The sequence below is a fragment of the Schistocerca cancellata genome, chromosome 3 (assembly GCF_023864275.1).
Source record: "Schistocerca cancellata isolate TAMUIC-IGC-003103 chromosome 3, iqSchCanc2.1, whole genome shotgun sequence".
Taxonomy (NCBI): Eukaryota; Metazoa; Arthropoda; class Insecta; order Orthoptera; family Acrididae; genus Schistocerca; species Schistocerca cancellata.
In genome coordinates, this window is record NC_064628.1 from 584,583,266 (window position 1) to 584,727,444 (window position 144,179).

The window sequence follows — 144,179 nt, forward strand, 5'->3', positions numbered from 1 at the left end:
CCTGCGACCGTAGCGGTCGCGTGGTTCCAGACTGTAGCGCCTAGAACCGCTCGGCCCCCCCCCCCCCCCCGCCGGCCGCTGATAACGACGGATTGACTTTTTTGTGCAGTGAAGAAGAGGTAGTCTGACCATGAAGCTGTGTGTTTCTAATATATAATTGGGGAGAAATGGCGATTGTACTGACTAAATCAGAAGCTGGAACAGCTGCTTTCCAGACGCTATATTTGATTGGGCTATTAAAACTGCTTCAGGCCTTAATGTGTAAACAACACAGTGAGAAACGGTTTTCCGAAATTCGGCTTTCGTCTTCCGGAAGATGTGTCGCAAGTAAACGAAGCAGCTCTCTCACTGTGTCTTTTACCTTCACTTGCCTTTGAAGACGAGCCGGGCGTCCAGGAGGAGCGGCCAGCGCTCGGCGGGAGCTCGTTGTGCCGCCGGAGAGCCCGTTGCCTGGCCGGCGCCGGCTCGCCGCGGCGGGCTGACCTCACCGGAAGCGGTTCGCGCGCTGCCCTTGAGCGGGCAGCATTCCTACCGGCGCCGCCTAGGCCTAACCCGGCGCCGAACCGCACCGCGCCGAGCTGCGGCGCGTGTCACTGGCCGCAGCTGAGCCGAGGGGCGGCAGAAAAGTTTCGACAAATCCTTACAGAGCCTCGTGGAACTGCGAAGGAAGCACAGCAACCGGGTTCCTTCCTGGGGCGAGGGCCACACGGAGCCGTGACCGCGTAGGCAAATTCCTACGGGGGGCGAATGTACGAAAACAAGTATGCTGCACTAATCGCATGCTTGAGAAAATAAAATGACTAATACATCTACATGATGTATACATCCCAACTCACGTATCATATCTGCCACACTCTCTCCCCTATTACGTGATAATACAAAACGAGCTGCCCTTCTTTGCACCCTTTCGACGTCCTCCGTCAATCCCACCTGGTAAGGATCCCACACCGCGCAGCAATATTCTAACAGAGGACGAACGAGTGTAGTGTAAGCTGTCTCTTTAGTAGACTTGTTGCATCTTCTAAGTGCCCTGCCAATGAAACGCAACCTTTGGCTCGCCTTCCCCACAATATTATCTATGTGGTCTTTCCAACTGGAGTTGTTCGTAATTTTAACACCCAGGTACTTAGTTGAATTGACAGCCTTGAGAATTGTACTATTTATCGAGTAATCGAATTCCAACGGAATTCTTTTGGAACTCATGTGGATCACCTCACACTTTTCGTTATTTAGCGTCAACTGCCACCTGCCACACCATACAGCAATCTTTTCTAAATCGCTTTGCAACTGATACTGGTCTTCGGATGACCTTACTAGACGGTAAATTACAGCATCATCTGCGAACAACCTAAGAGAACTGCTCAGATTGTCACCCAGGTCATTTATATAGATCAGGAACAGCAGAGGTCCCAGGACGCTTCCCTGGGGAACACCTGATATCACTTCACTTTTACTCGGTGATTTGCCGTCTATTACTACGAACTGCGACCTTCCTGACAGGAAATTACGAATCCAGTCGCACAACTGAGACGATACCCCATAGGCTCGCAGCTTGATTGGAAGTCGCTTGTGAGGAACGGTGTCAAAAGCTTTCCGGAAATCTAGAAATACGGAACGCGACCGTAGGAACTTTCCTCCACCGATTTTGAGTCATATTGACAGCCTGTTTAGGGCACGATTAGGATTTCAACGTAAGTAAACAGGAAGACGCAACTCTCAACCTTTTCGAAAAACTTAGAGTTCGGAAAATTTTGGTCTGGGTATTTACTTCGTATGGTCACTAGTCTTTACGGACTCCTCAACGGAGCGAATAAGCGCTTAGTTCAATAACCGTGAGGTCTGTGGATCGAATCTCCCTGCTGGCACTTTCTTTTTCATTCCCACGTAATTTTTACAACAGTGTGCAAATTACCTAGTTGTAATGATTCATTTATTAATTTTATAATATTTATGCTGAAAAACGATACTTCTTTCCACAAGGAGACTGGAAATGAAAAAAGGATAACGACTAGTTTCAATCAAATGAGTATAGCTGAAACGTCCCCTTAGAAAAATTAATGAATGAGTGTGCTGATAAACCTCTTACATTATTTGCTTTTCAAACAGCTGAGCAAAACTGAACGTACTCAGACATTACTCTTTACTTATTCTGATCAACACTAAACTGACACAATTTTTTTAGCGTAACGCAAATCTGACTTCCAAAAATCCCTACAAAAGGATGGCCCTGACTAACAATAACCTATACCTTTCATGAATCACTTACCTCACAAAAACCTTCGTTACTCAAACTACTGCAATACAGCGAGCGCCACTATTGCCAGCTAAATAAAAGATTCAAACTACTGAAGGCACTAACTACTGATAGGCATAGTTAGCAAATGAAAGATTTTGATAGAGAACAAAGAATATATTTACCTTAATAGTGTTCAAAAGTCATAATATATATAGTAATTCATGACATCCAGTCTTACAAATTTACTGTCTCTGATGGACACACGTCCAGATCATCTGCTCTCAAAACTCCGCCATCTCTCTCCCCACATCCACCACTGCTGGCGGCTCACCTCCAACTGCGCAATGCTACGCGCTGTTGACATCTAACTGCCCACTACAATAGAGAATTTTTCAACAATGCAAACCAGACACAGACTGCACACAGCACAGCCAGTGATTTTCATACAGAGCGCTACTTGGCGTTACCAATATAAAAACCTAAACAGCCTACTTACACAGTGACTTTATTTAAATTTTGTATCTACATTTGTGATTAAGGATAATGTGTAGCTTCTGGAGCGCTGAACGAACCAAGATGATACTGATCGTATAAACTTGGAAAACTATTATTATTCCGATATACAGCGCATCTAATGAACAGTGAATACAATTATAACGGGAACCTACTTCAAAATCTTATAGAAAAATTCGAATTTTGAGGGTAAAGATTATGAGGATAACAAATTCATTACATATTGCAAATTTGCACGTTCATACTAAATCTGTTGTTAGAATTGCGTGGGAATGAAAAATTAATAGTGGTAGCGGTTTCGATTCAGAGAACTCTTGCTTATGAAACTAAGCGCTGACTCGCTGGACTGCGAACTCTGTGAATCCTAGCAACTATACAAGGACTACATAAGCACGCCTAAAATTTTCACTCATTTTCCTCGAAAACCATTCAGGGTTGCGTCTTCCTGTTTACGTATGTTCAAGCCTTGGAAAAATGGAAATGAAGTCCCATGCTAAGACAGAGCGTAGGGGAACGATGCGGGAGACCCGCACCGCTTTGCTAGGCAAGGTAGGAGCTGGTTTGCCATTGCCTTCCTCCGACCGTGATGGGGATGAATGATGATGATGAAGACGACACAACACACAGTCATCTCGAAGCAGGAAAAATTCCTCACCCCTCGGGAATCGAACCCGGGACCCTGTGCTTGGGAAGCGAGAACGCTACCGCGAGACCACGAGCAGCGGTTGTTAGTCTTGCCCTACGCAGGCTGTCAATATCAATCAAATCGTTGAGAGGGAGTTTGTAAGCAAATTGTACTCTCTGCCATAGCGGGAACTAATATGTGGCGTGATAAATTAGTTCAAATTAGCTCGTTGTTAAGGAAAAGAATAATTATGGTTTAACATCCTGTCGAAGAAGAGGTCATAACATACGGAGAAGGCTGACAATGGTCTCGCTCGTGCCTCTCAAAGGACCAATCCCAGCGTTTCCTAAAAACGATTTAGGTAAACAGCAGAAACATTAAGTCACGATGATCGTACGGCTATTTGAACCGCCGCCCTTATGATTGCGACTCCAGTCTTCGTATTTACCACGCAGTGAAACCATAGGCAGCAATCCAGTAAAACGTTTTTGTGGACAGCCGAGGTTGGTTGCTGTTACCGAAATTAAACCGAAACTGAATGATCGTATGGCTCGAGTTGTTCGGCCGCGTGGTAGAAGACTTTCTATTTGACACCAGTTCGGTGCGTCGACGAAGATGAGATGAAATGATTGGGACAAGATAGACATCCAGTTCCCGAGCGAAGAAAATGTCTGACACGGCCGAGAATCGAACCCGGGTCCTTCTGACGTAGACGCAACGACGCTAGCTTAAATTTATGACGGGGATAAGGAGAGATGAGAAGCAGTGGCAACGGCCTGGTGAGAAATCTTGCTTGCTAAAATGTTATTTCGATTGTATGCAATTTACAAAAGGAAGGAAATTGCGCTGAGAGTAGTAAGATTAAAGTATACACCTCAAAGAACGGGAAGCAACGTGCTCATATTAATATTCCTCCGACGGTAAGTACAAATTTGCTATTAGGCAGTAATCTCTGTCATATACAACAGAAAGACGTACACAAGGATATACTATCTTCGAGAGAAACTTCTAGTTTTTATCTGCAGAATATACATCTATCAGAACATTTATTCTCCAGTGAGGACTCGGCAGTTAAATGTTCCTCATTAGATGGGTAATTACGGGAGAACGACAAAACGAAGATTTTTACGAAAACTATGATAAATCGAAATTAAAAGGCACAATGTTTTTGTCAGACAAGACATGGATCTTACACTGTGAAAAAATATTGTCAAAGTTGGGGTATCCGAAAGGTACTATCGAATGAAAGGGCGACCGACATTCAGTGGTCTCTAAAACACTAGAAAGAAACACGTTTCAGTTTTCGTCTGTCACTTTCGTGGCAGTTAAAACATTGGCTGAGGCTTAAGTTTGTTTTGTTGAGTAAATGTACTGTTATCGGCTCTTCAGCATAATCCGATCTGTCTTCATACTGAAGATGAGCGTAGTATGTGGAACCATCCTGGCTTTTAACTAGACTTCGCCGCTCCCTGACGTGAGGCTAACATTAATGTAATTTCTCGTAATTCAGTGTCGCGGCGGATTTACAAGGTTACACTGAAATCCCCCGCCGCGATTTTTTGTATTTATGTGAAGTCTAATCTCAGGATACCGTTTTCACTAACAGACAGACTGATTATATACTCAAATCTATCTTATTAATGTTTTACCACTACGCTAGAAAAGTTGTCAGGCCTGAGATGCTAGCTACTATCCGAGCGAAGCCGGGACGGGTCCCTAATTGATACCTGACTACTGCAGTCCATAGAAGTACGCAAGTTTATATTTATTGAATACGGTTCAGTGCAATCCACGGTGAATAACATTTCAGCAGTTTTATCCAGGCGTTAAACGCCATCCAGCGATCTGTCAGTATCCTGAGGATGGTAGAACACAACTCTTACCAGAAAGCAGCCTGGCTCCAAGAAAAGGAAATCAGATGTATTCCGCAACAACCTGAAAGTTTATATATTCAATAAGTAATAAAGAAAGTGTGCATCTGACATCGAAGAAATGAGACTGTAGCAATTACTAATACCGATGAACAGCACTGAAGTAATTTCACAGTTTGTGGAATAAATTCATCTTTTTCGTTTCCATTTGCATTTTAAAATCAAAATATGCTTTTTTATAAAAGTAGCTAAGACCAAACAGGGACTCTCAAAACTGACTATATTCAACCAGAACAGGACAACAAGTTTCGTACGTAGTCGTTAGGGGTACTGCAATGAAGTAAAGAATATAAAAAGAATGAGTTGTATTGATGTCGTTTAGTCCATTTTCAAAATCTGGGATCACTTTTCTGCTCACTCTGCAAATTATTAAGAGGTATGTGACGAAAGTATAAAAGCCACCAACAAGAAGGTACCTATGAATATAAGTTACAGTGCCACTCTTATTCACAACAGCGATAAATTAACTTTATGCAGTTTACAAACAATTGCTTACCAGACACACATGATTCTCATTTTCGTGCTTTTGCATATATGAATACTTGTACAAATACTAAGGGAACGGTGAAAAGCACATGACTAAAATAAAATACGAAACCAGCCGCAACAGTTTTTTTCGGTGTTTATTGCTTTAGCTTATTGTTTTAAATCTACTGAATTTTTGACTAACGAACGTTACCTGTTTATCAAGCTACTTATATCATGATATTGAAAATTCTGCTCTGCCATGCGATTGTATCAGCTGACAACTATTTAACAGGGAACAAAACTACACTTTCAGTTATAAATAATTTGTAATTGTATAATTGTGGGAACTATTAATGCAGATATGTATTCATTTATAATCAGTCAGATATTTTGGGACTGCTGTTGTATTCACGATGAATCTCCTAATTTCCCCTGCCAGTAGAGTGTAGTAAGGTAAAACTGTACCCGAGTCAGAGAAGTTCAGTTACTTATTTTGTTTATTAAGTGATTTCTCGTAGCTAGAGTAATAGCTTAAGATCCTCTTTTAAATCACAAGAGGCATCTTGGATTTGATAAGATAAACATTTACATAACGATAGTTAATATTTTAATACATTATCGATTTGTGCCGCAAAGAAAAAAAAAAGCTGGAGTAAGAGAAGAAATTTGCGGGAAACAAGAAACAGGAGGAGAAAAGAACGAAAATGTTGAAACATTTATAAAGGTTTAAGGGGTATGTTATGAGAGATTGAATTAGCTGCTTTGGGAAAGTCAATGAGAAGTCAAAAAATCTGACGGCATTTATGTACGCTTGTCGTTACTGTGAAACTACGGTCCAAAACCTTCGGAATGAGCTTAGTTAAAATAGCTTCCTTTAGGTACGAGTAGTTGTAATAGGCCGACGTTGTGTCAGGTATGTGTCGAACAATAATTTGGGTACGACATTTGTGGCCCCAGTTACGGCCAGTGACACTTCTTTCAGTACGTGCAGCAGTTTTTTGTAAAATACTCATTGCTTCCCGTAATTAATAAAATAAAGATGAGAACGTACGTACGATGCTTAAGCAGTGCAAGGTATGCGTGGGTAATCTTGAACTAATCTGTGTTTTACAGAATGTGGATGTAACGTTTGACATACTACCATACAGGGCAAATCTTTCAGACCAAAAGTGGCCTAGCATAACGTACTATTTAATGCTTAGATGTTTTTTCAGAGCCTTGGAAAATTATCGTAAACCTCTGATGCAGCGGATGTATTTCGGTCCCGCTTCGTATTTCTGTTAATTCAACAAATACCTTCATTTTTTTTATTTCCAAAAGAAAAATTCTTGCTCTTAGTTCTATGAAAGTATCCTGATTTCAACTATGATGGTACAAAAAAAGTTTAGTTTTAGAAATAATCAAAAGTTTGAACAATTAGATAATGAACTGTGCTTCGGATAGAGCTGAATTCTTTTTGATTTTGTAGATACTGTTTCAGGACAGCGGTGGCCGAGCAGTTCTAGGTGCTTCAGTCCGGAACCGCGCGACTGCTATGGTCGCAGGTTTGAATCCTGCCTCGGGCATGGATGTGTTTGATGTCCTTAGGTTAGTTAGGTTTAAGTAGTTCTAAGTTCTAGGGGACTGATGACCTCAGATGTTAAGTCCCATAGTGCTCAGAGCCATTTGAACCATTTGTTTCAGGACACTCCATTTAAGTACTGAAGACGACAAGCTTTGCTGGTTTGTAGTCCTTGGCTGGTGGCTATACGAGTCATATTTATCGTCTTATTTTCTGTAACGCGTGCCGTTGATAGGACCAGTCTTTCCTTACGGACTTTTCATTGAACAAGGAAGTTATAGAGTCCCAGTTCTCTGTGTGTTGCAGAATATGATTTTAAAACGTTCTTTGTACTAGTGTGTCTTTCAATTTGATAAATTAGTTAAGCACCACAATTACAATGTTTAGTAATACTTGTAAATACGTAAGTTTCTGGTTAACCTCTTTCTTTCCTTATGATGCTTTTGTCATTGAATTATTTGTCGATACATTATTTTCAGTTGCAGGCAGTTTACGTGGCGAGTACTCTGCTGTTTAAACTGTTTCTTACGGGACTCCCTTGCACTTGTTTTCTTAATTAGTTTCTCAGTGGGAAGTCCACTACATAGGGTACATGCAACACGGGTCAGGACTGTATGTAGGCTTTCATTAGGAGCGTCTCCCTATACCATATATCAATGAGCGCCTAACAAAAATTGATCCATTTATCCTTCTCAGTAATATCTCAATCAAGTTGCGTGCTGCTATATATGATAGTTTTGGCAATGAAACTGATGAGTTTGGTACGTAATTTTTAGGTTATTTTTTAATTGGCTGTAATATTTTTTGGGATGACATAACCAATGTGTGCTACATGATGACATGTAATTTGCTCAGAGAATAAATGAAAGGACGTACTTTCTTCTTTTACCGGCAGGATGTGCTCTGAAATGGCATTGTAGTCTAACTGTAGCAGCAGTGCTGACATGCCATCTTGCAGGTCTATTTATCGTCAAGTACCCCTTATACGAGAATGACAATGCTTATTACTTGTGTTTGAAAGAGGATAAAGAGGCGGAGATTTAATTACTTTGTATGGATAGCGATAAATTACATCCCTGTTGGTCTTGAGTAACCTCGACAACAGTAGAAGTCCTACATTTAATGGTTTGTGTAATAATTTTTTTTATATTAGCGGATAGTAAATTTGACGCACAATTTCGAGCGACGGTACTAAGCGAAAGAGCAAGTATTCTCAATTTCCTCTGATGCCATGCCTCTAGTTCATATGTCGCTGCAAGTATATTCCTGCTGGCTCGGGCAGGTGTAGTATTCCTGAAAGGAAATGAGAGCACCCGTGTTGCTTTTTTACATTCTCACCCCTTATATCTGCCTTTACCATTTAGCTTACAGCTGACCTGTAAATATCAATGAATCTGACACAGTAAGTTACATATTCCGTAGATCACTTAAACGATTCTTTTATCTCAATGATGTAGAACTAGTCAGTTTACGTATGTATGCACAGTTAGTGTTAACATTAATTAATGCATTTTTATTTTTAGCGACAGTTATTCTTCATCAGAAATTCCGTTGCAGCTATCTGCACTAATCAGTAATATTATCGTTGATTCAGGTGAGGATATTTGTGGATCCGGAGTAATCTCTTTAGTTGTTTTACTTTGGCCCTAATTGGGAGCTTCCTTTTTCATTGACAATGACATTTGTTACTGCAGAGAAAGTATTCGAACTCTCCACATCATGATGCCGCTTAAAGTCCTGGTTACGAAATAATATGAAAGATCGAGTTAAAAGAAGTAATATGATGCTATGAAACGGTCGAAAAAGCAATAACATTTTTTTGATCATCACTTGACTTTGTAAGAAATGTGAATGCAACAATTGAAGCAAATCCTCGTGGTAGTTCAGCAACTTTCAACATGTCCGAGGAAACATATCTACAAAACGAGCAAAAATAACCGAAACCAATACTCATTTTGATATGCGACATCTACTACACGTGTCTTTTTCATTGAAATGTTTCCTTGACCTTGAGATAATTTCCATGACCTAGCATGTTCATCGAGAAATTTTATTTCGAGGAAATTAAGGCGCAAACAAAGTGCAGGCCTTAACAAAACCTGCATCAATGGTAAAAAAAAAAAACAGCTTTAGAGGGGGGTCTGCTTCTAAATTACCCACAAAAGTCTTGCACCAGAATCTTTATTAGTGTTTATATGCTGTAGAAGCAAAAACATTTGGGCGACCTAGAAATTTTCTTGAGGAAGTAGAATTATTCCCTGCTCTTAATTTGAACTATTGTGTCGCAGCTAGACCTATTATGCGTATCGAACCCTTTTAACCGTTCCTTACGTCCTACGAACGGACTGTGTTGTCGACATCACTTAAGTGATACATATGAAGACAGGTCCAAAAGCTCACCGGCCATTTGACCATCTTCTTCTGTGTGGATGCACAAACAGTGCTCGAACTCTTACGGGAATCGGCGGTAAGGCCGCGAGTAATGAGTATGATGAGCACGTGCGCTATGAATGTAGTGCGGGACAATAAGTTGCGAATGTGAGTCTCACGGGAGGTGTGCCAGAGATAAGTCTCTGCAGTCGTACTATCCTCTGTGTCCTCGGTGGCTGAGATGGATAGAACGTCTGCCATGTAATCAGGAGATCCCAGGTTCGAGTCCCGGTCGGGGCACACATTTTCATCTGTCCCCGTTGACTTATATCAACACCTATGTGCAGCTAAGGGTATTCATTTCATTGTTATCACTTAAGTGAGTTCAGATCACTGCTAATATTTCCACAAAACTGATGGCCGTCTTAACTTTCCTCTTGTTACGCTATACGAGTAAAATGGCTGCACTAGGACGGTTGTGTGACGCTGCAAGACGCTGGTATACAGTACCAGCTGAAATAACATGCCGGTTTTTGAAAATAAACTTCTTCATACTTCGAATAGCCTCGTTAATGAGCGTTATTAATCTTTTTCCTCATCAGTCTACGTACTTCCAAGCATTCACCATGAGACACAGCTGTCCTCGTACTTACACTAGTGTCGGCATGGCGTTTAGAAGAGGCACTGAACTTGTAGAAACTTTGAAAAACAAGAAACAGTATTGAGTAAATAGTTTAATTACTGCACAGAATTTTACTGCATTCCATAAAAGGGAAAGACCAGAAAGTAAATATTATTCTGCTCTAGAATTTTGTCTCCCACACGAAGGTGTAACTTCCGTTTGTAAGCCACTTTCGCTGGTCGACGATAATGTGGCACTTGTTATATAGGATTGATGGCGTATTTTCTGGCTCTTAACGGGGCCGACGATTTGATTTCTTGGGAACTTAAATGCTGTATACTCAAATACTAAAATTTAAGATGGATCTTGAAAAAGAGGGCCTGCTGATTTTCCTGAAAAGAGCGATCACATCACGTGTAAAAACACACCTTCACCAACTTCTATCTTCATGATTAGAATCACCACCATCGTCGTGAAGAGACACCGTGCTGTGGCCACGAGTACACAGAGTTTCTGCAGACAAAAAGGCCTCACCAAAGAATTAAGCAACCAAGATTAATGTTCTACTTGAACGGCAAATCTAGCTGTTTGCGAGGTCAAAATCTACAACGCCTAACAGAGAGATCAAAATGAGGCCTCCGGAGATTTGGTCACTACCTTGTTACGTGTCACTATGACATGTTGAAAGTGGGACATACCCTCAGAGGAGTTACTGAGAGGTGGAAGGACACATCTGTGACACGTGTGCCAGCCCAGTCAGCTGTCGCCGAATACTGCCTGGACTACGGTGAAACCGAGCGAGGTGGCGCAGTGGTTAGCACACTGGACTTGCATTCGGGAGGACGACGGTTCAATCCCGCGTCCGGCCATCCTGATTTAGGTTTTCCGTGATTTCTCTAAATCGCTCCAGGCAAATGCCGGGATGTTTCCTTTGAAAGGGCACGGCCGACTTCCTTCCTCGTCCTTCCCTAATCCGATGAGACCGATAACCTAGTAGTTTGGTCTCTTCCCCTAAACAACCCAACCCAACTACGGTGAAATGAGATGCGATCGAAATCGTCAAGGTTCTAGAGGAGGCTTGTCCAGTCTTTTAGCTTACCTCGGCCACATTCGAAGAAGATGAGTATTTTTGGGCCGCACATAATATACCTAACACTAACAATGACGTTTGTTCACTTTATCGGCTGCATTGTTATCTGTTTTGGGCCGCTTGCGGCGGTTTGGACATCCCTACTCCAGAACAATGTGTTCAAGCGTGTATCAAAATAAAGACGACTAATTCATTATAAAAGAGAGAGGAAAGAAAGAAGATTAGGATTTAACGTCCTGTCGATGATGATGTAGTTAGAGATTTAACTGAGGATGATATTGGAGGAATTTGGTGAAGGAAATAACTTAGATTCTGTTCAAAGCTAAAATCCTGACATTTCCTTTAACTGACACATGGAATTCACAGAAAATCTAACATGAGAATAGTAGACAAAGAACTGAACCGTCGCTCTCCCGGGTGTGAGTACAGTGTCTTACCACTGCGGCACCTCGCTCATTGTGCATAGGGCGGAAGTTCCAGCTTCAATAACCCACGAGAGCCGTGGCACAATTTATACTACCTGACAGAGGTGTTCGGACACCAATTAGTGAACATTAATGTGGGACGTGTCCGCCCTTTGCTTTTATGACTGCTTGAACTCTGCTGGGGCCACTTTCAGTGAATAACAAATTTATATATTAATCATTTACTCCTAGTACTAGATTAAAAAACTAACACTACAAAAATTTCAATACTACATCTACTTTTACTACTACAAAATTACAACAAAATCCTCAACTTCTAGTACTACTATTAGCGCTATGGAATGTGTCCTGCTTTCGTTCATTTATTTTGGTGCATTTAACGTGTAGATGGTTGTTTCCGCTATTGGATTCACCCTCGTATTATCCTGGTCGACAGCCATTGTCTGCTGGTTTTCTTGGCCGTAGGGCAGCACATCAGCAGCGTTTCCCTGTAGCAAACAATTCCACAGCTCACTGATACGTCTTATGGTCATCGACCTCGGTTGTCTTCACTCTGTTAGCTGAGTGGGTTGTCTAACTAGGATGGCACCATGCTGGCGTGCGGCTGCCTGCCTCATGAGGCCGTCCTCGGCCTTCCTGGATACTGCGGCTGCAGTGTCGTCCGAGACACGCCATGCTGACTGCTCCTCAGTGCTGCTTTGGGATCCAACATCCTTAATGCCTGACGGCCATTGCTCGCCGCATCTTCGTAGAACGCGCAGTTCCACAATGAATGTACTGGAGTGCCCACAGTGCCGTAGGCGCTACCATAATTCATCTGTCCTTCGATTTTGTGTAGGTAGGTAGCATAGCTTCATGACCTGTCAGGTAATGTATCACTCCACTCGACTGGTTAGAAACCTCATTTTTAATCTCTTCCAGATCTCACTCTCCTGCCTGTGCCTGAAATGTCTCAACATTTTGCCGCAGTCGGCATATGCGATCTTTTATTAACTTTTTCGCACTGGCCTCAGTTTCAAGTATCCTTAGTACTTCCATTTGACTGCCGTTCTTTAACCAATAAAGGTCTCCCCTTTTCCCGATTTACAAGTCCAGTGGACGTATTCCTAAAATGACTAACAATGTACCACTCGGGGTATAGCAATAGGTGCCCGTTACTGATAGCAGCACACGCTCAGTAATGAGAGTTGTAATCTATGAGAGCCCAAAAAGCTCGCACCGTATCCTACGACTGATGTTCATATAGATTGGTTGTATGCACTGATTGTTTCCAACGAAAGCCGAAAATGACTGTTTGCAATGCTTATAATGTTTTTAATCAAGTTCATGTCTTTTTCTGCCTGCCTCCTACATAATGTACAAAATTACTACGTTCGTCCGGAATAACCCTAGACAGCTCGTTACTGCGCTTTTTCTAATCGTTACACCATTATTTTAAGTTTGGGGTTCCTTGCAAGATCCTCTATCAGGGGGATCTACGTAGTTTTATGAAGTGCTCGTGACAATTTGATACTTCGACACCACTCTTCAAATTCATGAACCGCTGCAATACATTTGTCGTCTATAATTATTCTGGAGTCACCGCTTAAAAGCGAACAACACGTCATCTAAAAATGTTATCAGTCCGCTTACGTTACCTCTATCTTGTAGATTTTTAGTATGTGCTCCAATGCTTCATCCCAAAAATTTAGACCACCCACTGATCCCAGCGGATAGCTATTTGTTATTGTTTCCATTATTTCATTTCGTGAGGATATTAATGAAGCATGTCTCTCGCAGGAGTAGTCTCTCGGGCAGAAGTGACCAAAGAAAGACGGTCACCATAGGTTATCGAAAGTGCCAGCAATATCGACCATCATCGCTAGAGCGTACGTAGGATGAGGACCTATCGCTGGCGACATAGCTTTATTATTAGATCTTCAGCTGATTTGTCTCTTCGAAACCCGTACTCGTGAGGGCTCGTGTAGTTGTCTATGACGTTGTAATCTCTTATATAATAGTTTTTCAAATATCTTACACATTCAAAAGATAAATTGGTCTGTAGGATTGTGGTATCACGGGATCCTTGTCTGTTCTTCACTAATTATCAGCACTTCAGCATTCTTCCAAGGTGCAGGAACCCTCCTCCCCTTGCAAGGGACACTCATTTTGTGAGTCACACAAGTAAATATCGGACTGGTCACATAAGGCATGTATTACGTCGTCAGGGATCTCATCCGGCCATGGAGATTCTTTTCTTTTTCGGACTTAAAATTATTTGCGAAATTTCTTCTTGTGCGAAGGGATACACAAGTTTACTATTTCTATAGTCTTCATATAACATTTTTCGTAAACTACACTGATCTTCCGTCAGGACTTCTTTTCAATCATCAAGAAGCAGTGCTTCCGTTAGCAGGGTTGCTGACTGTTCGCAACTTACTATTACCGTCCAGTCAACCATTCTGAACGTGGATAAGACAGTTGGGGATCGTATTTTCTCGCAGATTTTTTTTTTTTTTTTTTTTTTTTTGTGTGTACCCCAGGGATCAGTTTCTAAGTTAGTCTCCACGAATTACTTCCGTCATTCCATTTTTGTTTTCCGTAAACGTTGTTTAACGTACCTGTATCTTTTCTGCCTTCGGATTCTTTCTGTTTGGGTCATGCTGCTCTGTTATAGCTTCCTGACTGTTCTTGTTTCACGTCTTAATTTCTGCAGCACCTTGGTCCAGATGCAAGGTACTCCTCTAGAAGGACTTCTCTTACGCCTCCATTGGCCTGTGTACAGCCAGTGTCAGTACTTGCACTTTAACATCTAAATCGTCACCCAGCGATGGATTTCCTGGACACTGGAACACCCTTCTCAGTTGTACCCAGTTAGCCTGCTCTATGTTGTATTTGGGCCTCATGCACACGTTTTCTGTAATGTCTTAGATTTCCCTTCCACTGATGGTATAGCGTATGATGTCACTCGATGTCATTACACTCTCAGCCTTCTAGCCTTTCACATTGCTATCTGCTAGAGTGACGCCTATATTTGACGTTCCTCTGACCCTCCCATCGTAGGTTGGGGAATGCGAGATGTATGCAACAGCTGTAGGCTGAGTTCCATAATGGCTTCTTCCAGTTGCCTTCCACGGTCATCACCCAGGGGACGGTGCCACAGTGCTGACTGCGCATTTGCATCGATGGGTTACACACGAGGTTTAATTCGTCCTAAGTGGCTAGTATCCTTTAGTCTCATCACAGAAGGTAGTGATGTTGTATGTTGGAGTTTGGAGTGAAGTCGACGTTCTGACTCATCTCACTGGTATTACAATGGTTTCAGATCGGAACTCTGGACAGTCCAGTCCATTTCCGGCACGTTGATGTCCACAAATCATTGCCTCACAGAAGCTACTTTCTTACAGGCTGAATTGTCATGCTGATACAAACAACCATTATCTCCGAACTGTTCCTCTAGTTTACGCAGTACACGGTTCTGTAAAATGTGTTCATTTGCTTCCGTATTTCGTGTTTTCTTAAGCGCAATAAGGGAACCACATCGTACTCACCAAAAGGCACTGACATACTGTAACATAACCTCCTCCGTATTTCACTGTTGACATTACATATGATGGCAGATAACGTTCTCCAGGCGTTCGCCAAACCCATGCTTTTCCATTGCATTGACACAGGGTATAGCGTGATTCATCATTCCATATTACTCATTTCCAGTTGTCCACTGCCCAGTAACGTCGCTCATTATACCACCACTGTACCCCATTCCTTGTAACTCTGCGCGTACATCCATTATCCCAGCTGGACCGCTGGCACTTAGGACGCACGACTGATTCCTTTTGTTGATTTCACGCGGTTTCAGGAGCACTCTCCACAGTGTTCGACATTCCCTGTCCGTCAGAACAAGAGGTCTGCCTCGCTTTGGTTTAGCTACCGCTGTTCCTTCGCTCTTTCATTCCACAAGCAGATCAACAGTTAGATGGGTAGCTCATGTACCAATGAGGAAGTACTGAATAGAATTGGTGAGACAAGAAATTTGTGGCATGCCTTGACTAAAAGAAGGGATCGGTTGATAGGACACATTCTGAGACACCAAGGGATCGCCAGTTTAGTATTGAAAGGAAGTGTGTGGGACAAAGACTGTGGAGGGAGACCAAGAGACGAATATGGTAAGCATGGTGTAGCTTGCAGTAGTTGTTCAAAGGAGATGAGGCTTGCAAAAGATAGAGTAAAGCGGAGATCTGCATCAGAACAGCCTTTGAACTGAAGACCACAACAACAACAACAGCAACAACAACAACGACAGAATACTTTCTCAGTGAAAACTGTGGCAACATTGACCATTTGCACTATTTCTTAACACTTTGGATGATGATGATGATGATGATGATGATGATGAGATGATGATGATGATTGGTTTGTGGGGCGCTCAACTGCGCGGTTATCAGTGCCCGTAAAATTCCCAACCTTTTGCTCAGTCCAATCCCGCCACTTTCATGAATGATGATCAAATTATGAAGACATCACAAACACCCAGTCATCTCTTAACACTTTGTTGACTGCCCGCTTAGATTGTTGGTTGGTTGTTTCGGGGAAGGAGACCAGACATCGAGGTCATCGGTCTCATCGGATTAGGGAAGGACGGGGAAGGAAGTCGGCCGTGCCCTTTGAAAGGAACCATCCCGGCATTTGCCTGGAGCGATTTAGGGAAATCACGGAAAACCTAAATCAGGATGGCTGGACGCGGGATTGAACCGTCGTCCTCCCGAATGCTGCCCGCTTAGAATAATATCGGGCCTAGGAAACTGGACTTTTATGCCGTTGTTTGTAGCATTACTGGCTGGGCTCTGAGCACTATGGGACTCAACATCTGAGGTCATCAGTCCCCTAGAACTTAGAACTACTTCAATCTAACTAACCTAAGGACATCACACACATCCATGCCCGAGGCAGGATTCGAACCTGCGACCGTATCGGTCGCGCGGTTCCAGACTGAAGCGCCTAGAACCGCTCGGCCACACCGGCCGGCTGTAGCATTACTGTCACATATGTAACTGATTTATCGTCAAGAGTAATATGTACTAAAAAAGGCCAATCTTCTTCAACTTTTATTTTTCATATCAAGGTTAGCTATTGAGCAATTTCTTCCTCTTGAAGTTGCAAAATTCTTGCTCGAGCAGAATTAGAGCAAACTGGGAAACCTAACGAGCACGCACACGAAACTACGTCAATGCGATCGTATTGGCGCAGCCACTCGCGACAGCAGCTGTTACGTTCGCTAATGTTTGTTTCGAAATAACGAAGAAATGACAACAGAAGATAGCACCAGTGAGGAACAGTAGCGCGACGTCCTTAATATTGTTCCAAACCCAATGAGACCAGATTTCGAAGAACAGATGGCTCGCGCGTTGTGAAAATACTAGCCCGAACTATACAAGCGTGCAGTGTTTTTAACACAAAGTTACCACCGGACCTGCACTTGGGCTTGGGCTCCAAAGTTTTAAAAAATGTTTCAAAAGGCTCTGAGCACTATGCGACTTAACTTCTGAGGTCATCAGTCGCCTAGAACTTAGAACTAATTAAACCTAACTAACCTAAGGACATCACACACATCCATGCCCGAGGCAGGATTCGAACCTGCGACTGTAGCAGTCCCGCGGTTCCGGACTGAGCGCCTAGAAGCGCTTGACCACCACGCCCGGCCCAAAGTTTTAAGTTACTTTTTTTTTCATGGCAGTGATTTATACTTTATCATGTTTAATTTCTTTTTGCCTTTGTTAAAACACACGCACACACACACACACACACACACACACACACACACACACACACCACATGCTACTGTATCTTTAGAAATTTTTCTGTGGAGTTACTGTCTAAGGATGACCTTGTAAGCCGAAAGCCGGCTTAGAACATAAAGACAACCACAGTTCGTGTTCTCATTGATAAATATCTACAAACATTCGAATGGATTGGACTGAGTTGGTGCAGAGTAGTGCGGCAACTTGGGGTCATTTCAGCTGCGGAAAGTTACATGACCACGTCGGTAGTGTTGCGTCCTTTTGAAGCTGTACGAAGTACTAGGCACTTCAGTGGCATGTTTCTGGGAAGCTGCTGATGCTGAAAATGAGCTCTAAAGTGAGAGAATGCTTCCCTCATTGAGTTCTGTGTTGAACTTCAGAAATGAAGGTGTAACATCCAGATGATGGGCCGAGCTAGGCCTTAGTTTAAGTGATAGTGTTATGTATCCTGGGCCACCAGCGAGCGAGCGTGGTGCGTAAAGCAGTAGGTCTGGATCGGGCCGCCGCGTTACGAGATTGGCAGAGGAAGCGCGATATGCTGAGGAGTAAGTGCGTGGGATTCTTCCTAATTGCGGTGGGCGGACCACGCTGAGTTATGCGGCTAGGCGAGGCGCAGCTCAGCTCTTCCACCCCCGCCCCCACCCCTACTATCCCCTCGCGGGGTATACATCAGCGGGCGCATCGCGGTAAGCCGAACCCAGCGGAGCCGCGGTTAATTGCGGAAAGCGAGCCCCGGCACCAGCAGCGAGAAAAGAAGGCACGCTCGCTGCCCCGCAGTTAATTGGTAATGCCTCGTCTTCGGCCGCAAGGAAACCGCGGGGCCGAACAATTAGAAGATAATTCATCGCGGTGCGCTCTGAGCGGCAGCTTCTCTCCCAGACGCCCGCAGCGGAATTACCAGCTGGCGAGAAGCCCAATGAAGCGCTGCCTGGCTACCTCCTTACTTTTTTTCCCGCGAGGCGCCGTGGTTCTGTAATGAACAGGCCGCACTGGCGACAGCACGCCGATACGAGCGCAACACTCCCGAAGGTACGCGCTCTCATTATTTCGCCGAAATTTGTTACCTTCACTGCTGACTGCTACTTGTTCTGCGTGGTTTTGGAAACGGGAATGGTTTCTCACAGCTCCAGCGTAATTCCGCGGCTTAAATCGCCAGCGATCAACAGATACGGCTGCTTTTCCCACTCACTACGACGCATCCTTTTCTGCACACGGGGTAACGGCCCACCACTTGGTTAAATACACGAAGTGACGTGGTACGGATGGTAAGCTTTTTGAGGTTAAAAAGTACATAAGGGACGGCTATCTGCACTTCAGCTGTTCGAATCTAAAATCGGAAAATAAATTGCTAAAATGTGACCAACAGCACATAAATACTGAGTCGAAAACACGTTAATAATTTACAACTGTCTATTTTTGTAATTTGTTATTATGCTGTTGGACCTATGTGTCAATCATCATACATCCACAATTTCTTTGAAGAAAAAAGTGCAAATAATATAACTGAGAAATAGTAAAGTACCCATTCAATGTGATAATGATAATTTGCAAAATATCTGCAACTCCAGGTACGGAGATATGGAATAAGTAAACGCCGTATGGAAAAAGAAGCATGTGCACATCGTCCCTGTGGTGATGTAGACACTGACTTGATTCCAGAGCGTATTGTGCGCAGTTAATACTGCGTCCTTCACCGTGTTTGATGCTGCAGTAGACAGTTCTACTGAACATCTCTAGAATAGTGTACTTATTTCTGGGAGGAAATAGTTATCGTGTTGCCGGCCGGTGTGGCCGATCGGTTCTAGGCGCTATAGTCTGGAACCGCGCGACCGCTACGGTCGCAGGTTCGAATCCTGCCTCGGGCATGGATATGTGTGATGTCCTTAGGTTAGTTAGGTTTAAGTAGTTCTAAGTTCTAGGGGACTGATGACCTCAGATTTTAAGTCCCATAGTGCTCGGAGCCATTTTAACCATTTTGAAGTTATCGTGTTGTTTAAATTCCTAGGTAAACAATGAGTCAACAATGGAAATGAAAATGAGCGTTTGGCGTCATTGGCCGGGAGGCCCCTTGCGGGGCAGGTCCGGCCGCCTTGGTGCAGGTGTCATTACATTCCACGCCACATTGGCCGACCTGCGCACCAGACGGGGATGAAATGATGATGAAGACAGCACAACACCCAGTCCCTGAGCGGAGAAAATCCCCGACCCAGCCGGGAATCGAACCCGGGCCCGTAGGAAGGCAATCCGTCACACTGACCACTCAGCTATCGGGGCGGGCTGAGTCAACAATAAATAATAATAATAATAATAATAATAATAATAACAATACTACTACTGTTGCTGACGATGATGATAATTCGGAAAACTTGTGAAACATAATTTTAAAAAAAATTACTTTGGCACCAGCAACATCTAGAGTCACGAAATAACTTGAACTTGACGAAAACTTAGAAATATTGCGGAATGAAAGGGAACAAGAACAAGGAATCGTTGATAAAAACTCCTGGCACATTAACTCAAAGACAACAAATACTTAAAAAGACAGAATCCTGCGTCATACGTCATCTAATGCATGAAGGAAGATGTTCGCAACTTTGAAAGCTATCCACAGAATACAACTGGCCCCACTGATGAAGGACGTTATGACGCCCTTAAAACAGTCCAAATAACATGAATGGAAGAAATGAATTAGCTCGCCTACAGTACAGCAGTAAATGTAACAGAAGAACTAGGGTTACTACAGTCAAAACCTGCCAGAAAATCGACTGGAGAATCAAAGGGGAATGGTAGGCTGGAACTGAAAATTAACAGCCTGAGATCGAATTCAAGCAACCGAAAAACACGAGAGGGCATCAGTTGAACAACTAGACGACCGAAGAGTACCTGATAAAAAAGTATAGGCTGAATACGTGCAAAATTGAAGATGGTTTGGAAATTGTGAAGCAGCAAATAACTGCAACTGCCAGGAAGATCGTAAGATACGGGGCCAGGATCACCCAATACAGGGAAAATCAAACTTTCTAGTTCGATCAGGGACATACCATAGACTAAATCAGCAAATCGACACAGAAGTTAAGAAAATTTAGAAAGAATCAACAATCCATTTCTGAAAATATCTCTGGGAAACTGAAAAAGACTACTACAAAACTGATGAGTGGATAAAGGACTTCGAAAATGAATTTTCTAAGAACATGCAACAGCTGCAGATAACTTCCGAAATGTTTGACCAAAAAGTTAAGGAAGTGAAGAAGTGCACATTCTCTGGCAACGATCACTGCACGGCTTCCGGCTGAAATACTTGGCCACTCAGCATGTGAATGTATTCGAACCGTTCAACACATTGCAGCAGGAAACATCAGTGTATGGTTAACAACCGGGGAAAAGTGTTTAATACGGAAGGCCCCAGATAAAGGGCTAATACCTGGAAATTACAGGCAAATACCATGATGATGATGATGTTTGGTTTGTGGGGCGCTCAACTGCGTGGTTATCAGCGCCCGTACAATTACCCAATCTTTGCTCAGTCCAATTTCGCCACTTTCCTGGATGATGATGAAATGATGAGGACAACACAAACACCCAGTCATCTCGAGGCAGGTGAAAATACCTGACCCCGCCGGGAATCGAACCCGGGACCCCGTGCTCGGGAAGCGAGAACGCTACCGCGAGACCACGAGCGGCGGACAGGCAAATACCATGTTTGCCCACCATGTTAAAGATGCTGATAGGTATTATAGCCGACAGAATTTAGGACTTTTTGGAAGAATGTGACGCTATACCAGTAAAAATAAAGTGAAGAAGCTGGGGCGCAAAAGGCCAGCTCCTCACTGAGAAAATTATTCTGGAAAACTGCAAAAAATTATATATGACTTGGATTGACTAGAACAAAGTCTTCGACTCGTAACCACACAGTTGGATCATAAAGTGCCTGTAAACTATCGGGGTTAGTAAAACCGTAAGAAAATTCGCAGAAAACAAGATCCGTTTGTTGGAAACGAGAGTTGCGCGCTGGTCAACAGCAAGAGAAGCAGTTTCCAGGGGGGACTCGTCCCCATTGCCGTTCATCATCTCCTTGATCCACAAGCAACCCTCCTACAGGAAACAAACCTGGACTGTCAAACAGCGAGACTCTCTCAGAGAATATCCCACCTGGTGTACATGAATGACACGCAGGTCAGTGAAAAATCTGAAATTGAAATTCAGTTTCTGACTAAAACAGTCCGAATCTTCAGCAAAGCCACGCTGCCGCTAACGAAGGATAAATTCTCTGTTAGATTGGGTTAGGCTAGGTTGGGTTAGTTTAGGTTAGGACAAACTCTCAGAGAGTGAAGACATCGAAATTCCAAATGGACCAATCATCAAGTGCCATCAGCCAGAAACCTACAAATATCTAAACTTTTTGCAGTGGGACAACATCAAGCACGAGCATGTAAAAAGTTTAGTCAGCAAAGAGTACGCCCAAAGGGTCACGAAAATTTTGAAAAACACACTAAATGGCGACAATGCCATCAAGGGACTCAATATCTGGACACTGCTTGTCATCAGGTACATTGCAGACATTGTGATCTGGACAGGAAAATAAGAAAGCTGATGACAATTCACCGTGCACTTAGTCCACGCAACGACGTCGACAGGCTGTCGTTGGCCAGTATGGCAGACGACAGAAAGCTCTTGAAAGTGAAGTAGGCTTTGGCAGACTATGTGCAAGAGAGCAAATAATCAGGTCTGATTAAAGTCACAGGCAGATAGTCTCTAATGATCAGCAAACTAAGAATCAATGTCGGAAGCCTGTACTCGAACTGACGGCATGCGCAATAAAGCATTGCACGGGCAGTTTTTGGAGAAGATTGAAGGCAACATGATACACACAAGACCTGGTCTTTGCTTACCAACAGAACCATAGAGAGGGAGGACTGACTGACTTTGTTTCACAGGAACACATCATCAGAACAAACGTCATTAAAGCCAGAATCGAGGAATCAGCAAAAGAACCAAAGTGCAGATTCTGCAAGAAGTAGGTCTAAACAATTGACCATATCGCGAGGTGTTGCAAAAAGACCTTTCAGGCTGACTACAAGCAGAGACACAATGATGTGGCGCGAATGGCCCACTGGCACATATGTCAAAATTTCCATCTGTTGATGGAAATGAATTGGAGGGACCATAAGCCAGAAAAAGTTGATGAGAACGAGCATGCAAATTACTGAGAGATCTCCTAGTACAGACATATTTGGCTGAAACACAGTACCCCAGACACGACAATTGTGGAGAAAAGGAGGATGTGGGTCATTGTCATTGCCATCCAGGTGATACCAGAATCGACGAGAAACAACTTGAAAACTTGCCAGATACGAGGACTTAACAAAAAAATCAAACTACAGCGACTCTGGCATAAACCATGGTGTAAACCAGTGAAAGTGGTTCCAGTGATTCTCGGCACACTGGGAGCAATGCCAAAAGGTCTTAGAGGGCACTTGAAAAAACACTGACACTCATAAAATATCCATCAGCTAATGACGAAGAGTCACTTCACTGGGACCTGCACGAGTTACCCACCAATACATCATCTGTCCTAGACACTTGAGAAGTGTCAGAGTAGTTAACTGTTATAAACGATATGCATAATAATTATAATAAAATTAATAATAATACTGTATAAGAACTTATTTAAATTGACGGATCACAAATGGGGATTAGCAGCGATGAGTATTGGCTGTAGCCTAATAGTGGGAAACAAGCTCAGGTGTGTCACTGTCGGTAATATTCTAGTGGTGAACGTAATTGCCGTCATCTTATGCAGGAAGCTCTTCACATTATTTTACCACGAGATTAGCACAGCCCCTGATATCTAATGTCATCTGCAGTATTAATCTTATATCTTTGTGAGGAATTTGAATGTCGCTGAAAAAAAAAGGGACTTAAATGCTAAGGTCATCAGTCCCTAAGCTTACACACTATGTAACCTAAATTATCCTAAGGACAAACGTACACACCCATGCCCGAGGGAGGACTCGAACCTCCGCCGGGACCAGCAGCACAGTCCATGACTGAACCCCCTCTGACCGCTCGGCTAATCCCGCGCGGCTGAATGTCACTGCGAACATAATAGTAAGACACTGACGATGTTGTATTTCATTGAAATTAAGCTGTGTACCAAGAATTGCTTCTCAAAAGTACATTATTTGCTACATCAATAAGTTCGTGATATAAATTTTAATTTAAAAGACTTACACTTGCCTCATTCAAAAATGAATCCATTACAACTGTAGGCAAGTCATTACTGTATGTTATGGAAATAAGCAGCTTCAATAAGTATCCGTGAGGAACATCTATAAATTTCAGTAATTCTTTGAGATGTAGTTCATTTCCAATTAGATGAGAATTTCGCGTAATTATATACAACCTTGTGCTCAGATTGCACTGGAACTAAAAGGTGTCCTTACAGTCAACTCCATAATGCTCTAACTTATTTAGTAATCTGATGTGGTTTACGCTGCCGAGAGCTTAAGTTAACCCGTAATATATTTCCATTGGCTACAGTTTCTCGTCAGTACCTTCGATTCTATGCTGCCTGGCTGACGCACGATTCGTCCCTAATCCGAAATTGTGAATGTTTAAGTAAGTGGTTCTCGTGAATATTCGAGTCTGTCTGGGAAGAGTCCAGCACACTAAAGATGAGTTGCTCAAGTAAATACGTTCGTAATGTAAAGTATCATAGGTCATCACTTTCCTAACCATATGAATCTTTACACATCAAAGACCTAGTAATTATCTGAATTCTCTAAACAGTTTGACGGTAGCTCACTGTTATCCGTGAGGTAAATGCAATATCTACCCGTCTTTGTATCACGCTGCTCTTCTCGGGACAGCAGAGCTTCTCGTAATAAGAGACAGCCAATACTTCATTTTCTCTGCAGACTTCGCTTTTCGTGCTGTCCTTGTAGGTCTAATGGGTTAGGGTCCGGCAAACTCAGTGGTTCACGAACGTAGCCAGTGAGACCGCCATCTTGTAGCAGGAAGATCATTTTCAGATGACGATAGAAACACATTTTGTAGGAAGCACAAAATGCGAGCTGCCAAGGCAATTCTGAAAGATAATAGGCCAGTTTAACTGAATTCTGAGAACACCTCGCCAAAAATTTACAAGACGCGCTGCCTAAAAGACGTCGCCATAGTGCTATGTATGTTTTCATCGCACCACATATGTTGATATCCCAAGAGTGTCAGAAGCAGCGTTACCAGTGAGCAATGTACCGATAGATAGAATTAACCGGAGATTAGCAAAGACCAATCAACAAACTTCAATCTCGAGCTTCAGTTGCCTTCATGAAGATGCTCCCGTTGATGACTGAGGAGAAATGTTGAAACAATGTTAGTCATAATTTTGGACACGAATACGTCTTCAGTTAAGCGTGATCATGTATAGCAGGTGAAACTTGTACTTTATATACGATGTCTTATTAGTGCACAAATTGAACACTGACGTTTCAATGGAATGAAGTAACTGCAAAACATTTTCAACCAAACAATAAGCTCACGTAGATGTGGCATGTTAGGGATGTACATTTCATACTTTAGAATTAAAGTACTTCTCCCAAATTATTCCTAACGAGATCCACGGGGTTTGCGGTAGTTGATCCACAGAACGAAGGAAGGCGCAATTGCGTGCGTTCTCCGACAAGACTATGTTCACTGTGGTTTTCCAGCCAACCTTGACAGTGATCTTTACTGTACTATATCGTATGTTTCACTAGGCACCTGTGACTTTTACTTTAGTAACCACATACCTACTTGTTGTAGGGAGTTGAAGAAAATTGCTGTGGCTATTTAATCTAGGGTGATACAGTGTTTCAGATGTTTTACGATCTCGTGTGTTTCTCTGGATAGCTCTGAGTAGAGATCACATAAGATGGATGATTTTATAAATGGGGAAGTATTTGCAACGCTTCACGCCTGACATCTCAAACATAATGTATTTATTGTTGCTGTTGGTGATAGTGGTGACAGTAGACGTTAATCATTGTCATTTATTTGTACTATGAACCACTCAGAATTCGAATGTTTACATTTACCGTTTAGAATGAGGTACCGATAAATTCTCAGAGCCTCTAGCACCTTACTGGACTTCATGTGAAAGTCAAGAACAGCAACTGCCGCTTAAAGTCTACTATATACTGTTTCCTCTTCTGACTGAAAACCCATAGATTGTTTAGGATAATAGGCCCGTAACAGTGCCTCTTAAACCATAGGAATTAGCGACTCCCGTCATAGCACATCCATTCCTATTCAGTGACTGTCAATTGAAGTATGAGCAACATGAATTTGTCTTCGGTAAGTCTATGGTTTCGAGCACTATCCAATTCAACTTTAGATAGCCGCAGTCGTTACCTCTCTTAATGCAGTGTTCACTTACTGACTCTGAGGTCCCTGGGGTTATTTGGACGCCTATTTTGGAACCTTTTTCTTAATGCGCACACAATAGTGATTTCCTTAAGGTGTATGAGTGTTGTGTCCTACGCGTAACCGATTTGGGTACGTTACTTTCATGAGATTATGGAGTTTATTTTGCTGATGACGGTAAAACGGGAAGTGGAAACGGTGAGTCAGGCGTCGTCTCACAGACCACTGCACTCCAGTAGCACAACGAGGGGCGATAAAATTGACGACACCGTCCGATGGACAAATTATCGTCAACAGCGCCACATACCGTCAAACCATGACATACGGTGACACTGCAAAGAGGTTTGCGATTGAACGCAGCAAATGAGCGCTTAATGTGTCGCTCAAGAAAATCGTTCCCACCTGCACGCAGCTGTTGGTGGTGATCGGTCCTGTGGATGGGGACATTTAACTTCGACCCAGCTCATGGTGCTAATGGACTGGGCCGTTAGTAGGTCGTGGGACGGGAACTATGTAAACATTGTCACTAGGACTCTCCTGCTCGAGTGGCACCACAGTAACGGCCGTTGGCAGCCTCGTCTACGAAGCAGGTAGCATTGCTTACTTTCTACGCATTTCACGCAATTTCCTGTGTAGACTTACATTAGATTGTGTTCCTCGCGAGGGACCGCAGTGATGGACGTAAAAAGTAGATGCGAATATACCAGGCGTTTCTCTAGTGATTCAACTACAGGAAAAACGGCCAGTCCGTCAAAGGGAAGTATGTACATATTGCTTCAAGGACTAGAATGGCGTTTTTCTCTTAAAGATTTGCAATCGTATTAAAAGCATAGCAGTCCTGCTCCAAATATAAGCCTTCAATTAACGTTACATAAAGTTTAAAATATGTAACAGATCCCATAATATGGATATAATTTGCATTCTTTTCGAGTTACAGTGTATAATTTTCAGAGAAATGAATTAGCTGTTGTATCTACGGTAAAAAAGCAGTCAGAATTAAAATATTAAGAATACTTTACTTCATTTAAAAAAAACTGCATAATAGCGTAAACATGGCACAAGTGGCAACATTGCTAGGAAAGCTCAATGTCACGCGGAAACAGTTGTCTTACTAACCAGCAACGAGTCGACATAAATATGAATCAAGTAACTTGTTGTACTCAAAGAGCACAAACCCACTTATAATTATTAGTAAATACCCCAGGGGTTAATTGTAAATAAAAAATTGGTTTGATGCTGGACTTTTGATATTTATACGGTATCCACAGATATTCAGAGTATTATCTTATTTATTATTACAGTAACTGAAATGAGCGTCCGCGTCGTGATTATTAAAAGCTTACGCTTCGTGTGAAATATGACTGTTAACATAGTGACATTGAGGGATGTGCAGTGTTATGTGAATTTCCTAAAGTAATTGTTTCCGTACTAACATCACACTAAATACCATTGAAATCCTTAGTGACTCGAGAACCGGATATTATTACAACAGACATTGCAGTATTAGAAGGTGAGCAGAGGACGAAGAAGGAATACGAGCATATCACGGCGGCCTTATACTTCGTAGCCATCCGCAGAGATTCGCAGCCTTATTCGGCATGAGTATAATATATTTTACTCACACTGTGGAATACCACCTTTCCCCTATTGTAATTTTCAACATATTTTAGTTATACGTATATAACTGAAACGCAGCTTCAGAATGGTTTCCACTCAGAAGTGAAACACTCCTGAATTTTAGTTGCGTAGATTAATGATACTAGGCTGGTGCGAAGTAATGTTATGAATTTTTTAGTTAATTACATGTTCTCTACTAGCGATATTTCTCTGATCCTTTTTAGGTCTGTTAGTCACTGTTATTTCTGCCTGTACTGCGCCTTGTCTGCTCTCTGTAATCACATAATCAAATGAAATAACTGATAAGTATCTGAGACAAACAAGGGCCCATAAGAGCCTAGAGGCTTTGGCATATTACTAACTTACTTTTCCAAGAACTGATATTCGAAAAAAAATACTGTAAAGAAGGTGACCTTTTTTGCTGTATACATTCTTCTGCCAGAGAAAGGAACCGAGTTCGAAAATTAGTTGTGACAATTGCCATATAGGGCCCAATGAAAATTACATCTGTACTCTATATATGTACATTGCACATTGTGGCTAGTTTTTTTTCATATTTCTGCACTGATATCATATTGTGTAACTGTTTATGGACATCCTTAACAAGGTAATAAAATAAAATCAGAGCTGCAGATTTGTTGACAGTTTCTTATTTGCTGTTTTTAGAGGTTCAGCTGGAGTTCAGAAATTACCGATGCTTCTTAATTTCACAAAATGTAGATAATTAAGCTCATAAGGAAGCTGAAGCTCAATAATCAAAATTGTTCAAATGGCTCCAAGCACTATGGGACTCAACATCTGAGGTCATCAGTCCCCTAGACTTAGAACGACTTAAACCTAACTACCCTAAGGACACCACACACATCCATGTCCGAGGCAGGATTCGAACCTAGCAGCAGCGAGGTTCCGGACTGAAGCGCCTAGAAGCGCTCGGCCACAGTGGCCGGCGGTCAATAATCGGCAAGGGTCTTCATTGTAAACTGTTGCTGCGCTTGTACAGCTGAGTCACATAAAAATGTTGCAACTGCTCATTCGTTAATACGTGCAAAGGTCAAAACTTCGTTTATTGTTACTATTCTTTCCATTTTCTAGAAAGAAGGATGTCTGCATTTGATTTTCCAGCTGTCGATCGTATGGTGGTTGCAATTCTCGTCACTTGCCAGACATCCTCTTCACCTCAACATAACTGCTACACACACGGTATCGGCGGTCGGCAAAAAATGTGTGTGAAATCTTATGGGACTTAACTGCTAAGGTCATCAGTCCCTAAGCTTACACACTACTTAACCTAAATTATCCTAAGGACAAACACACACACAGGCATGCCCGAGGGAGGACTCGAGCCTCCACCGGGTCCAGCCGCACAGTCCATGACTGCAGCGCCTGAGACCGCTGTGCTAATCCCGCGCGGCTGTACTCTCATTCCTATGATTCTTTTCTTTCATCATTCTCTCAACTGAATCTTTCATCAGCGGCTGATGACGTAATATATGCCCAAGCATTTTTTCTCATCGTTGCATTATGTTCTCTGTTAGCCAATTTTTTGACGTTGATTTCGTCTAGGACGTCTCTGTTCCTGACTCTATCAATCCATTTCATCTTTAACATGCTCCTCTAACACCACGCCTCAAAAGTTTCTAGTCCTTTCAGTTTGTCGTCCCCGTTGTCTCCTAACATAGCTTTTCATGAACTGTTACTGGTTTTTGTTTATGTATGCTACAGTGGAGCTAAATTTTCGTTACTTGATTAATGTGCCTTAGGGAAAAGACCGGGAGAGGTGAAGTGTCTCTGGAGAGGAAGGTAGAGGGGAAGTGTGTCTAAAGGGAATTCAGTGTCACTGAAGTAGACCTCGGTGAAGAACGAAAATACATTAATTAATAATAATAGTTGCATTTTTGCACTGCTTCAGCTTCTGAATAACAGTAAGAATGGTCGCTACAGATTTACGAGGGTTACACCACAAGAAATGCACAACTTTGAAAAAAAAATTCAATTTTTGTTTCATTTTGCAATTGATGGAGGTCACAGAATCATTCTTCCCGCTTGTATTCAAATATATTTCATGCTGTTTCCGCAAGTTGCTTTATAGTAGAGCTTCGTTCGGAAAGGAGCACTGGATGTTCGTCTGAAGCAACGTGCTGTTATAGATTTCCTATGTTCTGAGAACGAGGCAATGACTAACATTCACAAGAGACTGAAGAAGTTGTATGGCAATGCCATTGTCGACTGCAGTACAGTCATTAGTTGGACAAACGTTATCTGGCGGGAGTCAGTACCCATGGCCTCCCGCACGGCGGCAGGCCGAGACTTGCACAGGCTCCTGACAATGTGCTGCGTGGTCACAACCTGATTTTGGCTGACGAACACATAAAAGTGAACAAACTGTCAATCCGAGTGCGAGTAGGAGGAACACGTTCGTGCAGACTATTGAGGTAGTCGGAGATGAATTTGCGCCAAATGGGTTTTGAGAACGTTGACGAGTGACGAGAAAGAACTCGAAAGGTAGTGCGCTGCAAACTTTTGAAACGGAACGAGAATTATGGAGATGACTTCCTTGCGAGAATTATGACGGAAGGTGAAACCTTGGTTGCATCACTTCAAACCAGAGACGTAAAAGCAATTGATGGAATTGTGTCATATGAATTAACTGGGCAAGAAAGATTACAAAATTGCTCCTTCACTAGGAAAAGTGTTTTTGACACGGAAGGACTGTTACTTGTGGATGTCATGCTACACGGGACCACTATCAGTTCTCACACATATGTTACAACTATTAAAAAAACTTCATGCTCTCCTACCTCGTATTCGACACATCTGCAGCAACACAATGTTTTGCTGTTGCATGATAACGGCCGGCCGCGTGCGAGTGAGAAAACCACCAACGATATTACAAAGCTTGGGTGGGTAACATTGAAACATGCACCCTACAGTCCTGATGGGACGCTGTGATTACCACTTTGAAACTGAATGAATCCCTGCGTGCAACGAAGTATGAAGATGAAGATTCCCTTGTGAAGGCTGCTACACGGTGGCTCAAACGTGCTGGTCCTGACCTGTACCGTGCACATATAAAGGCCTTAATTCCACAGTGGCTTAAGGCAGTTGAAAGGGACGAAGATTGTGTGAGAGAACGAGATTTTGTCTCTCCAAAATGTATCAACAAACTGTAAAAATATCAAAGGTAAGGAAAGTAAATTGATGTTTAAAAACACACATTGTGTATTTGTTTGGGAATGGTCGCCATATATGAGTGTTGATGTTGGTTAACCTTTCTGTTCATCGATATATTTTTTTTTTTTTTTTTTTTTTTTAGTACAGAACCAGAGTTGTTCAAGGAGACGCAGCTCCATAATAAGTGTAGGAAATCAAACATACGTATCTTAGAGTATTATGCAATGGAGAATGATCAGTTAAATGCTTGCTCAACCATTCTCAAAAACAAGCATTTTTGGTAATGAGCCCTCTTAATCAGTTAAAAGTGTGTAGTAGTGCTTGTTAAAGAGTAGGATTCAAACCTTAGCCCTTGCTTTGTGAATCCACTTCTATAAAGCGAGGGGTGGTAAGCTGGACAATCACAACTAAACTGAACAAAAAGTCGAAAGTGGAACAGGGATACTGGCAGACTGAAGTTCTGTGACAGTATACGGGCTGTGTACATAAGTTTCACTTATTAAAGCTAGCCTTCAGTTGGAGTCGCTTTCATTAGTAGAAATATGCACAACAAAATCCTGCATTTCTGCATGCTGTGAAAAAGATTTCTGTGCAATTAGAACATTTTCTTCAATTTGTATTGTATCTATAAGAATTTTTTTTTGAATTAGGATAAAATATTTTTTCTGATTGTTGTGAATTTAGGAACCTGCGAACGCCTAGATACGAACAGCCAAACACAGATGTGACTCAAATATCCTGAGGAATGATGTAGTTGATTGTCATTTCAAAAGTATTTGGCTGCGCGGAAGAGACGACTATGAGGAAGCCGAAGTTTCTGTACGCTGTAATAGTGTAATGTGCAAGAAAACAAAATTTAAAATAGGAAAGGTGAAAATGTCGCTTTCAGCTTGGTAATTACGTTTGATATTAGGACTACGTTTTCTGATGCACTATGCAAGAGATGGACATTATTAAATATAGAGACAATACAGTGCTGATGTGTTAGTTGATCACTGTTAAGCAAATGCATCACACGTATACACAAGCCGCTCATACTTTTTGCAGCAAATTTATCACCACGGCATAAAGTATTATATCTATAATACGTTGCTTGACATAAAAACTGCGATTTCATGTCGAGTCATCTACTTTTGAGGAAATGAATGCCACATAATTCATAATTGGTGAGCTGTAATGATTAACGTGATATGTCACGTACGCAACTGCAACTGGTTATACAGTGAACACTAATTGCCTGTGCACGCTGAATAAAACAGCCGTAAACAAGCCCGTGGAACTAGAACTTAAACGAAAGATTAATGTGCTAAAACGTCGAACATGGCTACAATAAGAGCACTCTGATTGCCTGAACAAGGCCGTATTGTGTGATAGCGTGAAACCCGTCAGACGCCTCTTTGTGTCCCATTCATACATACCGCTTGTGCGTTCACCACATTCACATAGCGTCTACGGAAATGGATGCAGAAGATACTAAATAATTTTGCAAATGCAATGTTATAAACTAAGTACATGTTCACGACCATCCATGACCTTCTGAACGGATCTGGAGCGTCAGAATGGTATCTTCTGCCTTCTGCGCTTCCTCATTTAACTAAGACTGCGTTCGTTTAAGAAGTGTGGAGGAGGAAGCAACGGCAGCCTTTGAAGAAACCATACCATTATTCGTTTAAAGTAGCTAAATCAGAAGAATAAAATACGAGTGCACGTCTTAAGTGCTGCATTACATAAATATCCGTCAGTTTCTTGTTGCGAAGAAATTAATTAGACAATGAATGACAGTTAGAAAGAATCTCAGTCAGAGCTACGCCCACACAAAAAACTGCAAGATGGCTCGGCAATAAACCACTTTAGCCTAGGAAGATTGATTATCATTTATTTCAGGATGATTTGCTCGTATTTTTTCCTTGGCAGATAAATATCTGATGATGTTTTGAGCCTGCCTTCCGTTCGTGAAACCATGTCGCAATGAAGGAGTTACAGTTAAGCATATAATAAAATTTTTCACAAGACTGTCAGCCTAAGCAATATGCCTAGTCTGTGTACATGCTACTCACCTCGTAGAATATCGGCAAATAAAATAAAATGTGATCACATAATGTGCAAAAGCTGGAAGAAGATGACCCGTAGAATATCGGCAGATAAAATAAAAATGTGATCACATAATGTGCAAAAGCTGGAAGAAGATGATAACATTTAGAAATAATTCCGCTGATGTACTACAGAGAACTAGATCTTAAGCAGTGAGTCATTACTCGAATTTTACATTGCCATACTAATCAATCGCCATACTAATCAAAAGGCATATTTAGAAAAAAAGGGAAAGGTTCATCTAATAACTCTGTGATGGATTTGACGATATATTCTTCCTTTCTTAAAGAACTTCGGTGGGTACTAATCTAAAAAGGTAATAAGGAAGACGCTTACCTCAGTTGTTCGTATAAGGTGGAGCCAATGCAAACTTTCTTGTCAACTGAGATAAAGGCAAATCCCAGAATTTTGGTATAAGTACTCAGGCATTTTGTGCACCTGATTTACAACACGTGTGACACACATGAAATACTCTACGACTTCAAGAAGAATGTAATAATTCCAGTTCTAAGAAGGCAGGTGCTGACAGGTGTGGATATTACAGATCTATCAGTTTAATCAGTCATGGTTCCAAAACACTGACACGAAATTATTTACTAAAGAACAGAAAGATTGGTAGTAACTGACCTCAACGAAGATCCGTGTGGGTTCCGGAAAAATGGTGGAACACCCGAAGTAATGTTGATCCTATGACTTGTCTTAGAAGAGAAGTTGAAGAAAGGCTTGTCGATTGGAACACATTCTTTGAAATTTTGAAGGTAGCAAGGATAAAATACAGGGACGAAAAATTAGCTACAGCTTGTACAGAAATCAAGTTGAGGTTATAAGGGTAGTAGGACTTGACTAGGATGCGGTAGTTGGGAACCTGGGGCTTTAACCTATTCCCATTGTTATCCCATTTATGTACTGATGACGATGTTTGGTTTCTGGGGCGCTCAATTGCATGGTGATCAGCGCCCGTACAAAGTCCTAATTTTTACACAGCCCAATTTTCCTTTCACAATCCAATGTAGTCACTGTCACAAATGATGATGAGGAGGAGGAGGACAACACAAACACCCAGTCCCCGGGCAGGGAAAATCCTCAACCCGGCCGGGAATCGAACCCGGGACCCCGTGATTCAGACGCAGCAACACTAGCCATTAGACCACATCTGTGTATGGAGCTATCAGTACAGGAAACAAAGGAGAAATTTGGAAAAGGAATTAAAGTTCAGGGAGAAGAAATAAAAATTTCGAGGTATGGCAGTGACATTGTAACTGCGTCAGAGACGGCAAAAAACGTGGGTAGTATCCTGTGCAGAGGCTTTATAATGAACATCAACAAAAGTAAAACAAGGATAATGGAATGCTTGCGAATTAAATCACGCGGTAGTGAAGGAATTAGATCAGAAAATGAGACAGTAAACGCAGTAAAAGACTTTGCTATTTAGGCAGAAAAATAATAGACGATGGCCGAAGTAGAGAGAATATCAAGTATAGGCTGTCAATAGTAAGAAAAGCCTTTACGGAAATAACAAAATTCGTTAATAACGAATATAAATATAAGTTTTAGGAAGTCTTATCTGGCGGTCTCAGCGGGTAGTAGATACAACAGATCTTGAAATGCCTGGAAATCTCTTATACTGGAAGATGCATCTCTTATCTCTGTTGACACGACATGTTCTCTCTTTTTTGTTACTCACAGCAATTATGTGTTCAAAGCAACTAAACCTCAGCATTGCGTAAACCATTCTGACAAAGTAGTTTACTTACATTATATTTCGAAGAGAGGTATCTCAGAATTAAGATGAAACGTTGCTGATTTACTTGGTCAGTGAAACGGAAAGGGGGGACTTACCTAATGTATACAATCACATCTTCTACATTTGATGATCGAGCAGGCGTTCTACAGCTGCAACGTCAAGTATTTATCGATATCTTAAATAACGTTGGTAGTGGTGGACTACGTATCAAATAAATACATAGACATGCGCATGGTTCGACTTGACGGAAAATAATGCACCTGATTAGCAGTACATAGTTTTATAAAAGGTATGTGACAGCAACCGTGTATATTTGCTGCTGGTAAACCTTTCGAGATAGAAGTTTGTGGTCCACGAAACTCTTCTGTTCCTAACGTTTCGTCCAGAACTGCGCTGGACATCTTCAGAGGCATTGCTCCTTCGTTGAGTCTTGCCAGAAGAGTTTCGTGGACCAAGACCTTATACCGTGAAAGGTTTACCAGCAGCAATGTCATCCGGTCGTGAAAGCCTTTATTCTGTCGAATTTGTATCTCTTCGCTCCGAGGAAAGAAAGGACAAAAAGCTGCGGGTGTCATTCAGTGTATATAAGGTCTCCAGAGCTTGGTAATATTACCACAGGGACAATTAAACAAGAAAATGGAGGGAGAAAGACCGAAATTATGTTCCTCTTGTTTCTTCTTCTTTCGAATGGCATATAGGTCTTTAGGGCGGATAACTGTTTGGTAGTGTTTTAGTTTGGAATTGCGAGATAGGCATTTCTTATTATAGATGTTCTTGGTTAACCGATATGCTAATTGTAACTTATTAATCAGAGTTGTTGGCGCTGTTCCTTCTGATAGATTAGTTTCCAGCCATTCTCCTAGATACTTGAATCTGTCAGCTTCCTCAATTTGATCTTGTTCCAGCTGTAGTTTACTGGGAGTATCACTGATGTTGAGGTATTTTGTCTTTTCTAGTGACAATTGAAGTCCTATCTTGGCAGCATGGAGTTTGAGCATACTGAGCTGCTTTACTGCTACTTCCACTGAGCTTACTATAAGTTCTTCTTGTTTATGTAATTATTTTCTTGAAGAGATTATTACTTGCGCCTTGGTGTAATTGTTAAAGAAATATAGGGAGAGGTCCAGCTTTATATTTGAACGCATCAATAAAACGTTAGGCACTAACAGGCAAAGACAGAAAATCGGACTCAGTGAATGCGTGGTGAGCTGTCGGAGAAATACCCAATTACTAAATATTTGTATGGTCTTCGTTATTTTGATACACCACCAATAAGCAGTTTCAACCTGCCCAGCAATTCATTTCTGCGTAATGAAATGTCCCAGGTGGTTAAAGAGCCAGGTTACGTTCTCATGAAAGCGTTCACTAATCAGCGATCCAGTGGCTGCCTTTCGTGTCTGCCGTGCGGCAGAATAGTAACCGTTAACATTTTGTGAAACTAGAAATAACGGATAGGCTTCGGAGTCAAACACGAAAAGGGATTTTGTGAACATTATAAAAATGGGAGTATTTTACAGTAATTTCGATACGTTAACATTCAATGACACTGATGTAATTTATAATACAAGATGGACAGATGGATTTAAATTCATATGTTTATATTACCCGAAATACAACAAAACCTTACAACTAAACTAAGTAAAACGACACTTATCGTATTTGGTGCAACCACTGTCACTTCAACAACAAACTAATTTCATCAGTAATGTGTCGGGCACAACGACAGTAATAGAGAAATGCAGGAATTCCTGCTCGTTGAATACGTGGTGATCCGTTGGAGAAATATCCAGCTTTAAATACTCCTGTTGTCTTCATTATTGTGATATACTTCCAATAAGCAGTTTCAAACAATCCAGCAATTCATTCTTGCGTAATGAAATGCCCCAGTTGGCTGAGATAGGTTGCATTCAGGTTACATCCAGTCAGAGTGGCCAACTTCTGAATTATTTAAGCTGAGGTACAGATGTTGTGTAGAATTACCCACTGCACAGAGCACTCCGGCCGATTCACGTCGAAACCAAAACACCTACCTAGCTCGCATAATTCACAGATCGGGGCCACAACTTTGTTCTCGACTTTTCGCTGGGGTGAAAGCACGATGATAGGATGTGCAATTGGTTATTAAAGTAAATGGAGCTACAGCAAATAATTTTGGTATATCGACCTCGTTACCATGTGTTATATAGGCTGAGAGAAATAACGATGTGTAAATAGAAAGAAGTGACAATCACTTCGGCAAGTTAATCACTTCGTTGACAAAAATCTGAAGCTTATCAGTGATGAAAGAGGTACACCGCCTTCTTCTTCAGTCCACGTTATCCAATCAGTACTGATATCACACCATTAGGCATGGAATTCACTAACAGCATAACTTTGTGAGTGCAAAAGTTGCATTATTAAAAATAGAGAATGGGGTCAATGAGACAACGTAATTCTTAGAATTTATAAAATATTACATTTTAAGCATTATACAACACTGCGTGGTGCGATCCAGTGCTATGAAATGGAGGTTAATATAATTTCTACACTTGCGAGGCACTTGCTCATCGAAAACAAGTGTAGGTGAGGTCGAGAAACATTTGCCAGATCCATAGTGAGCCATTCAATAAAGCTCAGTCATTGCGTGTGAGTCATAAGTAATGATACAATCTGCATTTCAACGGCCTTACAGGTTTTCTACTCGGACTCTGCATTTGCATTTGTAATTGTGTCAGATCACGTCTGTGGCCGCCCCTAAGGACTGTAGGGAAGCGTGGCAGTCCATCAGGTTTTATAGACGGGAAAATGGTCATCCTCACTGTGCAGAACTTGTTCCTTCATCTTCGGTACGTCAGTTCTGCTATTGACGACGTATGGAATGCAGGTATATAGCTGCACTTGCACCGCACTTGACATAGTTCCGAATCCAACACACAGAAACAGATCAGTAGTTCGTATGGGAAGCACGAAAGTGTTCGCTTCTTGTAACAATTGTAACGAGAGTATAAAAATTTGAAGATAATAATTTTCCACGTGTTCGACTGGAACGATCTGCCCCAAATGCTCTTAAGTTGCCTCAGCCAGTAAGTGAATGATTCGGCAACGTATTCCCTCTCTTCCGCTGAAGTGTACTCACTAACATAATATGTGCAGCAGACGGAATGTGCATAAGTAGAAGGGAAATTTAATTGAAATCGTCGAATTAGCTTTTACTAGCCCTTGCTTTTCTTCTCTTCACATTAAATAACTTCTACACCGAAGCAGGTTGGTGCAGTGGCAATGATGCCAGACTCGTATACAGGGAAACTGCTGCAGATCTCTTTCCACCGACTTTGTCACCAAGCAAGGTGACACAGTGATTAACGACTGGTCTCACATTGTGGATGGGCGGAGCTCACATCACCTTCCTACTACCTGTCACTTCTCTAAATCACTTAACGCGAATGACGCGACTGTTGCTTTGAAAAGGGCTACTGCGATTTTCTTCCCGCCTCTTCGAATCTTGACAAGTACTACCCCACCTAATGCTCTTATCGTCGACGGGAAGTTAATCCCTAAACTTCCTCCCACCGAGCGAGGTGGTGCAGTGGTCAGCACACTGGACAATGGACACTGGACAATGGTTGAAATCCGCGTCCGGCCAACCAGATGTTGGTTATCCGTGATTTCCCTAAATCACTCCAAGCAAATGCGTGGATGGTTCCTTTGAAAGGACACGGCTGATTACATTCCCCATCCTTTAAACTTAACTTACTCACTTCTTCCCTGGCTTCCCTACGTCTGTTCACAAATTGATCATTCAACGAAGCCGCTGTCGACTACTTCTCCCATCCTTGTGCAACTGACGCAATGGCCAGTATGAGTTGAGCTTGATGTCAGCCACAGTTTAATCACCAATGTTCCTTTATTCGTACACGCCGAAATGCCACGAAACTTTTTTCCTGCACAGTTCTGCCGTTCAGACTCAAAAAGAGAATATGCTTGAACATTTCGCGTCCTTGAAATGCGGCAGCTCGTTCGGCTCGCAACGATGTACATCGTTAAGTCAAAACACAGAAACAAGAATGCGGAATCATTTGGGCAAAAAGTCTAGAGCACTGGAAAAGGCATAGAAACGCTGATTCTAACCAGGGTCTGTCGGCTTATTGATAAATACAATGGTAAATGCTAGGGCAGTTTTGTGTATGAAATCCGTTACAAACATTCTTAGTCCGTGTATCCAGTAGGAGGTCTGGAGACTCATTTGGTAAGACCGGTGCCTAATTTATTATTTGTTCTGCTTTCACTCTTCAGTAGGAGAAAGTACTTCCTCTCTGCATCGCTACATCAATGGGGTGATTCCGTGATGATGTTAAAAACTTTCAGGTATAATGGAGAAGCGTAATTGTATCAACTTGAGGTAGGCGGACCCTGGGCTGGATTATAAGCGAAAATCGTGACATTCTACCCAGGTACTGGAACGTATCCCACATGTTGTTCGTCAACGGATGTGGTTCCAACATGATGGGGCTCCACCTCACTTTTGACTGAGGGTTCGTGAACGCCTGGATCAGACATTCCCTGAAAAGCAGACAGGCAGGGGAGGCCCTGTTTCGTGGCCAGCACGTTCATCTTACCTCATCCCACTTGGTGTCTCCTTGTGAGGCAACGTGAAAAGTGTGTGCGAGACGCTTGTGGAGCCTGAAGAGTATCCGCTGGTAACAATTCTCTGAGTCACTGTTCTAACGACACCGGAGATGTTAGAACAGCTAAGACACAACTTGTACGACGATGTGTTGACGTTCGGCTACGCCATTTTGAACAACTGCTGTAAATGTAGCAGCATGTTAAACTTGTGCAGCTAAATAGGATTCATTATTAGTGTACCGCAGACTTAGAATTTCGGTCTCTCTGACATCAAGTTACATCAACAGCAGAAATTATCTGACGATATTGGGAAATATTCAGAGAGAATTCTATACATCATGATCAGGCTTCGGAAGACAGGGCTCTTAGTTTGAGCGTTGAGCGAAGCTACGGAAGATCGTGAATGGATTTTCGCTTTACCTTTCGACTTCCTCGTTTCCGGATTAGGATCCCTTACCTCATGCTGATACATTTACCCTTCTCCGTCATTCTTGAAAGTTTGTAACATCATCACGAAATCACCCTGTTTATTTACATTCTGCAAACTATTAAATAGTGAGCGAAAGTATACTTTTTATTTAATTATGTGTTCTTTCTGGCAGTTCGTATCGCGAGTGGAGCACAGCAGCAACGACTGCGGATATGCTCCTGTACAGACTGTTAAGTATAATTTCATCCTCACCTTCCAGTAGGTGGCACAGAAAGCTGGCGAATGTGTGGACTCTGACGTGAAAACCAGTTCTAGGAATTTCCTACGTACCGTCTGTCGTCAGATGTGCCAATCTTGTTTTTCAGCAGTCCTGTTAGGCACTAGCGCGGTTCAAATGTTTCTTTAATTTTTTTGTATGTATGGGGTGCCCTTTCGAACATACCCGGAAGAACAGGTACCATTCTTGACCCCGCAACCGTAAATATGTATGATGAAATGAAATAAATACTCAGATTGGCCGCAATTGCTCATCGAAATGAATCCAAATGAAAATCTGTGGCGGACGGGAACTCAAATCCGAATTTCGCAGTTCACGCGAGCGGTCGTCTTAGCCGCCCGCGCGGTTTGAGGCGCCGTGTCACGGATTGTATGGCCCCTCTCGCCGAAGGTTCGAGACCTCCCTCCGGCATGGGTGTGTCTGTTATTCTTAGCTTAAGTTAGTTTAAATTAGCTTAAGTAGTGAGTACGTCTAGGGACCGATGACCTCAGCAGTTTGCTCCCTTAGGAATTAACTCACATTTGAACATATCCAAGCACGCTTTCCGTCCGACTCAAATTTCCATCTGGTCACATAGTACTCACGTACTGTCCCCTGTCCACTGCTCGCCGAATCACGCTGGACTCCCGCAGGAGTTCATGAAAGAGAGTGCATCCGCACTGAAATGATTTTAATGGCAGTCAAGCCGCATATATTCATTGCCCAGTTGCGACCGATCTCAGGGTTTATTTGATTTCATCAAATTTATTTTTCTATTTGAACATTTGTTTCAGTTGGAAAAATGTGGACTTTCACTCCCTCTCTTACTCCTAACCGGCCATCGTCAGTGACTCAACATTACTATATAATGATAATAACAAACGTAATAATAATAATAATAATGATAATAATAATATACATAATAATGAGTATAATGTAACATGAGAAATATTCATGTTATTAACATTGTGTTATGCAATTTCCTCCTTACGGTTCTTGCCAGTTATGAGTAATGACATTTAATAGAAATTTATGGCAGTAGTATAGAAAGAATCACCTGTGGGGAAGGAGAACGGAAAATAGTTGGGTAAGATTAGCAGATTTGATGGGAGAAGAAAAGAGACATAGAGAGGCACGAGAAAAGTGTGACGGAGAGACCGGTTCACTGTTGGACAGAAGAAAAACAGCTGGGATATGCCGAGAGGGAAGGCAGACTGATGATAACAGTGCACAGTATTAGTTAAAGTTAACTGTCATCGTTGTATCGCTCTACGGTTCCACGAAATGAGATTCGCCAAAACTAGGCCGCTGTTCTTTCCATAGCCATACCGCAGAATGAAATGATAGATGACCTGGAACAAGATGCAACACTTTCATTTGCCAAGTGTTCGATGGCCGGTGTGACCGTGCGGTTCTAGGCGCTTCAGTCTGGAACCGCGTGACCGCTCCGGTCGCAGGTTGGAATCCTGCCTCGGGCATGGGTGTTGTGTGCTGTCCTTAGGTTAGTTAGGTTTAAGTAGTTCTAAGTTCTAGGGGACTGATGGCCAGAGATGTAAAGTCCCATAGTGCTCAGACCATTTGAACCATTTTGCCACGTGTTGTCAGGTGGAGAGAGAAGTCTTGCTCACCGTAGAGCGCGTAAATGGAGATCTTTAGGCGTCCGCAGCAATCACATTTCCGATTCCAGATTTTAAAACAGGTTTCCCGGCACGCAGCCGTGGTCTGTAGTGAACGGCGGCGTACAGAACCGGTTGCCGCGGAACCGCGTTGCTCCTCGGAGACGCGCGGCCCGCTGTTCGCTCGCGAGCTTCCTCTCCAGGCGGCGCGCCAAATGTACTTTTCATTCGGCGCGGCTCCAGAGACCGCCGCGCCGGGAGAGAGAAAGGACCGAGCGATGCAGCTGCGGTAATTAACCGACCGGCGACGTGGTAACTCGTTCGATTTCTGTTGACGTTAGCACGGGCTGCGCTCTTGCTAATTGAAACGGGAAGCAAAGCTGCGTGCAAATTGTTGCTGTGATTGTCGGAGACGGGAAAGCGCTCGCAGCTCGGCCGGCCGGCCGCCTCCCTCTGGGCGTCGTCATGACGACTCGGGCGTCACACCCCTCCCCCCGCGTACATCGACGCTAATGGCGCGCTTCCGGCCGCGGCGCGCTTTTTTTTATTTATTATTTCCTCTCGGAACTGCGCCCCCCCTGGCGGCCCCCCGCCCTGCGCCCACGCCGACGCGCACCCCCTCCAGGCAGCGCTCGGTGGGCGGGGTTTCCGCGGCCGAGGGATTCGCGCTGCGCACTGGCTCCACCTCCCGCCACGCCGAGTTTTGGGGCTCGCGAGCGCCGGCCCGTCACTCATTACGCTGATGCGGCCGCGGCTCCCCCCCCCCCCCCCCCCCCCGCCGATTCCCCTTCACCCCCTATCGCACGCGGCGATCCCGCGAGACACAGCTCGTGGAGGGGAAAGGTGATGAGGCGATACCTCGCTGACGAGGCCGCCCGCCAGTGTCTCTCACAACTGCGTACACGCGCCGCCGCCTCTGACGTACCTGAAAAATAATTCCCGCCTTCGGCCTTTGCATCTGCTCGCCGGTGCATCCCGGCCGTTCAGTACAGATACGATCGTTCGCATAAGCCAGCCGCAGTCCACAGGGTAGGACTCTCATCAACCAAATGGATCCCGCTTTCTGATCCCTAGGGGGTGTCTCACTTTGCTCCGGCGAAGACTTGTACGTAGACCTGCTAGCGAACACTACCAGCGACGCTGGTTCGCTGCCCAGCTGGTCACTGCACGTGGGACTTATTCCTTCAGTGAATGTTGGAGGGACGCTCCAGTGTACAGTGCTAATAGCTTAGAGACCGCCAACTCAAAACGTAATAAGTGAAGGCGAACAATGTTGCAGACTTTGTTCTGTTTCTTGTCACCCCTACCTCTACTATCAATTGAAATTATTATAACTATCTTTGAGATTATACGACAACGGCCTTGCCGCAGTGGATATACCGGTTCCCGTGAGATCACCGAAGTTAAGCGCTGTCGGGCGTGGTCGGCACTTGGATGGGTGACCATACCGGCCGCCATGCGCTGTTGCCATTTTTCGGGGTGCACTCAGCCTCGTGATGCCAATTGAGGAGCTACTCGACCGAATAATAGCGGCTTCGGTCAAGAATACCATCATAACGTCCGGGAGAGCGGTGTGCTGACCCCACGTCCCTCCTATCCGCATCCTCCACTGAGGATGACACGGCGGGTAGTTCCGGTGGGCCACTCGTGGCCTGACGACGGAGTACTTTCTTATCTTTGACATTTTTTTTTATCTGTAGCAGATTATGAGATGCGGTCGGCGTACGTTACTGTGTGCCAAACTGAGAGTCGAATCCGTAACCTCGGCTCTCGCCTGTAGTGCATTACCAGTTGCACAGTCCGTGCGCGAATCGCAGACTCTCCGTCACACAAGGTGCTGTGGCTTGCGGGGTCTACGTATACACGCTGACAGACTCAGACTTCTAACCTCTCACTGAATCTTACCCATACCTTTCCAGAAAGATGTAATGCTACGCTGGTGGACTAGCATCAACGAGGGTGGGGGGGGGGGGGGGGGGTGCCATTGTGACCAGGCACATCTACATTTACATCCATACTCCGCAAGCCACCTGACGGTGTGTGGCGGAGGGTACCTTGAGTACCTCTATCGGTTCTCCCTTCTATTCCAGTCTCGTATTGTTCGTGGAAAGAAGGATTGTCGGTATGCCTCTGTGTGGGCTCTAATCTCTCTGATTTTATCCTCATGGTCTCTTCGCGAGATATACGTAGGTGGGAGCAGTATATTGCTTGACTCACAAATGCAGGGACTTCAGAAAGTATGTTACACATGTCGTTGTCAGAAGGGAATTAATGTTGCGGGTTTGCTGGGGACACAGTTCTGTTTCGGTACGGACTACAGGTGCATCACACGAGGCAAAACGTCTAAAGTCCACAGATATTCGCAGTAAAATTCTGGTAGAATATGGACCAAAGACAATGTCGCGCCCAGGCGTAGCGAATTGGTGCCTATCAATTTTTCCAAGGCCGCAAAGACCTGGATGATACTAATGGCGAAGTCCAGATCTTGCAACATGCGATTTCCGTGATGCTGGCCTGTGTGGCCGAGCGGTTCTAGGCGCTACAGTCTGGAACCACACGTCCGCTACGGTCTCAGGTTCGAATCCTGCCTCGGGCATGGATGTGTGTGGTGTCCTTAGGTTAGTTACGTTTAAGTAGTTCTAAGTTCTAGGGGACCAATGACCTCAGATGTTGAGTCCCATAGTGCTCAGAGCCATTTGAACCATTTCCGTGTTTCCGGCGAGCTGGAGAACATCTGGGAGAAGGGGTGGGGGAAGAGAGTTTTTCCAACTATGAGGAAGTTCACACAGCTGTTCTCGAATGACTCCGGGACCAAGGAACGGATTTATATAATCGAGAAACTGGACAATTGGTAGGACATTGCGACCGTTCTTGACAGAGACTTGCTAACTATGTTAAAAATACGGCCGTGAACTTTTGGCACTATGAAGTGTAGTGTATCATTTAATAAAATTTACTTGGCCTGCCATAACAATGTGCAGCTTACTTTTTGAAATTTTCTCATACTACTCTCTTTGCCCCGTAAATAATTGAACATATTTATTTGGTGGGAATTTATTCTAGATTCTTTACCATTCGGTAGTCCTAAAGGAACAGACTTGCAGATGACTACTTTCAGTTGGATTTAATGCATGAAAATCCTCGTCTGTCACTTACAGCGATCATGATTGTTAACGTGAGGACCATCAACTTCACAGAGTAAACACACGTAGAACATGTTTGTTTGCAAAAATAGTTTTTTCTTATACAGTTAACTAACGCCTTATTGTTTACTAATACGTTAGTACTGAAAGTATTTTTTCCGCGAACGGAAGTTCCACTGTCTCCGTACACAGCGCAGCATATCTCAACAGAAGTGTCGTCGTATCTCTAGAGCCTGGTGCTGTGTTCTCACAGGGACGATCTATAAACATCACGTAATTTACATTCATTTCACATCAAGGATTTGACTAAAAGTAGAATGTTGAAGCACTGAGAGTTGTATCAAGAAATCTTCCTTTCACAACACTGGGCATGGCTGTCATCATGGTAAAAGTATCAATGACGTTCATTTCTTCTATTTCGACGAATATGGCTTTCGAATTACGGCATTGTGTGTTTCATTCCGCTACCGTTCTTTACGTCGTACGTAAATGGCTACTTCTAAAATGTGCCAGTCTCTAGCCAAAAAAACCGTGCGAACACCCCATCAGCAGAGAGACAGCACTACGCTAAGGCCCTTTTGTTGTACGCCATATTTCACAAGAAATACTACGTTCTTTGCTACCGTTGTCTCAGATGGCATCACCACCGCAAACCACGTGTGTCCCAAGTTCAAGTGGCGCCTGAGGCAAGGGTTTTGGGTTTTGAAACCGGTGCTAGCTTGAATTTCTCAACAGAGGTCACGTTAGAATGATTAACTGTATAGATATGGTGAAACATTTACGTTTTTAATGACGTAACTGATAGTACTCTGCCAAACAACTCTTAGAATGCGAATGGCATGGGAACATGCAATTCGTCTCGTCACCTATGCACTATGCCCTGTACTGAACTTTCCTGACTGCGAAGATGTAAACAGCCAAAAAGTTTAAACAAAACCAAAGCTGCATGAATTTACTAACACAAAAACTGAATCTAATGGAACACTATTGATTTGAAATTGCACCTGGTAATAAAAACAAAACTTGATCAATTTGACAATAATGGTCCATGTGCTTAATGAATACTATCCCTGAAATAATAAAATTTCTTACCTTTATCTGCGCAATGGTAACACTCTTCGCACTGCTGTCTTTAAGTACTTTAAATTGTATAGTTAGCATACAGCTATTGTACGAGGCTGTTGCTTAGCACACATTTCAATTAAATCGAAAATGACTGAGACAATAACTTCTTGAGCAAAATAGTTAATCAAAAACGACATGGATCCGGAAACTGGTATTGACTTGGGGTAAGTAACAATAAGGCACTAAATTTAAAACTTGTATTTAGACTCTTTGAAAATTATTAATGCTTGCAATTAACACACAATAAACTGATTATACATTACAATTACCTTCACAAAATCACTGGATGTGACTATACATTGCCTCAGTCATCACTTATAAATACGCGCATTATGTTAGTGACAAAACAATCTTCTTTACCTTAATTATTTCCAGTATAGTATATTGCAAATAAAACATCATTGCTGCCCGTAAGTAGTAAATAAATATCCAGCACAAACCAGATACAACATGTCTTTACACTTGAGAGTCCTCCATACATCTCTCTTATCTAAAGTTACTCAAACACATTTACCCATAACACCTTGAACCAGCGATAGCTATTGAGCAGCGACACTACTACACTGTCGATACCATATTTGGCCATTTCTGGTTCAATATAAAATTTTCTTACAAAATTTTACCGTTTGTATATACCTGTCAATGGTGTGAGACAGATATATGGCTAATTTAATTAAATAACTAATAAAAGTAAATATAGATTATTGACTTGAAGATAGTACAGCGAAACTAAATTAAAAAAAAAAACCCCTCCCTCCCCTCGCTTCCCTCAGGTTGAGCAAAAGAGTCAACAATTTTTGTCAGCGATACATGAAACTTTAATTGAAGATAAGTAGAGCGGTAGTTTCAGTTTAGCTGTCAGTTCCACAGTTCCATTGCGCCTGTATGTGCTGAGCACTAAACTAGTCCTTTGTTAGGCATAATCTGAGTAGAGTATTCAGTCACAAAACAGTTTTGGGAGCTCAAGCGTTTTGCGGTAGACATGTATCATTACTTAATAATCCTAATATAATATATTCCTACCGGTGCCGAATATAAGAGCGGACGTTACTATGCATTTGATATTATATCGTGTTTCTCAAAGCGCGTGTTGATGCACATGGAAATGCTAGAACTGCATTTTGAACCAGCTTTTAAAGCGCAGAGAGACAGAATTCGTGAAATTTTACAGCCGGTCCGAATGCGAACATAAATTGATTAAAAAGCCTTTCTCTGTTACGCAGTAAATTGACGCACGCGTGAGTGCAATATGTGTACATGGTTTCTAGCAAAGGATTTATATCGCAGTAGGAAGCAATGCAAATTAATTTGTTAAGAGAATTGTCGACACTTTCCTCGTGTTACAAGTTACAAATAATACACCCGAAACTATGATAATACAATGTATCTTCGAACGAACAAAAATGAAGAGGTGTGGTAGGTGAAATTAAAGATATATTTTGCTTGGAGTCTCATAACCTGATTGAGGCACAGTCCAGGACAAGCTCGCTGTTAGCATTAATTGCTTGGTCCTCGCTCGGTTCCTTATTAGATCGCTGGATACATTATTGGATCGCAAAGGCATTGCCACTTTGCACTTTAATGAGCTACTATTTTTCTTCTTGTATAGATTATGACTTTGAGGGACGTTATTTAAGTTAATATTAAAAGGAAACTCTGTTTATACTCGTTCAGTTTTCTTTGTTTGAATCACCATAGTACCGTTAGCTTAGGCTCTCAGTGATACGTCAATAATTATGCCACCACATTTCTTATGACGCTTAATTAAAGTTGCTTATTTCTCCTAAGCTGCGATGACGTCGAAAATTTCACTCTTCCTTATAATGGTATTCTACACGTTTCATATTTTCACAGGGTTTGTACGTCTTGCTACGCATAGCGCTAGATTCGTCTACTCAAAGCCTCTACGTTTTTGTTACACTAGTACGTTGTCTGTGGTGACTGATATCATCTGCTCCAAATACCACATCTGTTCTTCGTGACTGTCTATTAATATTGGAGTAGCGGCCGTCCTTCTCATTAATCACTGGCAAGTAATTTAGTTTCTCTTGGCTCTCGGAGCGCATGCAACAAAAATTAATGGAATAAATAATGATGGTCCTTCTTTATCACCCGTCAAACTTACCGTTTCCAGAGCCTAAGCGTTTTGTTATTTGTGTGGACTTGTAGTGAGTGTGAATGAAGCTTTTGTGAGTTAGTACGGATATTCATCCTTTTTCGACGGTTGTGATGAAGCCAAAACTTTGGAATCTGGGCTGTTCACCTGATCGAATGTAAACCTGTCTGCGTTCTTAAGTTTCTGAGCCTTGTTTCAAATTGTCTAGATAACTTTGGCTATTGGCAGCTTTCCAGGAGGTAACTACTCATCTATGTTAGAGCCACATTTACTAAGTCATTTAACCGACTGTTGACATAGGTAAGATATGCTCTCTTACATTGCAATTATCCATATTGAAAGTAATATCGCTAAAATTTATCCTGTTATGGCTGAAGCAACATTTTCAAAGTTCTTATCTCGAATTTGGCAAATTATTTATTTCTCGTAATTGTCTTAGAGCATGGTTGATTGCTGAACACTCGACCCCACGCCTGTAGTACAAAACTTAAAAGTTTTTCGTCATGCATACTTTTACACAGTATACTGGCGCGGTGACAACAAACATACGTTGTAAACAGTACACTACTTAACTGAATTCTACTGTCATCTTTACACGCCTCACACAAAAGCGACCGCTTCAAGAGCGTAACAGCCAACAATAACTTTCGTCGTGCACCCTCCTGTAACATCGATACTGCAGTGAGCTATCTAATGCCAGTGTACCATTGGTCTTAATATTGGATTGATCCAGTTCAGATACATGTTTGTTCCAGCCTGTCAAAGCGATGTAGGCGGGCCAGTGGTCAGCACACTCCAGAGGACGGTGGCTCAACTCCCCATCCGGCCATCCAGAATTAGGCTTTCTGTGATTTCCCTAAATCACTTAAAGTGAATGCCGAGATGGTTACTTTGAAAAGGTGCAACCGATTTCCTTCGCTGTCCTTTCCGACCGAATCTGTGCGTGTGCACCGATTCTAACGACTATGTCTTCGACGGGATGTTAAAGCCTAATCTGCCTTCCTTTCCTTCCTACAAACCCAACCCGTGCACAGAACCAGAACGTCAGTTTGCCGTTTAATATCATTCTCAGCATTCTCTGTGACAGCCTAGAGGGTTACCGTCTGTTTAGGCCCTATTACAGCACTTACGCCTAGCTAAGCGATAGCAAAGCAGAGCTCCTTGCGGCATCTCCAGTGACTTCAGTGGGACCCTCCTGTGAGATCCACAATTCCATTTACAAGGCCATACTTAGGACACTTACCTTAATGATCTTCTACATCCTCTTAATCGCAACCTAATCTCGAGGTGTTAAAAGAGGATGATGTCCAGTGTGGAGTTCACACGCTTTCGGGTCTTCCTCTTAACGTATGTTTTTCATTGTACATTGTACGGCACCTGTCTGACAGGAATTTTCCCCTATTATTAGACAAAAATTCCTAGTAATTCATTTCATTTCCTTCCTTAACAACACTGGACTCAAAGACTTCAAAAGGCTACATGTTCTGCTACCATAATAATGTACTGGGATTGAACAGGTGAAAATACTAGACAAATTTTATCACACTGTCACGGAACATCACCGCGTTGCAGCACAATTGTACGGCATCGTGTTGAGGACATTTCTGTTGGTCGCAGAATAGACAGAAAGCCGTTTTCCATTCCAACGAAAGAGCAACTCAGTTGCTTCATTGTGGCAAATTCAAACGATTTTCTTAGGGTAGGAGTAAGTCTCCCTCCGGGTTGAATTTCAAACGTGACCGACTGTAAGAAGACTTGCGTTCTTACGTTAGAAAGTAAGATGAAATGGTATATGGGACACTGAAATGAAATACGAGTATATTAGGCACACGGAAGGGACCAGATAAGAAATGAAACCTCACTGCCGAGTTCAAATTTGCTCACTTAACGAATTAATAAAACAAAATAGAGTAAAATGATTAGAACTTACCAACAGGATGGAACGACTGATAAAACAAAAATTTCGCTAAAAATCACAGGGATAATGAAATCTCAGAAGAACATTGCAAAAGATGGCTACACTAAGACAAGAATAGGCGAGGCCTTAAAATGAAGAAGAAAAACAAGCACTTTGTGCTATATCAGATGAACAATGCGACATTGCAGTTGGTGCAATTATTATCGAACCAAGGAAAGCCACAGGATTTTCAATTTCCAGATTGTGCTTCAGAGCCGAATTTATAGTTTACAATACAGAGACGTATGCGATCACATTGATACGGGAGATGAAGTCTCATCCAATAGATATATATTTAGATTTTTGAGACACACTGAGGGCTTTGCAAACAATTGCCCAAATGCACCCAACAGAGGACAATGTACTGTGACATACAGGATACCTTTCTATTCATCAGGAGAAGTCAGTCGTATTCTGATAGATCCAGGAATGGAGAAGGCTACGCAATGTTCACAGAGAAATGTGACAGAGTCATTGTTAAAAAAAAAGTCATTTGCATCACATATTCAGTCCTCTTGCGAGAAGGAACTGTGTATCCGTGGTGCACCGAGTGAGTAGAGGCGCAGTAAATTAAGGGTCGTAAGACCATTTGTCTTGGCCTAAAAAACATTATACCAGCTACTGACATGGAGAGAAGTCGCACTGAAAAGACTGAGGAAATTTAGGTTAACACACAATTACCTCCTACGGCAAGATAAGGCTCCAACTGGCGTGTCTAGTGACCCACAGTTTCAGGATTTCCCGTCTCTCTCTCTCTCTCTCTCTCTCTCTCTCTCTCTCTCTCTCTCTGTGTGTGTGTGTGTGTGTGTGTGTGTGTGTGTGTGTGTAAGAGAGAGAGAGACCGAGGGAGGGAGACGGTCAAAATCGTGAAACTGAAGGGCCCCGACCGATTTAAGGTGGGACGACAGCACAAAACTAGTTCTAGGGAAGCAGACGGCAGGCTGGGGTAAACTGACGAAGGAAGCGTAATTGATTGTCACAAAGAAGAGCGCTTACTATCGTTCGCCTGATTGTTCAATACTGCTCCTATTTGAGGCATTTTCCATTACACTAACGGAAGAAAGAGAAGCGTAAGACAAGAGATGGACAGCTTTTAACTTATTAATTTAGTTACGGTAAAAGTTTTAACAAATGCATTGAACAAACTCCAGTGGCAGACTGTACAGATAAGATATGCGACACGGAACGACACTTCGAACTCTGGGACTGAGCGTTCTGATACTACTCGATAAACATACTACTTCCTCTCACACGACCATGGTGGTAAAATATAGCCTTTACTTCCATGTACCATCGACCAGTCAAGTAGGTAGAGGAGAACATAATGCAGGTGACGTGTGGAATACATATGTATAAGTTACTTTCCTTAAAAGAAATTGTGACTTCTTCGTGATTGTTTTACGCTGTTGCGTAATACCCACGTGACGGATGCATTAACACTCTCATAATACAGTTGCCCTTATATACAGGGTAAGACGTAGACGAAATTGCTGAGAGGCCGAATAATTCTTTCAGCAGTTGACGTGCCGCGTAGAGGTAGCGGTAATGAAATTGTAGGTACTTGTGTAAGGACAGAAAACTACATGCGGCAACCTTGAATAGAAAGGGAAGAAAGGAAAGCTGCAGTGCTATGAGGTAGTCCCCGTCAGAAACAGTGTGGTGCCTTACGGAGATAATGTGAGTCTAGAAATGTTACTGCTGATGATGTCACAACAAGAGATCAAGTTTCTACGTAGCTGGCCTGAGCATTATAGGCGATTAGATGCATGAGGACGTAGAGGCTATCGTTCTCGTTTTGTTTCTATTAGCTTGTTATTCGACAGCTTAGTTGCCTGGCTCATTGACAAAACCTCTCACACTATCAAATTACTGTTCTCACTTTCAGGAATTGTAACAGGGACGTAATTCTTCCTCTTTTCACCTGTTTGTGTTGGGAAAATTTGGGTGAGACAGTGGCTCTCTTCATAATTTGATCCAGTCTTCTTCCATCTGATGACACTCTTAATTTTATTGAATAACAGTCTCCATAGCAGTCGGGGAATATCTTCGGAAGATGAGAAAAAATTCTTGAAGCCTCTTGCAGCATTAGAAAATCATTTACAACTGTTAGTCTTGGTTTTCTATGACATATGCTGTTCTCTAGTAACGACGGTGAGAATCTCATAAAAGCTGCATACTGCATGCTGATAAACGACGTGAGATGGTAGAAGGAAATTGAAATTAGTGCATTAAAAGGCACATATTATGTATCCACATGTTATGTGGCATGTAATTGTAAAAAGTGTCATAATTTCTCTATTGGCAGAAGATTCCTGACTAGTCCCCCTTCGGTTCTGCGGGAGGGCACTGGCAAGCGAGAGGTAACCAGACAAAAAAACTGCATAACCTTCGAAAATGTGACATTCTACGAGTCGGAGAGTCGAATTTCAGAAATTTGAACATGGTAGGGAAGCTAGAAATCTCAAAAGGAAATGGAAAGGCTCAGTCTAGATCTATTGGGATTCAGTGAAGTGAAAAGGAAATAAAGTGAAGATTCCTAGTCAGACGAATGCAGAGCAATATCAACAGCAGCAGAAAACGATGCAACGAGAGTAGGATTCTTTCTGAGGAGGGACGTACGGCAGAGTGTGATTGCTGAGAACAGTTCAGTGACAGGGCTGTTCCCCTCAGAATCGACAGCAAAACAGCGCCAATAACAACAGTTGAGGAATACATTCTGACGCCATAAGGATAAGGCAGAGGAAATATGTGAGGATATTGTACACGGACTTCAGTGTGTAAAGGGAGACGGGTATCTAATAATGATAGAGGACTGGAATTCGGTAGTAGAGGAAGGAATAGAAAGCAGTTATGGGAGAATATGGACTTGGTAGTAGGAATCAGAGATGTGAAAAATTAATTGAGTTCTGCAACAAATTTCATTTAGTAACAGTAAATTTGATATTCAACAAACACAAGAGGAAGAGGTATACTTGGAAAAGACCTGCAGATACGGGAAGATTTCAGCTTGATGACGTCATAGTCAGACAGTTATTCCGAAATGAGATACTGCATTTTGAGGCGTACCCAGGAGCAGATATAGACTTAGCTCACAATTTAGAATGACTGAGAGTAGACTGAAGTCTGAGAGAATCGTCCAGCAGAATCAGTGTGGAAGTGTGTACTGATGAAACACGAGATGTATTTTAAGTTCTCTAAGGCTCTAGGCATTGCGATTCTGAATACCACAGTAGGCACTTCGTCTGAAGAAGAATGGACAACTCTAAAAAGGGTATTCACAGAAGTTGCCAAAAAAAAACATAGATACAAGGAAGATAGCTGCAAAGAAACCTTGAGTAACGGATGAAATATTTCAACCGATCGACGAAAGAGACAAGTGCAAAAATATTTAGGACGAGACAATAATACAACAATACACGTCGCTTAGGAATGAAAAAAAAACCGTAAGTACAGAGAGGCCAAGGCGAAATCGATACAGGAAAAATTTGAAGAGATCGAAAAATAAACTTTCGTCGGGATGTCTGATTCAGAAGAAGTTGAAACAACCTTCGCTGAAATTAAAAGCAAGAGTATGAACGTTAATAGTGCAGTGGTAATTCAACTGTCAAACACAGAGGGGAGAAACAAATAGGCGAAAATATTACATCGAAAGTGTTAACTAGTTGGAAGACTTGTCTGATGATAGAAGAAAAAATCAGAGTCATTAGAGTTAGAGTTTAACAGAGACATGGTAGTCTTGCGATCAAGTGAGGTAGAAGGTATGTATAACATTCCTATGGAGTTTATAAAATATATGTGGGAAGTGGCAACCAAACGAGTATTTAAATTCGTGCGTAGAATCTACGAGACCGGATACATACTATCAGACATTCGGAAAAATATCAACCACACAATTCCAAAGGTAGTAAGCGTAGGCAAGTGCCAGAACTGTAACACAGCCTGCTTAACGTCTCATGCATCCAAGATTCTGGCAAAAACGATATACAGATGAATGGGGAAGAAAACTGATGATCTATTATAAGATGATCACTTCGGTTTTAGGAAAGGTAAAGACAACAGAGAGGCAATCCAGACGTTGCGCTTGATAATAGAAGCACAAGAAAAATCAAGATACTTTCACACAATTAGTTGGCCCTGAAAAACCGTGCGACAACGTAAAATACTGCAAGATGTTAGGAATTATGAGAAGGAGTAAGCTACAGGAAAAGACGGGTGATACAAAATACGTATAAGAACAAAGAGGGAAAAATAAGAATGGAAGACCAAAAACGAAGTGCTTCGATTAGAAAGAGCATGAGACAAAAAAAGTTCTTGGTCCTACTCTTCAATCTATACTTCGAAGAAAGAACGACGGAAATAATAGAAAGGTTCAAGAGTTGTTTTAAAATTCAGGATTAAAGGATGTCTATGATAATGTTGGCTGATGACATTGCTATCCTTAGGAAAAATGAAGAAGAATTACAAGTTTCGTTGAAAGGAATGAACAGTCTAATGAGTGCAGAATATAGTCTGACAGTAAACCAAAGAAAGATGAAAGTAATAAGGATTAGCAGAAATGAGATTAGCGATTAAGTTAACATCAAATCGTGTGATCACGAAGTGGACGAATTGAAGGCATTCTGTTACCTTGGAAGTGAAATTAACGCAAGACGACCGAAGCAATTAAGACATAAAAATTAGACTAGAACATGCAAAGAAGATTTTCCAGCTCAGAAGTAGTGTGCTAGTATCAAATACGTGTACAGGCCTAAATTTGAGAAAGTAATTTCTTAGAATGTAAGCTTGGAGCACAAAATTGTTTGGTAGATCTTAATGGACCGTGGGAACACGGGAAAGGAAGAGAATCAAAGGGTTTGAGGTGCTATACACCGGCGTGCTAGAAAGTAATGCCTCAGATTTTTTTTTGGTGAAAATTCCTAAATTTTTTTGTAAAAAGTTATTAACATTTTACATGTATTTCTTCGAGCAGCCAACATCAGTAATGTAGAAGTAGATGTCCTCGGAGCACTGAAGCAACTAAGTCACTTAATAAACGCAGGTCTTCCGATCCAGACTGAATACAAACCAGGTTGCTTGAGAGTATGCTGATGCAATAGCTCCATACTTAATAATCATATACAACCGTTCGCTCGACGGAAGATCCGTAACCAAAGACTTGAAAGTTGCACAGGTCACACCAATACTCAGAAAGGCAATAGGAGTAATACACTAAATTACAGGCCTATATCATTAACGTCGACATGTAGCAGGATTATGGAACATACATTATGTTCGTACATTATGAATTTACTAGACGAAATCGGTCTGTTGACACAAAGTCAAAATGGATTTAGGAAACACCGTTGTTGTGAAATACAACTAGCTCTTTACTCATAGGAAGTGTTGTGTGCTGTCGAGAAAGGAAACTGATGGAAAGTCGTCGAGTAAAACAGAACTGTTTTATGGCATTCCCGAAGATAGTGTTGCTCTGCTGTTCGTGATCTATATAAACGATTTAGGAGACAATCTGAGCATCCGTCTTAGGATGTATGCAGATGATGCTATCGTGTATTGTCTAGTAAAGTGACCAGAAGATCAAAACAAATTGCAAAACGATTTAGAAAACATATATGTACGGTGCGAAAATTGACAATTGACCCTAAATAACGAAAAGTGTGAATTAGTCCACATGAGTGCTAAAAGGAATCCGTTAAAGTTCGGTTACACAATAAAGCAATCAGATCTAAAGGCTGTAAATTCAGCTAAATACCTAGCAATTACTATTTCGAACAACATAAATTGGAACGAACGCATAGAAAATGTTGTGGGGAAGACGAACCAAAGACTGCGCTTTATTGGTAGGGCGCTTAGAAGATGCAACAGATCTACTAGACTGCCTACACTATGCTTGTCCGTCATCTTTTGGTGTACTGCTGCGCGGTGTGGGATCCTTACCAGATAAGATTGACGGAGTACATCGAGAAAGTTCAAAGAAGGCCAGCACGTTTTGTATTGTCGAGAAACAGGGAAGTGCGCGTTACGGACATGATACAGGATTTTGGGTGGACATTATTTTTAAAAAGGTGTTTCTCGTTATGGCGGGATCTTCTCACCAAGTTTCAATCACCAACTTTTTCCTCCGAATGTGAAGACATTTTGTTGACGCTGACCTATACACGGAGAAAAGATTATCATAATAAAATTAGGGAAATCAGAGTTCGCACGGAAAGTAAAAGGTGTTAGTTTTTTTCCGTACGCCGTTCGTGAGTGGAATAGAGAATTCTTGTAAAGGTGGTTCAATGAACCCTCTGCCAGGCACTGTAGTGTGATTTGGAGAGTAGTCATGTGTAGATGTAGATGTAGATGTAGATCCCTCGGCCCGTGATTGAGAATCAGCAACGGTACCCACAAAACTAGAAGCTTCTGATGGCTCCGCTTCTCTAGACCAACGCATCTAAAGCAACTGAATGTATAAATACCATCTTCGTACACGAAAAGTTACCAAGGTCGAGTAACGCTCACCTGTTGCCGATAATACTTCAAAACTGATAAATGACTGAGGAAAATTTGTGAATTATTCTGAATTAGCACACAGGAGTTAATCCGGATGAGACTTATGAGGATACGAAATTTAACCCATGTGTAGTGGGTTAGTGTATGTAATGGTCTATTTTTGTTCTTGGTGGCGATGAGAGAGAAACGAGAAGGAGAAACACTTGCTGCACATAGCCTGCTCCTCTGAAATAGCTTTAAGGAGGTCGCTGAGCAAATATCTGTCCAACAGTATAATATACTTTAGTCCATTAGAAATGTTACGCTACCAAATCTCTCTCTGCCGTCCAAATGTTTTTGATGAAAAGGTCTTTCACTACAAAGATTCCAACCAGGCAGCTTCGTTGAATGCCACGTGACTAGCGTGCGGGGAGGATGCTCGCGACTGCTACGTGACAAACCTTCGGAATGCATTCACTATTTTTCTTTAAGATTTAAATGATTCGTGTTTCCTCATATGTATTCAGCTCTCAAAAAATGGTGCAAATGGCTCTGAGCACCTTGGGACTAAACTACTGAGGTCATCAGTCCCCTAGAACTTAGAACTACTTAAACCTAACTAACCTAAGGACATCACACCCATCCATGCCCGAGGCAGGATTCGAACCTGCGACCATAGCGGTCGCGTGGTTCCAGACTGTAGTGCCTAGAACCGCTCGGCCACTCCGGCCGGCTATTCAGCTCTCCACAGCTTGTAATTTACCCTTTAATTTATGAGAAGCTTGATGGTAACAACTTTGCGCCATCTGCTCAGTTGAAGTAACATCGACAGAGGAATTTTCTATCTTATTTATTGGTATATGTCAAGGAAAATAACTCAATAACAGCGAATTATGGACCGTAACTGTCTTCATAAGTTCAATTTTGCAACTTCACCGACCGTGAAGTAGTTCCGACTTTAGTTAAGCTTTTAATTGGGAGTTAGCAGCGTTATTTCTAGGCTTACTCGGTGCTTCTCGAGGAAAACCATATGCAAATAATGATACGTATTTTTTCTTGTATCCTTGTGAATAATAGGGACGGAGTAGTTACTGGACAGAACGTAAAGTTTGCAAAAGATGCTCATTGCGCTGCGGGCCCCTGATATTCGCGAAGTTACTCCAGGAACTAAGATCATTAATTCTACGGAGACAGTCATTTACTGTTTGCTATTATCTTATATTTTATTTACCGTAGCAACTCCGTTTTTGTAAATTTCATGGAGACTAAAATGCCACTGAATGTGTAGCTGTAATTTTCGGCACTCACTCAATTCTGAAAATAACTCAATGCTGAATAACGGTTGAGCAACCCCCACATAATTACTTCGCAGCTATAGTAGGGGATTAGGCCGGAATCAGTAATCCAGATCAAAATAGCGTGCAGGTTTGGGCTTCAAATTCTTGCCCTACTCTGAGAGAAGGAAGAGCATTGCCTGCGATAGGCGAACACCAGGTATCGAGTCTCAGTCGATTTCGAAACATAAATCGCAATGTGCAGTTTTATTTTGTATTGTCTCAATGCATATTATTAAAAAAAGCAATCATCCACAAATAGTTAGATAACAGGAGATGTGAAAATTTATAACGACGAGATTTAAGACGTACGGCTTGGAGAACGAAATACTGTGCAAAAGACTAACCATTTAGCACACAACGTTCAAAGCTCTCCTTATGCGTAGTCACGTATTCAGACGTCTCGTGTTCGGCAGCGCTTGAGATTTGTATTCACTTTCTGTAAGAGTTGTCTACTCGACGTGGACAAGAGACACGTCGTCGTTCCTAGCCTGACCATTGAAATGACAGCGCCGCCCGTTCAACGTGTCAGTTATTTTGAAAGTCTCTTACTCGGTGGTGACGACAGACCGGCAGACAACAAAGCGGAAATATCGACTCTGACGTAAGGTTCCTGTCGTTTCTCAAAAGCATATTCCAACCCCCCCCCCCTTCCCTCCATTTGTCGTCACAGCATTCAGAAGCTCTTATTACAGAGTGCAAAGTTGTCCTAATAAAGACTGGTCTATCTCGTTGTACATTGGTTTCTTGTTCCATAACACGTCACGATTATTCTGTCATATTAAAAGTTTTTGCAAACCGTATCGAGTACATTTGCAAAAGGTTGACACGGAAAAGAAAAAGAACGAATATGTATTTCTAACAAAAATAACTTTGAACCCAAGACTGTCTCTTTCCATAAAGAACGTATATTTCCTTCTACTGTCTGACAGAATCAAGTATTTTATTTCCTTATATATATGTACCGATACGCACTTCACTTCCCTCATTGAGAACTGACAGACTTACATAAAGTAGCTACTTCCGGTGATAGTAGCAGGAATTAATCACGCTAATGTTCCCTCAGGTTGTCATGGTTTGCATCAATTTATTCCTACTCTTGCTAGTTATCGTTACTCGTATGACAGCTGTTGTGTAGGATATTCCAAGAATTACTCACATGCTGCTTCATTCCTAAGGAATGTTATTTACAGATATTTCAGCAGTTTCTTGTTCTCTCCTTCTGTATAGACAATTCAGTCGGAAGAATGGAAAAAGGACGACAAATTAGAAGTTACATTTCCGCCATCAACGAGGACACTGGAGACGAGTTATTCGCGAATTTAGACAGGAATATTCGAGGAATGGCTTCATTGAAGGGACCATTCTGGCTTTTTCTGAACTGATTTAGTTAAACTACAAAATTTATAAATCGTGATTGCCGGACGGAGATTTATTCTCTGGTTTAAGATATAAATTATTACTGCAATGCGCTATCAGGAACGGTCATACTTGTTGCTGCTTGTCTAGTAGTTAATAGTTTGTTAACAGATCGGTTTCATATTCCGTATAGTAAGCTTCTAATGACTTTAATAATGATTACGTGCAGTGTTCATAATTTCACAATCTTCCGAACAGCTAATGAGGCCACGCAGCGGGACCAGGAAGGTATGAAAATAAACAAGCTCGGTAATTCGATGAAAATGACTCATATGACGGCGATCAGGGCAACGCGACTGGAAACAGTGTCACAGGACAGCTACGACGTATGTATATGTGTAACACAGCTCGGAGGAACAATCCCTGTAAACGAAGTATATTGTGAGACATTTCACTGCTTGCTGAGGCGCGCTCACTGTTGCGGAGTGCACACTTAAAACTCGTTTTAGATTAGACAGAGATCCAAAAGGAGATCTGCCTTTACTCATCTTCCAAAACAGCTCGGTATAAGTGTCTTAGACGCGGTGGACCAACTACAAGCAATACGTCCTAGAGGTTGTTCAGAAAAAGGCTGAAAAGCTTGTTATGGTGTTGTAGATGAGGTTGTGCAGAGGCATAATTGTTAAAAAAATTCTATACATCGTTCTGTTTCAGAGTTATTTAGCACTGGAGTTAACCAGTCGGGTCGACGCGGGCGCAGATTCAAGCAGCGTGCCACAGACAGTGTCGCCAAACTTGTTCTTCGTTTGGTTTCCTCACAATGAAAAAAAAACATAGGTTTTGCTCACCTACTTGAATTTATCACTTCCGTAAAAGGCAGATTTTAACTGGTAACGAGCTTTTCAACAAGTGATAACTCACGAACCCACAGATGTCTGTATACTACCGCATTTTAGTGTGAGCAAGTGCTTGACTTTGCGCGAGCAGTGACCTGATTGCTGATAACTCAGAAACAGCGCAACATAACGAAGTTTTTTTTCTTAGCAGTCATTTCTCAGCACAGCCTGCCCTGCAACACCCTTATAAGCTATTCAGACTATTTCTGACCATCCTGTATATTGTCAATATTGCTGCCTGTAGTTATCCAGAATATACCATGAATTTGCGTGTGCAACTGAACCTCGTGAGCGTGTAGGAGGAATCGAGGCACAGAAAGTGAAAATCTTGGAAGCAGGTGGTGCATTGCTCGATAAATCTTTTAAATTAAAGCACAGGTAAAAAGGTGTAGTAGCTAACAGTGGTAAATTTGAACTAAAGTGAAAAAGTAACAGTGACACTTTTAAAATGGGGAAACCGAAAACCTAAGTTTGCTGGTTCGAATAGTTTTTTAGGCCTTAACAGAGAAGGCGTTTTATCCATGTTCCACGACCCAGAAATGTTCACACACGTGAGAGAGGGATAACAAAATACGAATGTCTAGCATGGCATGCATGTAGTAAGCTACAAAGTATCATAACTGTTTAAAATTCAGTGGTAGAATGTCCGAAAATGTAATTGAAAAGTGCAACTGTCATGTGTAATAAGTAATCAACAAGATCACTCAAATGACTAATAAATTGAGACGAGGCACGTATGTCACAATAAGAAACTGTTGTCATTCTGGTGCATTTAGACATAACCTCAAAATTCTTAGCACAATATCAGATCTATGTGTCTATATGGACAGTTACGATACATCAAGTTTTGTTACTGATAACTGCGTGAAATTAATCGTTATTCCAGCACTGCAAAGGACGAAAAGAAAAATAAAGGATTTACCCAGCAGCCTCAATCTCATTTACCCTTGAGGTGCAGCAGTTTGACAACAAAATCAAATCTTGTCATAACAGAGAAATTTTACAAATGAATGGTTCAAGTGACTCTAAGCACTATGGGACTTAACATCTGAGGTCATCAGTCCCCTAGACAAAGAGGTTGACCTACATCAGGAGCAAGGAAGAAATCCTGCACAGGTTACAACTTCGTCTTGGGCAAAAATTTAAATTTATTCAGCGAATTGAGAGACAGTTTATTTCCCTCAAATGAAAGAATCGGCGAACGAAGCAATTTGCGTTCAAAATGGCTCTGAGCACTATGGGACTTAACACCTGATGTCATAAGCCCCTAGAACTTAGAACTACTTAAACCTAACTAACCTATGGACATCACACACATCCATGCCCGAGGCAGGATTCGAACCTGCGACCGTAGCAGTCGCGCGGTTCCGGACTGAAGCGTCTAGAACCGCTCGGCCACCGCGGCCGGCGCAATTTGCGTGGCAGCGTTTACAAATAAACCGAGTTACAAGAAACTGTCGAAGATCAGCTTCTATAGTGTCAATCAGTCGCGTGTAGCGTTTAATATTTAACTCATAATTTCACTCGATAACGAAACGTACTCATTTTTATACTCGTAGCTGTTTAGGAAATCCATAAAAATAGCATATCAGCTAACGAAAGATACACTGTCTGATCAAAATTATGTACCACTACACCCTTATGTAATGCAGACTTCATCACTAGATGTCACATGAGGTGCACTCGCCAGTTTAAAAGGAGGAGAGGAGTATTGTATTGCCTGTAGAGAAGCCGTAACAAGAGAATGGATCGGTCAGGGGAGCTCAGTCACTTCAACGTAGACTTATCATTGGATGTCACCTGCGTAACAAACCCATCACGGACATTCCAAGGCCTCTGAAGTCGCCCAAGTCGAACGTTGGTGATGCGTCTGTAAAGTGGAAATGCGAAGGTAGAGCCACAGATGAACTAAGACTAGGCAGACCCCTTGTGCTGACAGACTGCGTTGCAGAAGGTGGTCGTAGGAAATCGCATGATATCTGCAGAAGAAATCACAGTTCAGCTAACATATAACGGCTGTGCGTAGAAAGTTACAGAGAATGATAGACTCGCACATATCTGTAGCCAGTGTTAAGCGACGCTTGAGGCGGGCGGGTCTTAAAAGAGAAACGCCACTGGACAGTGAATGATTTGAAACGAATGATCTGGAGTGACGAATCACGCTATACCTATGGAAGGAATGGGATTAGGCGAATGCCAGGTGAACGTTACTTCCCATAATGTTTAGTGCCAACACTGAAACTCGTAGAAGGTGGTGTTGCGATATAAAGGTGTGCATCGTCATAAAGGTGAGGTTCCCCTATTGCACTTAAGTAAACACTAATGGTCGAGTGCACCAACCCCGGTCAAAAAGCATGATAACCAAGGTCCCGCGATCATGGTTAAAAGTAAATCGTGTTTACAATGTTTCTGCAGTGCACCGACGTTAATAGCTGGTCAGCAAATCGTCGTCAGCCAACCGTGCATTTGATCGCGGTAAACTCTGTACATTTTAATGGAACGTGCCCTGGCGACGCTAAGATGTTAGTAAACATGAGATTTCACAGATAATCGCTGGTGTCACATTGTCTCCTTGCTGTGTTTTCCGTCGACAAACAGAAGTGTGTATACGTGCCTCGGTACCTATTTCCGATCTGTTCGTTTTTTTGGAGAATAATGGAGAACGAAAGAAGAACCCCGAATTTCTCGAAGTACGAGGTAGCTGTATTTCTTGAACTGGTGGGTGCAAATGCATCCGTTATTGAAAACAAGAAAACTGACAGCTGCAGCTTTTTTTTTTAAAAAAAAAAAACAGGCATGGGATCGCATGTGAGGGGGAATTTAATTCTACTCCTCGTAAGTTTACTTATAAATAATAACTTTTCTGGGCTCATCGTAAGCACAGCATACGGCACACTCTGGCTTTTAGTTTGAAATTTGAAAATGTTATTGGCGTACTACTGAACTTCTCATCACACACCCAGTTTAGTGAGTACTTTTATGTTCCCTAGATAACAGAGAAAAATAGATTACATGCCGAAATAATCGAAAAAAATTAAAAAAAAACCAGTGGAATCCCGTAACTATAATCGTAATTTTTTATTCTGAACAATGTCTGAATTTATGTTACCTTATTGCAAATATTCATTAGTTATAGCACGGCGAACTGCTCTTCCTGGTAATGTGTCATCGCGATACATCTGCTGTCCAGGTAGCACAGGTTTGTAATCTTCAATGTTGGGGACTCTCTCGTCACGTAACTGACTTAAATGCCGAGAAATTTCTGGATCTTCTGGTGGTTCTGCACTGCTTGTACTCCTCGCAGTATTATGCAAGACAGCTGTACCCACAATTATTGACATTGTTTTCTGTGGATTACGTCTTATTCCTACAGATAGTATGGGAAATCTTCTGTTCCACAAGCCGTTTTTGCTCTCAACAGTATTTGTAGTTTTAATATGAGACCTGTTATATCGATGCTCTGCTTCATTTTGCGGATCTATAAGTGGAGTTGACAAGTAGGATCTACATGCATAACCACTATTTCCCAATAAGTGACCTGACCTTGTGGTATTTCTCTGTTTTTAAATTGAGCTCTGTGAGCACATTTGAGACATATGGTACTGTCGTGCACAGAGGCCCGCCCATCGAGCGACAATATCTCTTATTAACAAATTGTGATCACTAATGGTTTGGCAGTTAAAGGAAAAATACGATTTCCTATTGCGGAAAAGTTCCGCACTGTGTCCTCCAGGAGACTGAATTCTTATATGGGTACAATCCAAGGTACCAAGAACGCCAGGAAATCGGTCCAATTGACTAAAATCATACATCACAGAGCGCACTTCTTCTGTTGTAGGAAATTTTATTAAGCGAGGAGACATTGATGCTATGATGTCTGATGCATCACGGATGATTCGTTGTGCTGTTGTACGATGTACATTGCTGTTGTCCCCAATAAGAATGTTGAATGCACCTGTTGCATATTCCCTTAAAGGAATCAAAAGTCTTTTCATCGGCGAAATAGGGTTATTCCGATCATAAGGAAATTCTAACCTATCATTAATTTGGTTTAATAACCACCACACTGTTTCTTTCGACAGACGAAATCTCTCTCGAAACTTCCTGTCACTATGATCTTCAAAAGGGTTTCCCCATTCCACAATCACTCCAACACGGTTTAGGCCACGATTTAAATGGTCAAGGTATAACAATTCTTCCTCAGTGACATCCATAACATCAAAACGCGCCGCCATCTAAATAGCGTATGCTTCTAAATCCGCGGTTATGTAGAGAAAACCGGGAAAGAACCCCGGTTAAATATAACCGCCTTCGATTCCCTCGTTTAACTTAGATCGATGTTGGTGCACCAGAATTTTGCGTCGATACAGGATTATATATCGACTTAACCACGGTTAACTGTTAATCAAGATTGGTGCACTCGGCCATAAATGCGTAAGCATATGAACATGTTTTACAGCACTGTGTTCTGCGTACAGTAGAGGAGCAGTTCGGAGATTACGACTGTATCATCAAGACAGTGCAAGCTTCTGTGAGACAGTGGTTTCTGGGCAATATCTCTCTTGAAATGGACTCTCCTGCTCAGAGTCCCGAGCTGAGCTGAACCCAATGAAACACCTTTGGGAAGAGCTAGAACGTAGACTTCGTTCCACACCCCAGAGTCCAACAGAAGTACCTTCTTTTGTTTCAGCCCTTGAGGTAGAATGGGCTTTCATTCCACCACAGACATTCAGACACCTCATTGAAAGTACCCCAGCAGAGTTCAAGCCGTCATAAAGGCGAAGGGTGGTTGCATCAATATCACTGTCTACTAATAAGTGTCCAGATACTTTTCATCAAATAGCGTCTGACAGTGACATACTGACGAGTTGTTCCCGTAGTCAAGCTCCAGGTGAGTGTCGAAGAACTATGTTTAGAGTTTAAAATCCTATGATTCCCATGATTCAGTCAGGCTTGTACACCAGGTTATAAATGTTGAAGAATTACTTGAAATTATTACTGTAATTCGTCGTTATTGACTTTACTTCGTATGTCAAGCTTCATCCACATAATCCTGATGATAGCAAGGGCAGATAACTGAGAAAAACTGTAGCACAGTCAGCATAACAACTCAAGCATCCAAGTTGCTGACAAGAATAGTACTCAAAACAACGGAAAGGAAATCTGAGGACCTGTTAGATTACAGTCAGTTTGGCTTTAGAAACGGTAAAGAAAACTCAAGCCACTTTGATAGCATTTGTCGATCTAAAAAAAGCGTTCGACAATTTAAAATGGTGCAAGATGTTAGAAATTCCCAAAAACCAGGTGTAAGTCATAAGGAAAGGCAGGTTATATACAGTAAATATAAGAAAAACAGAGAAAGATAAGGATGGAAGGCCAATAATGTAGTACTCGGATTGAGAACAGTGTAAAACAGGGTTGTAGTCTTTCGACGCTGCTGTTGTGCCTGTTCATCGGAGAAGCAATGGCGGAGTTAAAAGAAAGATTCAGGCTATTGAAATTCAATTACTTCATGTGATGTACTACGCCATTTGCTAAGTAAAAAATAAATAAAGTTACCTTTGTTGATTTTTATCCCGTATCTGCTGAATTTTTGAGTCTAGCTTTTTGACACTAATTTACGAACATGATAAGCCAAAAGTCGGTCCGACAGAAGTCATACGCATTCACACTTACCTGTTCGATGCTGTGCGTTAATTTCGGGCAGGTACACATCCTTTGCTTGCGGCATGTGCAGTTTAATTGTTATCATTGTAGAGAAATCGATGATACCACAACAGACCTTGATTTTTCACTCATAATAAAGAGTGACGTTGATTTAGCAAATTTGCCTTGAAAGCAAAACTGTATTGATTTGACGAAGAGAATCCTTCCGTTCTAAGGAGAAAAGAAAAAAAAAATGGTTCAAATGGCTCTGAGCACTATGGGACTCAACTGCTGTGGTCATAAGTCCCCTAGAGCTTAGAACTACTTAAACCTAACTAACCTAAGGACATCACACACATCCATGCCCGAGGCAGGATTCGAACCTGCGATCGTAGCGGTCGTGCGGTTCCGGACTGCAGCGCCTTTAACCGCTCGGCCACTCCGGCCGGCGGAGAAAAGAATGACGGGGGTCGGAGTATCTCTTCAGCGACGATTTGACGAGATCATTACGCACGGAGTACACACTCCTCTTCAAGGACTCATACTGGTAGTTGCCGTTATGGTTTCGTGAGACCACAAGAAAACTTAAATCTAGGTGGCCGGATGGATTTTCGATCGCCGCTGAACCATTTCACTCCGTCATTCCATTCGGCATGGCTTACTTACTGGACATAGGAGGTGTTTATACCGTGGCTGATTCAAAGATTTTCATGTCCATTTTCGCAACAATTGGGCCTCTTTTGTCTCGCCGTCCGTATAAGGCCAGTACTCATATCTTCACTGTCCTTTAGGTACCTTTTAGTTAATTTGTATTCTGCGATTGGTGGAGGAAGTCTCATAATATATTAGAAACAAGAGAAAAAACAGGACGAAAACAGATTTATAACGATATTTTGGTGCTATCTTCACCACCTATACAACACATAACTTTTGTTCTAGCAGACAAACATTTCTTAAGGCCGTTCGTTTTCTCTGAAACCATTTTGTTTCACTTAAGAGAACAGAACATCTTGCCTTACTGTACCACAACATCTAGCCTAATAAAAATGATAAATTATTTTATCCATAAGGGATAAATCGTTTTATTCTTCTAGTACTCTAGTTAATAAAGATTATCACGCTGGAGAAAAGGGGTAAATACAATTTCAGTTTAAACAAAAGATAGTTCGAGATTAAAAACAAGACAGTTACATCTAGTAGCAGCTGAAACTCTTGAATTACTAATATATAAAGGAGTAAAGCGGTAAAGTAATGGAATCATTTACAATGAACGATGAAGTGGAACTGAAGTATTTCACCGAGGCTAAGGCACAGGACATTTATTGCAAGTAGCCTTTCTAGTCGAATGTAAACTACCTTAGGAACGTCACACCTGTCACAGGACTATCGTTTTCTGTTCCCAGATAATAGAAAAGTATGGAGATGCTAAATGCAACTGTAATGTAACTAAAAAGGCAACATATACTTGTTGCTACAGGAAGCTGGTCATTATTCCATTTACTGTTGATTCTTGGAACATTTTTTTGCCGAGAGAAAAATACACGTGTACGTATGTTGAAGGAATGAATAGCTTAACTGGGAGAGGTTGTTCTCGAAGAAAAAAATGCACCTTCTGGATCTGAAATGTAGAAACAGATAAGATATAGATGGATGTTTATGACGGTCAAAAGAAAGCTTGGCGGTACGCCAGCTCTCCTTTACAGTCCTGAAGAACGCCAGTTATGTATTTTCTTTTTCGTCTCGAGAGCAACTATCGCGGAAGAAAAAACTGCTGTCATGTTCGGCGCACTGTGCTCTCTGTTGGATAGCGATTTCATGCCAGTGAATGACGGTCTTGTCATTTACTGAAATATTTCTTCCTAACTCGGACGATTTACATGCTGTCGACCGACTCCGTACGTGACATTTGTCCCACGTTCTCTGGGTCATTCCACACAAACCTGGCCTGACTCAAACAATGATTTTCCCTCATGTGTTGACGTTTAATTGTTATCGTGGACGGTCACATCAAAGATCATTTGATTCTTTGAAACAAGAGTGCGTATGGTTTTGGAATGCTCATCTATTTCTAAGCGAAAAAAGTAAATTTAAAACATTCCTTTGTTAGATAAATCTTCTTTTGAATTTTATGGGATGTACTTATCTGTTCCCGCCTCCATAGTTCTACTTCACTGGAGCAAAGATTAAGCAAATTCGCTTAAACCTTAAGATACTGTAATCATAGATAACGCATGTCAGCAGTAAATTTCCTTTTTTTGATGATATACTTGTTTTAATATATATTGACGTTATTCACCTGAATTCGAAAATAATATAGTTTTTGTCCTGACACAGACAGTTTTTTATAATTTTAATATTGGTACTTAAAATATCATTAAAAACGCAGGATACCCTATGAAACATAAGTATAAATATCTATTCAAAAGCAAACGTGCAATTAGAAGTAATTGATTTTTCATTACTGTGCCTTTGCAGATAAAAGTGTTATATAGGACATATCCGCAGATGGCAGCGTTTTCCACTTTATAATGACTGGAATCAGGTACAAGTTGTTCAAGTAATGCTTAGCAAGAGTATGTAGAGGAGTGTTTCAGTGGACTCTTGTTTTGGTTTATTTGTTAAGCTGTAGGCATGCAGAGGAGACAGTGTGTGAATAATCCAGATATATTTTGTTACATTTGTGAACGTTGTGTGGTCAACACATAGAGACAGAACATAACCTGATTCGTTAAAAGTATTTTACTTATTAAACTGAGGAATCACGATTAATTATGAGCTCTTCATAGAGTGTGTAGCATTTGTGTTGTGTTGCGAAATTAAGAAAACAGTCAAAGGGAAAATTAGGATCCCTTAGTTGTGTATTTCTAATGGTGTTGCGTTTACTCAGAGAAGCCTAGAATGACTGTTACTCCAGCATTTGCAAAGTAAAAGGATTCAACACGAAAAACAAAAATTATCCTGATATTTCTGTACTTCACCTAAAAGATTTGATCAGAGAACTAAATTTCTCAAAGGGTACTTGGGAACGCTGAAAGAAAATAACTTACTGTCTCCAGGAACAAGTGTAACATTTTACAGACACAGAGAGAAAGACCTGTAATATTTTTTAAGCAAGAAGATTGGTAAAGTTCATTGCAATTCCAAACAGCATTAACAAGTCACCAGTCGAGTACAAGAGAGACGATCGGAGGCTCTTCATTGACTCAAGTAAGAGAAGTTCAAAAGACGTTTTGCTATATAAAGGCAACATACTAGCATACATCCTAGTCGCTTATTCTGTCCACCTCAAGAGGACATACGAGAAGCCGCGCGGGATTAGCCGAGCGGTCTTGGACGCTGCAGTCATGGACTGTGCGGCTGGTCCCGGCAGAGGTTCGAGTCCTCCCTCGGGCATGGGTGTGTGTGTGTTTGTCCTTAGGATAATTTAGCTTAAGTAGTGTGTAAGCTTAGGGACTGATGACCTTAGCAGTTAAGTCCCATAAGATTTCACACACGTTTGAACACAACATACGAGAATCTCGAGTTGCTGCCCGGAAAAGTAAATTAGACCCCTACAGTGGACATCAGTGCATGATCTGTGGTGACTTGAAGCTTTTGTGTATGTTGTTTATGACAACGACAGGGTTAAATCAAGCACCAATGTGAATGGGAGCTGAGACAGGAAGAACCATTGGACAACAGGAGAATGACCTCGATGAAATACACTGATTCTGGGATCAAAGAATATTGTCAGTGAACGCTTAATAGATTCTCAGAAAATCCTACTACCACCTTTGCATATTAAATTAGGATTAATGAAGCAATTCACAAAGGCACTGGATAAGAAGGTCAATTGTTTTGAATGCCTAACGAACAAGTTTCTTGCGCTCTCAGACGCAAAAGTCAAACAGGGTTTATTTCTAGGGCCGCATATCAGAGGACGAAGTAAAGAAAAAAGTTTTAAAGATTGTATAACTCCTCAAGGAAAGGAAGCTTCGACTAGTTTCAGAGAAGTGATTCAGAAGATATTGGAAATTACAGTGTGACAATTATTGAACTACATGAAATAAAATTGTCAAAACTTCTGAACGGTTTGTGTTAGGACGTTCAAATTGCACGGTTGACTGCAGGGTATGACGGGAATTAGTTGTTTGGTTTAGCGACGAAGACCACTTTCACATGGATGGATTCGTCAATAATCAAAACTGGCGCATTTGGGAGACTGAGAATCCGCATTTCGCGATAGAGAAGTCTAAATGGTTCAAATGGCTCTGAGCACTATGGGACTCATCTGCTGAGGTCATTAGTCCCCTAGAACTTAGAACTAGTTAAACCTAACTAACCTAAGGACATCACAAACATCCATGCACGGGGCAGGATTCGAACCTGCGACCGTAGCGGTCTTGCGGTTCCAGACTGCAGCGCCTTTAACCGCACTGCCACTTTGGCCGGCTGATAGAGAAGTCTCTTCAACCTCAGCGGGTGACTCTGTGGTGTGCAATGTCCAATCACTGAATAACAGGTGCGATTTCCTTGATGCCACGATGACTATGGAACGTTACATGAAGGTTCTGGAAGATGATTGCATCCCCATAATCCAAAGAGACCCTGGTTTCAGCAAGATGTGGTTCATGAAAGACGAAGCTCGACGTCATCCAAGCAGGAGAGTGATGTCCTTGAGGAGCACTTTGGGGGCTGTATTCTGGCTCTGGGGTACCCAGAGGTCATTGGCATGGGCCTCAATTGGTCTCCATATTATCCGGATCTGAACACATGCGACTTCTTTTTGTGGAGCTATATTAGACAAGGTGTAGAGCAATAACTCCAAAACCATTGCTTAGCTGAAAACACCCATTCATGCAGAATTTCGCTATTTGTCTGTGCCGTATCACCGCCAATGATGGCAGGCATATCGAACATATCATAACCTAAATCCAAATATCTGTAGTAACGTTTACATGTTGAATAAAGTGTGTGCACGCCGTAGGTTGTAAATATTTACATTTTTTCATAAAGTTTAATAATTTTCACCCTGTAGGAAAGATTCAAACTATGTGGAATATGTGAACATCATGCTGGAGAAATGTAGAGCCTTAGGATGCAACATGAGGCTGAGGGTACACTCCCTTCTCTAACATTTAGGCAATAACAAACCTCTGGGTAGGGAGTGAAGTACAGCGGGAGACGTTTCACCAAGACATTAAAGAAATGAAAAAAAAAGTATGAGGAGCGATGGAGAACATCCATATTGGCGACGGTTGTTGGTTGCTGCAACATGATAGTCCTCCGCATCACGCGAGTAGTACCACAAGGAGTTTTTCATCCAAACGGCAGCGCTAAAAGGATTGAATCTGGTGTTTATATTTTGAATTTTGATATTTTACAATATGTCTTAAATTAGTTTGTTTTTTGTGCAGTAAATTCTGTCTCCTCTATGAAAATTGTGCAGTGGAATATGTATTTAATTCCAGTTCAGTACATTGTATTGGTCTTATAGCTCAAACGAAATGGATAATTGTAACTCTAAAGCATGTTGTAAAGCTTTGTATTGAGTACAATTTTTGAGACTCGTGATGTGATACATGAAAATGGAATTATGTTGTGTTAACCACACACCCTTAACATATAAAATAAGTTACGGGATTTCAAATAGGCCTCTGTTTCTTTTTTGCCTTTATGATTAATTGTATAAAACCAGTGATATTCACTTTCCGTATCTAAAGTAACAACTACTTTAATAACTCAGTCTTAAGCCACTGCAGATAGCGGTTTTTGTAATTGTAAAACTGTAATGTGTTTCAGAATTTTTGGAATGACAAAGTTGTTTTCTTTCGTAATTGCCCAGATATACGTTCCCAGAGGCAAATTCGTCCTCCTCATTACGTTCTATAATTTTCTTATTTTGTTCACGACTTGCATGTTGTCGATTGTGCTAATTCACTACTAAACCCAGCTTTCTTGATTAAAATCCAATGCTTTTTCGCACAGTTGCTGATAATTGTACTGAATATGTGGTATAATGTTTACAAATTATCTGTTTCCTTTTTGTGATGTAAAATACTCGTCTCCCAGGAAGGTAGGAGACGAGATACTGGCAGAAGTAAAGCTGTGAGGTCGGGGCGTGAGTCATGCTGGGGTAGCTCAGATGGAAAAGCACTTGCTCGCGAAAGGCAAAGGTCCCGAGTTCGAGTCTCGGTCCTGCACACAGTTTTAATCTGCCAGGAAGTTTCAAAGTTATAAAGCTGCTGTATAAATAACGCAAAAACTCGTTCCTTGTTATCGTTAGTCTTCAGAGTTACGCCAATTTTACTACTTAGTATCAGCCTCATTACAGTTCGCCGATCTGAACTGAGACCTTAATTGACGTTTTCCGTAATATCATCAACAAGGGTGTAGTTTTGTTGGCCTTACTGGTTATAACCGTGTTCCGTTTGATTATGTTTCCATGAGAAAACACACATCACAAAGCAAAACCTACTTGCGAAGCTGTCGCAGTGGCACAATATTAAACGAGCAACTTGTCGATAAACACTTCTGGTTCTAGTCGTTTACAGCATTACAGTTTTCGGTGACAGTAGTGGACAATTTGTAGCGAAAACATTCGTTGCAAACACGTGGTGAATTCTCTCCAAGATGATTTACGAGGGTTGGAACTTTAATAGTGGCAACTATTTATTTACAGCTCGTACAAAATAGATACGTGTTTCAAAGTAGTCACCAGCATTGTGTATAACCCGTTGCCAGCGATGTGGAAGTCGTAGGATGCTCTTAGCAGTGCTAGTTGTGTTAACAGTTGGAGCGGCGCTGTTTATTGCCCGACGGATTTGTAGCAGTTCTGAATTGAATGCCTTGAAGTGTTTCCTTCAGTTTAGAAATCGAGATGAACTTACGAGGTCTTAAGTTAGGGGAGTGCAATAGGTAGTATAGTACATAGCAGCCGCGTCAGTGAAACAAATCAGTAATAGCTTGCACTGTACGTGCTTGAGCATTGTTCTGCAAAATGATGGTCAGGTCCTGCAGAAAGTGTCTTCACTTCTGTCTCTAAGCTGTTCATTTTTGGAACAAAACCTATGACCAGCTTAGAGACAGAAGTGATGACACTTTCTGCAGGACCTGACCATAATTTTGCAGGACAATGCTCAAGCACGTACAGTGCAAGCTGTTACTGGTTTGTTTGACTGATGGGGCTGCTAAGTGCTATAACACCTACTGCACTCCCCTGACTTAAGACCTCGTAAGTTCATCTCGATTTCTAAACTGAAGGAAACACTTCAAGGCATTCAATTCAGAACTGCTACAAATTCGTCGGGCAATAGGCCGCGCCGCTTGAACTGTCAACACAACTGGCACTGCTAAGAGTATCCTACGACTTCCACATCGTTGGCAAGGGTTAGTCACAATGCTGGTGACTACTTTGAAGGTCAGTAAAACTTTGAAACACGTATCTACTTTGTACGAGCTGTAAATAAATAGTTGCCACTATTAAAGTTCCAACCCTCGTACATTTTCCTGAATGCGAAACACGAAGAAAATGCAACAATGGTACTCGTTATCCAAGTAAAATTTGTTTATGCATTACGTGGTTGCAAAATCGAATATTACACACTGTTGAATGTAACTGATCAAAGTATTCTACAATCGTCTAGCCCGCATCTCGTGGTCGTGCGGTAGCGTTCTCGCTTCCCACGCCCGGGTTCCCGGGTTCGATTCCCGGCGGGGTCACGGATTTTCTCTGCCTTGTGATGGCTGGGTGTTGTGTGATGTCCTTAGGTTAGTTAGGTTTAAGTACTTCTAAGTTCTAGGGGACTGATGACCATAGATGTTAAGTCCCATAGTGCTCAGAGCCATTTGCACCATTTATACACTCGTCTAAATCAGATATTTCTTCTCATTTTAAAAATGTATACGTAATTCTCTTTTTGTATACTAACCAGAAAGCACGATAGGTATTGGGAGAATGTCGATTTTACACCATACAATTGCGTTGTTACATTTCAGACATTAAGATCATGGGGGCAGTGACTTCTCTTCGATGCAATTCCCCAGCAAACAAGCTCTGCTGTCATTTCCCAATACCGCTGGGTTCAAATGATTCAAATGGCTCTGAGCACTATGCGACTTAGCTTCTGAGGTCATCAGTCGCCTAGAACTGAGAACTAATTAAACCTAACTAACCTAAGGACATCACACACATCCATGCCCGAGGCAGGATTCGAACCTGCGACCGTAGCGGTCGCTCGGCTCCAGACTGTAGCGCCTAGAACCGCACGACCACTCCGGCTGGCACCGCTCGGTGACAATATTGTGATGTGCTACGTACTTTGTGAAACAAACCGCACATTTCACTTAAATTCAATATCAACTAAATGACAGGCTCTTTGGGATGGTTCGCCCTCAACCTTGTTGACAGGGATGGGAAAAATACTTTGCGCGGATAAATAGGAATATTACGTTTGTAACTGGTTAGTTCATGATCCACTTCTATGCCCGGGACGTCTGGTATACTCAACAGACATGGAAATAAATACCCCTATGCCTCATTCGTTTTAGTAATAAACCTTACATGCTGATAATTTTAATATTCCATGCCACGGTAGAAAAAGTATGTTTGGACTGTGTTTACGACAAAGGAAATTAGTGAGGACTCACAAGATGTTTCGTACGTTACGTAACTGATATTTTGCTGGTGTCAGCGTAATACTGAGCAATATACGCATTTAATAGCAATTTATTATCAGGTGGTTTTGAGTGTGAGCAGACCGACTATACAGGCTGAACGTGAACTCTGCCGACAAAATTTCGTTTGAGGATATTTTATGAGTATTTTTACAAAAGAAACATCTGTGGTGTCGTTCGATTTTATAATCCTATTTATCTTTGTATCTTTCTTGCAATAAAACTACCTACACGAGAATTGAGATGTCGACGCGTTGTGCTACGTGTCTTGTTTGCAAACGAAGTTGTTCCATTCACTCTGAGTACTTACTGTTAGAAATTTTAGTTCCCGCTCTACACTTCACCTTCAAGCTTATATTCAGTTGCACTCGCGCGTTTGTTTTTCTGGCAGTATCATACTTTAACAGTCAGAGACAGCAGTATGGATAGAGTTGTTGTTGAAGAGTTGGTCTGTATGCATCCCACACTTCCGAATGCGATGAAAGAGCGGCACTATCACGCTATGTTGCGTTGTCCCCACGTTATAGTACTTTTAAATCTAGGGCTGTTGCATTTTCTGTGTTCTACGTTGTATGTTTTGGTGATGGCACATTAGAGACTTTTTCACTGTTATAGTGGTATTTTCACAGAAACAAATCCAACTGTAGTAATGAACCAAATAAACCCTAATCGCCTAATACTTGTTAACGAGCCTTCGAAGACCACGAATCTCTTACACTTACCGAGGTACAGAACACATCGCTGAGCAACTTCGGAAAATGGACTGGTGGGGTTCGGGTTCGTCCCTTATAACCATTTTTCGATTATGTAACATGCGAAGTCATTCGTGTATTAACACTGGATAACTTTCAGGAGGTAGGACCCCACACCTCTTGTACGAGTATATTTGATGAAAGTCATGTTACGGCCTTGAGCTTCTGGTGAAATACTTTATTTGTACAAGTATATTCAGTCCTGTGACCATAATAAGGTTCATAAAAGTGTTCACAGCATCATGCTATGCGAAATATAAATTCATTATCGTCAGGTGATGCAATCATGAATTATACCTTGCTATCATTCCTCATATAAATTACTCGTACATCGTCAGTCTCAGCGCAGTTGTTATAGACCGATGAAGTAATACATATTACTATATGATAACAGAGTATAATTCTTGGTTTCCTCACGTGACCGTTATAAATTTGTTTCTCGTAACTTGATGGTGTGAATACTCTAACGAACATGAAGATAGTCGACGAGTGAAATTGATGGTGGAAATAAAGCATTTTACCAGCAGGTCAAGGAAGTGACACAAAATTTTTAAAATAGTGGATAAGGCGGAATCATTAACAACTGCCTATCGCTCTTTTGTTCAGTCTGACGCCTTTTCGTACGAGATCACCACACCGGTACCACTTGTATGATACGTTAATAATGACAGTGATACTATATTTAATACAAAAAATACAAGTTCCATGTCCTGCCCAAATCTGCACCCTAGTGTCGCCGACGAGCCCACGGTTTACGATGTAAAGCTCTGTAAACTCCATGCCTGTTTGACAATTAGCCTACTGAGTCGTGAAAGCTTATTTATGGAAACTACTATTTCCAGTGAATTATTTCAGCAGAATGAGCTGTGACAGGTTACTCTTCCATTAAGTATTACCCTGTACGAATTGATTCTTATTCACTGGTTGCATGAAAGACAAAAGTTTTGTGCTTCTAACGTGTGATTCACCGGCTGAGACATTGCACTGGAGTCGATATGAACTCTGGGTCAATTAACACTCATTAGCCACTAATTCTACCGGATTTTTGCTTTTGTCGTGTATAGTTTGGAAACAGTAAAATCATAACACCTCTCCTTCCGTTTTAAAATTACTAACTTTTAAAAGCTCTACTGGAAAGGGAAAGTTAGCTTGTCTGGAACACTACGTTGTTTTGATCATAAAAAGGTATTTTAGGATATAAGATCATCTCGAAGACGAGATCACTAGACACTCAGACTAGCTCAGATTAGAGAAAGTTGGGGAAGAAAATCAGCCATCTCTTTTTCAAAGGAACTATCCAGATATGTACCTTAAGCGATGTAGGGAAATCGCAAAAAACCTTAATCTGGATGGCAGGACCGAGATGTCAGTGGCTGTCCTCTCAAGTGAAGCTCCGTAGTCTTACCACTGAATCACGGTGTTTCCATCATCAAGAACCCAAAAGTTTGCTTCCGCCCCCTGATATTTTTGTAAACATACCGTCATCTTGCTTTTTTCCGTGCTGGTTTATCTCGTAGAAAAAACATGATGTTACTGATGATGTCACGTGAAAGTATGTTCCTGAGTCTGTGTGGTACCTGTTTACTAGCTGTAGTAGCCTGTGATGTTAGCCGCTAGAAATCATCGAGTCAAAAAGAGTTATGTGAATTGTGGAATCCTTGGTGTGACCAAAGACCATTGCCCGTACTTGTATTGCGGACGAACAAGTTGTGTGTGTGTGTGTGTGTGTGTGTGTGTGTGTGTCTGTGTGTGTGTGTGTGTGTGTGTGTGTGAATGAAAGAGAGTAAGGGTAGAGAGAGGGAGGGAGGTAGTCGGAGAGAAAAAGAGGACATAGTGACAGACAGAGAGAGAGAGAGAGAGAGAGAGAGAGAGAGACAGAGATGACATGAAACAAAACAGACGAGGCGACAACAAGTGCAGGGGCCATAGCTCACGAGAGCGAGGAAAAACGAACGCTTGGACTTGTGGACGCAATTAGAGTATTTATGCCAGGCATAAAACGTAAGTGTCGGCGGAGCCTGCGGCCGGGCGATAAGGCGAGCGCGGCCCCTAAATTTCATTAGGCGTGCGTTCCCACCTGCCGCGCCGCGCCTGCCACAGAGCAGAACCTGTTCGGGAATGGAATGGACAGGGAGTGGCCCGGCCCGGCCACGATGCGCTCGCCGCGTCTCGGCGACACGGAAGGGACTCCGCCAGCCGCGTCAGAGGGTGCGACGCGCGGTTGGCGGGAGATGACGTTTGGAGAGATTATTTCTCGCTTTCTGCATTTGCGCCAGCAGCGCCCGTAGCTTAATCGGTGACGATTGCAGAATTAATAATTATGTATCTTCTTGTACCCCACATCTCAACACAAAAGTGGTCTTCAACCCTTCAAACTATTCAGATTCGAAAGCGCCAAATCATGTGCACTACGTGGTGAATAATTTCTTGGAGATCTTACTGTCGAACGCGATCTGTGTTGCGGCAGATACTACAGTGTGGAAACGCGGCACAGTTCGTCGATACTAGTAGCTGCGTTATAGAAGCAACGATTCGGAAGCTGTAAAATGGAACCCTTTGAAAATATCGTAATGTCATTTTCTGCGGATGAAACAGCGGTACCTATAAGAGCGTCGAGGTTCCAGATTCGCCTCTGGATGAGGGATTCCCAAACTTTTCCTCTAACGGAACACTTTGTTTATTTTGGAGCTTGATAAAATTTTTAAAAATGAGAACAATTGTTGTATTCAGCGATTACTTCAATCTTAAGTAATAAGAAATAATTTTAAATAATTAATAGTAACACAGAAACCCTAATAAAATTTTGAAAAATAAAATCGTGAAAATGTCGGAAAAAACAAACGTTATCTTAACACAGTTTCGAAAATCTCTGCTCAAGAAGGAAATGGGCGTACACGTGACGACTGAGTGGGCACACACACACACACACACACACACACACACACACACACACACACACACACACATCGACCGTCCTCTGCACACAGTCGTGTTGCAAACAGTTAAGTGGAGGCTTCAAAAGAAGGGAAAAGTGGTGTAGTGCGTTTGCTGACATCGGAAGGAGTGCACGAAACGGAAATTCATTGGAGAATGCCGTACGTGTACCGAGAGCACTGCATGTTCATTACAAGAGTCAAGGTGTGGCGCAAGCGACTCAGGGAAGACGGATGTCGTTTAGCCCATGATGCACGTTCTCTAAAACAACTGTGCAATGCCGATGGCACTTCCCAGGAGGTGGAAACCGTCCTTATTCATGATCGGCGGATTATGGTAGCAGCCACTGCCGCAGAGGTCAGAAGTATTCACGCTGTCATTATGGTAAGGTCAGATGTAAATTTCGCAAATCGTGCGACTAATGGGTGCCTCTCAGTCTTCAGCCAGCACGGGATGCACGTCTAAGGGAGTCTCTATGCCGAGGGAGCGGGAAAAAGTTCCTGTCACTAGTGGTCTCTTGGTACGACACGTGCTGCCATCATTTCGAAACTGGGTCAAAACAGCAAAATCTCTAGCGGAAGCATGCAGTGGTGGTGCCACCCAAAAAAATCCCAGACGGTCCACACAAGTCAATTGCGTCCTGTCGACTTCCAGCAGCATGGAACAACACGAATGCGCAGCGATACTCATAAACATTGATCACCTTTCCCAAAGCGATTAGATCAAGTCCACCGCAGCTCACCCGCAGGGTAATTCTGCTCCACGACAGTGCCCCACACAGCAAACAAATTGAAGGAGCTCTTGCAGACATTCAAGTAGGAGGTCCTCAGTCACCATCCATGCAATACGGACTTGTCCCCCTCTGATTATACCATTTTTGTGAGCAAATGAGATCTGCGCTGTGTGAGAGCAGCAGTAACTGCGTGAAGTGTCTGCCAGGAGAGCTTAGTGACTTCTAACGTGGACTAGTCATTGGATGCCACTTCAGAAACGAACTCATCAGGGACATTACAACCCTTCCAAGGCTGCATAAGTCGTCTGTTGGTGATGTAATTATGAAGTCAAAACCTGAAGAACATTGATATCTAAACCAAGAACAGGCAGAGCTGTTGCACTGACGGATAGTGAGCGTCGAACATTGAGGAGTGTGGTTGTAAGAAGGCCGGAGTGGCCGAGCGGTTCTAGGCGCTACAGTCTGGAGCTGCGCGACCGCTACGGTCGCAGGTTCGAATCCTGCCTCGGGCATGGATGTGTGTGTTATGTCCTTAGGTTAGTTAGCTTTAATTGTTCTAAGTTCTAGGAGACTGATGACCTCAGAAGTAAGTCCCATAGTCCTCAGAGCCATTTGAACCATTTTTTTGTGGTTGTAAAAGCCTCATGAGATAAGCGGAGGGAATCAGTCGTGCGTTTCATCGTGCTACTGGCAGTCCAAGCCACACATTTCTGTAGTGTTAAGCGAGGCCTGAGGTGGTGTACAGAGTGAACCCTCTAGACAGTGGATGACTGGAAACGAATAATTTGGAGTGCTGAATCACGCTATACTCCGTGGCAATCCGGTGGGAGGTTTTGAGGTTGGTGAATGCCTGGAGAATTTCACCTGTCACGATGTGTAGCGTCAGCAGTTTAAAGTACGGAGGAGGTGCTTTTACGGTAAGGGGATGCTTTTTTTTTTACAATCACCGTGCGATCTCCTTATTACGCTCAAGAAAACGCTAAATTCGGAATGATAAGCACACGGTTTTCGGCATTATTTACTGCGTACAGTACAGGAACAGTTCGGAGTTTATATCAGCAAGACAATATATCCTGTCATAAGCCATCACCTGTGAGGCAATAGTTTCTGGACAATAATACTCCTGAAATTGACTGATGTGCCTAGAAGACCGGCCTGAAGCCCGTGGAACACCTTTGGGACGAGTTAGAACGTCGACTCCACTCCAGACCCCAGCGTCCGCATCACTACCTTTTCTGGTTTCGGCTCTTGAGGAAGAATTTGTTGCCATTCCTCCACGGACACTTAATAAACATTGAAAGTGTCCTTAGCAGAGTTGAAGCCGTCGTAAAAATTAATGGCATACACACCATATAGGTGTCCGGATACTTTTGATATGATAGTGTGTAAAACAATTTTATGTCGTTATATCAGAACTCTGTGACTTTTTCGACGCATAATTATAGATGCTCCACAATTGGATTGTTCTATTTCAGATCCACAGTCGGAAATGTTATCGTGAAGTGGAAGGGTCACGGAGACAATGAACACCATCGTCGCTCTGCTAGTATGAAATAAACAGATAGTCCCTGTAAAACGTTGATTATTTTGTTACCAGATCTACTTATCTACTCGGTATGCTATCCAGTTTGTTGTGACAACTGAAATAAAGGCTAGTTTAACTAGCCTGTTCTTCGATAAAATGAATCGAATGGAACAGTATATTAGCAATTGTCAGAAACGGCGTTGTCACCCACTAAATTGTTTTTCTGCAGATATGCTGGATTCACTTCCAACCTGTCGGAGGTAATACTAACTTGCACGCACACGTATTCAACAGACACGCTCTCAATCACATTACGCAATGAGGTGCTCAAGCCTCACGCCACAGTTTTAAAGTCACAGGCCAACAGTGAGCAAGTAACATGAAATAGTGACGCTTGCTTATGCTTGTATAATGACTCGTAATAGCAGACAGCTGCGAGAAGTAATAGTGTCTGACATTCAGTGTCTGCCACTTCAGAAATATCTGATAAACGTTACTTCTTTTATGTCAGGTTTAAACTCTTCGTAGAAAATAGCAAATTATATTGCAATGCTACAGTTTCAGTGGTTTATGGAATGCTGTCGCCAAGTTGTCCATAAAATATTTCTCTCTCCGCAGAAGTTGATTGTTTTGATTGGGTAACCATGTACAACTGATAAGTTTTCTATGTTTAATTACAAGTGAGTTGTTTCTCTGAAGTGACAACATTTTTAGCGAATTAATTCTGACTCTGCTGTACTGCTTACGAAGTTCATAATCATGAATAAGTATTGTTGGCAAGGTTCTCCGTATCTGGAACGTCTTTTCTTGGGACCTCATAGTTCCGTCAAAAATCCGAGATACCTCGGAGTAAAGAAAACTTACCTTGGGATGACATAGTCTCGCTGATACTGCGATAAAATCTGCGACCGCCCTTGCACGAAGACAAAATGGAAAATGTTAGTAATATCAGATTAAATTTTAGGGCGTTGAAGTTCTGTGACATGCTTAAAGTCTCAACAGACACTCACGGGTGGTAGTATTGGAACTTCACCTCTAACTACTGCAAATCACGATTAACACAGTAAACAGTACACGCCCTATTTCCTTCTCAATCCGCGATGTATAAATCGGTTTCTGAACCTCAGTTAGTTGGCGAAATGTAATGTCCATCTGTTTTGTCGAGGAGCAAACATTTCACCTCTCTGCACTTACACATCGGATCTACGCCAAAGGAATGTCAGTGCAAGAAATATCTGTACCTTTCGGCCATTGTTAAGCTTTTTGCTAATGGGACAGGCATATTTTATGTCCTCATAGCAGAGTGCTGGGGCAGCTTTTCTTGCTGTCGGAAGCTGCATACGTTATCCATCCAAGCAAAGATTTGTCAAATCAAACCCGTGTCACAGTTGAAATCTCTTCGAAACCTGTGGGGAAAATGTTCTTGTTGACGGAACACATCCCAGTATTCGCCTGACGAGGTCAGTAGTTTTAAATAAATCTCTTCAGCGTCTTAATGTCAGACTACTCTTAAATGTGTTATTTTTAATAGACACTGTTATTATTACTCTTTAGTCTAAAGACGTGTTCGCTAATACTGTGCAAAAATTGGTGCGCGCATGGAATTAGATAGTGCGTCAATTACATTCATATTTCAGTACCTGCGAAGCTGTATTTTTTTCTGTTGACCGTAACATTCCTTATGAGTGTCGTGCTGTCCAAGATTATGACATGGTATTATATGCATTTTAATACCAAACCCAACCACATTTGTTTCTCTCTTTTAATTAAACTACAAATTACCTTGCTTGCTTCAGTGAAATAACTATTTTGATAGTTTATTCCGTTCTTCTTTCTTCTTCACTTCCTATGCACCTTGATCTAGTCTTTATAACGAGGAAACATATGGTTAAACAGATTGGTTAAGCTTGTGGGATCCTAGTCGTAATCGTTTCCTTTCTAAATCTTAGCATCATTGATTCCTTGATTCCTTCTGACTTCATTAATGTCTTTTCATGATCGACATAAAGCTGACGTTTGCCAACATTTTAAATTTTGTAGTGAAGTTTTTAGTAAGAAACATACTACGAATATGTATTTAATGACGCGGATTCGACCAGTGGTTTCCTTAAATCACCTAAAGCAAATGTCGGACTGGTTCCTTTGTAAAGGACACGGCCGATTTCTTTCCCCACATTTACGCAATCTGGGCTTGTGCTCTGTCTGTAATTACTTCCTCTTTGGATCAGACCAGTGTCGGTAATGCCATCATCGGTATATATTATTCATTGTCAGAAGGGAGCAAGCAATTCTTAGTAAAAAAAGTTACAAATATGTAGTGATTGTTACAGAAGCGCTGTTTTCGACGTTTTAAGTTATTTAATAGATTTGATAGATATAAGACCTGACTATAAGCCAGTGGGCCACTTACCTGAAGAGTACCATCTGGTTTCACAATGATGGGAATAAAACTATACAAGGTATCTTCGAGTCAGTTTAACAATTGAGTTCAGAGGTGTCAAAACTGACTAAATTAATTGTACATTGGAGAAAATCGGCACTAGTGAAAGCTACAGTGAGCAGAGACAATAAGGCACGAAACTTAACAACCACTTAGAAGACACAGAGGCGCACTAGTGTCACGAGCAAATCTGTCACACCTATATTCCTCTGTAACCGTAAAGTGGCGTCTCACGCCATGCTGACTTAGGAACAATCTTTCATTGACAACTGATAGTGTGTAAAAATTGTGAATTTGCTCTATAGTAAAATTCTTGGTGGAGAAAGATTCAGTTTCAGTATGCCATCAGGAATATGTGTTGTGATGAACGTGTATATCAGTACTTCTCTACTGAGTCGGAAATCTGCCTGAAACCGTTTACTCGTTGAGTAACAATTGACAGTAATTTCAACTACTTGTTCAAAGAGAGTACATTATTTCGGCGCCCTTACTTCATACCAACGGCTCATCCAGAGAAAGTAAATCTGTCGCGGTACTGTTTGAACAGAATAACGTCGTGCATAACTCTTGGTTAAAGAAGTTTCGAAGAAATCATTACCAGACCCAAGTGATTATTGCAGCATTCGAGACGCTGGAAGAGGGTGGAGGTACGTTGCCCACTCTTGATTTCTCCATTGAAGTACATATTTTTGTCTCGTGTAAGTAATCTGTAGTGAAATACATCAGCTATCGTTGGGCACTCACGTCGGCCTTATGGCGTAACAGCAGCAACTCCTGGAGCCTCACCAGTGCTCGCTCACACCACTCTTGAACCCGTCGATCATCAATATCAAAGTATAAGTGTTGTCACACCAATCTGCCTGAGAAACTCTAATTTCCAACAGCTGGAGCTGGAAAAGAGATAGGTGTCAGTTAATGAGCAATCTTAACACTAAGAATAACTTATTTACAAAGATGATTTGCACTGTGCGAAGATTCCTGGGTGCAGAATCTTTTTTGAAGGTTTAACGACTTTTTTACATTTCAGCAGTTGATTTACTGCTGAGGGCTTCATACTTACTTTCCCTTCCATTGACCATTGATCGTTCTTTAAGCATCACAGAGTCTCTTGGGACTTACAAATCACCTAAGGATACATCCACTTTTTCAGTAAGTTCGGTTTGTAATAAGCAGTTCAGTGCGATTCTTTTCTGCTTTGAAGTTCATTTGGCACGGTTGCAGTGCTTCTTTACAGCTTGAGTTTCCACATTACTGTAATGTTTTGTTTATAGACTCTCTCTCTCTCTCTCTCTCTCTCTCTCTCTCTCTCGTGTGTGTGTGTGTGTGTGTGTGTGTGTGTGTGTGTGTGTGTGTGTGTATGTGTGTGTATGTGTGTGTTTTCTTACGCGTATTCCATACCCTATAAATTAAAGAAGAGAATTAATCGTCAAGTTTTAATTATTACCTCGAAAAATTCAAGCTGCGACCATAAAACTTAATGATGGTGTTAATCCTTCTACACTCCTGGAAATGGAAAAAAGAACACATTGACACCGGTGTGTCAGACCCACCATACTTGCTCCGGACACTGCGAGAGGGCTGTACAAGCAATGATCACACGCACGGCACAGCGGACACACCAGGAACCGCGGTGTTGGCCGTCGAATGGCGCTAGCTGCGCAGCATTTGTGCACCGCCGCCGTCAGTGTCAGCCAGTTTGCCGTGGCATACGGAGCTCCATCGCAGTCTTTAACACTGGTAGCATGCCGCGACAGCGTGGACGTGAACCGTATGTGCAGTTGACGGACTTTGAGCGAGGGCGTATAGTGGGCATGCGGGAGGCCGGGTGGACGTACCGCCGAATTGCTCAACACGTGGGGCGTGAGGTCTCCACAGTACATCGATGTTGTCGCCAGTGGTCGGCGGAAGGTGCACGTGCCCGTCGACCTGGGACCGGACCGCAGCGACGCACGGATGCACGCCAAGACCGTAGGATCCTACGCAGTGCCGTAGGGGACCGCACCGCCACTTCCCAGCAAATTAGGGACACTGTTGCTCCTGGGGTATCGGCGAGGACCATTCGCAACCGTCTCCATGAAGCTGGGCTACGGTCCCGCACACCGTTAGGCCGTCTTCCGCTCACGCCCCAACATCGTGCAGCCCGCCTCCAGTGGTGTCGCGACAGGCGTGAATGGAGGGACGAATGGAGACGTGTCGTCTTCAGCGATGAGAGTCGCTTCTGCCTTGGTGCCAATGATGGTCGTATGCGTGTTTGGCGCCGTGCAGGTGAGCGCCACAATCAGGACTGCATACGACCGAGGCACACAGGGCCAACACCCGGCATCATGGTGTGGGGAGCGATCTCCTACACTGGCCGTACACCACTGGTGATCGTCGAGGGGACACTGAATAGTGCACCGTACATCCAAACCGTGATCGAACCCATCTTTCCACCATTCCTAGACCGGCAAGGGAACTTGCTGTTCCAACAGGACAATGCACGTCCGCATGTATCCCGTGCCACCCAACGTGCTCTAGAAGGTGTAAGTCAACTACCCTGGCCAGCAAGATCTCCGGATCTGTCCCCCATTGAGCATGTTTGGGACTGGATGAAGCGTCGTCTCACGCGGTCTGCACGTCCAGCACGAACGCTGGTCCAACTGAGGCGCCAGGTGGAAATGGCATGGCAAGCCGTTCCACAGGACTACATCCAGCATCTCTACGATCGTCTCCATGGGAGAATAGCAGCCTGCATTGCTGCGAAAGGTGGATATACACTGTACTAGTGCCGACATTGTGCATGCTCTGTTGCCTGTGTCTATGTGCCTGTGGTTCTGTCAGTGTGATCATGTGATGTATCTGACCCCAGGAATGTGTCAATAAAGTTTCCCCTTCCTGGGACAATGAATTCACGGTGTTCTTATTTCAATTTCCAGGAGTGTATATCTACTTACCCTTAACTGCGACACATTTTTCCCATCGGTGGATGACTTGGCGAAGACTGGTTGTCACAGTCATTATGGAAATGCCTGCCTTCTTCATCCGATGAGAGCTGGGCGGCATGTCAGGAGAATACTCGTGAGAGGGGGGAGGGGGGGGGGCGGAAGAGGCAAAACTTTAATTGGTATCGAAAAGAAGCTGCATGTCTGGCTGTGTCCTGTGGAGAATAAGCTAGTCCGCTGTCTTGTCTTGGCAGCCTCCAATAATTTCTTCAGTAGATTACGTTAGTTAACTCATAAAAGGGTTTGCCCCCTTGACAGCGTAACCTGTTAGCACCAATCTATGGTAGTTCCAGAAAACACTGAGCATCACTTTGCCTGATGATGACTGGGCGGTTATGAATCCACATGTTTCCACTTCTTTATTTGCTTCTTTGTCTCGTGTTCACAGTGATACACCCAGCACTTGTTCGTGGTGTTCGTGGTTCCAAGATCAAGGACGCTAAAGAAGTCAACTGGACTGGCCTGGCACAGTTTCAACATTTCCGCTGCTACTTCAGTTAGGCGGACTGAGCAGTCACTCAACCCAGTGGGCTGTTCAGAACGTCGTACAGTACAAAAACTGGTTCATGAACGATTTCCATTTTTTCCATTATTGCCTCGATTGTGATACTCCGGTATTTGAGAGCCAGAGTTTCCACTTCGGCTGAGATACCCGGTTGTTCACACAGAGAGATGGTCTGCCACTTCGTTGTTTGTCACTCACTTTTCTGACGATCCTGGAAGCGTCTGGGCCACCTAGCCAGTGTATAATATGATGGTGCATATTTTGCTGAACGTTTGCACCGACTCATGATGGACTGTTGCAGTGTTCTTCCCTTCAAACGAATTACCACACCGTCCTCTACCTTACCGTGATATCCACAACTGCTCATCGCGGCTGACTGCCATGCTGGTGAGCTGGGTTCGATTCACGGTATTGTTAGGTTTTTTTTCTTTTTTTTTAAGCTAAATGAATAGCAGTTCCAAGATCAAGAACCCCGACAACGACCGCGAGAGCGGTGTGTCGATCACACGCCTTCCACACCGCATCCGATGGACTTACACGATTATGTGAGCGGCGTCTATTCTCTCGTACATGTCCAACGGAACAGACACCGCTCATGTATATAATTCTATAGGGACGACGGTTTTTTGAAAAAGTTTCACTGCGCATGTACAACCAACGTCCGAACTCCTACAGGAATCAGAAATCTGTGGTTAATGGGCGGGGGTCATCGCGACCCTGCGAGCTGGAAGATGGGAATTAGAGTTTTAGGGGAAGCGTGTCCGGGTGGCCCAAACAGTTCAGGCAACCGTCCTAGAGAAGCGCAGTATCCAGCTTCGAGTTCTGATTCGACACAAATTTCCAACTGTTGCCGCTGCATTTCCGCAACATCCTGTGCGGCTGGAAGTCATTATTTCCCTCCTATCTCTTTCTCATCCCATTTCCCTTCAATTCCTTTCACCCCAAGTATTCATTCTTCCGATGACGTCATTAGCAGAGTATAACATGGCGATCATCAGCGCCAGAACACAGAACTTTACCATTTTTTTTACATCACTTGGCAGTAAGCTCCGTCATTTTCTTGTGGCTTCTCTAATTGCGTGCTATAGCACTGTGGCGCGGGAATGTCAGTATTTACCGGGAGTGTGAAAATGTACCTGCATACAAAAAACATTGATTACGTAACATTATTTTTTCAAGTTCCAAATTAAAACTATATGGCTACCCCTTGTAAGAATATTTGCTTTAGTGTTGGGAGTACTGAAATGCGGTTTTGCTTTTTGGATAGCACTTAAAAATACTGGTTTTATCTCTCTGCAAAACTAAAGACATACGACAAGTTACGTACTCGTACATTCCACCCTCATATCAAACATCATTCCAAAAGAGGAGCAGCGCGATAAGGTGCCTTTTTAACCGGCAGCACGTTAGTTTCGTAGTAAAATACCTCGGATAAATGATGTGCAGTCCATCTTGGCCAAAGGGGCATTACTAAAGAATTAATGGAACCTTGATACAGGGTCTAAATTAAATTTTATGTTTACACTACTTATTGGCGAAAAACACTAATGAGCAATCGTTTTGTTACATTAACGTGCAAGCGATGTTGTTTCAGTATATGTTACCAGATGTGACTGGAGTTGTTGTAGTGTGCTTTCTATACGCTAATTCTGTGTAACGTTCAATCAAAGCGCTCTTGTTTCAGGAGATGTTATCTGATGTGACTTGTCATCGTTGAGAAATTCCAGAACCCTATACACGGTCCACACCTTTCTGCGTACGATTTCGAGATGTTTGGTGGTCGCTCATAAGCTTCCGATGAAGAGATACTAGAGCCTAGCACAAGAATCCTCATTTATCTGACACTATCAGACCAAGTATTGGCTAATAACCGCGATTGTGCTTTTCCGTGTGCTAAGTCTTCTTTTGTACCGGTAACCTATAAGAAAAAATATATTATTTTACGGCCCAAATAAAAAAACATATTGAGTCACTTTCTTCATTCTTGTGGTTCCACCTTGCATGAGAAATTCCATATTAATTACATTTTCAATATTCGGTGAGATGTTAATCCGTTTTTGTATATACAAATATATCACTCATTGGCTTTCGTATTTACTATTACTGCATTAGTGACCAGTGTATGTGTGTTAGGTATAAAGATAACGAATAGTACAATGAATCGTACAATATGGAACAGAACAGCAGAGCAAAGTACGTGGAAGATCGAGTTAAGCATTTGACAAGGATTTCGACTGCTGTTTCCATATGATGATTTTTCATTGATATTTTGTCTCCATCTTCATCACTGTTGCGCGGATCATATCGTGTAGGTGTTTCTAAATGAATGAATAAGCGAATCGTAGAGTGGTTTTTGAACTGCCTTCCAGTATTTTGCGGCATCCTTTGGATTGTACACTGTTATATCACGACCTCATGAGGATGGAAACAACTCAGCCTGCCGAAATACTGCAAAATCTGAACGATGATGTGTGGCAGAATAAAACGTGAAAACCTAAAATCACCAAATAGCATGTGTTCTTAACATCAGCTATGTTATGTGGAATGACTTTGCACATTTTAAAATTTCAACTTGGAGTAAATACAAAGAGAAGATTAAAATAAAAGCTTTGATTATGTTGATGATTTTCTCCTGCCAGCCATCTCCAAGCTGAGGACATTGATGGAATATACTAGGTCTATGTTATAACGTACTGTCAGTCTGCAGTCTGTCACAGGATTGCACAGATGCATTTTTCTGCCTATTAAACTCTGTACAGATAAATAAATTCTGAGAATCCAAAGATAGATTTCTCAATATCAAGAGCATTAACTGGGTATCTTTACAGTGTGAATTCTAGACCCTCCTGCATTGTTCAAAGAATTGGATAGACAACGTCAACGTTTAAGTGTACCTAATCCGTAATGATTTCCTTGTTTGTGAATGATGTATCTCTCCACTTCACAAAAAGCCGAGGAATATACATTACCTGCATATAGAGTTTCACTTACTTGGTTTAAAAAGTTATGTTTAACATATTGTCAGCAATCATAATATGTTTATCCACTAATAAACAGCAGTTCTATAGACTATTGTATATCAGTTCCACTCTTGAATTTCTTACTAGAACTGTTAACTGATGTGTATTAATTAATTGTAATATCACATAATGTTCATTGTATGTAACAGGAAATCATAAATGCATTAACTGGATAGTTAAAATGAAACATACTAATTTTGTTTGATTTGAATACGCTTCAGCATATTGCACTACTGAATATTATGTGTATTTCAGTGGGCATACACTTAAATGTTGGTGGCAACTATTGTATTCATTTGCAAATGAAAATGTTTTTTATTTTATTTTATTTTCCAATCAGGATCTGTATTTCTATATTTTCTATATCTGCATTCCATATTGTACCTGTTTGGCTTGTTACGTTTTTACAAGGTTGTCCTCACTGTTGGCCTGTGGAGAAAGAATGTCACTAATCTACTTTAATGTCATGTAATCTGGAATATAGTATATTGGCAGGTAAAGGCTATTCTCTGTGCCACTTGTTTGAAGAAGAAACAAAATATTTTCTGTAACTAACTGGTCTCCAGCCATGCTGTAAAGAATGTAAAATGTAATTAACTTATGTCCAAATACATGAAAAATTGAACATATAGAACGTTTCAATGATAACAGAGAAGTATGAAAATTTATTCCAATTCTATACAAAAATTATTTAAAATTGCTTTTTGCAGTTATTATCTCATGAACAATTTATCATCTTTTCCATGCTTTCCCTAACAATGCTTTTCTTACTGATGCAAGTTTCTGAGATTCATGTCAACCACAAAAAACATTATTCTAAATTCAGTTGTCAGATACTGGTTTATTCAATGTAGTGTGTGTGTGTGTGTGTGTGTGTGTGTGTGTGTGTGTGTCTGTGTGTGTGTGTGTGTGTGTGTGTGTGTACAATTATTTGAAACAGGAGAAGGAGACAGATTATTGGTATTAAAGCACTTGAAACTACTTCAATGCAAAGAAACTGAATGTACAAAACATACATTGAGCTTAAATCCAAAAATTAGTACTCGTACTCAGTTAGTCTATAGAAAACAGATTATGCTTTGCGAATCGTGGGTAGCACTTATAAACCAGAAGTTACTGATTTTTTAATTGCCTATCCTAAATCTTAAGCAACAACTACTTCCTTCCAGAATTTTTTCTAGGATATCATACAGCCTAGAGGGGAAGATGATATTACTGATGGTGGAGCAGCATTTAAAATTATCTCGGGATGATATGGTTTTGCAAGCACAATTCGCCTTTACACTGCACTCACATTTCAGGGAACATGCAGCCACTGCAGTTCCACATTAAAGAAAGAAGACAGCGTTTTCAGTCCATCACCACACAAAAATATTTCGTAAAAGAAACACACAATTTTACTGTTAAGTTATAAAGGAAAATAAAATCCAGATGTTTTGTCGGCTGACACCACATACAGTGTCTGGCGTGTGCTTATCGACCTTTATGCTGACTCCACAGCTGCAAGATTGTTACTTCAACCCCAGAAAGGCGTGCGTGGGATCTGTGGAATGGGATCTTCAAGTACCGAGCGAATCTGGTGCTAGGTAAGCTTTTTCAACAACAGCATTCTTCGTTAATCATTGCTTCCCGTCGGGAGGTCGACGACTGCATCTAGAACTTACCTTGGCTTAGCAGATGGCGAATGTGTGTGGTGGGTCAACAGAGTGCTGCCAGACCAAAATAGCGCGCAAGGCCTTGGTAACACAAGATTGCAGTCAGCCTAGCAGCCAATGAGCTTACGGCTGGGTACGGGCAGGGGCATGTAGGTGCTTGTGAATTGGATCCAGGACTCTGGAGACTCGCTGGACTATGAGATGATGCCACCCACTGGCTGGACTCCCCTTGGCGGTAACAGTTTGAAGCATGGAACCATTCAGGCTAGCTGACGACTCATAGACCAGCGTCTTCGCCCAGTTGATGATTCTGCTAGACACGGCTGCTGCTGCGTAGCCAAACGACCGATAACTGGCGTGGAGGTCATGGTGTGGGTGGAAGTTAAAAGTCCACGTGCTGCTAATAGCTGAGGAGGGCGTATTTATACTTCCTCCTTTTGGGTGCATTGTGATGGAAAAACCTGCTTCTGTCATATATGCATCCGTGGAACTTCCATATTGTGCTAAAACATGTAATAATCGAGCCCACCACTGATGGTAGATGCCACACTGCAGAGCGCTATGCCAGCAAAATTTTATTGCCCATCAGCAGAAATAAATTGTTTCCCAGTCTACACACCCCTCAATTGGTTGTGATGGCTTGGCTGAGGCCAACGCCACAGCATTTCTTCCCCTCGTGATAGAAATCAGTCCTCTGAATTTCAGGCTGCTGCTGAAGATGTGAGCTAGTAAAACAACAAGGTACTACTGTATCTACATTTTTCCCTTGCACCTACAGTGCATTCCGTCTCGCACCACCATTTACACTCTCTACATCGTCCGTCCCCTCTTCCCTAAAAACTGCATCACACGGTGTATGGCGACTGGTACATTCACGATGTCCAGCCACTTTGATCAAACCTTGTGCCGATACATTGGGTTGACAGGAAATTGACTGGGAGTTAAGTTGGGAAGATGACTCTCTGCCGTTGATGAACATATGCCATAGAAGCGACAACTGGGATTAGAAAAGTTCCCGAGGACCAAATTCCCATTACCATGACCTGTTGCTGGTACATTCTGCGGTGTTGTTGAATATTCTGGAACGTCTGCTCCGCCCTAACACGCCCATTCTGTGAAACTATTTGCTTGTCAAGGGAACTAAGTATGGTGATATCAGGAATATTATTCAGGTAGATTAGGTTTTCTGTTGACAGTGTTTCGAAAGATGTTTAAGGTAGATATAGCAGAGGATACGTTAGATTCAGAGCTATAGTGTTTGTTATTGCCGCTGGAAGCCGAAAATTCAATCCCGTTTGTGACAAGGAGTCCCGTTGATCAGTATCCAACTATTTTGTAATTCCAGTCGTTTCTTCTAGCAGATGATCGCAGCTACGAGTAAGTCATATATGGAGTATACCAAGTGCACCCACTGACGACCTACTTTCCAAAAATATTAGTGGTTTCTAAGGATATCCCATGAGAAGTCTCTCGCCCCTGTTCCCTCAATAAATAGTTGTATCTCACATGTCCACATCATAGTCTGGACCATCAGGGGAGGGGAAGGGTCATGTTGTAGCGTTCTCCCTTGGCATCAGTGCCGCTCTTCAGCTGACACTCTTTTCTTTCTGCACTACCGTGAAAGCAACATGTGCAAAAAAACATTGCACACGAATATCATTCAACTATCACAATCTCTACGACGCTACACTATAAGATAGCTGTGGGTTATTTTCTCTACCAATGTTCCATCTAGATCTACAGTCTGCATAATTACCCTTAAATACATCGCATGAGACATACATCAAAATTCTTCATCTGCATTTTGACCTACCTTTGATAGTGTTGTCTTGGAAAAGTTAGGGCAGGTTCTTTCAGAATTCGGTATCTTACTATACTTGATAGCAATGATAAGAAAGCTATACATCAATCACTTCGTAGCTGTGAAGACAATCGCTACTACGTCTGATTTCTTCAGTGTATCAGACGTTGTCAAATAGAGTTGTGTCCTATCCCACCAGCTCTGTACAATACCTATGTCGAACGTGTTTTTAGGAAAGCTGTTGATGGTTGGCCTAAAGGCATCTCTGTTTGTGGAAGACCTGTTAACAAACTCTGATTTGATTTTGGTTGGCTGGTTGATTTGGGGGAGAGGACTAAACAGCGAGGTCATCAGTCCCATCAAACGAGGGAAGAATGGCCGGCCGGTGTGGAAGAGCGGTTCTAGGCAGATTCGAATCCTGCCTCGGGCACGGATGTGTGTTATGTCCTTAGGTTAGTTAGGTTTAAGTAGTTCTAAGTTCTAGGGGACTGAAGACCTCAGATGTTAAGTCCCATAGTGCTCAGAGCCATTTTTTTTGAGGAAAGAATGGGGAAGCAAGACGACCATACCGTGCCAAAGGAACCACCCTGTCATTTGCCTGAAGCGATTTAGGATACTCATGGGAAACCTAAATCAGGATGGCCAGACGCGGGTTTAAATCATCGTCCTCCCGAATGCGAGTCTAGTATGCTACCCAATGCCCCACCTCGCTCGGTGATTTGCTGATGACGCCTTGCTTTTATCTAGCAACGAAGATGAACTTGCTGTTAAGAAAAATAAAGGACCTTACTTCATAATGTGGATTAGACATCAATGTCAGTAGCTCCGATTTCAATAATCGATATGGGAGAACAGGACCAAGTTACAAATGTATTAAGGGAACTGGAAGACGTGCATTCTTTCAGCTATCTTGGGTCAACATCGCGATAAAGAAGGTGGGAAGATGAGATAAGAAGTACGCTAGGAAGAGTGGTCATGAGGAAGCTCACCAAGATTTGGCAGAAAAGGGCAATAATGAGAAGTACAATGATCGGGCTTGTTGAAATCCTCGTGTCTTCTGTCCACTTTCACGGTTGTGAAACAAATACCTTTAAGGGTGGAGACAACCGGCGTATTAATGCAATTGAGCTTTAGAGTTAGCGCAGGATGCTGCATATTCTTCTTCTTCATGTGCCGTCTCCTCTAAGAAGGTTGGCTGTCATCATGGCAATTTCTGATCTTGATTTGGCTGATCTAAGGAGTTCTGACGTTGAGCAGTTGTACCAATTTTTTAAATTGTCAATCCAGGATGTCCGTCTTCTACCCCTCGTTCTCTTCCCACAAATTTTCCCTTCTAGTGTTATTTGCAATATTTTGTAATTTACTCCCCTAATAACATGGCCTAAATATTGTAGCTTCCTTACTTTAATAGTTTTAATTAATTCTTTTTCCTTTCCCATTCTTCTTAGGACATCTTGATTAGTAATCCTCGACACCCAACTAATTCTAAGTATTCTTCTATATGCCCACATTTCAAAAGCTTCTAAACTGTTCATGTCCTTCTTTTTCAATGTCCACGCTTCCATTCCGTATAGTAATTTTGAGAATACATAGCATCTTAGCAACCTCATTTTTGTGTTTAAACAAATGTCTCTCGAACAGAATGCATTTTTCATCTTATTAAAGATACTTCTGGCCTGTCCTATTCTCGATTTAATTTCTTCTGAGCTTTCAATCTCCTCATTTGCAATTGTTCCGAGATATTTAAATTTACGTACTTGATCGACTCTTTCCCTATTGATTGTAAGATTTTCTTGTTGGTGTGTTTTAGATATCACCATGAACTTAGTCTGGCTTACGTTAAGAGTCAAGCCAAATTCTTCACTTTTTTCTGCGACTTTGTCAAGAAGTAATTGTAGATCTTTGAGGTTTCCAGCTAGTAGTGCAGTGTCATCAGCAAACCTAACATTGTTAATGTTTAGCCCATTCACTTTAATGCCAGCTATTTCATCTGATAGAGCTGCCTGGAATATGTCTTCTGAATACATATTAAACAATAAGAGTGAGAGAACGCAACCTTGTCTCACACCCCTCTTTATTTCTATATCATTCGATAACTCATTTTCTACCTTCACGGTTGCGGTTTGATTGTAGTAGAGGTTATATATAATGCGGATGTCTTTCTTATCAAGTGTTTTCTTTTCTAACAATTCTATGAGATGATCATGACGAACTTTGTCAAATGCTTTATTATAATCCAGGAAGCACACATATAGTGGCTGATTAACCTCCATACATCGTTACGCTAATATGTTAAAAGCAAACAATGCTTCTCTTGTACCGAGGGAACTTCTAAAACCAAATTGTGTTTCACTTATACCTTCTTCTACTTTTTTGTATATTCGTTGGTGTATAACTTTTAGAAATATCTTTAAGGTGTGACTCATTACAAGTTTTGGCATTAGCCTTTTTGGGTAATGTAACAAAGGTAGATGTCAACCAATCCCTAGGAATAATTCCCGAATTATAAATATCATTAAACAACTGTACAAATATATCTATATATGGTCTATTCCTATGAGTTTCAGGATGTCATTTGGTATCTTATCCGGTCCAGGGGCTTTTCCTGTCTTTGATTTGTTGATAACATGTAATATTTCTTCTTTCGATATGCTTGGTCCTCGTTCTCCGATCATGTTATCATAAAATTTTTGATCTTTTCTTGTATCTTCAAATAGTTCTTTGACATATTCTGTCCACCTGTCCAGTTTACCTTTAACATCAGGAATTATTTTGTCATTTTTATCTAACAATAAACTTGTACTTTTCTTTTTATTAAGTCCAGCTAAATCTTTAACTTTTTTGTGTAAGTTGAAACTATCATGTCTTGTTTCATAACTCTCAATTTCAGAGCATTGTTCCTTGTACCATTCTTCTTTTGCTCGCCGTGTTTCTTTTCGTATTTCTGCATGTAATCTTTTATACTCACTTTCATCTCTATTTTTAAGTATTCTTCTTTGTTCCATCAATTGTAATATCTTCTCTGTCATCCACTTCTTTTTCATGTTGTCGTGTTTGGTCGCCATTGTGTTTTTACATGCATTATTTAATGTGTCTTTTATAAGTTCCCATTTGCCATCAATGTCTTCTGTTTGATTATTCTTTATCCTAACTAATTCCTTATTAATCTCTTCAGAAGTCTTTTGTTTAGTCAAGGGGTCTCTTAGAATAGTTGTATTTATATAGTCCTTCTTTTGTTTCTTTTGTATGGCTTTCAGTTTCACATGGAACTTTGCTACTAAAGGGTTATGATCAGAAAATATATCAGCTCCTGGATATGTTTTCACACCATGAATAGAATTTTTGTACCTCTTGTTTATAAAAATGACCAAAAAAAGACCTAAAGTGTCCATTACTGAGCAAATCAGTGTCTCCAGGCGCCTTTTTGCTTGTGTCTGCCAAAAAATTCTCCAGTTCTTTTGTCATACTGTGAGAAGAGAGGGAGAAAATCTAGAGAACATGGTGGCGGAAGCAAAGATCAAGGGGATGAGGCTGAGGAGGATTGCCACGAGCAGATGGATAGATCAAATAAGCTGATCTCCAGTCTGCGTCTTCAGTGGGCTCCAAGAGAAGCTACTAATCATCTTGAATGGAGATGACTGGTTTATGGGATCGGAACACTCAGCTTGTGGTGATGAAGATGGAAATCATATTCATTAAGTGCATCTATGTCACTCTTCTCAACAATGTGTGCTGCAATTTTCTAAGCATACAGAACAGTTATAAAACACAGCTTACTCTTTCCTACACAGTAATTGATAACGAACATATGTATTTCACATATTATACTATTAGGATACAGAACCTACTTTTAGTCAGTCAGCCTTCTTTTACCCACTTAAATTATAATACTTCTGTTTTCTTCATGTCAGCCTAAGTTAAATCTTAACTCTTAGGGCGAAGTATTCACAGATTTTGCATGAGTGCCTTGCTCACTTTTTTCATGCCCTTCTCTCCTTTCTCTGCCACTCATCTTCTTTTTTTTTTTTTTTTCACTGACACAAGCAGTTTTGGTAAAGCCACCAGCACCCCCTGGAAGTCTGAAAGACCATCATCATGGACGACTGCTGTTTGACTAGCAGTTATAACCACATATACTGGCGTGGGCATTTCTACCACTTAGTAACGACATCAATGATGAACATAATTTACTTTAGTTTTCCCCTTTGGGGTGTAAGGGCTCGTCCACATCACTCAATGTTCTGGATGATATGTATGCAACTTGGCACTCCATTGTCGCATTCGCTCCTGTCGTTCTAGGGCAATGTATCTTTTTTTTTGTGCCATACCGTCGATAAGATTTTCACAAAATTCCGCGCCGATGTACTGTTTACTCCCAGTCTGGGTTTCTCTGTCTCAGTCCATAATCAGCATCTCTGGAATACCTAACTTTAACAATCAATTACTAACCATGTCTTGTGACACCATGTTAGCGTGTTGATTTGGAATGGCTGTCATTTCTGCGTAGCGCAAAAAATGATCTGTTGTTAACACAGAGCTATTTCCTGCCAATGTCTGCTCAAAAGGGCCTTATATTTCCAGACCAATCACCTCAAGCTGGCCTCAAACTGGCTTCTGGTAATTTCTGCAGCTGAATGAACTAGTGACTTAACTCAGCTTATTGCATGCAGGGCACATAGTTCGTTACACACAGCTGTATATTCTGTTTCCTATTTGCCACCAATATTGCGAGGCATCAAGTTGTTATGTTTGTTATGCTAAAACATGATCATGCACCTGCTTGAATAGGTCATTTTGTAGTGTAGCTGGTACCACAGTACAATGCTGGAGCTTTGTTTGCTTCCATAACATTCTGTCATGCACAGTAAATTGTAGCTACATTGCAAGTAATTTGGTATCTTTGTGAGCTGTGAACAAGTGTTATCTGTGATTGGTGCCCCATGGTAGTTAGTCATTAAGTGTCAGTTGTCTGGTTGCTGGCTGTGCTCTAATTCTGTACCAAGTTTTGAAATGATGTACAGAACACAGCATCAGTAAATGTGATACTTTCTCACATTTATTGTCACTCATACCATCACAATGATCAGTTTTTTCATAAGATTTCATACATAATATTTATCACAGGTTAGACGCCCAATAAAGTATAAAGTGCCCTGACAGTGGTGAAATGAACCGAATCACACTTCATATTTATGTAATGTATATATGACATGTGATTCGGCTCATTTGCTGTGTGTGCCCTGAGTTTATGGGTCGAAATAAACCTGTACAGAAAGATACAAGTATTTTACTCACTCATTCCATGACATCATGAATGGTATTCGTGTATTACATAAAATGGAGAAGGGACGCCAAATGGAGTTAAATGAAGAATTAGAAATTTTCACTCATGGCACAGTACTTGGTAACACATTACTGAATGATAAGCTAGAAAGTAACAGTATTAATTTCTTCAAAAATTTCTGCAAAGTTGAATGCTTGTTTTATTGAAAAATATTGTTTTTAATAATAAACAATAGCGTTATCTAATATGGGCCATGGCATAAATCTAATCTAGATAGCTTACTGTCTTAGCAATTAAAACGAGTTTATCTTAGCAATTACTACCATTTTGATTGGTGTTAAACCTGTGAAAGTGTTAAGCTGGGTGTGTTTCTCACAGTGTTCTGCATGCCAGACAACTGAATTTCCAACAAGAACGTAAGTAAATGCACTACTGAAATGATATAAACATGCAAATTAGTTAATACACACACAAAGGTATATGTATCTTTCTGTACAAGATTGTATTTCGAAACATAACCTCATTTGCACACACAATAAATGTACCAAATCTCACTTAGGATTAATTCAATGCACATGTAACTGGAATGCTCCTGATGACAGCAGTGTGCCACCAAAATACGTTGTGCTAATTAAATATTAGTAAAAATAGTTGAAAAGGTAGAAATTACTTCATAAATTTATAATACAGTCACAGTCATCAAAACATTCCACCTAATATGGATAATGTTCAGATTAATATGCCAAATGAGGCAAAGAGGCTAATATACAAAGACATTACAGTAAAGCTTCTCAAAACTGTAGCTAACTTACAGTTCAACGAGGAATGCAAACATCTGAACATCATTCAAAAATACATCATGATAAATATTGGCAGCAACACCTCAACATTAGGTGGAAAAATTAAACAAAAACCTGAGACATATGGATTGGTATGTGCAATCAAACTTTTACACAAAAGAAAGACCTGATTAAAACGAAACTTATGAAAATACTCTTAGAATCAGTTAATTATTTCAACAATTGTATCCCACAAACAATTCTAGATGAAATTGCCAATCCTGTAGTTTATGAATATATAAGGTAACTCAGATCCAGTGCCAAGAAATCAAATAATATCACCATACATACATGTCAATTTTGCAACAAAGTTGTCAATCAGACAGGCATCATATGCACCTGCAGAGAAAACAAACTATTAAACTAAGAGCTGAAATACAATGTACAATCTGAACTCAGCCCTAAAATTATAAAAGATATTATTTCAGCAAGCAATGCTGCAGATATGTCACATTTAAGCAATAACAATAAGGTGGTTATAACTCAGAAGGTTACCCAAAGCCATAAACAAAGAACTAAAGAAACAAGAAGACAGAAAAACACTTAAAGATACAAACAAGAAGCTATGTAAGCATGGAGCCACAATCACCAAAGTGTACAAATGGAATTATTTGTGTATAATGAAAGAAGAGGAATACCTAAAGAAAATCATTGGAATTTTTCATTGAATAATAACACTACTAAAATACAAAAGGACCCCCGAAAAAGTCTTTCAGCCAAGACTCAAATTACAGATACAAAATCACACATTTCATGCTAAGTGATGGTGAGAAGTAGTATAGCATCATAATAAACCCTCAGACCAAAGATTGCAACAAAGGAAGGCTGCCTGATTTACCCCTATGTGAACTCGAAATAGCACAGGTTACAAAACTACAATCTTAATCAGATACTAGCCAAGCCTTATTCATACACTGAAGACTACTCGGTAAAAAAATTCAACAGCTACTAAAAGAAATTAAAAATATCAACATTCCCCATTCAGCACAACTACTATCATGTGACATTACAAGACTATATGCAGACATCTCCAACCTGGAAAAACTCAGACATCAGGTCAAATCTCATAATATATAAAAAAACTACCATTGCCTGAAATTGTTGAATTCATAGATCTTCTTGTACTAGTATTAAATTTTACCTATTTTACATTCAATAATAAATTTTACATGTAAAATTAAGGTGTCATTATGGGTTGAAGAACAAGAAGTCAACTGGCAATGTATATACAAGTATTAACCACATTCAGCAAATAACACTTGCAGAAAAAAACAGCTCTATGAAGCAAATCATTTAGTATAAATGATATGTTAATGCTACATTTCTTCTGGTAGATGGTAACACAAATGATAGTAACAACAGACTCGGTACACTCAATAAACAGTGTAGAAATTTAAAATTCACCCTGTTGAATATGAAAATAGTGGTCACATCAACTTCCTAGACCTAAAAATCAATAAAGAAAACGATTTGCACACCTTCAAAGCCTACAGAAAAACAACAGCAGCAGACATGACAATACACACCTCATCTTACCACCCCACAACGTATAAACATGCTGTGTAAAGAGCCCCATTTAACACAGTCAGTAATATACCAATGGGTAAATATGCAAAGCTTGATGAACTCAGTAGAGTGACACAAATAGCTGCAGCTTATTTATTGACAACTACCACACAGCAAATGAAAAAGAAACCCACCGTGTGCATACCATTCACAGGCAATCACTTCTATTAAGTAGGAAACATTTTCAGATTGCACAAGATTAAAAATGCCTTTGCAAAGCACATACTGAAACACAATATAAACACATAGACACAATCAGGCATTTGTAAAATAGTGTATAACACACACAAAGCTGCATATTAAAGCCAAAGTGGGAGAGGTTTCACCGGCCAGAGTGGCCATGCGGTTCTAGGTGCTACAGTCTGGAGCCAAGCGACTGCTATGGTCGCAGGTTCGAATCCTGCCTCGGGCATGGATGTGTGTGATGTCCTTAGGTTAGTTAGGTTTAATTAGTTCTAAGTTCTAGGCGACTGATGACCTCAGAAGTTAAGTCGCATAGTGCTCAGAGCCATTTGAACCATTTGGGAGAGGCTTCCAGGAAATATACAGTGCACATATCAATGCCTACTTCACCAACATTTATTATAAATTATCAGTAGCTACCCACATAAAGAACTCTGCCTGACCATCTCATGATATCATGAATGATCTTTATGTATTATATAAAATGGACAAGATACACTAAATGGACCTACACAAAGAATAAGATATTTTCAGTCATGGCACAATACAAGGTAACATGCTAATAAATGATAATCTAGAAGGTAATAATATTAATTTCTTCAAGAACGCATCCAATGTTGTGTGCTTATTGTACTGAAAATATTGTCCTTAACAATAATAGTTTCTCTTAATCATATTATTAATATATGCCATGACATAAATGCATCTAGACAGAAAAGGTTTCATCTTCATTGTATATTACTACCTAAGCAACTCAAATTAGTTTTTTTCTTAGCTGTTAAGACTCTTAGGAATGATATAAACATCTGTAAGTGAAAGTGTTTAGCTGGCTGTGTTTGTCAGTGTGATCTGTTTGCCAGACAACTAAATTTTAAAAAAAGGTAGGCAAATGCCCTACTGAAACGACCTAAACATGCAGAACACAACGCACAACACACTAAAATTTAATTATCTTTCTGTACAGTATGGTATTTCGACACACAATCCCACTGGCACACACAGCAAATGAACCTAATCATTCTTAAGATTACATATAACTGATATGCACCTGATAATGGCAGCATGCTGCTGAACTGCATTGTGCTAATTAAATATTTGTGCAAATGTGACTGAAGCTGTAGAAATTATTTCACTAATTTATAATACAGTCTCAGTTCTCAAAACATCCCGCATAAAGTGGATAAATTTAAGTATAAAACAGTCACTATAAGACTTTGTCAAAGTGAATGACTCCTGCGGACTCAAAGGACTTTTTACAAAGTTAGAAGCTAAAACCTTAGCTGCCTGAAGTAATGATATTGAGCGAATGATTACCATATGTGGACTGCCAAGCCTATTGTCCAGTGGTTATGTGCACAGATAAGCATAAGGATAAGTTGTGAAAATAGTAAATACTGTTTATTTTAAAATGATAAAAAGGTCAAATTTGATATTGATGTCATTCTATTGAATAGTTATGTTTAACTGTATGCTAGTTGTTTGTAAAATTTATGAAGTCAGATGGACTATTTGATTAATACAATGTGGGAATGTCCAATTTTCATGTAAATTTCAAAAGTTTGCAGAGTTTTCGATTTTTTCAATTCTTAACATATTATTCTCATAAAAATGTATTTCTTAGGTCTGAACAATTAGTGCAACAAAACTGTGACACCAGTTCTTGGAAATGGAAAAGCTTAAGGATTAAAATAGCAGAAATATCTTCTGGGAACTCGAAATTATGATTACAAATAACTTTCTAGATAGGAGGATCTTCAGAAAAAATGGAATATGTACTAAAAAGAGCAATTGCAGATGTAGGTGAACAGATGAGTAATGGAAAATCTGTTTATTTGGATACACTATTTTACGAACAGTTAGGTATCTGCACATTGGATATCTTAATTCCACTTGTTCTATAGAGATAAAAATTCTAAATATTCCTTTACATAAACTGTTTGCAGACAAAGTAATCGTTACATTTAGAAATCATAAAGTTAATTAATGAACTATAGAGTGTTATGCACAAGTGCCTGGTTAAAAAACTACTCATTTTACGTAACTATAGCTTATGTGCATAATGGAGAAAAGAAAAAAAATGTTTTTAAGGAGTAGAATTGTAGCTAGCAGATCCATACACCGTCTTTCTCTGTTCCAAACTACTTGTTTCTTCTGCTATTCTGCACAGGTGGAACCTATTAGTTTCTCTCCGTAAAGTTTCCAACTCAGCCCCCTGTATTTCTGTGCGTCTGGCCTAATTGATGACTTACCTCAAAGTCAAATTCACTGAGCTTTAGCACCCAGTCCATGAACCTACTCTTAGGATCTTTTAAACCTAACAACAACTTCAAAGCTGCGCGATCTGTTATGACATTAAATTTCCTCCTATATAAATAACATCAAACGTACATTATGCTGCATATGTGAATCAATATCACTTTCTCCATCATGAAGTAGTTCTCTCTGCTTTTTCAACAGATATGAATCATAGGCATCTGGATGTTCCATCCTGTTCACTTCCTGACAATCCATAGCTGACCACATGTTGCTCAAGTTATATGTCAACGTAAATTCCCTTACATAATTTGGGAAAATCAAAATCGGTCTAGTAGTTAGCAATTCCTTTAAGTCTGAATGCATCTTCATAGTCTGGTGACCAGGGAAGCTTCATTTCTTTCTTTAATAACAGAGTGAGAAACTTAGCTATCTCTAAAGATATTGGTGCAGGATTCGGGTAATAGTTAGCTAGGCCTAAGAAAGTCTTCAACTTCTTCTCTGTGCATGATGCCAAAAAATTCTGTGTGGCTTTCACTATCCTAGGGCTCATCCGAACCCCCTCACGTCTAATTATTTGCTTTAAATACTGTGCTTTCTCTACTATAAAGTGACATTTTTCTGCACTAAGTCGCAAGTGCACCACTTGCAACTGCTTAAACACTTCCCGCAGTCGTAATCAATGGTCTTCCATGTCATTCACAAAGACGGTCACGTCATCTAACTACATCATTTATTGCGTGGGTTTCAATTCCAACAAACTCTATCTAAGAGGCACTTAAATGCAGCAGGTACGTTTTTTATGCCACACGGCATACGCCATTACTGCTAATCTCGTGACGGTACCATAAGCGGTGTCTTTTGCTGATCATCTGGTGCTTCTTTTAACTGACGATTACCAGTTCACATATCAATGGTAGAAAAATAACTGCACTGCCCCAGATAATCCAAAGTTTCCATTACATTTGGGACTGGATGTCAGTTTGCGGGATGGAATTCTGTGCCTCTTGTACTTGGTTGATCGATGCAGAAATGGTTAATGCTGTTTGTGGATGACACTGGAGTTGTTTGATGATGATGTCCCATATGTGCTCGATTGGAGACAGATCTGGTGCTCAAACAGGCCAAGCAAACATGTCAGCAGTATGTAAATCATGTTGGGTTACAACAGCAGTATGAGGGTGAGTGTTACCCTCTTGGAAAACACTCCGTGGAATGTTGTACATCGGATTAGGAAGGGATGAGGAAGGAAGTCGGCTATGCGTTTTTGAAGGCACCATTTTCCTGAAGCGATTTAGGGAAATCGCGGAAAACCTACATCAGGACGCCCGGACGCGGGTTTCAACCGTCGTCCTCCCGAATACCAGTCCAGTGTGCTAAGCACTGTGCCACCACCCTTGGTCTCGTCTCCTTGCCGGCCGAATATTCTAGCGAAAATTTTTTCTACCACTAGCATTCTAACCGGCTTACCCCCAGATCGAGCGCAACCACACAAGCGTAGGTTAGCGACCTCGGTCACGGTGGCGTGTACATAAAAAGACTGTGAAATCTTTCATCCAGTTACTTAAGGAGTTTAAAAACTGTAGAGGAAGATCTAGGCTTCACTACAATAAGCATATTCAAATAGATGTAGGTTTAATTAGTTATGCTGATATGAAGAGGCTCTCCCGGTACAGAGTAGCGTGGAGAGGTGCATCAAACCAGTCTTTGTAGTGAAGACCATAGTAACAATGAGAAGTGTATTACCTTGCTGCAAGCGACGGCATCCCGACGTGTAGCTGCAAGCCGTGGGCCAACTGTTCATCTTCTCATCGTGCATAATTCATTATATTTACTCGTTGCATCCGGTAAACGTTTCACTCTATGTTCGAGGCTCGTTCCACTCCTCCGAGCACGCGAGCTTTCAGCACAGGATTGCAGCTAACACGGCGCTGACACAAGATCCATTGTGCTGGACACCTATTAATTGACGAGGACGTTGAGTACGAGTTGTTTCAAAAATCCACAAAAGTGAGGTTGAATTTTCCTGCTGGGTTCATTTTAAAGATTGAGTTTCCGCAAGAAAACATCTTATTATCCTCTCTCTGTCTCTATTTTCTGTTGCTGGCCTAAACAGACTTTCTTATTAAAAAAAAAAAAAAGTCATTTTCGCAAGCGACTTCTGAGGGAACTTCATAGATATACGCTTGGGGGGGGGGGGTCATACTTAGCACAAATAGACCTGTCTAACGGTCACCGCCGTCGTAGTGAAAATTAATAATTGAAATTGAGAGAAGTTACTTAAAATTAACATCCAAAAAGGCTTCATTACCTAGTGAATAGCATTTTCTAATTTGTGCACCTCCCTCGACTGAAGAAACAGCATGTACATTTTAACACACAAATTAATAACACATTTACTACACAAAATATGGCACTTCAGTTTCATTAAGTATCCTTACGTTTGGACCATATATTATTAAGAACAATGATTTTAAGTTCTGAATAGAATATGTTATTCTCCGAGAAGAAACAAAACTGTGTTCAAATGTGTGTGAAATCTTATGGGACTTTACTGCTAAGGTCATCAGTCCCTAAGCTTACACACTATTTAACCTAAATTATCCTAAGGACAAACACACACACTCGTGCCCAATGGAGGACTCGAACCTCCGCCGGGACCAGCCGCACAGTCCAGGACTGCAGCGTCAAGACCGCTCGGCTAATCCCCCGCGACGAGAAGAAACCTTCTCAGGTAATCACCCTACGCTGGAATGAGGTAAGGACACTTACGTTTTTCTCTTAGTTCAGATCACAGTACCGTCGACTGTAAGTCGCCGATGGTAAAAGCCAAAGAATACACATTATTTCAGACTCACGCTGATGAAACTCCGTGTGATCGAGAGCATTCGCTGATGTGAATTGGCTTCTTATCAAAGGTAAAAAGTTTATTGACGGCCTCCTGTTTCCCTTAGTAACGCAGTTTTCTGCCAGTATTGTCTGTGTATTGAACATCCCTTATATCAAAAAGCATATGATGATGTGAAACTTAATGAGAGATTTGTGTTTTGTTTCAGAGCTAGAGTTTATCATTGAATCCTTGACTTCTGCGGGAAATACCCTTACTACTGAGCTACTGGGGCACTACTCGCAGGCAATATTCACAGCATCATTCGACCAACACGAGTCTCCTTTCCAAATTCCAGAGGGACACCTCTGCATACTTTGCTGAACTGACACTCCTGGTAGAAATATCGCGGACAAATGGCTTGTCCACAGCTTGGGGCTGCTTCACGAGCCATCTTCACAAAGAAAGCATACGAAAGCAAGTACTCATATCTGAGACCGTCTTGTTTACGCCAGCGAATGGAAAATTGGCGAATAATTGGCTTTAACTTTTCGTGACAAAGTGGTCATTAATGACAGAGAACTAGAGATTTATTTACTCTACACACTCGTAGTCGTGCAAAAATCATCAGATCTACAGTGTGTTTGAAAAAGGACTCCCTAGTTTTAATGTGTCCTAGAATCTGTACAATGTGACATACACTATTCTACATACATCCAAAAGTTTTGCATCACCTCGGTTCCGAGAGTTCCGGAACCTGTACAGAAACTTGGAATGGAGATCAACATAAACATCATTTCCGCCCTTTTTATTGCTCATGAAAACCACTCCTTACATTTTGTGCCACCATACAGCGAAACCTTCATGGGTGATAGTCCAGATTGCTGTACACACCAGTACCTCTAATATCCAGTAGCACGTCATCTTGCATTGATGCATGCCTGTATTCGTCATAGCATACTATCCACAAGTTCAGATTGTCCCTCTCCTCAACGGCGATTCGGCATAGATCCATCAGAGTGGTTGGTGGGTCACGTCGTCCATAAACAGCTGTTTTCATTCTATCCCAGGCATGTTCGATAGTGTTCATGTTTGGAGAACATGCTGGCCACTCTAGTCGAGCGATGTAGTTATCCTGAAGGAAGTCATTCACAAGGTGTGCACGATGGGGGCGCGAATTGTCGTCCATGAAGACGAAAGCCTCGCTAGTATGCTGCCAAAAAATGGTTCAAATGGTTCAAATGGCTCTGAGCACTATGAGACTTGACATATGAAGTCATCAGTCCCCTAGACTTAGAACTACGCAAACCTAACTAACCTAAGGACATCACACACATCCATGCCCGAGGCAGGATTCCAACCTGCGACCGTAGCAGCAGCGTGGTTCCGGACTGAAGCGCCTAGAACCGCTCGGCCACACCAGCCGACAGTATGCTGCCAATATGGTTGCACTATCGGTCGGTGGATTGCATTCGCGTATCGTACAAGCCGTTACGCCACCTTCCATGACCTCCAGCGGCGTACGTCGGCCGCACATAATGCCACCCCAAACCAGCAGGGAACGTCCACCTTGCTGCACTCGCTGGACAGTGTGTCTAAGGCGTTGAGCCTGACCAGGTTGCCTCCAAACACGTCTCCGACGATTGTCTGGTTGCAGGCATATGCGACACTCATTGGTGAAGAGAACGTAATACCAAACCTGAGTGGTCCATTCGGCATGTTGTTGGGTCCATCTGTGCCACGCTGCATGGTGTCGTGGCTGGTAAGATGGACCTCGCCATGGAAACCGGGAGTGAAGTTCAGCATCATGCAGCCTATTGCGCACAGTATGAATCGGAACGCGACGTCCTGTGGCTGCACGAAAAGCATTATTCTACTTGGTGGCGTTGCTGTCAGGGTCCCTCCGACCCATAATCCGTAGGTAGTGGTCATCTACTGAAGTAGTAGCCCTTGGGCGGCCTGAGAGAAGAAATTTCATCGACATTTCCTGTCTCTCTGTATAACCTCCATGTCCGAACAACATCGCTTTGGTTCACTCTGAGAGGCATGGACACTTCCCTTGTTGAGAGCCCTTCCTGGCACACAGTAACATTGTGGACGCGATCGAACCGCGGTATTGACTACAGACAACACGAGCCGTGTACCTCCTTCCTGGTGGAATGACTGGAACTGATCGGCTGTCGGACCCCCTCCTAATAGGCGCTGCTCATTCATGGTTGTTTACATCTTTGGGCGGGTTTAGTGGTATTTCTGATCAGTCAAAGGGACTGTGACTGTGATACAATATCCAGAGTCAACGTCTATCTTCAGGAATTCTTGGAACTGGGGAGATACAAAACTTTTTTTGATGTGTGCAGTTTGTGGTCGTTGATTCAACAACTCTCCAAGTTTGGCACCCCTGCAGTTTGCAGGTCTGTTTGACCTTGAGACGACACCAGTGCTGCTTTTTCCTCTGTTCCCTCCTTTCCATCCAGGCGTGGGTGCAGAGCAGTGCAGAACAGAGGGACTGAGCAACAATGTGTACTCCGCAACAGAAAGCACAGTGTGTTATTTGTCTTGTGGAAACTGAGTCAGTTAAAACAGTGCAACGTAATTTTAGACGTCAGTATGGTGTTGAATCACCTACAGCAAAAACTATCCATCATTGGCTAAAGTCTTTCAAGGAAAATGGTAGTGTTTTAAAAGCAATATCACCAGGTAGACCGAGAACTTCTGAAGATGTTGAACAGATCCGTGTTTCGTGTGTTCGGAGCAGGAAGAGGTCATTGGCCAGATGTAGTCTACAATTAGGAGCGCCTGATGTTGTGTATTATGTTGTGCGTATAAAAAGACTTAAGCCGCGCGCCTACAAATTGCAACTGTTACATGAAATAAAACCTACTGATAAAATCGAAAGGTATGAGTTTGCTGTTTACTTTCTACACATAGTTGATGATGATGTTACCCCACTACTTACGGTTTCGGGTCGGTTGGTTCCTTGACCTTTGGTTTCTTAATAATGACCACTTTGGCTGTTTCCTAAAGAGAAGGGATCCTTCTGTGCTGTAAGGCGTCATTTAGCATGTCTATAAGAAAGGAGTTGATCTGTGTGTCAGTATTTTTAAGAGTTTCGGAAAATATTCCATCTGTGTAGGGCGCCTTTCTATTTTTAAGTGTAGCTATCGTTATCGCTACCTCTTCTCGAGCGAAAGGTATAGTAACACCGCCATTTTCGTAAATATTGCTCATTTGGTCCGTATGACTGCGTTTTGAGAACTATGGACATCAGCATGGTGAACTTTGCCGGGTCTTCGCCTGATGCGTCAGTATGGACACAATCGCCGACTGCGGGGCGCCCAACGACAACACTGTAAATAGGAGCAGTACCACGTTGTCTTTTCAGAAGAATCGTAGTTGTACGTGTAGCATTACAATGAACGTACCTGTGTGTGGAAGTCCCAACGATAACGAATGTTGTTAGGTTTCATTCGTCATTGTTATATGGGCCTGAGGTGATGGTGTGAGGTGCCATTGTGTGCTCAACAAGATCACTTCCGGTTCACTTAGTCGGTAATTTGGACAGCAGCCGTTACATTTGTGAAGTGTTTAGGCTAGTAACTGTGCGCTGTCTTTTGGGTCTTTCTTTAAACAAGACGACGCAAAGCCGCATGTTGTCTGTGCTTTGTTGACCTACTTCGACACAGAGGGTGTACGAATGTTGCCCTGGCGAACAGGTTCTGCAGATCTCTCACGCACTGACTACCTCTGGTGACGACTTGCCGAGAAATTGTCTACCCATCATTCGTCACTCACTATAATTGATGAACTCTGGAACAGAGTTGGGGCAGCATCTAGCGACAAACCCAGGCAGGTTAAAATCGTTGTTGCTGGCAGAGGGGTCACATCTGTGTGACATTTTTCGCACCCTGCACATCAGTCCGCCGCTCGTGGTCACGCGGTCGTGTTCTCGCTTCCCAAGCACTGTGTCCCGAGTTCAGTTCCCGACGGGGTCAGGGATTTTCACCTGCCTCGACATGACTGGGTGCTTGTGTTGTCCTCATCATTTCATCATCATTAGTGCGCGTGGCGAGATTCGACTGAGTAAAGGTTGGAAATTTGTACGGGCGCTACTAACCGCGCAGTTGAGCGCCCCACAAACCAAAACATCATCATCGTCACCCTGTGCATCTTACAAATTATGCTAACAGCCTTGCTTCGTTGAATAGAACGGTTCCCGTCAGATGACCAACGTCCGTTGTTGCCAGTACTTGGATGGGTTACCGCCTGGGTATCCCATATGCCTTTCGAGGACTTATTGGTGATATAAATCTCCTGGCCACCAGAATTTGCGCTATTTTCCTGGATTAAATTCCAGAAGTTTCCGGACTCTCTCATGAAGTGAGGGTCACTCTTGATGGTGACCCAGTCTTCGAATGGGGACGTTGAGCTCGGCGGCCATCTTGGTATATTACTGGAGAGGAGTCGGCTATGTACCGGTATCGGATTTCTCCCTCTCCCTCATCCTAATCCAACAGAAACATAACACCACACTACACACATCTCTTACCATCGTCTACATTTATCACATACACTAGACAAGTCTCAGACTTCTCAAAGGAAAGGTGCCAGTATGCGCAAAGGATAGGAAAAACTTACCAATTATGTCGCTGAATCTGTCCTTTGCAGTGTTTCAGACAACAATATCATACGACTTTTTCACCAGTAAATTTAATCTGTACTCTTCCTACTGCACTATAGATGGACAGCACGTAAAATTTAGTAAGTTGCTATCCGTCCTGATGCAATTTTAATGATTGGCAGTGGCAAGTTTGTTCCAACTAAAGCCGGGTGTAGAGTCTTCCTCGTGGAATCATACTAGAGGGTTCTACATATTCATCTACATGAGCCAGCGGCTCTGGTCTCGAAAGCTGAAAACGATCGAAAGAGCGCTGTGCTGACCACTTGCCCGTCCATATCCGCATCCAGTGAGCGCTATCGTCTGAGGATGACACGGCGATCGGTCGGTACCGAGGGGTTTTTCGAGATTTGTTCGGACGGAGTTCTTGTTATTTCTCATTATGTAGACGGCCATCAAGAAGATCTTGCCGTATTCGTAGGAGAAAATTGGATATTGACATTTCGTGAAAAGATCCCGCCGCATCGGAAAATGCCTTTGTTTTAACGATTGCCACCCGAAACCGCGTATCATATCCGTGACACCCTCTCCCTCGTTTCGTGGTAGTACGAAACGAGCTGCCCTTCTTTGAGTTTTTTCCATATTTTTCATCAATCCTATCCGGTAAGAATCGCATACTGTGCTGCAGTTGTCTAGCAGAAGACAGATAGGCGTAATGCAGACTGTCTCTTTAGCGAATTTTTTGCATTTTCTAAACGTTTTGCCAGTAAAACGTAGTCGGTAGGTTCCACTTTACTTGATCTAACTACTGTTTTCCGAGTGCTGAAGTGGAGCCAGCAGAGTGGGAGATGCAGCGCCGTCGCGAGACACGTGTGAGAAGGCGAGCACGGACCGGCACGGACCTCCGGCGCGGCGTGTCGGTGGCCGAGGCTCGGCCGTGAATGCTCCTCATTAATCAGATAGCGCGCGCTGCGGCCAGCCTCCACAATGGCGTCCGGGCTGGTGCCATCAAAGGCCCGTAAATAACGCGCCTCATAAATTATGACATTAGGGGAGACCAGTAACTCACCGCGCCGGCGCCGTGTTTTATTCGGCTGCTTGGTATGGCCGCGGGCGCCGCCCGGACAGCCGATCGCGCATTCCGGACACGCTCCGCGTCGTTCTCTGCCCGCCGCTGCCGCTGCCGCTGCCGTTGCCGCGATCGCTGCCGGCCGATCACCGCGTGGGAAGCCAGCTCCCACCGTCCCGGCGGCGGGCACGGATACTCGCTTTTGAAGTCGCGGACCGACGCTAACAGTGGAGTAGAGGTACTCCACTCTAGCCCACATTCTGCTGTTGCACTGATCATCAACCTAAAGACTCGCTTCATCCTGTCCTCCTACCATCCATCTGCACTGTTTTCAGGTATCATGACACTCTTCTAGACGAGAAAATGAACTTTATACAATATGTGCATAATTATCCACATTCTAAGTAAAGGATTTTGCAAGATCGCACGTGCTGACACTGTGGACTGTACATTACCGCTACATGTTGTGTGGTCTTGTTAGGAAGTTATCTCCATCGGTGTTGCGGGCTTCTCTGTCAGCGCCTGGGCGCATCGTCTTCGACTAGTGAACTACAGAACATTACTCAGACAAATACAGCGGAGCATAGTCCTGAGGCTCACCGGTGCCTTTTCCATTTCACTTGTCGCTGGTTTACAGGTGACTGGGGATATGTCCGTTGGACGTCATAATGTGCTATACAGGGTGGTTGTAATTAAACTTTCACTACTTGCGCCAGTGTAGAAGGAACACTGTTTACCGTATGGGTAGCCAATTTTATAGGATTTGCGTTGTAAGTGTGTATGCCCCTTACATGAAGTCATTAAAGATCACCTAACTCACGTTGAGCGAACAGTAGGGCTGAACAAAATGACTGACAAGGCACAATGCATCTTGTAGAGGGTATATTATTGACTTATTGCAATAATTAATGTCGGGTGATGGTTTTAAAGTAATTCACACGACATGAAAACTTTATGGAAACGAGTCGATTTACTGGACGCTAGTTTACCCCAGGGAAGCATTTAGAGTTGACCGTGGCTGGTTGGGGAACGGCGAAGGGAAGCGACAATAGGCAGCTTAGGGCGGCTCAAGATCTGAGAAAGCAGTAACGCGGCGCGGCCTCCAGCCGGCTTAAGATGAGTGACAGTGAGTGGGTGGTTGACCCCGACTCCATGCTGGTGTACCGGGAAACAGACGGAGAACTTGTACCCCTCTTGATAAATGTCTGTCGACCTGTCTTCTGTGAAACATGCGAGAAAGCCGCGCAAAGCTACGGTGGAGCTGTCAACAGAGGTCAAAATATGCGTGTTCGTGACTATAGCAACTTCATGCTGAATTCACGGTCCACAGAGTCTGAATTAAATCAGGTGAAGAGCGACAGAATGAAATACGCCGGCCTCCGATGGGAACGTAGGACGCGGAATTTGAAGTACTCTCCTAGGAGTTAGAATTCCGAAAAAAATTGGTGTTTGTGCAGACACTAACCTTGATGGGTGGCCTGGGAGGAGCAAAATACACTCCAGGAAATTGAAATAAGAACACCGTGAATTCATTGTCCCAGGAAGGGGAAACTTTATTGACACATTCCTGGGGTCAGATACATCACATGATCACACTGACAGAACCACAGGCACATAGACACAGGCAACAGAGCATGTACAATGTCGGCACTAGTACAGTGTATATCCACCTTTCGCAGCAATGCAGGCTGCTATTCTCCCATGGAGACGATCGTAGACATGCTGGATGTAGTCCTGTGGAACGGCTTGCCATGCCATTTCCACCTGGCGCCTCAGTTGGACCAGCGTTCGTGCTGGACGTGCAGACCGCGTGAGGCGACGCTTCATCCAGTCCCAAACATGCTCAATGGGGGACAGATCCGGAGATCTTGCTGGCCAGGATAGTTGACTTACACCTTCTAGAGCACGTTGGGTGGCACGGGATACATGCGGACGTGCATTGTCCTGTTGGAACAGCAAGTTCCCTTGCCGGTCTAGGAATGGTAGAACGATGGGTTCGATGACGGTTTGGATGTACCGTACACTATTCAGTGTCCCCTCAACGATCACCAGTGGTGTACGGCCAGTGTAGGAGATCGCTCCCCACACCATGATGCCGGGTGTTGGCCCTGTGTGCCTCGGTCGTATGCAGTCCTGATTGTGGCGCTCACCTGCACGGCGCCAAACACGCATACGACCATCATTGGCACCAAGGCAGAAGCGACTCTCATCGCTGAAGACGACACGTCTCCATTCGTCCCTCCATTCACGCCTGTCGCGACACCACTGGAGGCGGGCTGCACGATGTTGGGGCGTGAGCGGAAGACGGCCTAACGGTGTGCGGGACCGTAGCCCAGCTTCATGGAGACGGTTGCGAATGGTCCTCGCCGATACCGCAGGAACAACAGTGTCCCTAATTTGCTGGGAAGTGGCGGTGCGGTCCCCTACGGCACTGCGTAGGATCCTACGGTCTTGGCGTGCATCCGTGCGTCGCTGCGGTCCGGTCCCAGGTCGACGGGCACGTGCACCTTCCGCCGACCACTGGCGACAACATCGATGTACTGTGGAGACCTCACGCCCCACGTGTTGAGCAATTCGGCGGTACGTCCACCCGGCCTCTCGCATGCCCACTATTCGCCCTCGCTCAAAGTCCGTCAACTGCACATACGGTTCACGTCCACGCTGTCGCGGCATGCTACCAGTGTTAAAGACTGCGATGGAGCTCCGTATGCCACGGCAAACTGGCTGACACTGACGGCGGCGGTGCACAAATGCTGCGCAGCTAGCGCCATTCGACGGCCAACACCGCGGTTCCTGGTGTGTCCGCTGTGCCGTGCGTGTGATCATTGCTTGTACAGCCCTCTCGCAGTGTCCGGAGCAAGTATGGTGGGTCTGACACACCGGTGTCAATGTGTTCTTTTTTCCATTTCCAGGAGTGTAGAAGAAGTTGAGAGGAAGGGAAATTTTGTGGGAATTTGTTCACTTCCCAGAGCAGGCATTGGTCGGCGCTGGGAAGCGACGCATAATTAACGCGACTTGCGCTGCAATTGGCGTAAATGATTTTGCTGGAGGGGAAACCGAGGCGAAGAGCGGACTGGGAGAAGTCCCCGTAGAGGTCTTCCGTTCCCAGCTTGCCTAGAGTGCGGACGTGGCGTTCTTTACTCAGCTTGCCTGAGAAAGAGTGACCATCTCTGCAGTTTAGGACTTAGCAAATGGAACGATTGAGCTTGAAGATAGAAAGTTTTGGTTCAGCTATGTACTGAGCAAGATAGCTGGGAGTGAACAGACGAGCACAGCCTTGCAGCACCACGAGGTCGGCCGACGTCCACACAACGACGCCGCTCTGCCACGCTGTATTCGATAATATTGCGCCAGCTCCGGCCACTGATTAATTTGTTGGATCACGTCGGCAAAGTTTCCACGAGGGTTTCATGGGCCGTGTATTGTAGAATTCTTCTCGCACTTCGCATTACGCCTGGGTCAGTCGATAGGAATTACTTTTGAGTTGTCGCGCTTCACTCCACGAAAACGCAATTTATTACCACTGCCTGATAGGAGAGTCATGTAATGTGATGATTGAAGGTCGTGACTTAAAAAAAAATCTGTGCTAATCGACTGCATCTGTTTTCAATCAAGTAGTTGAAATCCCAAGTCACTTTCTTAATTAATTTTATGTTCAACATTTGCATCTGTGTTCAATAGCTGAATATAACATCAATGTGCACCCCTTTTTAATTAAAAGTGATCAATTCTGAATAAGTTAATGTCAACACTGCCACCGCAGTTCAATCAGGAGTCACAGGGCCATATTACTTTTTTGCGTTATCCGATATTGCGGCAGTTTTGCACTCTCTGTTGATCTGTTAGCCAATTACCTGGGGTGAACACACACCAAAACCAGATAGACGGATGGGGTGTTACAAGTGGTGTTAGTGCCATGACTAGCCGTGTGGCGCCGGTACTGGTTCGAAACTCAGACCCCAAGGATGAAGGATGTGTTTGTGATCTGCTTCGCTAACTTGTGAAATGGCTCTGAGCACTATGGGACTTAACATCTGAGGTCATCAGTCCCCTAGAACTTAGAACTACTTAAACCTAACTAACCTAAGGACATCACACACATCCATGCCCGAGGCAGGCGCTAACTTGTGATCCCTGCTCTACAAAAGAGAGGTGCTTTGGACTCAACTGTTTTGACACACCCTGGAGTTCCACCTCACACTGCGCGTGAGATCATCGCTTACTCCGTAACACATTTGGAGAAAACCGAGTCAATGGCTGATCTTCCCAAACTGCGTTGTTCCCCTAGATCACAAGATTTGAACCCGCGTGATTTCTGGCTGTACGATTATGTGAAGGACAGGGTTTATCAACGGGATACTGGCACGCTTTGGAGGTTGAGGATGAGCAGAGTGAGGGAGTTAGCCAACAACCCACCTTAGATATTTTGGGCAGCAGTAGAGCAGTCCATAGAGCCGTTTAAGGCTGTAGTGGATAGAGATGTTGCTCACACAGAGCAACGTTTATAACCTGGAACGTAAGCATAGCGCATAAGAACAATCGTTACCCTCCCATGTGGAAATTAAAATGTGTTCTCTCAATAGTTCATTCATTATTTCTCTTCCACGTATCGTTACAAATATTCCCATGAGGTTTCATTGTCTTACGATCGCTTGTTTTTCATGGGGCCCGTGTCATGTTCAATTACCACCACCCTCTGTAACAGGGCGGGTTGGGTTGGATTGTTTGGGGAAGGAGACCAGACAACGAGGTCATCGGTCTCATCCGATTAGGGAAGGATGGGGAAGGAAGTCGGCCGTGCCCTTTGCAAAGGAACCATCCCGATATTTGCCTGGAGCGATTTAGCGAAATCACGGAAAACCTAAATCAGGATGGCCAGACGCGGGATTGAACCGACGTCCTCCCGAATGCGAGTCCAGTGTCTAAAACAGGACGGCTATGATGGCTTAGTGTGGTGTAGGAGTCTCTGCTGAGGAACGATGTTTTGTAGCTGAAGTAGTACCGAATGATGATTTCGACGACTTCTCGATTGAGACTTGTTTACAATCATTAGTCCGCGGTACGTACATCACCCATCTCCCCAGTGGCGATGGCCTCCAGCTGCTGACTGCGCATTGCCGTCCAGTTTGAGGCGTCACGTCACGGACTGCGCAGCCCCTCCCGCCGGAGGTTCGAGTCCTCCCTCGGGCATGGCATGGGCGTGTGTGTGTGTGTGTGTGTGTGTGTGTGTGTGTGTGTTGTTCTTAGCATAAGTTAGTTTAAGTAGTGTGTAATACAAGAGACCGATGAGCTCAGCAGTTTGGTCCCTTAGCAATTCACACACATTTGAACATTTGACTGCGCATTCTGCTGCTGCTGCTGCTTCTGCGGTCGTTGCTGAGTCGCCAGGTCCCAGTGACCGAGCGACCGTCGGCTGCGGCTGCGAGGACGAGAGCATACGTCCAGCCCCAGGGTTCGGAGCGTAATGGTTTCTATTGATACCCCGGTGAGCAGAGATGGCTAGATCCTCTCGTCGTACTCTCGGTACGGTGGCCTTGGCGCCGCGATGCTTAGGCGGCAGGTAGCGGTTCGTGTCCCGGCTGAAGAAGAAGCGCCCGTGTCATCGGCGCGGCGCGGAGTAACACACGCATGACGTCACATTAATGCCAGCTGCTTGATGATGAGAAGGTGGTTTAAATACTGCCTCTTCCGTGCTGATGTCGCAATAACGTCGGCCATAGTGGGTCGCGCAGAAGGTTCTGCACTGACGACTTACGAGGAGCATTCAGTGGGTAATGCAACAAACTATTTTTATCGGCCAGTTTCAATTGAAAAAAATGCGAAATTTGTTGTGAAACATAGTTGAATATTATCGCTTAATACCTTGCAGTTTCATGAAGTTTCCCAAGGAGGCAGCGCTATACGTAGCCTTCAAAATGGCATCTGTAAAGGAGGTGCGTTCCAACCGGAGAGTTGTAATTGCGTTTCTTTTGGTTGATAATCAGAGCATCGAAGATATTCTTAGGAGCTTGCGGAATGTCTACGGGAACCTGGAAGTGAACAAAAGCACGGTGAGACGTTGGGCGAGGCGTTTGTCATCATCGCAAGATCGTGCAAACCTGTCAGATCTCCCGTGTGCCAGCTGGCCGCCACTGCTGTGACTCCTGCAGTGTTGAAACGGTGGACACTTTCATCCGAGCTGGTCGTTGGATCACGAGCAAACACCTCGCTGCTCAACTCGACGTCTCTGTTGGTGGTGCTGACACACTCGTCCACCAGTTGGGGGAGCTCAAATGTGTGTGCCCGCCCGGTTGCTTGCTGCCTAACATGGGAACATGAAGAGGAACTTTAGACCATCTGTGAGGAATTGCTTGCATGTTACGAGGCTGAACGTGACAATTTTTCGTCGAACATCGTCACAGGCGACGTAATGTGGGCTCATCGTTTCAAACAGGAAACAAAACGGCACTCCATGGAGTGGCGCCACACGACCTCCAATACGAACCCGCCCGGCTAGCCGCGCCATTACGAAGGTGGTTTGAGGAGTTCTCAGAATCACCATGAGAGGTAAGCGCTAGCGCAACGAGTTGTTCACGTGATATTCATCGGACTGTGCCTTGTCAGTGTTCTTGGAAGAGAGCTGTGGCGGTGACGTGGCTCTGTTTTTGTTGCCGCGTAGTGATTTGCGAAGATGGAAAAAAATCGAGATTCGAGCAGTGATTAAGTACTTCGTAAAGAAAGGTATGAAAGCAAAGGACATTCATGGCGATTTCCAAAATACACTGGGGGACTCTGCTCCTTCATATTCAACTGTTTTCGAGCGGACAAATGAATTTAAATTTGGTCGGGAGAGCTTAGATGATGATCCGCGCACTGGTCGGCCAAGACTACTCCAGAAATCATTGCAAAAGTGCACAGAATGGTCATGGAGGATGTCCGACTGAAAGTGCGTGAAATCGCTCACGCTTGCCAGATGTCATCTGAAAGGGTATATCACATTTCAACTGAAGACTTAGAAATGAAAAAAAATATCTGCAAGATGGGTGCCGCGATTCTTGCGCTGGATCATAAACGCATGAGAATGGACATAGTAGAAACGAACGAGATTTTTTGCGCCGGTTTGTGACCACAGATAAAACTTGGGTGCACTACTACACCCAGAGACAAAACAACAGTCAGAGCAGTGGAAACATGCTGATTCTCCGCCACCAAAGAAAGCAAAGACAATTCCTTCGGCGGGAAAGGTCATGGCATCAGTGTTCTGTTTCTAGATTATCTCCCCACTTGGCAAACAATTACTGGAGAATACTACGCTAACCTCTTGGGCAAATTCTATCAAAAGATATGCGAAAACAGGCCAGGTGTCGCAAGGAAGAATGTCATCTTCCATCAAGACAATGTGCCCTCGCACACTTGTGCCGTCGCCATGGCAAAATTACACGAACTAAGGTATGAATTGTTGCCACACACGCCTTGTTCACGTGATATGGCTCTTTCAGACTTCCATCTCTTCCCAAAACTGAAAATTTTTCTTGGTGGGCGAAGATTTACTTCAAACGCAGGAGGTGATAGTCGGAGTTGACAACTGATTTGCAGGCCTGGACAAAACTCGTTTTCGATATGGGATCAAGGGACTGAAACATCGTTGGACAAGTTTTTTAATCTACAAGGAGACTACATTGAAAAATAAAAAAAGTTTGTTACATAAGTACTTTTTTTTCTTTTCCGTTCCGAGAACTTTTCAAACCAGCCTCGTAACGCGCTGCTTCCCGAACGGAAAGGGGTGCCGGTCCCCTGCACGAATCCTCCTGGCGGATTAGTGTCGAGGTCCAGTGTGCTGGCCAGCCTGTGGACGGTTTTCAAGGCGGTTTTCCATCTGCCTCGGAGAATGCGGGCTGGTTTCCTTTCTTCCACCTCAGTTACACTATGTTGGCGATTGCTGCGCAAACACTTTCTCCGCGTACGCGTACACCATAATTACTCTACCACGTAAACATTTGGGGTTAAACTCGTCTGGTATGAGACGTTCCCCAGGGGGGCCTCACAATAACCTGGATTTGGTGTGTGGCGGTGGTGGGGTGGGTGGACTGCTGTGGACTTTTGTGGTGGGGTTGTGAACCGCTGAGGGTTACGGTGGGACGAAGCCTCCCCATCGTTTCTAGGTCCCCGGTTTAATACACACACACACACACACACACACACACACACACACACACACACACACAAAATACACAATACACAAACCTCCAATACGAATAAAAGTTCAAAGATGCACCCCCAGCTGGTACACCTATGGCGACCGTCTTCTGGGACTCTGAAAGGGCTACTCTGTTTAATGTGCTTCCGCTTGGTGGAATGATCAGCTGTGAAGTATATTGTCTGCCCTCAAAAAATAGAAGAAACGAGCTCATCGTGTTCGTCGCCACAAAAATGCAAACGAACTTCTCCTTCTCCATGACAACGCAAGCCCTCAGATCTCATAAAACGTTATTGGACTGTTCTTCCACATCCTCCCTGCAGATATGCCGGCCGGAGTGGCCGTGCGGTTCTGGGCGCTACAGTCTGGAGCCGCGTGACCGCTACGGTCGCAGGTTCGAATCCTGCCTTGGGCATGGATGTGTGTGATGTCCTTAGGTTGGTTAGGTTTAAGTAGTTCTAAGTTCTAGGGGACTGATGACCTCAGGTGTTAAGTCCCATAGTGCTCAGAGCCATTTTGAACCTCCCTGCAGCCAGGACTTCGCGCCTCGCGACTTCCATCTGTTTGGCCGAATGAAGGATGCAGTCCGCGGAGAGCAGTACGTGGAATGAAGGGGAGGTTACTGATGCAGCAAGACGTTGGCTCCGACGTGTGATACCATGCGGGTATACAGGTCCTCCCAATAAAGTGGCGTAAGGCCGTCAACTTGAGCGGAGATTATGTTGAAAAACAGAGCTCCATAGCCAAGAGCGTGCGGAGTAATGTGCTGTAACGGAATCCTAGATAAAACCAACCTGCTTTCAGGAAAAAATTGTTGCAGTAATTATTTAACGCCCCTCGCAGCTGTCGAATCTGGCTGCAGTTACGTCCTGAAGACTCGCGGTGCGTCTGGGCTGTGAAACAGAAGTGGATGCGAAGCTGCTAAACAGGCAGCTTACTGGCCGGCACCGATCGCTTTGGCGGCGTCTGGATTTCGTACTGGCGCTCCTTTGCTGATTCTAAATTCCGATCGAGCGAGGTGGCGCAGTGGTTATACAATGGACTCGCATTCGGGAGGTCGACGGTTCAATCCCGCGTCCGGCCATCCTGATTTAGGTTTTCCGTGATTTCCCTAAATCGCTCCAGGCAAATGCAGGGATGGTTCCTTTCAAAGGGCACGGCCGACTTCCTTCCCCGTCCTTCCCTCATCCGGTGAGACCGATGACCTCGCTGTCTGGTCTCCTTCCCCAAACAACCAACAAAACATTTAAATTCCGTTTAACCCCATCCTTTACAGTGATAAGGCAACGTTGTATTAGTTGAGGCGTGATCAATACGATCGACTGTATGAGATCATAGGAGCTCATGTTGTTAATAAAAGATACTTACGGGCCTGGAGGTTATGGTAATGGCAGTCTCATTTGGACGCTAGAAGCGCTGCAAAGCTGGTTTACCACATACTTCCAAACACTGAGAACAGGTATGGTGCACCTATTAACAGGGCATAGTCCATGCGGCAACCATCATCATCGAGTGGGACGTACGAACACAGCAATCTGTGAACGTGGATACTAAGATTACACTGATAACATCTTTTGTACTTGTCCTCGTTTCTAGATAGAGAGGGGATGCAGACAATTAGAGTACGAATTGCAAACACTTGGCCAGCGACCGGAATTTAGGAGTTCACTTATTTTAACTGCACAATGTGTATTAAAAAAGAAAAGCAATTTCTCAACTTTCAGGGTAACGTAAGAAGAGTAAGGTAGATCACTAACAAGAAGTGTTACTTCCTTAATAGAGAATTATAGGCCTGACAGAATTATAATTAATAGAAACTATCAATAAAATAAAAAATAAAAATAGACATTGTGTGGCCGAGCGGTTCTAGGCGCTATAGTCTGGATCCACGAGACCGCTACGGTCGCAGGTTCGAATCCTGCCTCGGGCATGGATGTGTGTGATGTCCTTAGGTTAGTTAGGTTTAAGTAGTTCTACGTTCTAGGGGACTGATGACCTCAGAAGTAAGTCCCATAGTGCTCAGAGCCATTTTGAAAAATAGACATTGGCCCCCCTCATGGGTATATATACCCGAGTATTGCCGAAGCACCCTCTTACCAGTGGGGGCAATACAGAATAAAGTAGCAACATTTGATTTAGGTGTAAGTAGATTTGTGGTTAGTCGACGAACCTCGATGTCTTACGACGCTGCCAGTAACAGATTTAGTAGTATAACCTGGAAGTCATTCGCTTACAGCTATAATTAAATTCCTTTTATTTTATGTTGTTTTATTTCATTATATTTTTAGCGTTATGTTTTATTTCTACAGTATATGTTAACTATGGTTCCTGTTAACGCACTTACTTGTATAATACAATCGCTTTCTGTTTTCATGGTTACTGAGTATGTACGACCAGTTTAAAGTTTCCGTATAACAGGTCTGAACAAAGGTAACAAACTGAATTGAAAAGTTCAGTCCTCTCGTTTTCCGTTCATACCTCAGCTGTGGAAAACGTTTCGACATTACATTAATAAAATTATATAAGAAAGTTAAGACTGTAGTTATAATGCTTCATGTGCTCTACATAGTCTCCCCCCACTTGCGTACAACGAACAGAACGTCCACACATACATGTGAAACTATCAGAAAAGTCCTTCTTTTGCATGTTCATCAACTCATGCCTAACAATGACTTGAATGTCAGTTATGCCGTCAAAGCGTTCACCCTTCATGCGAATTTGTGCACTTCGTCGATTTGTGGTAGATTCGTATTAATAACACCGAGTGTGATCATCCATGATGATTCTTTCCACGAAACAATTGTCCACGTTTTGCTTTTGAGTCAAGTCGCGGCAGGAGTCCACGCATTGCTGTTTTTGTTCGGGAGACAAGGCATGAGGCATAAACTTTGCATACACTTTTTTCGTCCTCGGAACATTCTAGAAAATATCTTGAACAGTGACTTATTTCGTTGCGCCATTCCGTTTTTGGCACATAAGTGTTGATACACTAAGGCCGCTCTCCCGCTACAGAACACTACCTGCTCACAACTGATTGGTCAAATGCACATCCGTTGTTTTCAGTTATTAATTCAAGCTGCCGCCGTACTTGCTTCGCTGCCGTCGCTTATACGCCAAAAATAAGATTTCTCCAAATTTTTTGGATGGACTATTATTTCAGAGTGGCAGCTTGAAAAACCTGGATGATCGAGAATTCTATGGGAAATACAATGTACTGGCAAAATGAGAGAACCTCAAGAAATTCTGAGAGACTCGGGAAATTCTGAGAGACCCTGGTGGAAGCTAAACTGCACGTTGGCGGAAAGAAAAGTTCCGGTTCACTTCCTTAAAAATTACTCTGAGTTTATGCTTCGGAAACAACCTCTTATGTAGTCGTGAGAGGAAAGGAGAAGAAGGGCATTGAACTGTTGTAATGTTCGCAACTCCGGCGCGCTCGTCGAGCTGGGGCATCTTCATTATTGCTCGTTGGGATGACTGAGACCGTCAAATGCGTATGAAGTCCACCCGCCCAAGATCGTAGCACAACTACTTACCCCAATTCTGGAAAAAAAGTTCAACAAATTCTGCTTTCAGCTTTTTAGACCCAGTGCAGGAGATACCCACACGTAAAATGCCGATTTTATCAAAAGTAGGTAACCCACGTTACTACTTACTTGACAATTTTCTGAAAATGACGACCAGAGTGTTTTTGTCACGTTGTTGTTGTTGTTGTTGTTGTTGTTGTTGTTGTTGTGGTCGTCAGTCCGAGAACTGGTTTGATGCCGTTCCCCACGCTTGTCTGTGCTGTGCAAGCCATTCCATCTCCACATACCAGCGTAAGTTACATCCATTTGAACCTTCTTGGTGCAGTCCAGTCCTGATCTCCCTCTACACTTCGCTCCATTATCGAGATGGTGATCACTTCACGCCTCAGGATGTGTCCTATCAAACTACCCCTTCTTTTAGTCAAATTGTGCCATAAATTTCTTTTCTCCCCAATCCGATTCACTACCTCCTCATTAATTATTCAATCTGCCCATCTAATCCTCAACTTTCTCCTGAGGCACCACAAATTGTCATAGCGTGTACTTATTCAGTAGGATTACGTGGGAACTCTGGGTGAGTGTCCACAGATCTGAAAGATGAAATGAATTTATCACTACTCATTCAGTCACGTCAGAAGGTTGAGTAATCCTTTCAGTTTGCTCGTTCACATTACTTTATCCGACTTAGCTTTCCGCATTCTGCAATGTCTACCGCAAAAAGAAGCAAAGCAAACAAAGAACACACAACGAGAATTGACGATAGCACACACTCAGCAAGCCACGTACAAAGAGGGTTCACCAAAAATCCTTCTGCTATAGAAGTGAATTATTAAGTATAACGAAGATGTAAATTACTAATTAAGACTTTTTGATAATAGACTACGGGAAGATAAAAGCTACAAATATCTTTGAAGCGTATTTGTCTTCTCATCACTGGAATATTATCATAAATTAACCGACATACACTCCAGTATAATAAGATATGCAAGCTACGAAGAATATAGTAGATCAAATACCAGTAGCTGACATGATTAATATATTTCAATGATAGATTAAGACGGTTCAAATGGCTCTGAACACTGTGCGTCTTAACTTCTGAGGTCATCAGTCGCTCTGAACTTAGAACTAATTAAACCTAACTAACCTAAGGACATGACACACATCCATGCCCGAGGCAGGATTCGAACCTGCGACCGTAGCGGTAGCTCGGCTCCAGATTGTAGCGCCTAGAACCGCACGGCCACTCCGGCCGGCGGTTAGGACGGTCATATGTCTTATACGAGCTGCATTCAAGTTCTAAGGTCTCCGATTTTTTTTCTAATTAACTACTCACCCGAAATCGATGAAACTGGCGTTACTTCTCGACGTAATCGCCCTGCAGACGTACACATTTTTCACAACGCTTACGCCATGTTTCCATGGCAGCAGCGAAGGCTTCTTTAGGAGTCTGTTTTGACCACTGGAAAATCGCTGAGGCAATAGCAGCACGGCTGGTGAATGTGCGGCCACGGAGAGTGTCTTTCATTGTTGGAAAAAGCCAAAAGTCACTAGGAGCCAGGTCAGGTGAGTAGCGAGCATGAGGAATCACTTCAAAGTTGTTATCACGAAGAAACTGTTGCGTAACGTTAGCTCGATGTGCGGGTGCGTTGTCTTGGTGAAACAGCACACGCGCAGCCCTTCCCGGACGTTTTTGTTGCAGTGCAGGAAGGAATTTGTTCTTCAAAACATTTTCGTAGGATGCACCTGTTACCGTAATGCCCTTTGGAACGCAATGGGTAAGGATTACGCCCTCGCTGTCCCAGAACATGGACACCATCATTTTTTCAGCACTGGCGGTTACCCGAAACTTTTTTGGTGGCGGTGTATCTGTGTGCTTCCATTGAGCTGACTGGCGCTTTGTTTCTGGATTGAAAAATGGCATCCACGTCTCATCCATTGTCACAACCGACGAAAAGAAAGTCCCATTCATGCTGTCGTTGCGCGTCAACATTGCTTGGCAACATGCCACTCGGGCAGCCATGTGGTCGTCCGTCAGCATTCGTGGCACCCACCTGGATGACACTTTTCACATTTTCAGGTCGTCATGCAGGATTGTGTGCACAGAACCCACAGAAATGCCAACTCTGGAGGCGATCTGTTCAACAGTCACTCGGCGATCCCCCAAAACAGTTCTCTCCACTTTCTCGATCATGTCGTTAGACCGGCTTGTGCGAGCCAGAGGTTGTTTCGGTTTGTTGTCACACGATGTTCTGCCTTCATTAAACTGTCGCACCCACGAACTCACTTTCGACACATCCATAACTCCATCACCACATTTCTCCTTCAACTGTCGATGAATTTCAATTGGTTTCACACTACGCAAATTCAGAAAACGAATGATTGCACGCTGTTCAAGTATGGAAAACGTCTCCATTTTAAGTATTTAAAACAGTTCTCATTCTCGCCGCTGGCGGTAAAATTCCATCTGCCGTACTGTGCTGCCATCTCTGGGATGTATTGACAATGAACGCGGAGGCCTTAGAAGATGAATGCACCTCGTATGATTATATCAGTAGAAACAGTTCCATCTGTAACTGAACTCTCATTTCAATTAAAAACGTTCGCGAAACATTGATGTTTGCGTCAAGTGAGAGGTTTATTGTAAATAGATAAACAAATGTGGAATCAGAAGTGGTAGAATGGTCAATTGCGTAAAAGTCTGAGATGTCCGAAGTGCAGCAGTAACATCATAGTTATGTGCATTTCTTTGGTACGCAGATCATAACAGTTCATAGACGGTGAAGGTTGTGTTACTGGCATATCAAAGACTCACTTTTGAGAGAAGCAATTTTATAATTACATGTGTACAACATCGATCGTGGAGTAATTTCATTGAACGTTAGAATATGGGCTATTACAAAGTACTGCGTCATTATTATTATTATTATTATTATTATTATTATTAAATGGCTCTGAGCACTATGGGACTTAACATCTGAGGCCATCAGTCCCCTAGAACTTAGAACTACTTAAACCTAACTAACCTAAGAACATCACACACATCCATGCCCGAAGCAGGATTCGAACCTGCGACCGTAGCAGTCGCGCGGTTCCAGACTGAAGCGGCTAGAACCGCATGGCCACAGCGGCCGGCATATTATTATTATTATTATCATTATTATTAGTACAGCTGCTGCTATTACTGTCCTTATCATTATTTGCATTATTATAAACCCATCTTAAAAAATGAGAAACTGTCTGTATTCACTGTTTTTGTAACTTCTGACTTTATGCCTTACTTTGTAGGTAGTGGTGAAATGCACGTGGACTGTTCACCACTTAAAAACAGATCCGTAAATTAAAAAGAGAAGGAGATGTTCCCTACACTCCTAAACCATATATCTTTTCTCACGAGGTGGTTACGAAAAATTATCTGTATAGCATCTTCTAGATAAGCATGAGGCAGAGTTTATGCACTAAGTAGATAACTTTTATCTGATCGGTTTCATACTTTTCCACGAGTCAGCCGTTAAATTTACCACGCAGTGTTTCCAGCGACTTCTTAAATGTCTTGAATAAATCTCCAGTTTATAATCGGACATTCGTTACACCGATTACCTGGAAGTAATGTTTTTTCCTGATTTAAATCAGCTGTCGTTTTTGCATATAAAAGATGACCGAGTTTACGTCACGGGTATTGCAGAGACGTATGGCAGTCACGGGTTGTCTATCACGGATGTTTCCTCCCACCGGCCGACGTAAGTAATTATGTAGCTAGGCTGCCATTGCTCTTGATTTGGGCGTAGTATCACATTAAAGCAGCTATTTTCGAGACCGACTGCAGGGATAAAAAGGGAAGACAAACAGAATAAGCAATACCAAATGAAATATCGCTACTACCTTCACTCCTAAGAAAGGCAGAGGAGTCCTTGCTCCTGTTGCTACCGCAAGAGTGATTGCATCTTATTATGCGGCCTAATCTTCAAAAGTATCGTATGTTCACATTTACTCTCCATGCGATTATCTCCTCATTCCACTAGGGGCAACGCTCTGAATAGTAATTTGGTTCTTTTTAATTAGGTCCTGTCTTCTTTGTCTTCCGTCGCCGGAAGAGCAATCAATTATGGCTGTTACGCGCGGCATGCTTGGATGAGAGGTGTAAGTGGTAGGGGAGAGAGAGAGAGAGAGAGAGAGAGAGAGAGAGAGAGAGCGCCGGAGCCCTAACAAACAACAACCCGCCGTCTCCAACTCACCTCTATCTAAAGTAATTATAGAGATCTTCGCCCACAGGATGGCTGTTGACATAGTTAGTTCTAATGATACGGGAGTGCAATCGAAATCCGTTCCTTTCTGAAGCTGTGCGGAAACTGCTGGATGATTTACAGTATTGCTTGCAATACCTCAAACATTTCTTCCTATCCTGTCCTGAGAATAAATTACATTCTTCTTCTAAGAACAATTTTCGTTCATATTTTCATACTTATGATGCATCAGTCAGAGCTGTTTGAATCTGTTCGGATTCTGCAAGGTACATAGCCTCTTGATTTTTAATGAATCATGTTACTAGTGTTTAATACTATTAGTCTCTGCGGAAGTATGTCACTAGAGTTTCTCACGTCCATAAGTAGTGTCTTTTATAGTTTCCTTTTTAGGCCCTTGACATACTGCATCAATGGGCTTGGTGATAAACAAAATTTCTTTGACTCCAGAAACACATGCACTGAGTTTAAATAACAGTTCATTTCATAACTATAAAATTCATGCAATTATTCGAAATGCTTTTAGAAATGGCAATCAAGAAACTGTCTTTCTAGAGACACAAAAGTACACAAATTAGTGTCACTAATTACTTACTGGTGGTATTTATGAATATAGATACCAAGATGTACTTTTTATCTTGTAATCAATAATAATTGCTCTAGCAGTGACTTGTGCCTAATACAAGGTAATTAGCAACAATACATTTAAAAATTTAGCTGGTAAAAATAAGCTATAGCCTCCACATTAAAATGCCCTTAACTTATAGTTGCACGTAACTACTGAAAGTGTAGCTGGCAGCAGTCTTCATCCATGAAGATATAGTCATTAGCAGAATTTCTATGGAAATTATGATCGACTGCACTAACGTCGAATAAAAGTTAACTGCAGTCAAGCTGGTACTTAACCCTGATCAACGCAGAATTCGCCTGCACCAACCTTGATTAAAGTTAATCGAGGCAGTTAATAGCAGTTAATGTTAGCCAAGATTGGAGAGTCAGTTATCTTGATTTAATCACGGTTAAAATAAACAAGTAACGCGGTGGCACTTTTTGATGTTTCGGATGTCATAGAGGACGAAGAATTGTTATACATTAACCATGTAAATCGTCGCCGTGGTAAATCGTTGCCGTGTTGTTGTGCTTCTGGAAAGGGGAAATCCTTTCGAAGACTGTGTAGACAGGAATTTTGAAGATAGTTTTCGTCTTTCAAAAGAAACAGTGCGGTGGTGGTGGTTATTAAGCCATATCTATTAATGGTTAGGATTTCCTATTTATCAAAATAAGCCCGTCCCACCCATGAACAGACTTATAATGACATTAAGGGCACTTGCAACTGGTGCATTTAATATAGTAACTGGTGACAGTGCTAATGTACATAGTACAAGATGTCAAAGAATTAAGTGAAGTATCGGCGATCATTGCAGCAATGTCTCCTCAGTACATAAAGTTTCCATCTCGTGCTGAATTACACTCCATAATGGGTGGTTTTAGCATATTGGCTGGATTTCCTGGAGTCATAGGTACAGTGTACTCACATAAGTATTCAGTCCCTGGGGGACGTAGAGCGGAGCTTTCCCCTAATAGAAAATTCTATCTTTCATTTAACTGCCAAATCATTAGTGACCACAGTTTATTAATACGGTATATTGTGGCTCGGTGGCTTCGTTCTGCTCACGACGCCGGCTGGAGTGGCCGAGCGGTTCTAGGCGCTTCACTCTGGAACCGCGCTACCGCTACGGTCGCAGGTTCGAATCCTGCCTCGGGCATGGATGTGTGTGATGTCCTTAGGTTAGTTAGGTTTAAGTAGTTATAAGTCTAAGGGACTAATGACCTCGGATGTTGAGTCCCATAGTGCTCAGATCCATTTTTTTTTTTCTGCTCACGACGGTACAAACTGCGCTCGCACAGCCCAGTTTGAAAGTGGGGAAATATCAACAGGTCACTTACTAGGAGATAGTGGATATTTATGCAGACCATACTTATTGGCGCCACTTTCAAATTCGCAAAGTGAAGCAGGACGCCAATACAACAGTTCTTACGTTGCAACAAGGAACGCTGTAGATAGACAGTCTGGTTTGTGGAAGAGGAGATTCCCCATTTTATCCACGGGTATGAAGAGTAATCCACAAAGAATAATGGAAATTATAGTGAGTACAGCTGCATTGCGTAATATTGCAAGGAGCACGACTGAGGAAGAGCCATCGGGTGATCCGGAAATTATTCAGCTGCTGAGGCATTTACATAGTGAGAGAGGATCAGGTATTGGAGATAACAAACCAATGCCTTCCGGTCAACAAATGTATTGCGATTACGTCTTGTAAGGTCGTGCTATAAGTAATGAACAATTTTCGCTGAGGTAACTGTTACACAATAAATGTAACATGAGTAACTAATTTTGTATTATATTATTATGGTGTACAAGTAACAAAATGTTAAAGTAATCGCTAATGACAAACGTAAATTTATTTACGATGACATAGGATTTATAATACAATTAAATTATTAACTTAAAAATGAAAATGATGAAGTGACAAAATATAAAAAAATTAAATATTTGCATTTTTTTTACACTCTAATGTTGCTGCATGGGATCCAACCAACTGCAGAAGGATGTCAAGTTCAAATTTTGAAAAATTCGGCGTCCCTATTTTGGCGTCCAAGGCACAGTCACAATATCCACTTTACATAAACAACCCGAAAAGTGTGCGTAAGTAACACAGACCAAGGATGTCACAATATTGTTACCTACTTGCCACAGACAGAGAGCGATTGTCATTATCTTTGCATGTAATAAGGGCCCTTTCCTTTGTAACACATGGAAGTAACTGTGGTCAAACTACCGTTTAGCTAAACGCGTTTTGTTAACCAGCGTTTAAGGTTGGTGCAGCACAGAGAGAATTTAATTACGATTAAGCTTTAAGCGTGATTACAGGTCCTTTGGTTATCTTGCATTTTAATCGGCTCTAATGTAGTCGACCCTTACACATCATCAGAAATGCTTGTAAATGAGCCCACCTTGACCAAATTAGTGGCCCATATTTGGCTGTAGCAGCCATTTTAACTAGCGCCAGTCAATGGACTGATCCAGATTATGGCCAAATGCACAACACTCGATTAAGTCGGCATTTATCCGATTCAACGCAAAAGTCTGGTGCACCGATCTCGATCAGAGTTAAACGAAGGAGTTGGCGGTGGTTGAATATGGCCGTGCCTCATGCCTGGTTTTCTCGAGATGACCAGGGTTCTGTGAGATACAGGATTGAGATGGCGACGCGTTCCGATGTTATGGGTGTTATTCAGGAAGTACTGTTATACCTTGACCATTTAAATCGGAGCCGAAACCGTATCGGAGTGACTGTGGAAAGGGAGACCTTTTTGAAGATCATGGTGACAAAGTCTGAGACAGACTTCGTATGTAATAAATAAGTATGGTGGTTGTTAAACCAAATTAATATTTGTTTAGTATTTCCTACTAATCGGAATAATCCTATTTCGCTGATGGACAGACTTTTGATTACTTTAATGGCGTACGCAATTGTTGGATCTAACACTGTTGCTAGGGGCAATAGTAATATACATTGTGCAGCAGGACAACTAATCATTAATGACGTATCAGATGGCATAACATCGCAGTCACCTCGCCTTATAATGTTTCCTCCAAGAGAAGAAACGCGCTCTGTGATGTATGGTTTTAGCCTACTGGAAAAACAAATTTCAGTGGTACGCCAGTAACACTTCCCAATTTTAAAATAAAAAGCGGTGTGTGCTGGGACAGATTCAAGGCATCGTATACCGTCCCGTGTACTTGATATGAACCCAAAAAGGAATAGAATTAAATTATGCCTCTACATCTGACCACAGCCGTCAGTGACGCAATTCGCACCGACCAAATATAGATCTCATATTTCGAAAAAAAAAAATTTTTTTTTTTTTGTTTTGTTTTGCATCTCGTCGAACATATGTGATCAGACTAGCAGCAAGGTATAAACACACTTGTATTTGTTGACGAAAGTGAGAGGGTGTGACAATAACGTAACTAACCGGCGTTTTTCTAGAAAACTTGCCGTCGGCAAATTCATATCTTTATTAACATCTTGCGTCTACAGGGTACTTCCATTGCAATACACAGAGTTAACCGTGGTCAAATTCATGGTTAGCTGAAGGCGTTTTGCTAAACGATGATTAACAAAGGTGCACCGCAGAGATATTTTAAACGTGATTTACTTTTAACCGTGTTCAAGGGACCTTTGCTGTCTTGGTTTTTGACCGGGGTGGGTGCAATCGGCCACAAAATATTGTCACTAGTTTGTGCTGGCACTGCTCTCAGGAACCAATTTCTTACATTGATTTTCACAAATCTTATGCGGTTACTGACTACTTGCTACAGATTACCTATACCGTTGCGCAAGTTTTATAATCGTATGGTTGTACTCCTGACCAATAATTACTAACCATAGCACTTGAACGTGGTACAATAATTTTATGTAATACGTTATGCTCCATGGAACAATTATAGTCTGGAATCCGTCACATCGTTTAGTTAACAGTGAGGCACTCCGTATGGGCTTGGCTGGTATAATTCTGAAACACAATTAAACGCCTGTTTGATTGATTGATGCCTTGAGCTGAAGAGCATATCGCTAATCTGAGCGGCTGCAAAACACGTTGATTTCATATGACTTGTTTAGTCTAAAACTTAAATCGATTAATTGCTTTGTACTAGTGTTTTATGGCACAGCATTAGTGGTTTCCTGACAGTTCCTTCATTGTCTTACTGAAGTACTAAAACATAATTATTCAGTATGTCCAAGATGAAAGCACGGACGCAAAGTTCTCGGTAAACCGGCCGCGTCAAATTCCCGGGATTTTATTCGAATTTGGCGTGGCATGTTTACCGAGAACTTTTTATCCAGTGACCGTCGTGGAAGACATCATAGCCAAGATGAAAGCAGCCTCGTTCGGTAAGCACTGCGTTGTGATTTTAGTGTTTTTCGCTTGCGCTATCTCCCGAGCACGTGACAGACATGACTGATAATCACTGCCTGTATTATCTGTTGTTCCTTGAAAGTTCTGAGTGCCTTCGTCGTCGTTCTCTGAGCTATTCATTTAAAACATTCTGTGAATGAAAAGGTGCGTGTTGCTGAAGCTAACTCTGTACTGGTTCATTTAAGAAAACTCGTGACATCAACAATTTCCAAAACACAGTATTCCAACAGTAGTTTTCAGAAACTGATAACAAAATAACAGTTCTAGGACTCTGTCTCTAATTCTAAACGTGATCGTAAGCTTTAAGTTAGAACTCCGAAAGTGGTTGCAACCATTTTCCAGAAAATTTCTTCTATCCCAAAAAAATCTGCCAGGTGGCTTTCGCAATAGATGGGTGTTAAACGTACGTATTGTAATTCTGTCTTCTGTCCTTACTTGTGAACTTCAGATGTTCAGGAATTACTTCCACCTGATAAAGAAAGTAGGGTTAAGTTAATGCAGATGGTTGCGTAAAAAAAAATCTGGATAGAGAACTTGACCCGTCGTTGTATTTTTGTAACGGATAAATGTCGTGTGGCTAGAGCCTCCCGTCGGGTAGACCGTTCGCCTGGTGCAGGTCTTTCGAGTTGACGCCACTTCGGCGACCTGCGCGTCGATGGGGATGAAATGATGATGATTAGGACAACACAACACCCAGTCCCTGAGCGGAGAAAATTTCCGACCCAGCCGGGAATCGAACCCGGGACCTTAGGATTGACATTCCGTCACGCTGACCATTTTTTTTGTTATTTTTTTTAAATGCATCCTCTGCAAAAACAAAAAAAAAAAATCATTGTAAAGCAAATCACAAATGTAAAGGAACAGGGATACAGGGATGTCGTTTTTATTTATTTATTTTCCATAAAGATCACTCTGTTAATAGGAACATGTAGATCATTTCATGGTATAGTATGAGCATTATATATGGAGCGGTGAGAGAAGCGTGAGGTACATTATCAGCTGTCAAATGTGCACACCGACTGCACCCGGCACATCCCAACTGCGTGGGGGGTCGAGGAAGACTGCCTGAAGATAGCTGGCAAAGGTTTTCCGATAGTGTGACCATCTATGAACCTCATTGTGGGCTTGCTGCAAGAAATACCAAAAGTCGAGTCGCGACTTGGCAGCGTCCCCATAGAGGTACGCGATCGTCCAACCTATGACCCAGATGATCGAGTGTGATTTAGTCGCCGGAAAGTAGTCACTCTCCGGATGTAAGAAGGAAGCAGGTGTAATATGTTGCGGGGTCACACGGAGGTAGCAAGCCACCATCTGTCTTCCTAGGAGCCATACGTCCTCCACCGCGATACAAGTTAAGCGGTGATGGTCGTCATCCACTTGGCGACATTTCAGGCATAGCGGAGTGTCCACTAGTCCAATTGCATAGAGTCGTTGGTTGGTGTTGAACTTGCCACAGGTGACAGAGAACCACAGTGCCCGAACGAAGGTAGGAAGGAATTTTTGGTGCACATGTCTCCAAATCTTCGGCCAATGCAACTTGGGGTGTTTGAGTTCAATGACATTACGACTTATCCGTCGTTGCAGCCAAACATAATAATCCTTCGCGCATGGTGGTCTCGTGCGCGGAAGCTCGTCTCTGATATAACTAAGTTCCACGATAAATGTTGATACATGCGCAAAATGTGGCGTAATGTTGCCCACCGCTACCGGAGGTGTGAGGGACGCTGGAACTAGGAGATCCAGGAGGTGGGATGTAAGGGAATCACGCCCGCTACGCCATTGCTTGTACATCGTGGCTAGAAGGAGCGCCGTCGCTCGGCAGTGAACATTCGTAAGTCCGAGTCCCCTCTTGTCCGTAGGGAGCGTGAGCGTTGTGTATCGCACCTTGAGGGGCGATCCAATCATCACAAAATAGCCTAATGCTGATTGAAGTCGACGGCCGAGCGTGAGTGGTAGGGGCAGGATCTGCGAAATATGCACCATTCGAGAAACCACATAAGTGTTCAGATATTCGACTCGCTGCAAAGGATCAAGGCGCCGTAGGAGATGTTGTCGGACCATGGTACGTGTTGTCTGTAAAATACGTCGGTAGTTAACTGCCGCAGTATGTTTTACAGATGAGGTAAAGTCTATGCCGAGATAGCGGAATCGTTGCACATAAGGAAACGGACTGATTTCTTCCGGCGTAAGGCCCCTTCCAACAGGCATTGCTGCCGATTTGTTCATGTTCACTGCACTACCCGCCGTCACACTGTGGTCCAACAACAGTTCAAGGACCGTCTTCACCTCTTCTTCAGAACGAACGAGCAGCAGGAGGTCGTCCGCATAGGCACGACATTTGAAGGTGTAGCCCCGCAGTTCCATCCCAGAAAGAGAATTTGTGAGCCTCCCAATTAATGGTTCCAACGCTATCGCGAACAGCAGCATCGAAAGAGGGCAGCCCTGGCAAAACGCCTTCAGCTAACCATGAATTTGACCACGGTTAACTCTGTGTATTGCAATGGAAGTACCCTGTAGACGCAAGATGTTAATAAAGATATGAATTTGCCGACGGCAAGTTTTCTAGAAAAACGCCGGTTAGTTACGTCATTGTCACACCCTCCACTTTCGTCAACAAATACAAGTGTGTTTATACCTTGCTGCTAGTCTGCTCACATATGTTCGACGAGATGCAAAACAAAACAAAAAAAAAACAGTTTTTTTTTCGAAATATGAGATCTATATTTGGTCGGTGCGAATTGCGTCACTGACGGCTGTGGTCAGATGTAGAGGCATAATTTAATTCTATTCCTTTTTGGGTTCATATCAAGTACACGGGACGGTATACGATGCCTTGAATACAAACAAGTATTCGTTTAGTTGATAAAACGTTCATCGTTTGGCCAAGAGCCTACAGTGGAATCAGTAAAAATTATTCTTGATTTAGGCGTAGTAATGGAATCTGGAAAAATACAATCATTGATATTCTAGACGCGTCAAAGGATTGGGAAAGAGATCATAATCCGGCACAGTGTCGTGTTTCATTAAAGCTATCAGCATGGTTTAACGGAATATGAGAGAGGTCGATAGGCCGTCATATCTGCAGTATGTTGACAGGGATGTGTACCATAGACGTTGCTCAAAGGCAGTTAGTTCTTCTGGTAGTCACAGCGTGCAGCTAGCCAGAACTCAGCCTTTCTTCAGCACAGAAATATCGTGGAAAGAGTCAGTTGGCATTTGAATTGGAACATGTCGGAAGAGGATCCCACTACATCTATGGCGTAGAAGCTGCACTTTGTTACGACCATCTTCCTTATGGCATGTTGCGTACCTTTGCAATTATTCTCTGTGACAGAAATAAAGTGTGCAATACTACTTACAAAATAGGAATTTCTGTGATCAATGCCCCACAACCATATGCTCCTTCAGATCTAAAATTTTGTTCAAATATAACGTTTCCCAAATATTATCTAGCTGATATAAGTAGTATCATCAAAGATCTCTCATAAAGTTAATAGAGTTGTCAATAGCAGTTAGACCACCATTATATATTCGAGTTGTAGTTTTCTGCTCCTCTTTATACAACCAGGATCCGTCAGTTATAATTCACTATTAACAAAATGAAAGAGTGTATGCATCACTGTGGTTTCTCCTGTCAGTAAATTATTTGTTCAAAAATGTTCAAATGTGTGTGAAAACTTATGGGACTTAACTGCTATGGTCATCAGTCCCTAAGCTAACACACTACTTAACCTAAATTATCCTAAGGACAAACACACACACACACACGCCCGAGGGAGGACTCGAACCTCCGCCGGAACCAGCCGCACAGTCCATGACTGCAGCGCCTAAGACCACGCGGCTAATTCCGCGCGGCAATTATTTGTAGCTGCAGTTGTGGAGAATATTTTAAACTAATTAAACTCCTCAAGGGAAGACAGTGCTATGAAATTGGTTGAATTTCCGAGTATCATTTCTGATCATGAGTGCAGTACTGATCTGTAGGTATCAGGCATCAAGGCACAGAACATCGGTAAGTTTTGTGGGAAGAGAGATACAGCAATCCTTGTAAATTTATGTCTGATTAGTCGTTAGAGTCTCAGTTGTTATGTAATACATTTGATAACAGGTCTCGATCGTAAAGGACCATCTTTAGATCTTTTCAGTCTGGTTACAGCGTAACATACCAGCTACATCCACATGTATGGCTGCCTGAACACTTTTATTTCATAATAATTTTTGAACTCATAATTGGAGTCCAGATAGGGAATGCTGTTTATTTTCAGGGTATGGTTATTGGATTTCAGTCGTACGTAGACCATCTTCAGACCCCTAATGTCACTGGCATTAATGTAGTATAGTAGGAATGCTATAGCTGTTCACCTTATAACAGTGGGTAAACATACAGTTACAAAATAAATAAAAATACATGGAGTGTATACTCATTGGTAACGCGTGCCTTCGACGTGCCGTCGATGCGCGGAGCCGTTGTGAATGCACAAGGCACAAGCCGGCAACTGCTGGCTAGCAAAGGGATTTTGCCGATTGTAAAGAGGGAGTTACGTCCATAGATCCGCGCGTGTTCAGTTGAACAGCCAGTAACATTAAGGCACACCAAATACTGAGTGTATAATTATAAAAACTTCATGCAGCATATATGTAAGGTTACAAGCTTCTTGTACTTAAAGCGGGTCCGCGCATCGACGCCACGCGGTACCAGTGAGTATACACTCAATGCATTTTTATTTATTTTGTAACTTTGTACTTACCTAATGTTATTTAAGGTGAATAGCTGTAGTATTCTTGGCCTACGTTATTAATTTCAGAGACATTATTGATCTCAAAATGGTCTATGTTCGAGTGAAACCGGGTACCATACCCTAAAAATAAACAGAATTTTGGATCTGGACAGACTGTTTTTTCTTATATTTTATTTTCATGTTAAAGCATTCATGAGCAGTGAAGAAGTTAATGCGGTGCCCTACAACAGAACTGAAAATATCTGAAGATGCCCTGTAATGGCGGAAACCTGCAATTTCCTATATTATAAGGAACACTCAAATGTAAAACAGACAGACGTAAAAAGAATTAAGTAAAAGGTTTATTATTTCAAATGTTATTGCCATAACTGTTGATATATTTATCCCAGTGCGAGACAAGGCGGTCAGTGCCTTCATGAAAAAACGTTTTCGGCTGCCTACGGAACATGATTGCAAGCAGGCGTGCACTTCTTAGTCCGAAGCAAAACGGTCGCCACGAATGTTTTTCTGTAGGCCTCCAAAAGTATGGAAATCGCAAGAGGAGAAATCGGGACTTTATGGAGAATATGTTCGATTCCCAGCACAACTACCAAAGCGCCGTCGAAATGACAGGCTCGCCAGCTCCGGGAAGGTCACGATGACCTTTTTGTTTGATGCAAGGGCCCGCTGCTCATTGACTTTCTACAACACGGTGCCACAATTAACGCATAGCTGTACGCGAACACCTTGCAAAAACTGAACTCCGCCATCAAGTCCAAACGCCCAGGAATGTTGACAGACGACATCATTCTGTTGGAGGATAAAGCCCGTCCACATGTTTCCAGAGTTGTTTCGACTACATTAACGAGAATTCGCTAGGAAGCCATTCCTCGTCCTGCACGTTAGTCTCGATCTCTATCCATGCCATTTCTATATTATGGAGTCTCGATAAAAGACATTATGGCGAATACTTCTGAAATAATAAACAAGTTCACTTACTTTCCTCTTGGTCTCTTTTTCATTTAACTGCCCCTTATTAATCGCAACATTAACCGTAGTAAATGGTCCGTCGCTGATAGCTGAGTGGTCAGCGCGACGGACTGTCATGTCTAACGGCCCGGGTTCGATTCCCGGCTGTGTCTGAGATTTTCTCCGCTCAGGGACTGGGTGTTGTGTTGTCCTTGTCATCATAATTTCATCCTCATTGACACTCAAGTCACTGAAGTGCACCAGGCGTACGGTCTACCCGATGGGAGGCCCTAGCCACACGGCATTTCCATTTACTGTAATAAATAATTAATTATTAATCCTTGACTGTTATGGGAAACAGACAGAGCAAGTCTGTTTCAGTTCACCAATACGTTTGTGTGACCACAGGTATATTACAGATGGACAGGAATAAATCAGCGAAGCCAGCTCACAGTGCACAATATACACTGCATAGGGATTAGGTTCTGCCACAGTGCGGTTAAGAACAGTTTCATATCCAGATTGTATTTTGAGGCAGTTAAGCAGTCAGTCGCCATCCGGGACTGCTCACTGCATGACCCGCTCGCAGCTTATCGCCCACCCCACAAATGTGTATGCATTCTTACTTCTGGAGCGTAACTTAATTACTGACTTCTGGCAACGAAGCCGCTCTGGAATTTCACAAAGCAGATCCTCACCTCTGAAGTCGCTAAGGAGGCTCAAAATTATTTTATACTAGGGGCGTTCAGTAATTAATGGAACACATTTTTTTCTGATAGCAGAGTAGTTTATTTAGGATTCCAATACAGCATGGTATTCCCCACTCTTTTGGCCGCAAAACTATTTTTAATCTCCGTTCAGTGCGACGTCATTTCGCCACCTTACTGACAGAGCTTATATGACAGCATGAGCTTCTCTCATGTGCGGCTACTTGTGTGAGACCTTGCGTCCTGTTGAGGAGTGAAGTGTTTGATTGTGATACGTTGAACACCTCGAATGAGAGTGTCCGCACGTTCCAACATAGCAGGAGTCACAGTTGTGTGCTTCCGGCACGCGGGAAGTAGAAGAGATTTGCTCGACCTTGTTGTGATGGTGACAGACGCTTTGCCCGACGCCTCACCGTGCTTCTGTTCGCTGCCAGATCTCCGTAGACGTTCTGTAAGCGCCTATGAGTATGTGCAATACTATGGTTTCCCGCCAAAATAAACTCAAAGACAACTCTCCACTTGGAACGCACTCCCATTAAGGACGCCATTTTGAAGGCTACATATAGCGGCGCCACCAATCAGAACTTCATGAAACTACAGAGGCAGAGCGGGAATATGCCACGACGTCCCACAATAAATTCCACGGGTTTTCTTCCCAACCGATACTGACCGAGAAAAGGATGTGTTGCATTACTTATTGACATCCCGCCCCCACCCCTGTATTTGTGGACAAACAGAAATAAACTGTACAAAAGTGCATGGAAACCGAGAAATACTGGTGTGGCCCAATTTGGTGCTGTTGCCTTGTGAAAGGCAAGTGCCCCGTTCGTGTTTTAGTCTGGGACTGGGTTTTAACTTGCTGCATACGCTATTAGTGATATAGGGTCACTATAAAGATGATGTATGTAGAACGATACTAGCACCCTTTATTCTTCTTTTGTACTGTTGTGGTGTCTTTTCATTTTTTATTTATTTTTTTAACTTTTCAGTTTTTTTCAAAGAACTGACCGAACTGTTAGAGATGCAGACTGTTAAAAATCAACGATTCTTTTCAGCCAAATATCGGTGTAGGCTCGGAGATTGGCAGAGGGAATCCCACTACGGACTGTTTGGGAGAAACTTGCAGTTCGAGCCAAGAGAAACGTGCCAAAAATCTTGATCAAATTGAGGAGATTGGAACAGTTTCAATTTGTTTCTGAGAGAAGGTTATCCATCGTCCCAGACTAAAATTAAAACTACATGTGTATACGCACGAAAGGCGTTAGTAAGTAATGCAACACATATTTTCTAAGCCAGTTTCTGTTGAAAAATGCAGAATTTGTTTGGGACAATGTGGTTTATTCCTGCTTCACCTCTATAATTCAATGATGTTCCGATACTTGGTGGCCCTATACGTAGCCTTCAAAATGGCATCTGTTAACGGAGGTGCGTTCCATGCAGAGAGCTGTCATTGAGTCTCTTTTGGCGGAAAACCAGAGCATCGCAGATATCCATAGGCGCCTGCAAAATGTGTATGGAGACCTGGCAGTGAAAAAAGCACGGTGAGTCGTTGGGCGAAGCGCCTGTCATCACCGCAACAAGGTCACACAAACCTGTCCGATGCCCCGTGTGCCGGCCGGCCGCACACAGCTGTGACTCCTGCAGTGTTGGAAGGTGCGGACACTCTCATTCGAGGTGATCCGGACGTCTCTGTTAGTAGTGCTGACTGACTCGTCCACCAGCTCGGGATGAGTGCCAATTGGGCTCCTCACTGCCTAACAGAAGACCGTAAAGAGCAACGAAGGACCATTTGTGCGGAACTGGCACTCATGAACAAGTGGATGTGGCGAGGATCTTGATGCAGCAAGACCTTGGCTCCGACGTCGGTCAGTAGAGTGGTATCATGCGGGCATGTAGAGCCTCCCAGTAAGGTGGCATAATACCGTTGCATTGAACGGAGTCGTTGAAAGATAAGTTTATGTAGCCAAAAGAGTGGGAATATGCAGGGTGCGTCAAAAAAATGTATACACACTTTGAAGCATCATATAAAATTTATTTCCCGTTCTACAATGTTAAGTTTCTGGAAATGGAAAGCTTAAAGTCCAATTGGAAAAATAAATGTACTTTGCAAATGTGATTAATGTTCAAACTGGTGGCCTTCAGCATCAATACATTTCTGAGTACGAGTCACCACTGATCCCGTACCAAAGTGTCCAATGACATTTCTGCACACACCGCCTGAATCTCATCCCAAAGTGTGTCCAGTTTACGTGGTTTACGTTTGTACACCTCATCTTTTACTGTGCCCCATAAGAAGAAATCCAGCGGCGTGAGGTCTGGAGAGCGTGCAGGAAACTCGATTGGTCCCCTGCATCCTATCAACTGGCCTGGCACACTGTGATCCAGGTAAGCTCGTACGTACGTCCCTATGGTAGTACGGTGGGGCGCCATTTTGTTGGAAATAAAATTCATCATTACCGTATAATACACAAATGGCAGGGAATATGGAGTCAGCAAGCATTGTTAGGTACGTTTCTCCAGTAACAGTACCTTCAAAGCGGAAAGGCCCAATGAGTCCCCTTGCAGACAAACCACACCACACATTTACACCAGTCAAATTCACGGCCTTTTCAACGTGAGGATTATCTTCAGCGCAGTACACACAATTATGCCTATTGACAGTTCCATTGAGTTTGAATTGGGCTTCATCCGACCAAATTACGCTACCCATAAATCCCGGTTCACGTCTCACCATCTCCTGAACCCATTCACAACATTCTAACCTTAGATATGGATCGTCGTCACTTAGCTGTTGCACCAGCCTTGGAATGGACACACGAAACTTGCCTTTCTTCAGAATGCGTAGCACACTACTAGCACTTACATTACTCTCACGTGCCGCTTGCCTTGAAGATTTTTGAGGCTAACGCTGAAACAGTTCCAAGACCGCAGTTGTGGAATCATCACTTGTAGCTGTACGAGGTCGCCCTGATCGACCTTTATGCACATCACACACTGTTCCAAGAATTTCGAATTTGTCTCGTAGACGTGTAATTGTTAACCTTGCAGGTGGTTCTGTACCATACTCACATCTCCACACTGTCTTCGAGCAGCAGCTACATTCTCAAACTTCCAGTACCACTTAATTATCTGCTTCCGCGCTTCAAAGCTCAAACGCACGTCCGCCATGTTGCAGTTACTTCCTTGCCACTGCTGCCACCTGTTGACGAAACATAACATTACTTTCTCACAGATATTTAACCTTGTAGAACGGGAAATAAATTGTCTATGACACTTCAACATGTGTATACATTTTTGACGCACCCTGTATAGTGCACTGGAATCCTAAATAGAAACAACCCGCTTCAGAAAAAATAAAACATTCCTGGAAATTGAAATAAGAACACCGTGAATTCATTGTCCCAGGAAGGGGAAACTTTATTGACACATTCCTGGGGTCAGATACATCACATGATCACACTGACAGAACCACAGGCACATAGACACAGGCAACAGAGCATGCACAATGTCGGCACTAGTACAGTGTATATCCACCTTTCGCAGCAATGCAGGCTGCTATTCTCCCATGGAGACGATCGTAGAGATGCTGGATGTAGTCCTGTGGAATGGCTTGCCATGCCATTTCCACCTGGCGCCTCAGTTGGACCAGCGTTCGTGCTGGACGTGCAGACCGCGTGAGACGACGCTTCATCCAGTCCCAAACATGCTCAATGGGGGACAGATCCGGAGATCTTGCTGGCCAGGGTAGTTGACTTACACCTTCTAGAGCACGTTGGGTGGCACGGGATACATGCGGACGTGCATTGTCCTGTTGGAACAGCAAGTTCCCTTGCCGGTCTAGAAATGGTAGAACGATGGGGTCGATGACGGTTTGGATGTACCGTGCACTATTCAGTGTCCCCCCGACGATCACCAGTGGTGTACGGCCAGTGTAGGAGATCGCTCCCCACACTATGATGCCGGGTGTTGGACCTGTGTGCCTCGGTCGTATGCAGTCCTGATTGTGGCGCTCACCTGCACGGCGCCAAACACGCATACGACCATCATTGGCACCAAGGCAGAAGCGACTCTCATCGCTGAAGACGACACGTCTCCATTCGTCCCTCCATTCACGCCTGTCGCGACACCACTGGAGGCGGGCTGCACGATGTTGGGGCGTGAGCGGAAGACGGCCTAACGGTGTGCGGGACCGTAGCCCAGCTTCATGGAGACGGTTGCGAATGGTCCTCGCCGATACCCCAGGAGCAACAGTGTCCCTAATTTGCTGGGAAGGGGCGGTGCGGTCCCCTACGGCACTGCGTAGGATCCTACAGTCTTGGCGTGCATCCGTGCGTCGCTGCGGTCCGGTCCCAGGTCGACGGGCACGTGCACCTTCCGCCGACCACTGGCGACAACATCGATGTACTGTGGAGACCTCACGCCCCACGTGTTGAGCAATTCGGCGGTACGTCCACCCGGCCTCCCGCATGCCCACTATACGCCCTCGCTCAAAGTCCGTCAACTGCACATACGGTTCACGTCCACGCTGTGGCGGCATGCTACCAGTGTTAAAGACTGCGATGGAGCTCCGTATGCCACGGCAAACTGGCTGACACTGACGGCGGCGGTGCACAAATGCTGCGCAGCTAGCGCCATTCGACGGCCAACACCGCGGTTCCTGGTGTGTCTGCTGTGCCGTGCGTGTGATCATTGCTTGTACAGCCTTCTCGCAGTGTCCGGAGCAAGTATGGTGGGTCTGACACACCGGTGTCAATGTGTTCTTTTTTCCATTTCCAGGAGTGTATATACAAGGTGTTACAAAAAGGTACGGCCAAACTTTCCGGAAACATTCCTCACACACAAATAAAGAAAGGGTGTTATGTGGACATGTGTCCGGAAACGCTTACTTTCCATGTTAGAGCTCATTTTAGTTTCGTCAATATGTACTGTACTTCCTCGATTCACCGCCAGTTGGCCCAATTGAAGGAAGGTAATGTTAACTTCGGTGCTTGTGTTGACATGCGACTCATTGTCTACAGTATTAGCATCAAGCACATCAGTACGTAGCATCAACAGGTTAGTGTTCATCACGAACGTGGTTTTGCAGTCAGTGTAAGGATTACAAATGCGGAGTTGGCAGATGCCCATTTGATGTATGGATTAGCACGGGGCAATAGCCGTGGCGCGGTACGTTTGTATCGAGACACATTTCCAGAACGAAGGTGTCCCGACAGGAAAACGTTCGAAGCAATTGATCGGCGTCTTAGGGTTCAAATGGTTCAAATGGCTCTGAGCACTATAGGACTCAACTGCTGAGGTCATTAGTCCCCTAGAACTTAGAACTAGTAAAACCTAACTAACCTAAGGACATCACAAACATCCATGCCCGAGGCAGGATTCGACCCTGCGACCGTAGCGGTCTTGCGTTTCCAGACTGCAGCGCCTTTAACCGCACGGCCACTTCGGCCGGCGGCGTCTTAGGGAGCACGGAACATTCAAGCCTATGACTCGCGACTGGGGAAGACCTAGAACGACGAGGACACCTGCAATGGACGAGGCAATTCGTCGTGCAGTTGACGATAACCCTAATGTCAGCGTCAGAGATGTTGCTGCTGTACAAGGTAACGTTGACCACGTCACTGTATGGAGA

The 144,179-nt window shown here is 42.7% G+C and overlaps 1 pseudogene; it reads left to right on the forward strand.

Annotated features, from left to right (window-relative positions):
- The first annotated feature begins 42,900 nt into the window (after positions 1-42,900).
- LOC126177766 (5S ribosomal RNA) lies at positions 42,901-43,018 on the forward strand (annotated as a pseudogene).
- The last annotated feature ends 101,161 nt before the right edge of the window (positions 43,019-144,179 follow it).